The 121,896-nt window shown below is 40.6% G+C and overlaps 2 protein-coding genes across 4 annotated transcripts in view; both read right to left on the minus strand.

Annotated features, from left to right (window-relative positions):
• LOC126187439 (RNA polymerase II-associated protein 1) overlaps nucleotides 1-9,069 on the minus strand; it is a 266,874-nt gene extending 257,805 nt beyond the window's left edge. Inside the window, exon 1 of one of the 2 annotated variants that reach the window (XM_049928519.1) lies at nucleotides 8,678-9,069. In XM_049928519.1, the coding sequence (XP_049784476.1) occupies nucleotides 8,678-8,819 (142 nt within the window). In that variant the 5' untranslated portion in view covers nucleotides 8,820-9,069. The remainder of the gene's footprint in view (nucleotides 1-8,677) is intronic. The other variant, XM_049928518.1, reaches the window with a different exon arrangement.
• Nucleotides 9,070-59,672: 50,603 nt separating this feature from the next.
• LOC126187443 (transcription termination factor, mitochondrial) lies at nucleotides 59,673-120,857 on the minus strand. Of its 2 annotated transcripts, XM_049928523.1 has the most exons (6): nucleotides 120,308-120,446; nucleotides 117,638-117,767; nucleotides 100,754-100,929; nucleotides 100,569-100,665; nucleotides 70,831-70,984; nucleotides 59,673-60,134 (listed from the first exon to the last, which is right to left on the minus strand). In XM_049928523.1, exons 2-6 carry the CDS (start codon nucleotides 117,765-117,767, stop codon nucleotides 59,771-59,773), a joined length of 921 nt encoding a protein of 306 aa, XP_049784480.1. In that variant the 5' UTR covers nucleotides 120,308-120,446; the 3' UTR covers nucleotides 59,673-59,770. The 2 variants fall into 2 exon arrangements, with proteins under 2 accessions (XP_049784480.1, XP_049784479.1); XM_049928522.1 differs by lacking the exon at nucleotides 117,638-117,767 and having other exon boundaries at nucleotides 59,690-60,134; nucleotides 120,308-120,857.
• Between the last annotated feature and the right edge of the window lie 1,039 nt (nucleotides 120,858-121,896).

The raw sequence follows: 121,896 nt of genomic DNA on the forward strand, positions 1-121,896 counted from the left end.
AAAATAAGCTTTTGACCAACATGACACACACACACACACACACACACACACACACACAGAGCACTGTAATTGCAGCTTAGCTTGTAGATCACATGACAGTTTTCACAGGTAGCTCTGCCTTTGATGGGATGGGTGATGTCTGTGACTGGACTGGCGTAGGTGATGATGGGAGGATGTATGGGACAGATCTGGCATCTAGGTCTATTACAGGGATATGAGCCACGAAGCAAGGGGTTGGGGGCATGGGTTGTGTAGGACTGGATGAGGATATTGTGCAGGTTCGACGGACGGTGGAATACCACTATGTGGGAAAGGGGGGGGGGGGGCAAGGGGCATGGAAAGGATAGTGGGCAGGACATTTTTCATTTCAGGGCACAATGAGAGGTAGTTGAAACTCTAGCAGAGAATGTAATTCAACTGCTCCAGTCCTGAGTGGTACTGAGTTACAAAGGGAATGCTCTTCTGTGGCCAGACGGTGGGACCTTGGGAGGTGATGAGTGACGAAAGGTAAGCCATGGGGCACTTGTTTTTATACCAGATTGGAAGGGTAATTACGTTCTGTAAAGGCCACCATGAGACCCTCGGTATATTTTGAGAGGGACTGCTCGTCACTGCAGATGTGACAGGCTGTATGAAGGAAATTCTTGGTATGGAACAGGTGGCAGCTGTTGAAGTGGATGTATTGCTGGTCATTGGTGGGTTTGATATGGGCAGAGGTACTGATGTAGCCACCTCTGAGATACATGTCAACATCCAGGAAGGGTTGGGTTGGGTTGAGTAGGACGAGGTGAAGCAAATGGGGAAGAAGATGTTGAGGTTCAGGAGGCATGTGGATAGGGTGTCCTCACCCTCGATCCAGATCATGAATATGCCATCAATGAATCTGAACCAGGTGAGGGGTTTGGGATTCTGGATGTTTAGGAAGGATTCCTCTAGATCGCCATGAATATGTTGGAATAGGATGGTGGCATGCAGGTACCCATAGCAATATCCTGGATTGTTTGTAAGTAATACCTTCAAAGGTGAAGTAATTGTGGGTGATGATATAGTTGGTCACAGAGACTGGGAAGGAAGTTGTTGATTTGGCATCCACTGGACATTGGGAAAGGTAGACCATGGGCATTAGGGACGTTAGTGTAAAGGGAGGTGGTATCAAAAGTGATGAGCAGGGCACCATGTGATAAAGCAACAGGAACTATGGAGAGTCGGTGCAGGAAATCCTTGGTAACTTTTATATAGGAGGGTAGCTTGCAGGTAATAGGTCGAAGCTGTTGGTCTATGAGAGCTGAGATTCTTTCAGGGAGGTGGGGGGGGGGGGGGGGTACATAAACGGCCACAATGGGGTGTCCTAGGTGGTTTGTTTTACGGACTTAGGAAGCTTGTGGACGGTAGAAGTGTGGGGAGTGGTAGGGGTGAGGAGAGAGATGGACTCTGGGAAGAGGGTCTGGAATGGGCCTAAGGATTTGAGGTGAGACAGGAGATCCTGCTGGATTTCAGGAATGGCGTCACTGTGGCAGGGTTTGTAGGTGTACATATCTGACAGCTGGCGGAATCCTTCTGCCAAGTACTCCTTGCAGTTCAAAACAACAATGGTAAAGCCTTTGTCAGCAGGTAGGATTATAAGGCTGATATCAGTTTTTAGGTGGTTGACTGCAGTGCTTTCTGTGGATGTGACAGTAGTTGGCATGTTGAGTGATATGGAGAATGATGGTAAAGCAAGGTTTGAGGTTAAGAAATTCTAGACAGTTAACAGGGCTAATTTTGTGGCAGTGGGATGGATCGTGGTTGGATGGTAGAGTGAGTCAGGCAGGGTTCAGCATTGATAGGGTTGGTGGAGTAAAAATGTTTCCACTGTAGGGACCGGGAGAAGGAGAGAAGGTCTTTAAGAAGTCATGCATGACTGAATTTGGCAGTGGGGCAAAAGTTGAGGCCGTTGGAAAGGGCTGATATTTCTGCGGGGCTTAGGCTTTCGGAGGAAAGGTTCATGACTGTGTTTCGGGTCTCTTTAGGTTCTAGATTATGTGTGGTGGTAGAAGGGAGTTTTGGAGGGTGCAGTAAATGTAGTAGGTCTGCGAGACAGGGTTTGTCAGCTGTGAGGGGATGTGGGGAAGGTTTGGAGGTTGTTGTAGAGGCAGTGGACAGTGGTACTCCAAGACAGGAGTAGGAAGACAGCAAGGTGGAGAATTTTTGGAGGTGGCATTGTGAATGTTGCTCTAGTTCCTGGAGGGCAAGAATTCAGTGTATGTTGTGGGTTCCAGGAATTTGGGATTGCATAGAAGAATGGAGAGAAGGTATTGCGAGGAGATTTGGGCTTGATTGTCATGGTTTTGCAGGGCATGTTCATGAGGGCTAAGGACTGGCAGAATCTGAACAGGTGAAGGTCATTGTGGAAGGGAGGGTGACAGCCGGAGACAGGTAACTTGGTGGTAAGGCCATTTGGGGGGGATTTCAAGAGCCAAGCAACAATGCAGGAATAGTATGTGGGACTGGGTTTGGGCTAGGGATAAGGAAATTTTTCTGAACTGACGCAGATGGTAGAAGCAAGGATCCGTGGTGGTGGAAAAAAAAACGTGAAAAAACATGTAAATAACCACCTCATCCCTGTATGCTCCATAGCAGCACTTTACTGCCCCCACCCCTACCTTGCTATCCATCCCTCTCCCTCCCACAGCATCCTTCTCCTCCTTCTTACCCCCACCCAGTTGCCTCTCCCATCATGCGCTGCTGCTGGTACTGCTCGTAGTCTGGCTTCAGCTGCCAGAGACTGTGGTCATGTATATGTGAGTTGCGTTTATGTGGGTACGTCTGTTGCCTATTTTTGACAAAGGCCTTGTTGGTCGAAAGCTTATTTTGCGACAGTCTTTTTGTTGTGCCTATCTGTGACTCAGCATCTCCACTATATGGTGAGTAGCAACTATCCTTTTCATAATATTGTTACATTCCATGCTGGATTTCCCATTGTTTGATTGTGCATGATGGCTTTTCTTCCTTCCTAACCTAGTACTGTTTTCCTTTGTTGCTATTTTCTAATGCATTACTATAATCAATGTCCGTCTTCCTGTGTTTGTCTTGTGGACTTACAAAGCACACTGCACTCTCTACTTACGAGCCACTCTGTATCAACTGTCTTGGCCATGAACAACAGGCAGCTAAAAGACCATGCTGATTGTTGGTGCAGCATCTTATGTCCCACATTACTCTTGTCAATATCATTAATCCTATACCTTCAAACTAATCACTCTCCCTGCATCCCTCTACCGTATTTTTGCGTGTTATTTCCAGCACCTACCTGTTCCACACAATATTGTATCTCATCCTACCAACCCCTACCCTCCCTCCAACCCTTCTCTGTTCTATCCCAGTTCGCACCTACTAATTTCACCTAATCCAGGTCACATCTGCCGTACCCCTTCTCCACACTTATCCATCCTCAGACCTGCAACCCACAGTAAAATATCTTTTTTTTTATATTTCTTCTTTATCTCACTGTGACTTCACACCAATTTCAGTTGGTTTTCATCTTCTACTATCTACATACTCCCTCAGATTTCATCTTGTTTCCTCTTATTTCATTCATTTCATAATTTTTGTGATTTTTCCCACGTATATTCTGGTGTATTTTTGCGAATTTTTTGGATGTAATTCTACATTATCTACATATTTTTTTGCATTTTTTCCACCACCACGGATTGGCTCTGAGCACTATGGGACTCAACTGCTGAGGTCATTAGTCCCCTAGAACTTAGAACTAGTTAAACCTAACTAACCTAAGGACATCACAAACATCCATGCCCGAGGCAGGATTCGAACCTGCGACCGTAGCGGTCTTGCGGTTCCAGACTGCAGCGCCTTTAACCGCACGGCCACTTCGGCCGGCACCACCACGGATTCTTGCTCCTTGCATCAATACAAAAAAGTTTTCTTATCCCCATCCAGAACCAAGTCCCATATACTGTTCCTACATTGTTGTTTGGTTCATGAAATCCCCCCCCCCCCTCCCCCAATGGCCTTACCATCAAATTACCTGTCTCCGGCTGTCACCCTCCCTTCCACAATGCCCAGCATCTGTTCAGATCCTGCCCATCCTTATCCCTCACCAATATGCCCTACAAAACCATATCAATCCAGCCCAAACCTCCTTGAAAAACCAGCTCTCCATCCTGTTATGCAATCCCAAATTCTTGAAACCCACAACACATACACATACTGAAACTCTTGTCCTCCAGGAAATAGAGCAACATTCACAATGCCACCTCCAAAAATTCTCCACCCTGCTCACTTCCTACTACCGCCTCGGAGTACCACCGTCCACCGCCTCTATGAAAACCTCCATACCTTTCCCACATCCCCTAACAGCTGACAAACCCTGTCTCACAGACCCACCAAAATTCCCTCCCACCACCACACATAATCCAGAACCTAAACAGACCTGAAACACAGCCGTGAACCTTTCCTCCAAAAACCAAAGTCCCGCAGAAATATCAGGCCTTTCCAAAGACCTCACCTTTTGTCCCACTCCCAAATTCAGTCATGCAGGACTTCTTAAAGACCTTCTCCCGGTCCCTACAGTGGAAACACTTTTACTCCAGCAACCCTATCAATGCTAAACCCTGCCTGACTCACTCTACCATCCAACCGTGATCCATCCCACTGCCCCAAAATTAGCCCTGTTAACTTTCTAGAATTTCTTAACCTCAAACCTTGCCCACTATCATTCTCCGAATTACTCAACATGCAGGCTAATGTTACACCTGCAGAAGGAACCGTAGTCCAACACCTAAAAACTGAACCCAACCTTATAACCCTACCTCCTGACAAAGGCTTCACCTTGTTGTTTTGAACCGCAAGAAGTACTTGGCAGAAGGACTCTGCCAGCTGTCAGATCATACACCTACAAACCCTGCCACAATGACCCCATTTCAGAAATCCAGCAGAATCTCCAGACTCTCCAAAATCCTTAGGCCCATCCCATAACTTCCCCCAGAGTCCACCTCCCTCCTTAACCCTACCACTTCCCGCACTCCTATCTTCTTCATGCTTCCTCAAGTCTATAAACCGAACTACCCACGACACCCCGTTGTGGCCGGATACTGTGCTCCCACAGAGGAGAATCTCTGCTCTCAAAGACCAACAGCTTAAACCTTTTACCCACAACCTACCCTACTATATAAAAGATACCAACCATTTCCTCCACCGACTCATCACAGTTCCTGTTCCTTCACCACACGGTCTTTTGTTGCCACCTCCTTTTACACTAACATCCTAATGCCTATGGCCTTTCTCCTATTGAACACTGCATTCCCCAACGACCAACAGATTCCAAACCAACAACCTTTACGACAAGCAGTTCCTCTCAAAATATACTGAGAGTCTCACTGAGGCCTCTACAGACCATAATTACCCTCCCAACCTTGTATAAAAACAAATGTTCCATGGCTTATCTTTCCAGTCACCCACCATCTCCCAAGGTCCCACTGTCCAGCCACAGAGGAGCATTCCTTTCGTAACTCATTACCACCCAGGTCTGGAGCAGCTGAATTACATTCTCTGCCAGGGTTTCTACTACCTTTCATCATGCCCTGAAATGAGAACCCCCCCCCCCCCCCCCCCCACACACACACACACTGCTATTCTGCCATTTTGCCTCATGGCTCATATCGCTGTAATATGAGCTAGATACAAGACCTGTCCTATACATCCTCCCACCACCGCCTACTCCAGTCTGGTCACAAACATCACCTATCCCATTAAAGGCAGGGCTACCTGTGAAACCAGTCATGCGATCTATGAGATAAGTTGCAATTACGGAGCTGCATTCCATGCAGACATGACAACCAACAAGCTTCCAGAATGAAATTTTCACTCTGCAGTGGAGCATGCGATAAGCCGAGGTACTGTCAGAAATATAATTGTGAGGATGAGTTGTGAGCCGTGCTTGGGTAGCTCAGTTGGTAGAGCACTTGCCTGCAAAAGGCAAATGTCCAAAGTTCGATTCTTGGTCTGGTACACAGTTTTAATCTGCCAGGAGGTTTCAACCAACTAGTTGTCTGTCTGTATGAATGGCCACCAACAAACTTTGGCCAAAAAACGAATGGACCACCCTGTTGCTGAGCCACCCAACACAATGTCCTTCATTTAAATGACTGCTTCACCGCCTGTGCCATGTAGATCCTTCCCACCAACACCAGCTTTTCTGAAGTGCGCAGTTGGGAAATCTCCCTGCAATATATCCTACGTTCCCATAACCCTTCATTAGTCATTGTCCTCACCCATATAGCTCTTTCCCTGTTCCTATTCTAGCACTACACAGCCCTCTATTCCACCAATGCACCCAGTCCTCTTACTTCTCTCCTTTTTCACTACCCCTCCTGCCTCCCCACCCCACCCCCACCCCACCTAACTCACCACCACCATCTAACATCCCCACTGCACCCAGCAGCTCTACCCTCTTTCCACCTCATTCCTGTATGCACTCCAGCAGCACTTTACCTTCCCCCACCCCTGCATGTGAACATCAGTATTTTTTACATCCTCCTTCCAAAGAACCCATATTGTCCAGGCTGTCCTTGATGATAATGCTCCATGTTGTCCTCTCATGTAATGATAGTAGTTGGGAAATTAGACAGTATTGTGAAGGGATTACATTTTTCGTTGGTCCTGGTTGCCCTGCCACTTAGGTTAGACCACAATATTGCATACTTGCAACTGTACTGATGAGTCAAATGGTGCACCATGTATTATGGGAAAAAACAGAGTTTAAATCAATGTCACTGGACACCACTCATATTAAACACATTTTGGATTTGCCCGTATATAGACTGCTCATAGTGTTCTGAGTGAAGTTACATACATGGACTGTTTCAAGTATTGGATAAAAAGAGCATCTGAGTAGTAGAAAGAGTTGCACATTTTACATTATTGAGAAATTAAGGAGAGAGTGTCACGGACATGATGCAGGATTCGAGGTGGGCATCATTAAAACAAAGGTGTTTCTCATTGCAGTGGGATCTTCTCACAAAATTTCAGTCATCAACTTTCTCCCCCAAATATGAAAATATTTTGTTGACAATGACCAATCCCCCAAATATGAAAATATTTTGTTGACAATAACCAACATAGGGAGAAATGATTATCATTATAAAATAGGGGAATTCAGAGTTCGCACGGAAAGTCATATGTGCTCATCTTTTCTAATGCACTTTTTGAGAGTGGAATAATAGAGAATTAAAACTGCAGCACCAGAAAGAACAGAAAATAATGAAACTATCTGTCGTTGTCACTTACTGTACAGAAGGAAGAATACACAATCACATTTTTTAGTAATTTAGGGAGTATAAAGAGTGCAATATGTGTGAAGAGTTTGACAGAGCACTGAAAGACCTGAGTCGAAACAAGGCCCCGGGAGTAGATAACATTCCATTAGAACTACTGACAACACTGGCAACAATTCTCCTTGGAGACTTCTCACTTAAGACACATCCATTGTGCAGCTGTATGCAGGAACAGGACTTATCTGGAAAGATATCTTGGCGATACCTCAATACTCAGAATTGTCATTCTGCTGTCATGTCAAGGGAAGCCACAGCAATGGTTGGCTTAATAATAGACTTCATGAGACAATGAAATTAACATGATTTAAAGAAATGTCACACTAGTTTTCTGGAACAATTTAGAAAAAGGAAAGAAAACTTAAATTACTGCACTCTGTCACTCAATCCAGGGATAGTATCGATAGACAAGACCCATACTGCATGGTATTATCATGTAAAAACTGGACTTTACTGCTTTCTGTTACAGTGTTTGCACATCTTTCCAATTAGATGTTGGTGAGGTATTTGTCACCAGAACATAACCAGTGGTTGACTTGTTTTACTGTGCTTTCTGGACAGTGTGGTTGATATAATATTGATTACAATGAGCTAAATGTATTTATCTTCAGTGGTCTAGTCCTGACACATTATTTAAGGTACAGTAATACAACCATATTGACTAAAAACAGACCTCGACTGAACAGAAATTTTCTCATAAATGGGAAACACAACACAAAAAGCTACAAATACTCTAGCCAACATAACATATTTGTAAAGCATCAAACACAAAGCAATACATAAGGCAAGCTAATCTAAAACTAATTAAAGAAGTATTCAAAAGCAACAGGTATAGAAATTACTTACCATACACATGAATGGTAAAAAATAAAACACTTTACTGACCATACAAAAAAATTTCCTTACTACGGATGTTTGTAAACAAATTGTTCCCCAGCTGCAGAACCAAACTGTCCACAATTCTAATTCTTACGAAAGATTCGGGATAGACTTCCATAACATTGCTTTCGTTGTCTGACATTTAGTCACTTAGCCAATAAGTCACACTTGTATTATACACAAAAAAAAGGGTTCGTAAATTCTGCTTACACAAACTTCTCAAAGGTAAAGGTACGTCGTGTCTCGTACTAAAACTGTGTACTACGATACTACTGTCAATCTGCATAAACCACTCAACATTCTCACAAAACTTTAGTGAATCGTTCTTTCAATTGCTGTAAGTGTGGTTAATTTGATTAACGGTGTTAACAATCTCTGGCGGTAAAAAGCGAATTAATACGAGCTGAATGTCTTACCCAGAAACCAAAATGTGAGTCACACAACTCACACTACTAGTACTTCAGACTTACCCTGACTACCGTCATCGTCAAGCCCTTTCCGCTTGTTAACAAGTTTGGCAGATAAAGAAACATTTTTGCTTCTTAAAAATTCTTCTTCTTGCCGTAATAGGTCAACTTCACTCTCCCCTAACTTTGGACGGGACAACTTCATTTTTTCTCTTTTTTCACGTCATCAACACCGCTTGTTTTGTTTACAAACACTAACGTCAACCTTCACGGGAAAGATACACAAGAATAGAGCAAGGAGTTTACAATTGGTACAGAGCTCAGTGAATTTTATCTACGTAAATGTGCCTTGTTAGCGGTCGATCGACAAGCTAGTGATACTATCTAGAGGGAGCGATTTTTGTGAAAATATTGAAGAGTTAAATATATCAAATTTGTCTCTGTGTCGACACAGCCTAACACAGAAGTCAAGACCACGTCTAACATAGCGGTCGCGCCACTTCGCATCGTTTTTGTTGCCTACCGCGCCAGCAGCGCCCCAAGCGGCCAGTAAGTTAAACTGTGAATTCGGAGCGATCATTAAAAGCGAATAGTAGTTGTTTATTTTGATTTCTACAATGGTTTTTACAAGCGGGAGCGTTTGTAGCGCAATAAATTGCAGCAACAGCAGGAAGAAGACACCACAGCTATCTTTTTTGCGTTTCCTAAGGATCCTGAGAAGTATATGCCATCATGTTACTAAACTGTATCGTCAGGATTCACTTGCAAACTACATGTGTATTAATAATTAATATTTCGTTTTAGGAGAAGAAAATGGCTAATTAATATCAGACGAGAAGCCCTTATGAAAAAAGACCCAGTTTACCTGTATAATAATATTAGGCTTTGTTCGCTACATTTCGAACAAAACCAGATCATGAACGCAGACAATAATAAACTCGTGTGGAATGCAGTACCCACACTGTTTGACATTCCAAATAAGCCACCTCAACTGACGATGAAGAGGAAACTGCTACAAAGATTCGACAATCCATCTAAAGCTGTAAAGTAGTCTTATGACACAGAAGCAGCCAGTTCAACTCTCCATGTATCGGTGCCAGATTCGTGTGAATCGTCTACACAGGCCTGCCCAGACGATGAAGTGGTTAGATTAAGTGCAGTTATTCGTGTCTTACTAAAGCGTAATGTTTGGTATGTATTTCATTAATTTTCCTTGCTTCCTTCATGTGATGACATTATTTTGCTAGCATCTTGTTCACTGACAGATTGTTTGAAAATTATTCAAATGTTTGGTTTTGCTTGAAATGTTACGTAATCAGTTCATTATAATGTTTTCAACATATTTCTCTCACTATTTGGCAGTTGCTTGTCCCACTTAGAATAATATAAGATGGGCGTACTTGTGGCAACAGGCGACAATGACAAACACTGTAGGCCTACAGAACGATAAATGAGCTGTCGAGCGCTTTTGCATGTAGAGGTACATGTCTGTTCTTCTTACGTTTGAATCTGTTTGTTTATATTCTTTTGATATCAACTTGGTAAGCTGCAATTCTATCCAACATCACAAGTGACTCTTCACGAATGTGTTGTAGGTTGCCACTCGATTCATGGCTTTCGTCCATACTTGCGCGTATTATAGAAGCATTTTTAGAAACATGTATGCTTTCTAATACTACACAAATCCTTGGAGGCAAGAAAATAACTCAAATATTTCGTAAATTACGTAGGAAATGAATGTAATACAAACATTATGCTTACGACGCGTCTGATGTTCACCTTACTCGCCACTTGGGGAGCTACTGTCGCTCCATCTGTCAAACAGTAACAGCTTTTGCAGCAATGAGTGCCGCAACTGTTGTGTTAGACTGTATCAAGACACTCTGTCTCTTCTTTGTCATCCATTGCAATAACAGAATGCTAAGTGGCCAACAAGGTACACTTGTGAATATGTTCAGATTTTTTTATTGCCGTTAACTCATACAGCAGAATAGGCTTCTCCAGTAATAGCAAGTTACAGTTCCAATCAAAGCATTATAATTAATATGCATATTACTTGTACAAATCAAGTATCTTATGTGAGCTATAATCTCAAATATTAATACCAGCTTTATCCATATCGCAAACCCTTTTATAATGTTGTTGGAATTGTGTGAACAATATATTTCGTGTGAAACTGCGGCAAAGTGCATTATGTGGAATATAATAGACCTTTCTGGTGCTATTGTACGCTCTGAGTTTTATATATGTAATAAAATGTTCCTTCGTTGTTGTGTTCAATATATTTTACCTGGAAGTGCAAATATAGTTACTGGCACTAAATGTGTTTCACTTAGTATTACTTATTCACCTGTGTCAACTCCAACAGGTTATGGGCCCAGCGTTGCATTTGGAATAAGTATATACATAATATAGTACTAAGTATTGGAAAAGTTCCAAATAGTGCACTTGCGTGGAGTACGAGTTATCATTACAAGAAGAATGCAACTCTTTTGTATTATTCTTCGGTATTATTCTTTTCGTCAAGAAAGATTAAAGTTACTGTTAAAAGGAGCACGGAAAAAACATTTGCAATCTGAAAGACTTATGGGTCGTGAAAAACTATGCAATGTGGAAATTTGCAGTAGAAGAGTATCTACGTTTAGACGAGCTATGGGATGTGGTGGGTGCGACAATTCAATCCACAGATCAGAATTATTCAAGTAAATATAGAAAAGCAAAACCAAAGTTGATATTACTAGTTGACCCAGTGAATTATGTTCACATTGAAAAAGCTGCAACGGTGAAAGTAGTCTGGGACACACTACGAGGTGCGTTTGAGAATGGAGGTCTACCAAGGAAAGTGGAATTATTACGTTAGTTAATTACCACTCAGCTGGACAAATGCAAGAATGTAGACGAATACATCAACAAAATAATAGCCACGTCGAACCGACTGAGAAACATTGGGTTTGAGATCGCTGATGAATGGATAGGGGACACTAGTGTTAGCAGGACTGCCCGAAAGGTGTGCCCCTATGATTATGGGGCTGGAAAGCTCAGATATACCGATCACGGATGACAGTGTTAAAGCGAAAATCCTACAGGATGTAAAGAGTACTTCAAGCTGTCATGTAGTGGAGAAAGAAACTGCATCTGCTCTTTATTCGAAAAAACAAAAAGAAGAAATATGTGAGGTGCAATAGATGTCAGAAGAAAGGGCATGTTGCATCTCAGTGTAGAGAAACAGTAAACCCAAGGTCAGAGATTAAGCTACCATAAGGTACAGCCTATCTCAAAATGGGGTTGCTGAGAGGGCTAATAGGACCATTGTCGAAAAAGCAAGGAGCATGGTAGCTGATGCTGGATTATCAAAACATTTTTGGGCAGAGGCTGTATCAACCGCCGTATATTTGAACAATAGATCAACTACAAAAGCATTAAGGAATGCAACTCCCTAAGCAATATAAGGGTTTTTGGGTGTGATGGAACAGCGCACATTCCAAAACAGTTAAGAGGAAAATGGGACCTGAAAGCTGAAAAGTATATTTTTGTAAGCTATTGTGAGAATTCAAAGGGCTACCGACTAATGGATCCATTGAATAAAAGGATTGTTACAAGAAGAGATGTAGTATTCTTTGAAAATGTAAACTCTCAGAATGAAACTTTTAATGGGTAAATATGCCAGCAGATAAGAAGCCATTACAGGCAAGATGTTTATTCACTTTGAATAGTTCCGAAAATTCATCACCAATATATAAAGCACGACTTGTAATAAAAGGATATTCCCAAAAACAGGGGGTAGAATACAAAGACACTTTTTCACCCGTAGTGAAGTATGTCTCATTGAGACATGTTTTAGGCTTGGCAGCAAAACAAAATTTAACAGTTAATCACATGGATCCAATGGGAAATTGGAGGGGAAGATACATGTCATTCCACCAAGAGAAGCTAAGAAAACCAGATCCGAAAAGGAAAAGATTTGATGTTTGCAAAAATGTATTTATGGACTTAAACAGAATGGATATTGCTGGAATCGGTGTCAACATAAAACTCTAATAAATATGAATATGAAGCAATCTAAAGCAGATCCCAGTATTTACTATAAAAGTGAAAGAGAAAGAATGATAATAATGGCAATATTGGTGGACGACTTCTTTTTCCTGTCTGAAAACGAAAGTCAAATGAGACTTTTTAAGAAACAGCTGCAAACCAAGTTTAAGATGCGTGATTTGGGAGAAGTTAAACGTTATTTAGTTATGCAGATTACTAAGTATGAAGAGAGACACGAATTGTGAATAAATCAATCATCATATACAGCAAAACATCTTAAAAAAATTGGCATGAGTGATTGTAAACCCATAACTACTTCAATGGAAGTAGGAGTGAAGTTAAATATAAATGAGACAGATGTGGAATGTGATATGAATGTTCCATATTTAGAAGCAGTAGGGAGTCTTTTATATTTGTCTCAAATGTCATGACCCGACATTGCTTTTGCCACTAATGCAGTGAGCAGATATTGCAGAGACCCAAAGGAAAAGCAATGGAAAGCTGTGAAAAGGACATTCCGATACCTAAGAGGAACTTCAAACAACGAATTAAGATACTATAGAGAAGGTTATGCAAAACTAGAAGGCTACAGCGATGCAGACTTTGGGAGTGAACTGGGAGATAGGCACTCCACTACTGGCTGCTGCTTTAAATTAATGGGAGGCGTCATTTCAAGGTCCTGTCAAAAGCAAAAAACTGTTTCATTGAGTACTGTAGGGGCCGAGTATATGGCGCCATCTTACACTACACAAGAAGCATTGTGGCTAAGAACATTAATTTGTGAAATGGAACCCACTTTAATAGGGGAACCTATAACGATGTTCTGTGACAATAAAAGAGCCATTAACCTACCTAAAAATGATGTCACTACTGCTAGAATAAAACATATTGATATAAGGCACCACTTTATTCAGGACCACATAGAGCAACAGAACATCGCCGTGGAATACTTGGCCACAGAAGACATGTTGGCTGACCTTCTGACAAAGCCCTTGGACAAAGAGAAGTTTGAAAAGATTGTTGGAGTATTTGGTTTACCTTTGAAGGCAAGACACAAAATATATGTTCAAAGGGGGGGGGGGGGGTGTTGGAATCGTGTGAACAATATATTACATGTGAAACTGCGGCAAAGTATATCATGTGGAATATAATAGACCTCTCTGGTGCTATTGTACACTCTGAGTTTTACGTATGTATTAAAATGTTCCTTGCTTGTTGTTGTTGCATGTACGCATTGGCGTTCTCATGTACACATGTTGACTCATTGCGCAAGCAGTTTGCTATGAATCCCCTGCATTTCATGGAAGCTAGTGTTGCGTTTATTTTGATGAAAATGCAACAGAGAAAGGAAACGTAAATGCGACTGTAGGTAAAGAAGTATAAAGGAACAGAAGTACGAGGGATACGAAGTGATGCTAGAATATTTTGTCCGAAAATTTCAGTAGGAGGTCACAACGAGATTTTAGATTTTTTGTTTGGCAAACTGCTGCGATAAGGCTGGCAATAAAAATTTGTTAGCTAGTAAATACCGACTTATATACTCGTTTGAATTATTTATTCCACGTTTCAAAACAATATATTTCAATCCCATCAAATACATATCTAGTAGTGTGGAATAATTGGAAATTATTATTTTATTCTTCACATCTCTTTTCGCTGTAGGAAATTTCTGAGCTTTTAATTATTAGCTTATTTACTACATATACAGTATTACAATTTGTATCTATTAACATCCATAGGTACTGTTGCATATCCATATTCTATACTGAATCAAAAGAACATGAATAAGTAAATAAAAATGAAAGTGATTATTCCTGAAATGAGAAATGCTTAAGGATGGTTATTAGTCGTTATGTAAGGTTAATCTAATTTTCAATGCATCATTTGTCTTTAATCATGAGATACAATATGTAGATTAACATCCTGAAACTCAAAAAATTTGGAAATTTCATAGATACCAGAATGCACTAGAATGGAAGTTGTGTTTTTCAGTTATGTGTTTTTTGCAACATCATTGTGTTTCATGTCTATTTTTAGTAGTTTGTGGAGGAGCTACATAAACCCATCACTTCTTTTGCTCAGATGTCAGGCTCCTCAGTTGTGCCTTTATGTAGCCACAGCATGAATATACATCCACAGTTTTTATTATACTTTTGATAAATTTTTGGCTTATTCTTCTCAATTTTCCTACTTCGAAACTTATGCTATCTTATTCTTTACAGAAAGACGATGGGAGACGTTTATCTAATAAGTGACACCCAGCGCAACACATCTCGTATTTTTATTTAAAACTCTAAAATAGGCATTCCATACAACTTTTTTGTCGGTAATCATCTATAAACTTAAGCGTGCTTCCTTTGGAGTCACATAAATCGCTTTACAGCATAACGTCAACACTCTACACAAACGCATATGAGCAGTAGCTACCTGTCGTCTGCTAAGAAGTCCAAAATCCCCATCGCAGGCGGGTAGCAAAGCGCTGTACGCACTGCCTCCATTTCTAGGCTATTATCCATTCACAAATGCGCATGCGTAATTGCGCGGTTGGAAATTTATGCGCACGTGCGATGTTGAACACAATAGGTTCGGTTAAGCAGCTACTTTCATGCGCTAAAAAACAGGTTTTAGTGTACATGCGCAGCTTCGACGACGTAGGAATCCGTGTTTGATGTTCGCACTGCTTAGACGTTTCTCGTCCCATTTATGGTTAGATTACTGCGCATATTGGTGGCATGCGCGAATCTGGTAGTTGGGCAGTGTCAGAAAAATTTCCCAGGTAGATTGTGGCTGCTCTCACTGCTTATACATCAGAGGCGGGAAGAGGCGCTGCTTTTAGCTCTGGGCTTGCGCGTCAAGCTGTCTGGCAGCCGCTTAAACGATCCTAATACATTTTAGGTATTAATAACAGCTTCAGCCGTATTCGGTCCTTTATTACGGTATCGCTGCCGGTTTCATGGCTCTAAAAGCCACCTGAAGAGTGTGACTTTTAGCGCCACGAAACCGGTAGTGATACAGTAATAAAGGACCAAATACGGCTGAAGCGGATATTAATACCCAAGATGAATACTCATAGCTGTGGTTGCCCTCCCTCCCCCCCCCCCCCCCAACCAACAAGGTTTGCAGAACATAATAAAGGCATCGTGTGGACACACCTTTCTGACGTCACACAGAACCGCACGATCTGCTATCGACTTTCGTTAGCATTCGATATGAGCCTCTCACAAGATTTCACTGTGATTTCATGTACGCGTACCGGAACACTTCCTTCTTGGAATGATCTATTATAATTATTTGCTATAATATTATCGGTGGTTGATGGCTTCATACAAGAGTGCTCACGTAGGAGTTAGTTATTATCGTCAATAATTTACAAATTAAGAATGAAACACACTTGTGTTATAATTTGCAGTATGCCGTTTCAGTGCCGTAATTTACACAGACACATAACGATTATCATTAAGTGTCACTTAATAATGCGCCAACGATACAAGTCTTCAAGATACAATATTATAAACCAATACCGGAGTTAAACATCACATGGTTAAACGCAGTGTAACGAATAATGTCGTGGTTTCTGGAGTTGAAAGTTGTTGGTTTACATTCCGTTGCATGCAATTTTTTTCATGTTAGCGTCGTTAACATGTTCTGTTACTTTCTTATGAATGTATGTTCTGCAGTATTGGATGTTATTTGCATTTAGTCTGATCTGAGAAGGAAGTATGAAATAAATATTTAGCGCTATCCGAATATGTGGTTAGTCAGGAGCCTAAGAGAACAGCTTAAACTTTTGCGACTGAAACGAGCAAAATAAAATTCATATTCTTTCTTCTCACAAATATTTGGCTCTTTATTTCCGGATATGTGCCGCCTTTCGAGTGTGTGGTTAGGCAGCAATCTAAGAGGACAGTTTATGTTGATGCGAGTGAAACGAGGAGCATTAACATCCATATTCTTTTTTGTCACAAATATTTCGCTGTTTATTTGCGAATGTGTGGCGTTTTCCGAGGGTGTTGTTAGGCAGTAACCTACAAGTACAACTTTAATTCTGCAACTGAAATGAGTAGCAATAAAATTCATATTCTGCCTTTTGCGTAATATTTGGATCTTTATTTCCGAATGTGTAGCTATTTCCGAGTGTGTGGCGACCTGAGACTACAGTTTTAAATGCTGCAACAAAAACGAGCTGCAGTAAAATTTGTATCTTTTCTTCTTTACTTCCTTATATTTATATACCTCTGAATGTGTGGTTAGGCAAGAACCTAAGAGGACAGCTTAAATTGCTGCGAGAAAAAAGAGGATCAATAATATTCACTTCCTTATCAAAAAGTCGATAGCCGATCACGTCACATTTGCGCTCTATTGGATACAGGTCTTTCCTCATAGATTAAGTTGATAAAATCAAGTACTGACAAAAAATATTCAGTGTCATGACAAATTTTTCTCTAATATGCGATGGTAAATGACTTTCCAAAATTTTTAACGCATCTACCTGTGATATTGGGTTCGTCCAGTAGCGTGTCTTGTTCAAGTTTTTTTCAAAGTATCCACGTAGACTACCGTATTTGCCATTGAATGGTGCAGGTAGTGATGGGCTAAACTGCGATTTTCCGATATCAGTGATTTCTGTGAATGCTCCTTTTCAGTATCTGTTATTCTTAACTGTGATTTGTCGCAGTTAAGAGTCGCAGTTAAGGAACATAGGTCGTGTATCCCTCCGCCACTGCTATTTCTGCGATTTCTGCTACTTCTGCGATTTCTGCTACTTCTGCGATTTCTGCTACTTCTGCGATTTCTGTGACTTCTGCTACTTCTGCGATTTCTGCTACTTCTGCGATTTCTGTGATTCCTGCGATTTCTGCGACTTACCACCGTATGAAAAAGTTACATCTGTCAACACAGAAAATTGCATCTCAACAAACCTGTCATTGGCAAGTATGTTTTACGTTTTTTCTTCCGTTGGCTTTAATTTTGTATTAAAGAAACAACTGTGAAAATATTAATAGTGTAATTAATATGTAAGTAGCCGTACAGTACCATAATAGTTCGTATTTAGAAAATGAATTCTAACATATTGTTATGTTCACAGGTACCTGAACTACATTTCAGTCACTCAGTAAAGTGATAACTCAAATTATCATTGTCAACAGATCTGAAGAAATTGCCACTGCGTCTTTAGACCGTTTTCGTCAGACGAGAGGTTAGTTTCTAAGCGTTTCGATGGACTTAATTACTTCAGTGAGATCGTTCTTGCAAATGTGATATTCATTACAGCAAATATTAGCAATCTACTCTGTCAATTATATTGCTAGTAATTAATGACAGCAAAAATTGTTTAATAGTCCTTTTGTTTTTGCAGACACAGTTCTGACTCTGATTACTGGTTGCTGTATGTATCTATCCACATCAAGGCTGTTTTTGAGAGAGACTCGTGAAGATTCAAGACAGCTCTTAGAGGATTTGCAGTTTAAAAGTGAAATAATTGTGAAATAAGTGTGTGAATGATTAAACTGTGTTTTATTGAAGTTGTTGTGCGATTTTAAAGGAATAATAAATGTCAAATACAGTGAGTGAATAATAAAAATCTCATTTTCCACATGTTTAAGCCGTCCTATACCCATAATTTTCCGCCACTTACTTATTGGTAAACACTTGTTGGAGAGAGACATGCCACCCCCCCCCCTTTCTCCACAATCTTGGTGTGACACTGACCTGTAACTTATCCTGAAGTCTACAATACGCATTTTGAGGCTGTTAATATGAAAGTGGGAAGTACAGATCTTCCAGTTAAATCAGGAATAGCTTAAGTGCATTACTTGAAAGTAACACAGGAAAAGCTTACTTATGTAGGTGGTAGTAGTGTCGGCAAAAAGTTCTTGTGTGTGAAGTTGCCATGTAGAACACCAGGTGTAAAACTTTTCTTCCGAGTCTTGAACTGTGTCGGAACAAAAGTGAGGCATTCATGTGACTGTTTTCATTTCTCTACACTTATACAGATGTCTGAGTTCTGCTGTGTTAACATTGCAAAGTCCTGTAGGCATGTGGAGTATTAACCAAAACTGTCATATTGGAAGCAGAATCAAACACATTTGTTACGTTACTTGATATTTTCAGGAGAAAAAGGCAATGTTGCTTCTTATTAATACAATACATTCAGAGTCACAGCAGTATTTGACCAACCATAACTGATGCTGAATGTGCATGTCGTCATATAATATGAAGGGCTTATTTCAATAGCGGTACTAGTCCATTACCTCCACTTTTCTGTCTATAATGCTTCTGAAATTAGTGATCCAAACAAACATAAATAAAGGTTCATCTCTAGCAAGAAGCCATATGCTTGAATATTTCTGGTATCTCAAATGCAGATTTGTCAGCGCTCATTTAACTTTACGACTCTGTATCTCAAAATGAACAAAAATGGACTTGTGCCACTATTAAAATAAGCCCTTCATATGCACACACAGCACATAGATCTCGTGAGGCACAAGGCTCTCATAACGAAGTACGTACGTCGGCCAACAGATGACACTAGGAAAAGTATGTTAACTGCGCTTTTTAGTTGCTACTTGCGACTCTTAGTTGCGATTTGTCACAGAAATCGCAGTTTGACTCGGTAGCGAATAGCGTAGTATGAACTTTGCTCAACAGATGGCAGTGCTAACTGCGCTTTTTAGTTGCTACTTGCGACTCTTAGTTGCGACTTGTCACGGAAATCGCAGTTAGACTCGATACCGTATCGCAGAGATGGACGTAGTACGAACTTTGGCCAACAGATGGCACTGTTAACTGCGCTTTTTAGTTGCTACTTGCGACTCTTAGTTGCGACTTGTCACGGAAATCGCAGTTGGACTCCATAGCGTACCGCAGAGATGGATGTAGTACGAACTTTGGCCAACAGATGCCACTGTTAACCGCGCTTTTTAGTTGCTACTTGCGACTCTTAGTTGCGACTTGTCACTGAAATCGCAGAAAGCAGTGCTAACTTCGACCAATAGATGGCTCACGTCTTTGAATATGAAATACTACTTGCGATTGCTAACTGTGACTGAAATCGCAGTTAGATTCTGTAAAGTTGCTACTGTGATATCTGTGACTTCTCAGTCACTGTGATTTCTAACAGATACGCGATTTCCTGCCCACCACTAGGTGCAGGGTTGAAAACCTCTCGTCTGAGTCTTTCTTGCACTGCCTCAGACCTGTATTTGTCGAGGAAAGCTCGTTCAAATTGGATATAAATGCTGCAACGTTCAACTACTTCGGTTGCCCATAAAAGCACCTCACCTTGGGTATATCGCACGACAAATCTGATTTTCTGCGCTTCCGTCCAGTTGCGTGGAAATACATGACGAAAAGCACTAATAAATATTAGGAGATTCGTTCTTTTACCTTCGGTAGTAAATGTAGGAGGAGGAGGAGATTAGTGTTTAACGTCCCGTCGACAACGAGGTCATTAGAGACGGAGCGCAAGCTCGGGTGAGGAAAGGATGGGCAAGGAAATCGGCCGTCCCCTTTCACAGGAACCATCCCGGCATTTGCCTGAAGCGATTTAGGGAAATCACGGAAAACCTAAATCAGGATGGCCGGAGACGGGATTGAACCGTCGTCCTCCCGAATGCGAGTCCAGTGTGCTAACCACTGCGCTACCTCGCTCGGAAGTAAATGTAGGAAATTGTCGATGTCTCAGCAAACCTTCGTCTGCAAAAATATTTGATAGACTCATGGCATTTTCGATCGCATTTATGTTGTTATTGTAGTAATAATATTCCGGCTGGTAATTGTTCAGGTGTTAAGAGTTGTGAGTATGTTTACATTTTGCAATCTACAACTGTCACTAGTACCTACTGTGGGACTCGTAACAATTTGTGACTAGATACCAACAGGTTGTGGTTGTGGTTTGTTCACTGTAGCCTGCGTATTATTTGCAAAGTAAGCTCTTCTAGAGCTAGGGGTGCACATTCATAGTCTTTATTTCGGTGTGGCGAAATAAAATAAAAAAACATTTGATTTAATTGTGTTTTTTAACTTTAGAATTTTTGAAAGGCTTTTTGACGGATCGTATTGACTGGCTTGAATGCGGACAAATACAGTGCTGCTTGAAATATGCCTGTAATATAATTTACCATTTCGATTAATTACATTTTGAATTCTACGTCATTGTTGATTTAATCAGAGTTCTCACCTTAGACGTAGAATTAGTCCTTCTGCCACAATATTAATTCATCAGTCGCCATCGAAGTTCTTCTCTTTGTTGACCGTGTGTATCTTCCTAAGTCGGCATCGGTTCACTTCACGAAGACGGTGGAAACCAGGGAATACAATGCTACGTTGCTTTAAATAATTTTCGTAACACTTCGATACTTCTCACTATTTTTTATTCACAAGACAATAAGACTTGCTCTGCTCGTCGCACAAACCATAATTACTAACTACATGGCTGCCTTTCCTCACAGTCCAAAAATCACGTCCATCCTCCATGAGGCAACAATTGAAAGGTGTCCCTTAGCTCCTTGGAGTATGAAACAAAAGAGAATCCAGTGTGAACTTTACAAAGATTATAATATACATGCCTCTCAATTTATCTTTGGCGCAGCTTTTAAGATATTGTATGTCTCTGCATAGGAATGTGTCATTACAACTGCCCCCCTACTGTATACTGTCACTAGAAAATTTTATTTGGTTGACAGGATACAGTAGTCGACCTTGCAATTGATAGGTTTGGGGTTCTTTTATTTACAAACTTCATTTCTATTGTCTCATTTTCATGGCACTGTGAATTCTTTGGTATTACTGAGTGTGTGTCAGTTTTTGGTATACTTATGCTAATATTTACAAACCTTAATCCTAATATACAAAGTTTTGGTTAACATTGAGAAAACATCATGTGGTAAAGTTTGTACAATAAAATATACAATGAATACAACGTTATTTACAAATGTTTCCTTCCTCATCAGAGGTGAAAATTAAGTCCTTGTATTGCTTTCTGTATTTATTCTGGGGCGACGAGCTTTGTTCGCTAGCCCGTGTTGAATATGGGCGGGTGATACGCGCGCCTGATTGTTTGGTCGTCCGTTAGCGCGCGACGTTGGTTGAATGCGCGCGCCAGTGCACTGAATATACACCGACGTGAGGGTACCGTCAAGACTTCCGAACCTCAGTATGCGTGTGCTTTTTGTAGTTCCTTCCAGTACTTAGACTGGATACGACGAGGTACATTGGAATATGTGCCCCGAAGAACACACCACACTATGTGCGAGGTGGAGGACGATCCCGTCGATGCCGCTCCAGGTAAGAAGCGTACCATGTCAAACTTGTTTGGCATTGTCCTTTCCTATTGTGACGCCACGGGTCGTTTGACGATACTAGCTTCAATTTTTCGATGTCCCTTGTTTAGGCTCGCTGACACTTGCAACGTAGCACTACTTTGCACAATTTCAATTTCTACACACACCACTTTAACCGCGAGTATTGCGATCGAAACTTTCTTTTCACTACACTTTTTTCTTCGTATTAACCCCTTTTACCTATTGTACCGAGATTCATTCCCCTCAATACTTCTGGTCAATGTACATAAATATTCACAAATTTGTAAGTCACGGGACTTTGCATGAAATACAAAATACATCACATACAATGGAATAACATAAAACACATACAATACATTGGTTACATTAATTACTGGAAAAAACTATCGACGAAAATTGAAAAAAAAATTTTTGACCACTCATAGTGGCTTCTTCGTCTTGGATTTTACTGACACACACACACCTTTTTCCATTAATCAGTTAGAAGGAACAAGTCCTTTGTTTTCTTTCTTGAACTCGATGTGTAAGTTAAGGTTTACCTTCGTTACGTATTCTTCATACGCAACGACATGCATCAGCATGCAGAGAATACACCTGTAGCCGCTCCACTGCACCTTGGGAAGGGAATTTTCTACCTTCTACTTAGGGTAATGGCAACGACTACGTGTATGCTACGGTTTTTACCTATAAAATCTGAAAATGCACGAAATAATCATTTATATGCAGCGTAACCCTAATATGTACAGTGTTTTGTGCTTAAGCACGTTCTGGTGTGCTTGTAAATCGTTACCTCTAATAAAATTTCCTACCTTAACATAGACATATAAACATACAATCTTGAAGTTCAGGGTGTAGCAACTATTAATATGTACAGTGTTTCATAATAGCAGCACGCCCTTGTGTGCGTGTATCATTTTCAATTTAAGTACGCTTATAGGCGTCTTGTGTTATCATGGGAGAAAAAATACAGACATTTTAATGCATCGGTTGTCATGAAAATCTATGTACACGAATAATCAGACTTGCATAGCTTCAGTGCAGCATGAAATTCTGTATGACGTTCTTTTTTTTTTCACAGTTTATTTTATAGACGATTCCTTTGCTTACAGGTCGTCGATCACACTACTTACCTGTTTCTCGTACAGCGGCAATATCATTTTCATTCTTTGTGACTGTAAATCGTGATATGTATGTAAGATATAATTTTAACGTGATTTATCATTTCATGTTTCAAGTGTGTAAAGTAATCCATACCTTCCTTCTGCATACATGAGTGAAGAATCGCTAATGTTGCACTTTGTATCAGGTTTTTCGCATTTTCTCGTAAACTCGTAGAGTCTTACGGTTTTAATTAAGTTGGTTCTTGACGTTAGGTATACCTGTTTATACGAAGTTGTCTTAGAGTTTAATTTTCCTTATACACTTCTACGTTGTTTAAGTTCCGTACATGTACAGAGCTTCTTTCGCCTTTCACACATTCATATATACGTTTCTACACACAAAAAATATCTACCACTTAATCTACACATTGCTGGTGAGGCCCTTTTTCGGTACCTTGCACCATTCCTTCAATATTCCAAAATAGTTCAGGGTGTGCTGAGCATCGTCCCTTCATACTAATAATACTTACAACTAAATATTTCTTCCTACATACATAACTGCCTTACGGTCCATTAATGCGCAATCATTCCATATTTTCCTCCTTTACACTTTAGCCTTCGTACATATAACCTCGTGTATAGCTTATATATTCTACAAAGTTGTTTGCTGAGTGCTTTAGGTGTTTCCTAACGTTAATGTGTTTCAAATCCTAGGTATTTGCTTTGAGAGCGATTCAGTTCATTACTCACGCTGCATAGATCTGTTTATTATTTTCCTATTTTAAAGCTTGTGTCATTCTTTTCCTTAGTCACAAAAATTCACACGTTTACCTTGTTGTTCATTCTAAAAATCGCTAGCTACTGTGTAATGTAAATGTATGCGTTATCTCTTTGCTTTCCTCTTTGCTGCTTTTTCCCAATATGTAATTGTGTGTTGTTCTCGTGTACATAGCCTTTCTTCCGGTTATCTATCTGCATTATTTATTTTTTTTTTTTTTCTATTTTCTTTCTCCTTCCGTACAAGCTAAGATTTTACTCAATATAATATAATATTACAATACCGTCCATGACCAGTATGTCCTTGTATGTTCACTTTTATTACGTAATGCCAGCTTATAATTAAATTTTCTAAGCTACTATTTACAAGACTTGTGTATCCTTTTCTTTCTTGTTTTTGAATGGCTCTCGTCACTGTGTCTCATAGTAAGCGTGGTCTCAAAACTTTTAAACGTTCCGCGCATGCGCGCTTGTGTACCATGACTGGACTGCAGGCGCGGAGAAAACTCTGCATTGTTGGTGAACATTATTCGTGATAGCCGCCATCGTGTAATATGAGTCACGTGTCGTCTGGACTCGACCACGCATGCGCCTTCGCGCTTTGTATACACTCAGCTGATCGGACAGGGAAGGGGGAAGATTTCTCCCCGGCTCGCTGCCTACAGCGCGGCCAATGACCTTGTCTTGCCATGCAGCTATCGCGTGCACATCAGCTGAGCGTTGAATTGCAACTTCGCCGCGTGGCTTGTTGCTCGTCTCAAGCGAACAAACCCTGGCCTTCGCGTTAATTTGTCTTCGTTCCTCTCTCTTAAATAACTGAGTCAGACTACAAAAGTACCGTATGGTTTATTTTATAGTGCTAAGACTCACAGTAACACATGTTTCATTAGGTGTGGTTAACTATGCGTTTTTTAGCTGGCATATGCCCCCAGTTGGTTACTAGTTTCGATGTTTAATTGAAATTTCAGTTATGTTTTCTAGTTTAATGCATGTTTTTCACTAACTGACAGTCCTTTGTTTTCGTGTTCGCAAGTTTCTTAGGTTAATGACAGCAATTTTACTATGTGATCCAAGGTTGTATAATTTCAATTTTGCTAAAATAATATATAACCCTTAATGAAAAAATTCCTTGATATCCTTGCCCGTTCGTGTGTTACCTAACAGATAACATCCGGCGTGAGGTTTGTCTATTATAATGAAAGGGCCATCATACAACAACTGCCACTTAATACTTTGTGACTTGTTACCTACAGCTGTCAAGATTTTACAATTTTCCGTTGGCAACACTGGTACTTTTAATGCTTTCGAAACTTCTTTAAATAAACTGTTAGAAATAATATTCGTAGATGCGCCTGTATCTAAAATTACGTTGGTAATTATAGTTCCTATCTTTGCTGTTATTACAGCCTGCACGAGGTCACTTACCTTGTCCGGTGCTTTCTTCTCTTCTTCACATAGATCATCTTCTACGGTCGCATCCTGATCATATCTTAAAAATAATTGTCTAAGATGTAATGTGTGCTTGTTTGTGCCCCCTGTTGTCAAATCGGTCGGCCGGTGGGGGCTCATTACGACCGATTGTTGTTTACCGGTGGAGACAAAGGCGTTGCTGCAGTACTGTCCGTTACCTCTACAAAGTGTACTGAGTGGTTATTCTGTCGCCAATTAGTTTCCGGACCGCTGCGTGCAACATTTTCTTGCGACCGGCCGTCACTATTCCTCCTTGGTCTGTCATTCCTATTACTGTAACTATTCTAATTTTCATTTGTGTGCCGCCTTTCACCACGCGGGCCTGACCAATCATTCACGTGAGTTCTATCATTTCCATACCGGCGTGGACCGTAATCTGTACGATACCTTCGGTCTTCACGTCTCTGTGGCGCCGAATTCTTCCGATTTCCGTAATTCCAGGTTCCATTACTTGGCCTTGTCGGATACGGATGCCAACTGTGTTGGTTTTGTCCATTGCCATTAAAATGATTCCCGTTACCGTTGTTTTGATTGGTTACGGAGTGTTCATTCCGATTACTTGTGCTCGGCTCTTCTTTGTATATTAGATCAATTGAGTCAAGCACGGAAAGAAAGTATTCAAGGTCGTTCTCCGGTATGGTTACCAATTTTTCGCGTAAGTTCGCGGGTAGTCTGTTTTTCAGAATTTTGAGAACGTCTACGTGCGGTATTGGATTATTCCAATAGCGCGTCTTATTCAAGTACTTTTCGAAATACTTTCTCAACCCGCCGTTTTTTAGGTTGAACGGTTGTGGGTTGAATACCTCACGTCGTAGTCTTTCTTGGACCCCAGCAGACCAATATTTCTCCAAGAAAGCCCGTTCAAATTGTTCGTAGGTGACGCACTGTTCAGCCATGTCTGTGGCCCACAAAAGTGCGTCGCCTTGTGTGAAGCCTACTACATATCTAATCTTCTGTGCCTCAGTCCAGTTTCTTGGTAAGACATTTTTAAATGCTCTTACAAATACGACTGGATGAGTTTTTCTGGATTCTGTGGAGAAAACTGGAAACTGTCTATGTTTCAACAGGCTCTCATCGACTAGAATCGTCGAGATGCAAGGCGTGACGCCTACTGCCTGTTGCAGCACCGCGTTTGGCGAATAGCCATTGTTTGCCTGCGCCGGTGCGTGCACATACGCCGAACTGGGCGCGTGATGTTCTGCGTTATTGACATCGTAATCTGGCACGGGTGAATAAGTGTCAGGCTGCCTGTTGCTTGACGTAGGCAAATCATTTGAAACATTTAGTCTACCCGCAATTTCCTTACGTATTCTGTCCTCGGCTACTTTGATTTCATTACCTAATTTTTCAAAAAGTTTTGTTTCCCGGTCAGTTATTGATTCATTTACATTACCGTTTTCTAAAGTTTCATTTATTTTGATAATGTCCGCCTTGATACGTCGAGTCTCCTGTTTCAGAAAACCGACTTCTTCGTTAACTTTATTAACTTGGTCAGGTATTTCTTCACATGCGGACTGTACTCTTGTTAGATTTAATTGAATCGCCTGTACGTTTTCATGTATTTCTTTTTGTACGGTTTGTGTTTGATTGTGTGTTTCTACTATTTCTGACAGTTCCTGTTCCTGTTTGTTTGTAAGATCTGACAATTTCTTTTCTAAGTCATTTGCTAATACATTGTATACACTATTGACGGTTTTGGTGACTTTGTCTTCGATCTTTTGATCGATTTCATTGGTGAGTTTATTTAAGCGTTGATCGAAATGTCTGTGCATGTTTTCAAATTGCGTGTTTACACTTGAAAACTGCTGTTGGAACCCAATTTCCATGTTTGACAATTTTGTGTTTGTCATGTTGTGGCTGATTTCTAGATTCGACAATTTTGTGTTGGTTGTGTTGTGGCTGACTTCTAGATTCGCCAGTTTTGTGTTCGTTGTGTTGTGACTGATCTTTAAATCAGATAATTGCTCGCTCACGTTTGACATCAGACTATATAATACCTCAAGCGTAACTGACGAAGCTTGTGTGTTTGTATTTATGCCATTATTTGTAGCCATTGTTTCTCTACCACGATCTGATTGAATCGAAACCGGGCTAGGTTCACTGATTTCACGCGAAATATTTTCATCTGATCTGGTAATCGATGCTTCATCGACTGTGCACAAGGTTTCATTTGCAAGTGGTTCATTATTGTTAATCCCTGTGGAGTGCAATTGAATCGTATTTACTTCTACATTATGTTGTGCTGAAAAACTAATTGCGTCATCATTTACGTCACTATTGTCAGAATCGGTGACGTGTCCATGAACATTTGTCAAATTAAAGTTCTCCGATTCCATTGTGGAGATATTATTTTTATCTGCACTTTACTGTTAATCTAAATCTTTAAATTCTCTCGCAGTTGAATTAATAGAAATATCTCGCGATTGTTATTTGTTGCGCGTCGGAAATTTACAAGATGTCGCACTACGTCTTCTAATTCTGCGATTGTTGAACATAAAAAAGTAATTATCAAAGTGTAATTGTGTGTTGCCACAAACACTACCAGGATTTTAATATGGAAAGGAAAAGGTTCTGCTTTAAGTGGAGCTAAGCCAAGGTGCAGCCACTGCATGCGTTTGCGCTTTCCTACCTTAATTCCGGCTGAGCTGCGTCACTCACGATTACGTTAGTTTTGTAAATCCTTGTCCTTGTTCCTTCTGGTTATTGTGCCATCTGTTTATACAGTTAACATTGTTTCACCTTATTCATCATTTTCCATGTGCGTCATGTAACAGAGAAACAGTAATTAGTACAAGTACATTTGTAGCGCAACAATCAAGTACTTACTCTTTGTTCCACCAGCACTGTCCCTGTCAGCGGTCGCCAGTGTGGCGAAATAAATAAAAAAACATTTTGATTTTATTGTGTTTTTTAACTTTAGAATTTTTGAAAGGCTTTTTGACGGATCGTATTGACTGGCTTGAATGCGGACAAATACAGTGCTGCTTGAAATATGCCTGTAATATAATTTACCATTTCGATTAATTACATTTTGAATTCTACGTCATTGTTGATTTAATCAGAGTTCTCACCTTAGACGTAGAATTAGTCCTTCTGCCACAATATTAATTCATCAGTCGCCATCGAAGTTCTTCTCTTTGTTGACCGTGTGTATCTTCCTAAGTCGGCATCGGTTCACTTCACGAAGACGGTGGAAACCAGGGAATACAATGCTACGTTGCTTTAAATAATTTTCGTAACACTTCGATACTTCTCACTATTTTTTATTCACAAGACAATAAGACTTGCTCTGCTCGTCGCACAAACCATAATTACTAACTACATGGCTGCCTTTCCTCACAGTCCAAAAATCACGTCCATCCTCCACGAGGCAACAATTGAAAGGTGTCCCTTAGCTCCTTGGAGTATGAAACAAAAGAGAATCCAATGTGAACTTTACAAAGATTATAATATACATGCCTCTCAATTTATCTTTGGCGCAGCTTTTAAGATATTGTATGTCTCTGCATAGGAATGTGTCATTACAAATACTACTTGCGATTGCTAACTGTGACTGAAATCGCAGTTAGATTCTGTAAAGTTGCTACTGTGATATCTGAGACTTCTCAGTCACTGTGATTTCTAACAGATACGCGATTTCCTGCCCACCACTAGGTGCAGGGTTGAAAACCTCGCGTCTGAGTCTTTCTTGCACTGCCTCAGACCTGTATTTGTCGAGGAAAGCTCGTTCAAATTGGATATAAATGCTGCAACGTTCAACTACTTCGGTTGCCCATAAAAGCACCTCACCTTGGGTATATCGCACGACAAATCTGATTTTCTGCGCTTCCGTCCAGTTGCGTGGAAATACATGACGAAAAGCACTAATAAATATTAGGAGATTCGTTCTTTTACCTTCGGTAGTAAATGTAGGAAATTGTCGATGTCTCAGCAAACCTTCGTCTGCAAAAATATTTGATAGACTCATGGCATTTTCGATCGCATTTATGTTGTTATTGTAGTAATAATATTCCGGCTGGTAATTGTTCAGGTGTTAAGAGTTGTGAGTATGTTTACATTTTGCAATCTACAACTGTCACTAGTACCTACTGTGGGACTCGTAACAATTTGTGACTAGATACCAACAGGTTGTGGTTGTGGTTTGTTCACTGTAGCCTGCGTATTATTTGCAAAGTAAGCTCTTCTAGAGCTAGGGGTGCACATTCATAGTCTTTATTTCGTTTGTTAACGACAATGGTTACCTTTTTTTAGTGTTGAAACCAACGGATTTTGTGTAGGTTCAATGTTTGTGATGGGTCTGTGATTTTCTTTATCTGTTGCTCTACTCGATAATGATGGTCATTAAAAGAATCTACCTTCTGTTTTACCTCCGTAATGTTACTGTTAACTTAAGAAAGTACTTCATCCCTTACTTTTGTTTTCATATCATTCAATTTTTCGTCGATTTCAGTGCGAAAATTTTTGGTTATGTCATCGAATTTCTGTGAGACTGTCTTGCAAATCCTTGAATACTTGTTTTTGTTCTTGCTTCATTGCATTTAGGTCTTGTGTAAGTAACCAACAAGTATTTAAGAAGAAATTAAAAGAATTTCTGAATGACAACTCCTTCTACTCCATACAGGATTTTTTAGACATAAATGTAAAAAAAAATTATTAAAAAAATAAAAATAAAAAACAAAAAATGAAAAAGTTGTTATATTAACTTAAGTATGTTGTTAAATTAACTTAATTATGTCATGTATTGGAAAATTTGACTCGTTCCACATCATTACGAAATATCGTATTCATGATCCATGCAACTAGTATTAATCTAATCTAATCTAACAGTGTTTTGTTGGTGTTTTACCACGTTCATATCTTGTGTCAAATTACTGAAACTGGTGTTTATATTGTGTTTCATATCACCAAATTTCGTATTTATGTTAGATATAACTGCCATAGCAGTGTTTCAATTGTACAGCTGTGGTTGCTGTCAGCTAAACGTCCCAATTGAATGTTTGTGTTGTGACCAAGTGGTGTTTGTAACGCGTTGACAAACTTCATGTTGGGATCGCTCTCCAATGTTTCCTTCATGAGCGGTATGTCGCTCTGGGAGATGTGACATTGTCTCGATATTTGTGAACATTGTGTTGTCAAGGTTGTTCTGCTGTGGAGCCTCGCTATCATTTGTCCCTCCTGCAACACTTATCTCTGATCTACTTAAACTTTCTGCTGTAGGCATGCATGGCGCCTGAACTTCAATTTTTTAGATCACGCAGTTCTAAGTTCTCTTGGCTGACTGCGTTGAAGCTATTGTTATCAACAATGGAGATATATTTTTCTGCCATGTGATATGAATGAGCAAAAAACAGAAAATTCACAAAAATGTTAAAAATTTCATAAACTAATTATTACACCTGTTAAATTTAATTCATGTAACGTCAAAGTCTGTTTTACGTTTATTATGATGTGCAAACTATTGTGTCACAAATCTTATGTTTTACTGTTAATGCGTATCACACTGAAAAATTTCTGTAAAACTGTCAGCCGTGGGAAAATATCTAGTGCTGCGAGGAGTATATACAGTGCTGTCTGTCTTTGCGGTATATGTACGAGTGTCTGATGGTCGATTGCTATACAAATGATGTAAAAGAGGCGATTTTTGTATGGTGCAGGATACGAATTGTATGTTTACTACATTGATACGGTATGTGATGATATATTGCTGGGTTGGAGATCGGTTTCACACTCTAATATTCAATGTCCTGTCCTCAGTGGCAGAGCAGTGTAATTGAGTAAGAGTCTTTCTATACTTGAAGATCTGTAGGCCACTTTGCAAGGTTTAATTGTCAGTGCAATATGGGATCTGTGCAAAATAGTTTTTTGCCCCTGAAAGTCTCGTCTGCAGAAAGAAGAAAAAAAAGGTGAATGGTGCTACCACACGAGTGGCATCAGTAAGTTGGCAGGTAATTCAATAAGAACCAATAATAACGCTCCATTCATTTCGCAAGACATCCTTTTTGTCGGGATCTAGGAGCCTCTACATAGTGGTGAGAATGTTTGCGTTTCGGAGATCTTTGTTGAAAGCAGGACTTAACGATTTCCGGGAAGGGTAACACATGATGGGCGGAGCTCCTACAAAAGCGGCCGTTAACTATATCTGGGACACTATATAATTTCCGAGAGGTCAACTTGGCGACTTGGCTCTTATTTTACATAGCCATATGATATCATTATAACACTGAGAACCTTTTAGACGGTTGACGTTTCACGGCGATGTGTCAGCCACGCATGTATGACTAGATGTGTCTCGCATCTCCTGTTAGGATCGTGATGGAGAGAAAGCAGTCGAATGGATTTCTATACCGCGAGCTGTGATGTCAAGTGTGCACAGGTTTCGCATCAGCAATGGTAAACACATGCGTGTGGCCCAGAGGATGACTTGGCCGTTATTTAGATAAACATGTGACGGCAGTATAACATTTGAAGAACTTTAACTGTAGACATGACTTTCACCAGCTTGCTGTAGGCGGCAGTGGCGTGAGAGTGATGGCTCACACTGGCTTGCATCCGGTGGTGGCTCACAGCGATGTCGACGTATGTGCACCTCTGCAGCCTCTGATATGTTGATGATAGTTCGAAAGCATTTTTACGTGGAATCAGTGTTTGTGCACTACATAACTTCCGGCTGTTTAAGCGTTGTGAGTGTGTTGGCAGCGTTACATAGCATTATTTCAATGATTTACGAGTAGTTTGCAGGTCTGTGTGCTATGCAGTGCATTATTTCGGTAATGTAGGAGTTGTTTGCATGTCTATAGAGCATTTAACATGTGTTATTTCTGTAATTTACGAGTAGTTTGCAGGTCTGTAGGCTGTGTGGTGTGACCCCAAGAGTGTAAGAGCATGTGTTTTGTATCAGTGTAATATATAATCTATGTGAAATTCGTCCCTAAATAAATTTCTCGAAAATAAATAAAGTACACTCCTTCCTATCTCCAGCAGCCCGGCACAGACTGAGTCATTTTCCCGCCATCCGCCCTCCCTCCAGACCACCATCTAGGATTACGTCTTGGGAGGGACGACAGAGCCCTCTTGTGGCAGAACTGTGTACTAGGTCAATTGGCCTCCGGACTTTGTGGTGGACACACTGGATTGAGGTACTGCCTCAAATTGTTTAAATAAAGACTGCCTGCAAAATAAAGACTTACATCCATCCTATCCAGCATAAGCTGAGTCCTTTTCAGGCCATTTTCCCCCACCCCGAACCGCCAGCTTGGATTATGACACAAGAGGGATAACAGCACCCTCTGGTGGCAGTACTGTGCACTAGGTCAGTTGGACTCTGGACCCCTTCATGAACACACTTGATGGTGGTACTGTCTCTAATTTTTTAAACAAAGACTGCATGCAAAATAAAGACTTACGTCCAGCACTGGCTGAGTCCTTTTCCCCTCCAGTTCCTTGGAAGAGGTGACGGTCGGATGACTTAGGTTAGTGGAGGTACCCCAAGTGCTCTTTCTTTCCCACCATTTTCTTAAGTTAGTGGAGGTGGCCGTGTTGCATTGTCCTGATGGAATTTGAACTTCCCGCCATTTTCTGGGAGAGGGGTACGGTCGCAGGTTCGAATCCTGTCTCAGGCATGGATGTGTGTGATGTCATTAGGTTAGGCAGGTTTAAGTAGTTCTCAGTTCTAGGGGACTGATGACCTCAGAAGTTAAGTCCCATAGTACTCAGAGCCATTTGAACCATTTGGGAGAGGGGTGGGGGTTAGGTTAGTTAGGGGTAACCCAATTGGCCCATCTTCCCACTAAAATTCAAACTTCCAGCCAAAAGCCGCCTTCTTGGATAACAGTATTTGCATCATCATCTAACGTCACAAACGCCATCTTGGATGATGTCGTACACTGTTGACAAGTCTACAGGCCGCCATCTTGATACATCTGGCAACAATGGAGAGTGGGGTGGCACAAAGGTTGTCCCACTTTTGGTTGCCTGCATTATACTGACAGCTATTGCAGCACAACACAGCTAGGAGGTGCTGTAAGCAGACCACAGCGCATCTGCAAGCAACAGGACGAACGCCAATTGCAGCCAGAAAAGGTGAGTAAAGCAGATGCAGACACAGTTAATGCTCCACATATGAATCCTAGCAGAATCCACGTTATTAAAAACCGATGTGTTCTATTCTTTTAGGGTTTAGTATAGTGTGAAGGGTCTTCTCTATTGAAAATGATTTTTTCAGTTAATGGAGTAGAGTGGTTGCATGAATATGCAGTTACAATGTCAGTTTGTCAAAAAATGTTCAATTCCGAAAGGAAATTAGTTGAAGGAATTTAGTCCATAACATAAAGATAAACACAAAATAAAACTAAATAATTTAGTATTAATAACTGCCATATTATCACCTCTCGTCTACAGCACAGATGCTGTCCATGCAACGAGATAGCTCTGCCGTGTCCTTCACAGGAAGAGGACTGTTTCGTGTATCAGGCACCTTAAAATCTACACATACATCACACAAAAGAGTGCTATAGGTTGATGCCCTGTGAAGGTGCCTGCAATTCAGTCGCAGGCCATTCTGCCTGCAACAGCTGCTGCACTGTTTGGAAGGCTGCAGTGCTAGCTTGCCTCTGCGAGTGGCACAATACTAGCATATTTTGCCAGTATCGGTCTACTGGACAGCCTTACAGGACAACACCTAGCAGGGCACCAGCCAGTGTGAATTCCAGTCGCATCCTTGACATTTCGACTCGCCAATGAAAGTGCAACCAGTCTACTCAAAACCAGTAGCACCTAGGACATCGCTAGTGCTGCACATTCAGACTTCGCCTAGAGCAGTGTTTCTTGATAGTGATCAACGGCGTACCTCTGCTGGAACCTCAAGAGCTGTAATGGTGTTACTGACAGACCTTCATCACATCAGGACAATCTTTACATTGCCTTTACTCAGTAGTGGTTTTTTGTTATTATCCAGAACCAATCATTATTGTGTACATTCTGTGTCCATGATTACTTTCAACTGTTCTTGGCTACCTGAGCACATTTCTCACCTACAATGGGATACTACACGGCAATGAGAGTAAACTTTTCATACCTCATTTGTCTCCAGATCATTTTTCTTGCCGCCTTGTACTCAACCGGGTACACTTTGGCTCTACATGTGCCCTCTGCTTGGTGTTTTCGTGGTTCTGATCTACTATCAACTGGTGTTTTTGTAGTTTCTGTTGGCTTGTTTCCATTGTCTGCACAGACTTTTCCACATTCACTTTCTGTGGCTCTCTGCCTTCTCCTTACTTGTTTTGCCTCGTTTCTGTCCCATGCTAATGCATCTTCATTCCTTGCGCTGTTACTCTGTTTCTGTCTGCTTCACTTCTTCCTGTCAATGTTGGACGCTCTTCATTTTGTCATTGGTATCACCTGCACACCTGCCATCACTACTTCCATGCTGGAACTATTATTTCTACAGATTTCCCATTACAGAGTCACCATTTGCTTCATTTGATACAGAATATCACTTGCTTGACCCACCATCGTTTGGTGGCAAAGCCCCTACATGCAATAGTTTGCAGTGCAGCTTCCACATAGGTTCCCTCGCTTCCTTCATATTTCGACAACATCTTGGAGTCATGGCCTGCACTGAACCATCTCCTTCACATTACCACTCTTCCTGTTGTTTATCTGCTGACCAACTCCAGCCCCCAGGCTCTTTGCCTCTTGTACATTCACCTGTAGTGCTGCCAACACCTCCTCTGGTGTCTCCTGGTCTGGTGCCTTCTGCTCTGGCGCAGCCTGCTCTGGCTCCATCTGGCAAACTCCGCCCTATCTGGCACCTCTCAGTCCAACTCCTCCCGATTCAGCAATTTCTAGCAAGACACTCCCTGGAACGATGCCTCCTGATCTGGTGCTTCTTGGCCCACAGTCTTTTGCCTCCCACTGCAGCCCTTCCAGCTACAATACCTGCTCTGCTGCACCAACAAGTCTGATGGGGTCTAATCCTGTGTCGCTGGTGCACACTCTGGCATCCCATGCACCTCCTCTGGCTCCAGTATAGCTGGCTCTGGCGGCGCCTGCTCCAGCACTGCTGTCTCCAGTGCAGCAGCTCTGCAGACTGCCCCTCGGCTCACTGTTTGTCGTCAGCCAACAGACCACCAGTTTACACACCATCACCCTACAGGTCTCCGGCCTACATGTATCCAGTTCATGAATCACCAGCCTGTATGCAGAAAGCCTCCTTGCTATAATGTGCCATTGGTCCCTCATTGGTATTTCCTGTGCAATTAACTCCAACCTCATTTGTGCCATCCCATCACATTCTTGGTCTGATGGTGGGATGACTCCACCCTGTGCTGGCCTGATGACCACTCTTTGTTCCTTCCAGGTGCATAGCTCTTTCTTCTGTCATCCTTCCTGCCAGCTGTCAGCATTCTGCCCATGCCCTCAGGGTCCTGTTTCCTTCACCAGATTTCTTCTCTACTGAGTGTGCGTCTCAGATATCTAAGATGTCTAATAGACCGGGATTCCTCTCCAAGAGGCACCTTTGTGGCACATGAAATGCATTAGATTCATGACTATCTTCCTTGCTGCACTGAACCACCTTCAAATTTCCACTCTTCCCAAAGTTTCTCTCCTGGTGGCCTCCAGCCCTAGGCCTCCACCCCCTCCACTTCTCATGCACTTGCCTCCAGTAGTGCCACCTCTGACACTAATCCAGTTTACTTGCTCTAGTGCCAACTGCTCCCATGTCTCCTGCTCCAGCACCTCCTGCTCTGGTGTCTCCTGCTATAGCACCTCTTGCTTTGGCGTCTCCTGCACAAGTGCCTCTTGATCTAGCGTTCCTTGCTCTGGCACCTACTGCTCTGGGTCTGTGCGATCATGCTCCTCCATCCAATCTAGTTTCTTCCAATTCAGAGCCTTGCAATCCAGCGCCTTCTGATCCAGCGTCTACTAAGCTGATACCCTCTGGATCATAGACTCCAACATGACGTTTTTCAGCCTGGCAAATCCTGGTCTGGTACCTCCCACCTCTTGCTGCAATGCCTGTCGCTGCTGCAACACTGGCTCCAGCAGTGTCTACCCCTGCATCACCAGTTTTGGTGCCACTGGCTCCAATGCAGCCAGCCCCTCTGCAGCCAGCAACACTGTAGCCAGCCACGCTGCAGCTGGCCCCTCCGCAACCCACCTGGTTGATGCACCTCTCCATCAGACCCTCTCCAGTACTACTTGTACCCATGGTATCAAACCACTCCGTCACCTTTCCTTTCTGCATCTGATGGTGGTGTCGCTTGTCTCTTTTCCATTTCCACTGACCTGGCCATACCACCTCCTGATGAATCTATGTCATTCCGCCCTCCTTTCCGACTTTCGCCGATACTTTACACCAACCTCCACTTTCTTCTTTATCAGGTCCCTCTATGGTATACAGTTCACTTTCTGATCGACCCTGCCTGGCACCATCCACCCTTGTCACTGCCCCTGGACATCTGTCTTCATGGCTGTCTCATGGGACCCTAAGGACTTCCTTGCACCTCCAGTTTTCCTGTCTTGGAATTTTCACCATAAGATCTGACTACACCCTATCTTGATGCCTTCAGTGGTCTGGTCATCCTGCATATCTCTTGTGTTTCAACTCTTCACCTCTTCTGCCTCTCTCTCTGCCCAGCAGCTGCACTCCACCAGACATGATTGATGCTGTTCATGCGTTCTGCAGGATCCTGTATCCATGACTGACCTTCCTCCTGAGGGTGGCTCAACACCATGGGCTGCGCAGGCCCTGGTGACTTCTCACCTGGTTGTGAGTCTCACATATCTCATGCACAGGGTTTCTTATCCAACAGGCACCTTTGTGACAACACACCTCATTCTGGACCCTGCTCTGCATCTTTCTGCCCTGGCTGCAGGTCCAAGGCATCTCTAATAATGGTCATATCATCCAGTCTCCAGGGTCTTCTCCTATTCATGGAGAACCAGCCTCTTCTCTTTATGGCACCCTTTCCAAGCCTCCATTGTACTTGTTTTCTGATCCTTGATGTTTCACCACAAGCCTGGGCTTGCCTTCTGCAACTTGGTCACCTTCTTCAATGATGACATTGCTGACTGCTGTTTTTTCTCAGTTCCACTTCTCCCTGAAGGCTCCAACAGCTCCTCTTTTGGGACAAGGTGTGCCATATCTTCAGCTGTCATCTCTGCTGCAGATACCGCCTATACAGTAAGATGCCTCCACCGTCATCTCCGTAGGGAAGATGTATGCCATATCATCGGCTGTCATGTGCAGCCACCATCTCCTCCATATGGAAGAGGACTGGGATATCTGCCTGGCACATTATTATCCACACAAATGCCAAGCAACAGAGAGTTACAGGTTGCTGCCCTATCAATATGCCTGCTACTCAATCGCGGCCCATCCCTCTGTGGCAGCTGCTCCAGTATTTGGGGGCACCACTGTGCTGCCACTAGCTCACCTCCATGAGTCACTTGATACGAACATAGTTTCTCAGCATACCTCCACCAGACAGCCTTATAGGATAGTGGCCAACAGCTCGCCAGCCAGTGTGAATTCCAATCTCGCCTATAATGTCACATCTCACTACTGGAACCATAGCAAGTCTATGCATCAGCAGTGGTACCTAAGACTTCGCGAGTGCTGCATATCCAGACTTTGTCTAGAACAGTGTTTCTTGATAGTGACTGACAGTGTACCCAGCCTGAACCTCCAGAACTGCAATCATGTTAGTGACAGACGAGGACGATCATTACGGTGCCTTTACAGGGAACTGCTTTTCTGCTGTTATTCAGAAACAATCAATATTGTGTACGTTCTTTGTCCATAAAAAAATTCTATTGTTCTTGGCTACCTGGGCACATTTCTCTTCTTGTGGGTGCACCCAAAATAGAATACGACAGTAACTTCTTAAAATATACACCACTGGAAAAAAATGCAAGACCCTCAAGGACTGTATTTAGTTACTATATTCCGTGACACAAGGGGATTGTACACTGATGGCAAAAAAATCTCCGTAGCCAGAAGGAGTTATACAACATAAACGAAAGTTGGTAGGCGTGTTTCTACTACTGAAAGATGATGTGTATTTTACGCTACTCACGTAATATCAGCGCTAGTAGCTCCACTATGAGGAAACATATCAGATTTGCTTTAAATACATGCTGTAACGGTCATGAGCGTTATTTACCTTTAAGATTGGATGTGGTGAGTTGATAGTAGCCAAGAATGTCTTTGAGGCCACAAGGAGGCCATTATCAACACCTCATTGAGTTTGAAAGAGTTCACGTAATAGGGCTACAAGAAGCTGGATGTTTCTTCTGCAATATTGCAGAAAGATTTGACAGGAATGTAGCCACTGTACATGATTGCTGGCACCAGTGCTTTGTACTGTATCTGCAACAGCAGTTTGAGCAGCAGTGCCCACCAAAATGACACAACTATCTGTTACGAAGTGGGCATCTAAGATACAAATGCCTGGTAGCGTGCGTTTCACTAACCCCAAACCACTGCCATTTGCAATTTCAGTGGTGTCAAGCAAGAACTCGTTGTAGGGCAGGTTGTAGGTCTCTTGCGTTTTCCGGTTAGAGCTGATTCTGCCTTGGTGCCACTGATGGCCTTGTGATGGTTAGGAGGAGCCCAGTTGAGGACTTGCAACCAACATGTCTGCCTACTAGACACACTGTATCTACACCTAAAAATTATGGTCTGGGGTGCCATTTCGTATGGCAGCAGAAACACTTTCGTGGTTACTCCACGTACCTTGACTGTAAAATTGTACGTCAGTCTGGTGATAGGACCTGTTGTGCTGTCATTCTTCAAAAGCTTTCCAGGTGGTGTTTTACAACCTGTTGTAACCCAACATGCACTACAGAGTGTCAACGTGTTACCTTAGCCTGCTGGATTGCCAGATCTCACTCCAATCAAGCAAATATAGGACGTCATCAGACTATGACTCTAGCATCATCCAGAAACTGCATTATTGTATTGACCGACCAAGTGCAACAGGCATGGAACTCCATCTCACAAACTGACATCTGGCACCTGCACAATACTTTGCATGTTTATTTTTATTTATTTTATTTATTTATTTCATTCATGTTCTGTAGACCCATTAGTGATAAATCGCTTGGGTCATACAATTTAAGCTTTCACGACCGGTATTGTCTTCACTTAAAACTGGCGGTCGAAGTATAAAACTCTCTCCTGACATTTCGTCTCCGACTACGGGAGACATCCTAGGAGGTAAAGTGGCGAACTGCTGAGCTTAGTTTTTTATATAGGTAAGGAATGTGTAAGGACCAGTTTAGATTGTTATTAACAAGTAGACCCAGGAACTTAGTTGACTCCACTCTTGCTAAATTCCCATCATTGTATTTAACATTAATCTCACCTTCGAATGGCTTGTATGGAAGTGAATCAATTGAGTTTTTTCAAAATTTAGTGATAATCCATTAGAAGTAAACCAGTTAAAGGTCTCCTGAAAAATTGCATTTACAGTGATTTCAAGATTAGTATTTGTTGAATTGTATACCTGAATCATTGTGTCATCGGCAAACAAAGTAAATTTTATCTTAGCCCTTGTACACATTGGAAGGTCATTTATGAAAATAAGGAAAAGTAGAGGACCCAGAATAGAGCCCTGTGGGACTTCACAGTTTATTGTGCCCAAGAAGAGGACACTGGTTCCCCATTAGTGTCATTTACCATGACTTTCTGTTTTCGGTCCTTTAAATAGGAGGCAAGCCACAACCCTGCTTCTCCAGTTAACCCATAATATTCTGCCTTTCTCAGAAAAATCTCATGGTTCACGCAATCGAACGCCTTAGAAAGGTCACAAAAAATTCCATGTTTGCATTCTTCATTCTGGCGTTACACCCATTATTAATGTACTAGAATTTCACTTTTGCAATGGTGTATCCCATGCTTATATTAACCTGTTATCCTGCAACATTAATCACTTAAATATATCATTTAGGCAAATGTATTCCCGAAATTTAATTATTCTACCTTTTTTTGGTGTTGTGATTTTTTCCATATGCGTATATGCATACTGTGGGGTTGTAGTGTTACTTTTAGGTTGTAGTGTTTTTCAAGGTTACAGACAATCAGATGGCAATCAGAGCACCTGTCTATGGCCCTCTGTTTTGACTCTGTAGGCGGTAACTGTGCTGAGTGAAGAGATGAGCAGAGTTTGCAATATTTAACCTAGGGTACAAACAACTGACAACAAGAATGAGCAGCTTCAGCCATTTGAATAGGGTGCATTATTGGCCTGTGAGAAGCTGGAAGGACATATAGGTGAATTGCAGAACTTGTTGGGCATAGTGTATTGGTGGTGTGTGGCTGGTTTCTGCAGAACATTCCCACACCTGTAGACCAGGTCCTGGATATCTGCATAATAGAGGTGCATTAGAGATTGATGCATTGTGTGAACAACATAGCCCAACCAACCACCATCCAAAGATGAAATTATGAAATTTGGGTTCATGTTGCAGCTAGTGTATCATCAGGGCCATAGGGAACCACCTGTTTGCACCAGGATTAAGAGTAAGTGTGCCTATGACCAGACTTCCACTGATGCTACCTCAACAAGCATGGCTAATCTGGTGTCGCGAAAGATCTGACTGGAGTGTGGAAAGGCACTTTGTGGTTTTCAGCGATAACAGTAGCCCCTGTCTGTTTGCAAGAGATGGATGTACAGTTTTATGGTGTAGACCTTCTGAGCTGCCTATTCCAGATTGCATTTGGCCATGACACACAGGTCTCTTCACAGACTTCATGGTATGGGGGACATCAGTTACAACTCAGTCACATTGGGTTTGCTACAGGGTAAAGTGATCAGTGCCTGCTACATTGCACAGCTTGTTACCCCTATGTTAGTGCCATCTCTTCAACAGGAAGGTGCCTTGCTTTTTCAGCAGAACAGTACACATCTACTTATAGCTGTTGTGACACAACATGCTCTTCGTGGTGTACAAGTTGGCAGATCATACATAATCTCAACACAGTAATTATCTTCTGACTCATATACCTGGAATAATTAATTTGCGCATTTATTTAACATGATTTCTTATTCTAAAATGGTGGTATCATTTCTGTGCAAACCATATCAGGTTTGTTTCTACGCTACATGGAGTACATAGTCTCCATCTTGACTGATCTGATGGTGCTTCCCAAAATAACACATCTTTTACTATCATCCATTCAGAATTTTCCGACCGTGGTAATGATAGTTCTTTATAGCACTTATATCTATCAATCTATCACTAAAGTAAGGATCCTCTTTCAAGTCTTGTTTTATCCTTAAGGCTAGAGTCCTTACGTCATTGTTCTTGTAGCTTAATCCCAAAAGATTGATGGCAAAAATCACTCCTGGTCCTTCAGTTCATTTAACATTACTCACACCTAATGGTAATCGTGATAATACATTGGGAACTATACTCTGTGATCTTTTTATATAGTTAATTTTTAGTTGATATTCTTACAGAAACACAGCCTAATGCATGAGACTTTGATGAAATAACCTGCTTTCCATAAAAAATGACAATGCTTGATGGTCTGTTAGACAATAATCTGTGATCCCCATATTAGGGTTTGGAATTTTTTAATATTCTACACTATTGATAGCAGTTCTTTCTCTTTTGCTGTATAATTCATTTCATTATTTGTTAAACTTCTGCTAGCAAAGGCTATCATTCTATGTTCCCCTACTTTGGCATTCCATTCCCCTTGGAATAATACCATTGCGATTCCGTACACTGATGCATCTGTGACCCGCTTAAATGGCTCATTCATTACAGGATGACTGAGAACAGGGGTATTTACCAGCACCTGTTTACTATTTGTAAATGCTTCTGTTGCACCCATGGAGGTAAGAATAAGGGGAGATGGCGCTACGTATCCCAGCCGTACTACGTTTTGAAGCCATAGAGGCATGGCTCGTTGCCATGACACTCTGACCAAAACATTGCCAGTGTGCTACAGCGCTGCATGTATTACAGTCGCTAATTGCACCATATACGCATGTAACGTCATCAGATTGGTTGTTTCAAAGTTTTTGTTTAAAATAAAATCTCGTAAAGGCGAAATTTCGCGTTTCTTCTGATTAAAAATAGTTTTTCATGTAATATTACGAATAGCTAGCCTTCAATGTAAACGATACAATTTTGTTAATTCAGTAATAAACGTGTATCACAAACTAAATAATAGAAACTGAAAACTAAGTTAGCTATACCCTCCCTCCAAAGCCCCATAAATACATCTTGTTTGTAATACGTACTGGGACATTTCAGTTACGTTACACTACTGGGAAACATTGTTCATTACCACCAATATTTACTGAAATACGGTACATAGAATGGCAAATCTACACAGTGCCCTGTTTAGGCCTATACTTTACGCCAGTTAATGTAGTGTTAGCTTTTAATTTGGTACATGATGAAGACAAAGTGAGTTACTCAACACTTCGATTATCGACGATACGTACGTATTATACTGAAACGTGAACTTGAAAACTAAGAATTTAATTCTTTGAATTAACATACCTTTTGCAAATGTTTTGGGTGTGTAGGGAAAACTGATGGTACAGCATTTTCTCGGAGCCCTACTGTTGAAAGGGAAGTTCGGTCTATGTCCTCTTCTCGGAAATGCTGAGAACATATAGTGCTCCATTTAGACGCACGCCAATTCTTCCTCCTCACGGCATTCTCCCACAGAGCTTTCCGACTTTCATTTTTAGGAAATCCAAAATCATACAGGAGAAAAACACGCTGTAGTACAAGTACCGATGTAGCACACCTTCATTCACAATGAAGTTGTAAAATCACACTTAACGAGACAACTTACACATGAAATGTTATTCCCTTCGATTTCACATCACAATCAGAACGATTCATACATCCGAACACCACACAATTCACCATAATAGCGCAAAATCCTTCCAAAAGCGAGTGACAAGCCTATGCACACAAGCTTACAGCAGCAATGTTTTGGTCGGATTGAGATAGCTACCCTCGGCTTCACAGCTGTGACGTCACGGCGTCTCCCTCTATTCTTACCTCCATGGTTGCACCCTCACCCCATGACCAAACATACTGTTGCTTTAAAAGATGTAGTAACTGTGGATCATTCAATACTTGTACCTGAACATATTGATGTCTAAATCCCGCTAATCCTAAAAAAGAACGCAACTGTTTTAGATTTTGAGGTTCTGGACTCTCCTGTATAGCTCTTATTCTGTCTGCGTCTTGTTTTATGTCCTTAACCTTAACTAAATATCCCAAAAATTTTAATTCCTCCCTTGAAAACTTTTTTTTTTTTTTTTTTTTTGACAATTTTATCATACTCCCCTTTTCATTGAACCTTTGCAAAGTTTTCAGGAGTAAATGACAATGGTGTTCTCAACTTTTTGATACTAGCAAAATCTACATAAATAATGAATTCTTGTAACGGATCTTTACCTAATGCTTCATTGAGCACTCATATGAAAATTGATGCTGAAATATTTAACCCAAATGGTAATACTTACACTGGATCAAATAACTTTTTTTAGAATCATTGTGTGGCTTGATCTGCCAATAACCACCTGTGACTCCATGGAGGTGAAATATTTGTCCTGTTCGAATTTTTGTTAATAATTCCTCTATGATAATAGACCCATCCCTTTGGGTTTATATATGCTTATTTAATGTAAGAGCATCCAGCACCAAATGAACCCCTCTGGTAGCCTTTTCACTACAAGTATTGGATTATGATATACGTTAAAACTTTATTTGATGATTTTGTTATTTAACATTATGTTGATTTCCTCTTGAACTGCTGCTCTTAAGCTAATAGGTACTGAGTATCGTTAACAAAAGAAGGGATTCGAATCCTTGATCTTAAATTTACACATATAATTTCTTATGATGCCTGGTTTCCCAGAAAATACATTACTATATTTAGTCAGAATTTTATATAACTCTTGCTTTTGCTCTGCAGTTAAATATTGTGATTCATAAGCTTTGTTAAATAAAAGTCTTTCATTAGTTAGTATGTCAATTGCCATTTCAACTTGCACAACTAACTGAGCAGTTGCAGTCAAACATAAGGGTTGGATTTATCTCAGCATCTGACTTAAACGGTATTTCACTACTGCTTCCATTGAAATTACAAAATAAGGTACTGGTACCAAAATTTACAACCAGGCCTACTAACTAGTAACAGGTAAACTTATGTTCACCACTATTAATAAAGTTTGCCAAAACTTATGTTGTCCTATGGTGATAGGTATTCTCGTTTCATGCTTCACATGCATGTGAAGCATGAATATAATAGTTCTTATGTATATAGTAGTTCTTATGAAACTAAAGAAATTTCACTACCAGAATTGACATAAATATCTATGGATCTTCCATAAATTGTCCCAATTACCATGGGTTTTGGTTGAATATCCCTCTTTTCTCTTTCTTCTTCTTTTAATAGCCATTCTCTTGTAAGTATCTTATGGATAAAGGAAACTACATTTTCTATTTATGGGTCTAATAATTGTTCATCACTTTGTGGGTTGTAGCCCTTGTCCCAGGACGTTCTCCATTTTCCAAGACTATTATAGGGTAAAGTGTCGCAATCACTGTATTCTCTGTCCCTCTTTGATTTCCCTGTGTTCTGTTGTCCTCACTACTAGTTACTACTTTAGAGCACAAATACTTATGAAGATCTATTGCTGTTTTGATACAGTTTATTGTGTTGGGAGTAGGAAATGTTTTGCCCATTTGTAGGGGTATTCCCATTTTTGTTTTCTCTTTGCTCTTGGCAAAGATTATTATTTTCTTTCTTAAAGAACTTGTTTGGGAATCATTTATTATCCATGCTATTACTTCACCTGTTATCATCTGGCATATGTTCTACATCTACATCTACATCCATACTCCGCAAGCCACCTGACGGTGTGTGGCGAAGGGTACTTTGAGTACCTCTATTGGTTCTCCCTTCTATTCCAGTCTCGTATTGTTCAGTCTTCTTTATGTGCTGAGCAGGTGCCCAGCAGGACCCAAGGGAGGGCCTTTCCTTTCTACATCTACATCTACATCTACATGACTACTCTGCAATTCACATTTAAGTGTTTGGCAGAGGGTTCATCGAACCACAATCATACTGTCTCTCTACCATTCCACTCCCGAACAGCGCGCGGGAAAAATGAACACCTAAACCTTTCTGTTCGAGCTCTGATTTCTCTTATTTTATTTTGATGATCATTCCTACCTATGTAGGTTGGGCTCAACAAGATATTTTCGCATTCTGAAGAGATAGTTGGTGACTGAAATTTCGTAAATAGATCTCGCCGCGATGAAAAACGTCTTTGCTTTAATGACTTCCATCGCAGCTCGCGTATCATATCTGCCACACTCTCTCCCCTATTACGTGATAATACAAAACGAGCTGCCCTTTTTTGCACCCTTTCGATGTCCTCCGTCAATCCCACCTGGTAAGGATCCCACACCGCGCAGCAATATTCTAACAGAGGACGAACGAGTGTAGTGCAAGCTGTGTCTTTAGTGGACTTGTTGCATCTTCTAAGTGTCCTGCCAATGAAACGTAACCTTTGGCTCACCTTCCCCACAATATTATCTATGTGGTCTTTCCAACTGAAGTTGTTCGTAATTTTAACACCCAGGTACTTAGTCGAATTGACAGCCTTGAGACTTGTACTACTTATCAAGTAATCGAATTCCAATGGATTTCTTTTATAACTCATATGGATCACCTCACACTTTTCGTTATTTAGCGCCAACTGCCACCTGCCACACCATACAGCAATCTTTTCTAAATCGCTTTGCAACTGATACTTGTCTTCGCATGACCTTACTAGACGGTAAATTACAGCATCATCTGCGAACAACCTAAGAGAACTGCTCAGATTGTCACCCGTGTCATTTATATAGATCAGGAGCAGCAGAGGTCCCAGGACGCTTCCCTGGGGAACACCTGATATCACGTCAGTTTTACTCGATGATTTGCCGTCTATTACTACGAACTGCGACCTTCCTGACAGGAAATCACGAATCCAGTTGCACAACTGAGACGATACCCCATTGGCCCGCAGCTTGATTAGAAGTTGCTTGTGAGGAACGGCATCAAAAGCTCTCTGGAAATCCAGAAATACGGAATCAACTTGAGATCCCCCGTCAATAGCGGGCATTACTTCGTGCAAATAAAAAGCTAGCTGCGTTGCACAAGAATGATGTTTTCTGAAACCATGCTGATTATGTATCAATAGACTGTTCCCTTCGAGGTGATTCATAATGTCTGAATACAGTATATGTTCCAAAACCCTACTTGTTCAGTGTATCTAATCCCTCAACAAAAGTTAATAAGTCATTAACTGTTGTCCAGTCTCTGTGCCACACTTCCTTTCATACATAATATGGTAACATTCGTACCAATATTTTGATTAAATGGGACTCCTCTACAGGCTTATCTAAATATTTAGAACGAGTCATATGCCATTTTTTATACTACTTAATGACCCCAAGAGTTATTATAGTATTTCACGTCTAATAACTCTACTGTCACTTTCTCTTGTATGCTAGTAGACCAAGATTTTCTCCTAATTTCTTCTTAAAATCCTTCCAAGATAAAAAAATCCTCAGAATGAGCAGTACCCCATTCTGGTGCATTACCTATCAAATAACTCAAGGCAAAATCTATCTTTGTGCTCTGCTACCAGGTTTTTGGTAAAGATCTAGAAAATACAGTACTCTCAAAAAAATAGGTGGGCTGAACTTGTCCACCAGGTCTGAATTTCAGAAATTGCTTTGATAAATTTGTGGTTATCATGTAATTCTGATTGGTAACAACACACTTTAAATATTGTAAATGAATTTATTAGACATGAAGCAAGAAGAACAAAACATGGCAGCACACAAGTTGGGCACTGAGAGAGACGTAGAACAAAGCAGATCAAAGAGATCAGAGTCATAGATAGGGCACTCTGCACCAGAGATGCCACAGACACCCCCCCCCCCCCCCCCAGCCCCCCAGTAGTGTGGAGCACAGTGGAGGTAAGCTTCATCACTTGAAATCATAGTTGTCATGCCAACGCAGCAGTTGTAGATGGCAGCCGGCACGAGAAGTAGGTGCATCGAAAACTGCGCAGCAAGAGTCCTGTGCCACCAAATGTTGTGTTGGCAGAGAGACGATGGTCAAAGGTAGGTCGGCGCCGTCGGGAGGCGGAGCGGCAGCAATGGAAGACAGATCGGAGGCATCAGAAGGCAGGTCGGAGAGTGACCATGCTGGTTTCGGGTGATTAACAGACACAGTCTGTGGTCATCAATGTAGATGAATTATGAATGTGTTCACACCTCAACATAACACTCGGTGAGGGCCCAAATAAGGTGGTTGCAAGGCCACTTGCACAGAGTCATTGCGCAGCATCACAAATTCACAAGATGCAAGGTCCTTGTGGACGAACACCGGCAGGGCAGAATGAGGGCGAAGCAGGAGGGTGGGGAGGTGTGTGACATACAGACAAACTCGCTCAACCAGAGCCGGAAGGTCCATAGTATCGGCTGATGGTGAGTCCTCCACGAATTCTGTTGGAAGGAGGAGGGACTCACCATACAGAATCTCAGCAAGCAATGCGTTTCAGCAGGACCCAAGGGAGGGCCTTGGGCCATAATCCACTGTGGCACATAAGCGTGGCCGTGAGAGTGCGGCGCCACCATTTGACCAGGCCGTTCGTTTGTGGGTGGTAGGCTGTGGTGTGGAATTTAGCAACACTGCAGAGTTTGCACAGCCCTGCAAAGAGGATGGACTCAAACTGTTGTCCCTGGTCAGTTGTGAGGGAAAGGAACAACCGAATTGTGCGACCCATGCGGATATGAAAGAGTGAGCGATGGTCTCGGCTGTGATGTCGACAAGAGGGAATGCCTTGGCCCAGCGGATTACACAGTCAACGATTGATAAGATGTATCTGTACCCCTCGTAAGAGGGGAGGGGGCAAATAATGTCGATATGGACGTGCCGAAGGCAACCTCTTGGAACGCCAAACTTGCCTGAAGGAGGCTGAGCATGCCTGCCGACCTTGCTACGCTGACAAGGTACACACACGTGCATCCAAGTGCGGCAGTCATACTTCACGCCAGGCCAGACGAAGCACTCAGTAACCAGCCTCGTCATGGCCTGTGTTCCCGGGTGTGCCAAGCTATGCAAAGCAGTAAAGACCCCATGCCGAAGAGCAGTAGGAACCAGGGTGCGGGGAGTGGCTGTAGAGATGTCACAAAGGACTGGGGTCATCGACCCGTGTAGGATACATGACAGATAACGATGACTCATTGTCCAAAATTAATCGCTGTACATCGTCATCTTCAGCCTCAAGTTGGGCGAGCTCTTCCAGGTTCAATGGCGCAGTTAGCACGCATATGCGGCATAGGTAGTCTGCCACAACATTCCCTGTGCCGCGGATATAGGATGGGTCAGAAGAGTCCTGACAGATGTAGGCCATATGACGGAAATGTCTCAGCAGAAGGTCCTTAGCCGGATTATGAACAGCGTCCATGAGAGGCTTGTGATCTGAGTAGATCGTGAAAGGTCACCCCTTGAGGTCACTACGGAAGTGTTTAACCGCCTCGCACACAGTGAGAAGCTCACGATCGAAAGCCGACCACTTACACTAGCTCTTAAGTCATTTTCTTGGTAAAGAAGCGGAGCAGTGGATTGACTCAGCAGTGGGCTGTTGTAAAACAGCGCCCTCAGCTGAGTCACTGGCATCAGTTGTGATCAAAGCATGAGGCTCAGGATCAGGGTGGGCAAGTGTCACGGTTCTGGCGAGGGCAGTTTTAAGGTTACCAAACGCATATAAATTATAGAGTGCGGCAATCAGTCGTCCTTTTTTTAGATTTTATTACGCAAATCCAGATTTCGGCTAGCAGCTGACCATTCTCAACGCACTAGTTTCTATTCTCTGTGCATGTAAGTCCCTGTTGTTCAGGTGTCAGTCACAGTTCTTTGAATACTAGTACTGTGCCAGAGACGCCACAAATTCATACTGATTCCCAGTTGTAACTGCTCTAATACACTAGTCGATAACCCACTGTTATTTACACCTGCCTTCCTATGGATTTCCTGCTTAGTGTTCTCAATAGGCTCCCATCGTATTGTTAACTCTGTTTACTGTTCTTTAGCATCTGTCTTACAAAGAGTATTAGTATTAAGCGATTCTACTTTCTCTTGTACGGTAAAATGTAGAAAATCGTGTAATCATTTCCACTGAATTAGATGGTGTTTCAGGTGTGTTAACTATTTCTTCGCATTGTTCTGAAACAGTTACACGCTCTTTCGCCTCTGAGATTTGTTCTTTAACCTGGTTGAGCTCTCTAATAGCAAACTGATCTACTTTGTTAATTTTACCATCTAATTCCGTGAACTGCTCTATTACTTCCTAGCGACTTAAATTACATTGGCTATTGATCTCATTCAACTACTGAGGCAGCTCAGTCCAAGCATAGTTAATTTAGCATTTATTTCCTGTTTGACGTGTTCTGTTACCTCTAATTTTGGTTCTTCTTTCATATTTTCTACCTTGACAGACAGTTCATTACTTTTATACTCTACTTTGTCAGATAGTTCCTTGATATTAGAATCTACTTTGCCACATAATTCCTTTCTAGTGTCAGACAGTATCTTATTTGTTGAATCTACTTTGTCAATAATTTCTTAAAATTAGAATTCATTTCCTCAGACATTCGTTATAATAAACCTTTAAACTACTCTGGAGCTTCTGTGGCCATTTTTCTAGTAATGACGGGCATATAACGCAAATATCATCTGTCATGTACCCTCCATTATGCTGATAAATGGTTACCGCATAGTTTTCTTGAACGCAATAACACTACAGTACTGTGTTACTACCTAGACAAAAAAAAAGTTTTCAAAGTGGTTTTCCGTATTTTCTAAACAGCCTACCCTTTCCGTTGAACCACAGTCTAACATGTCGAACTTCACTCTTTTGTCGTATAGCCGACGCAAACACATGTATGTGGCAGTAGAAATGGAAATGAGCGTTTGGCGTCATTGGCAGGGAGGCTTTTTCGGAGCAGGTCCGGCTGCCGTGGTGCAGGTCTTATTACATTCAACGCCACCTTGGATGACCTGCGCGCCAACATCCGTTCAAGTTCGTTGTTGATCCTTTTGCTCAGTTTTTTTATTACAGAGGCCAACCAGCTCTCTGACCGAACACGCTGAGCTACCGTGCAGCCACTATCGGGGCGGACGTGTATGTGATGATGTACCATGATGATTTGCACCACCCAGCGCAGCCGATGTCTCGAACATAGCTATGGGTAGACTGCACTGTGTCATTCAGCTGGAGCGAGAACAGAAATGACACAGGGCTTTGCACTGTCAGCTACTAAGTGCGTCCCCACCAATGTCAGGATTCGAAATCTTCGCCGAACCCACCGAAAAATTCTTCTCTTCCAAACTCTCCGAGAAATTAGTCTGTCGTAATTAAAACATTCTATTATTCGCATATCGACATTGTTTGCATGACACATAAATTTAAGTTGCCGGAATACTTGTGCCACAATTGTTTAAGTATGGTTTGTCTTCAGATTTCGTGAATTGTACGAATAGTTCTTTCCGCATTCTTCTGAATGGATCATTAACAATTTTAGACAATATAATTACATCTGTTCACTTATAGTTTCTCCTTTTGTTTAGTCCATGTTGCTTTCAAAAAAAGCTGTTATTTATCATGTTAAATTTCAAGTTTTTGTAAATTTATAGTTTTTATTTTCTTCCTTTTGCTCCAATGCACCACGCCCTGTACGCTGGGAGCCAAATGAAGTGCTTTTCTTGATAGTTTAGGGTTTTATGTAGCCGCTGGCCCGCTCCTTGTAGTTGAAGGTGAGTCAGAAAACTTAATGAGATTTGTTACCCGATGTAATATCTGAACTATTCGCCCTTTCTATTATTATTAAAAAAAAATCTGGTCGCTGTAGTTGATTCTCTTGAAGTAGAGGGCCTGCTAATCAGTGCTCCTGAAATCCCGCGTATAGCTGAGGAAAGGCTTGATGTCTTCACGTTCTGCAGCTTTTATCAGAGCAAAAGAAGATAACTTACATCATGAAAAAGCACGTCCACTACTTTCCTTTTATAAGTATATATTTCCTTCAGTAAGTGTACAGATCATTAGAATGTCTTGTGAATTAGTGTTACTAAGCATATATCACAAATAATTTAATAGTCAGTGACAAAACAAATACTAGAAAGAAATAGAAAAAGGAAATGCAGTCATGTTCCTCTTCAGTCTAGGTTTGTGGAACAACTCCAGTGGAAATCAACTGCGTTGCATCAACTCTTAAGAAAATATCATCAGGGATTGATGGTATTCCTGATTGCATCATAAAACAATGTATTACAAACATTTCACTGCCTCCTGCAGATAAGGTCAATTCATCTTTTGATAGGCACATTCTTGATTGTTTAAAAATTGCTAAAGTGGTCCCAATTCATAAGAAAGGAGGCAAATGAAATAAAGAAAACTATAGGCCAGTTGCCATATGATCAGGCTTTAGTAAAATCATAGAAAAAGTAATGTGTAATAGGCTAATGAAATTTTTAGAGAAACACAAAATTCTCTCTGCTACTCAGCATAGATTTAGGAAAAATAAATTAACAACTATGGCCATCTACACCGAAGCACCAAAGAAAATAGTATAGGCAAGCGTATTCAAATACAGGGATATGTAAACACACAGAATAAGGCACTGCATTCAGCAAAGCCTATATAAGACAAGTGTCTTGCAGTTGTTAAATCGGTTACTGCTGCTACAATGGCAGGTTATCAAGATTTAAGTGAGTCTGAATGCAGTGTTACAGTCGGCGCATGAGCAATGGGACACAGTATTTCCGAGGTAGCAATGAAGTGGGGATTTTCCTGTACGACCATTTCATGAATGTACCGTGAATAACAGGTATCCAATAAAACATCCAATCTCTGACATCACTATGGTTGGGAAAAGATCCTGCAAGAATGGGACCAACAATGACTGAAGAGAATCGCTCTACGTGAGAGAAGTGCAACCCTTCCGCAAATTACTGCAGATTTCAATGCTGGGCCATCAACAAATGTCAGCATGTGGACCATTCAACAAATCATCATCGAAATGGGCTTTCGGAACCGAAGGCCCACTCATGTACCCTTGATGAGTGCACGACACGAAGCCATACACCTTTCCTCAGCCCGTCAACACTGACATTGGACTATTGATGACTGGAAATATGTTGCCTGGTCAGATGAGTCACATTTCATATGAGATAGAGACACTCTCGTGAATCCATGGACCCTGCATGTCAGCAGGTGATTGTTCAAGCTGGTGAAAGCTCTGTAATGGTGTGGGGTATGTGCAGTTGGAGTAATATGGGACCACTGATATGTCTAGATACAACTCTGACATGTGACACATACATAAGCGCCCTGACCGATCACCTGCATCCATTCATGTCCATTGTGCATCCTGACAGACTTGTGCAATTCGAGCAGGACAGTGCGACACCCCAAATGTCCAGAATTGTTACAGAGTGGCTCCAGGAACATTCTTCTGATTTTAAACACTTCTGCTGGCCAAAAAACTCCCCAGACGTGAACATTATTGAGGATATCTGGGATGCCTTGCAAGGCGCTGTTCAGAAGAGATCCCCACCCCTTGTACTCTTACGGATTTATGGACAGCCGTGCAGGGTTCATGACATCAATTTCCTCGAGCACTACTTCAGACATTCGTTGAGTCCATGCCACATCATGTTGCGGCGCTTCTGCATGCTCGCGGGGTCCCTACGCAATATTATGTGGATGTAGCAGTTTCTTTGGCTCTTCAGTGTGTGATTTTATACACAATGCCCTGCAAACAATGGACAAAAAACAAAGTGCCACTGGCTCTTTTTAGACTTAAGTAAAGCCTTTGACATACTGGAGCACAACATACTGTTGGACAAACTCCAAGTATTTTGCACTAGAGGGTTTGCACTAAAATGGTTTATATTGTACTTGACAAACAGGAAACAGAAAATACGTATAAAACTTGAACTAGAAGAAAATCGTAGGATATGTTTCTCAGAAGCAGAAATTAAAAAAAAAAGGAGTCCCTCAGGAATCCTTTCTTGGGCCAGTCCTCTTTCTCTTCTATATAAATGATTTAGACCTTAACATTAGCAGATGACACAAGCATCCCTATTACAGGAAACACCTCAAGCTGGATACAAGCAGCTGTAAATAAAACTACAGCACAACTAAATTGATGGTTTGAAGGGAATAAACTACTGATAAACACAAAAAAAAAACATCCCTACAGTTCTGTTTAAAAGATGATGCATACAACACCAGTGTGACATTAAATTAGAACAAAATTTCATCTTATCTGGAAACAAATTTTTTAGGCATATGGCTTCAGAATAACTTACAATTGCATGTAATTGGAACACTAAATAAAGTATGTTATAATCTATGGTTACTCTCTGTTAAAGCAAGTTTTAGCACTATCCGAATTGCCTACTTTGCTCAATTTCATAGCATTCTGCTGTACAGAATTATATTCTGTAGTAGTACAATATCTAGTTCAATCATTTTCCTAACCCAGAAAAGAACTAAGAGCAATGGAACATGCTTGACAAACGGATTCTTGCAAACCCCTCTTTCAAAAGTTGTCATTCCTCCCACTTTCCTCCATACTAGAAATCTATAAGTATGTTAGAAATAACTTAAAAGACATAAACGGAAATTTTAATATCCATGAGCATGTTACAAGATAAAAGAAAAATTTTAAGTCCTGTCTGTAAGGACATCAATCTACAAACTTCCACAATAATCAGTTGTACACAACTTTACAATAGTCTTCCACATAAGGTAAAAATCATATTATTGTTCATACTCTTTTGTAAAACCTTAAGGGCATTCTTATAAGATCATTGCTTCTATTCAATGAGAGAATTTTTAGAACATTTATAATACAAGAGACTTGGAACAAGACAGTGCAGCTACTGCAAGTAGTCCAAGTTCTTTTGTGGATAAAGCTAACAATTATACATCTACTAAAATAATACTGTATTTTTACTGTGTTATGTTATTGTTTTGTGTTCCTTCTGTGTGCCACAATCTGGAAAGAGTTTTTGGATGAATAAATGAATGAAGAAGAGAAATTTGTTAACATCAAGTATAGATTTAAGTGTTAGGAAGTCGTTTCTGAAAGTATTTGTATGGAGTTTAGCCATGTATGGAAGTGAAACGTTATGATAAATAGTCTAGACAAGAAGAGAATAGAAGCTTTCGAAATGTGGTGCTACAGAAGAATGCTGAAGATAAAATGGGTAGATCATATAACTAACGAGGAGGTATTGAACAGAATTGGGGAGAAGAGAAATTCGTGGCACAACTTGACCAGTAGGAGGGACTGGTTGGTAGAACATATTCTGAGGCATCAAGGGATCACCAATTTAGTATTGGAGGGCAAAGTGGAGGGTAAAAATTGTAGAGGGAGACCAAGAGCTGAATACACTAAACAGATTCAGAAGGATGTAGGTTGCAGTAGGTACTGGGAGATGAAGCAGCTTTCACAGGATAGAGTAGCATGGAGAGCTGCATCAAACCAGTCTCTGGACTGAAGACCACAACAACAACAACAAATGAATGAATAAATAAATTTTTCTGCATTAGAACACAACTTTTCATATGACACATACGCCCCAAGGCTTAACACGACATTCAAGATTACAATATGTTAGATTCGTTACAAAACCATCTTGTCTTTTGTTTTCATTCTTGGGGAGAGTGGTTGCTCCTTGACAGTTTAGCCACCACCAAGCCGCAATGCCAAAACGTAAAAGACGTTGCCCACAGCAGGTGAAGCCATTTACTTATCGTCACACCTTGCTGTTTTCTCGTATTCCACACCTCCTGTTTAATGTCTGCACATACACACACAGTGTATGTTCCATGACTTATTCCAAGTTTAGTATTATTCTGTCATAATCATCTTTCCTTGTACAACACAAGGAGTGTGAAATGTTGGTTGCCTAAACAGACATAACACTTCAAGACCACTTTCTTTCCTTGCTGCAGGGAAATGCCAATTTATTGGTAATTACCATGGTCTTTGTACACTGCGCAGATACACAATATTTTCCCAGCTATAGATAAATACTCCTTTTCTGATTGGGATTTACCCAGATAACAGAGTCCTGCAGAAATGGTAATGCTAATAGTAGCTGAACTTCTGGAGGAAATAGAACATTCTATAAGAGTGTTACACTATGACAGACATGCTATAATTAATGGCAGTGTTTGTGTTTACCCAAGAAAATTATGGATGAATATTTAATGTAATATAGTGTGCTATATTTTGTAATGGGTTTTGTAGTTTTCACTTATTAAGTGATCAACAGAACAGTTTTATTGAGGACTACGCTCAAGTTTAACCATGTTGTACTTGTAAAAGACCAATTTTCCTTGTCCTGATCCCTACACTGGAAACACTTCTTTGCCACCAATCCCTCCAAGCACTGCCAGTCAAACCCCACATTGGATGTTGCCTCTCCCAATTCATACCACACTCCAATGATGACATTCCACCTAATCACACCACGTGCCTTGGTCAGTTTCCAAGGATTCGTTACCTCCAACTTGGCCTCAACATCTTTCCCTAGGTCCTTTAAGAACACAAGCCTCTCAGCAGAAGAGAGGAGGACAGCCATTCTCAATCTCTAAACTCATCATGATTTAACAGTCTAAACAAAAAAAACCAAATCTGTAGCTCAACAATAGGCACCCGCATGGTGCCTGCCTATCCCAACCTTTTTATGGGTCATCTGGAAACCTTCCTTGCTTCCCAAAATCACAAACCCGTTTCTGATGATATCTTCATGATATGCACTCAAGGCCAAGACACACATCCTAATTTCTCCACAACCTTAACACCTCATTTATCTGCTTCACCTGGTCATCCTCAACCAGCATGCTGCCTTCCTGATGGTTGACATCCACCTCTCTCATGACTCCATCCACACCTTTGTCCACAAAGACCACCAACCACCAACAGTACCTGCATTTCAAAAGCCGTCACCCCTTCCACACCAAAAACTTGTTCCTATTCAGCCTGACCACTTGTGGACAGTGTACACACAGTGACAAGAATTCCCTGGACCAGTATGCTGAAAGTCTCACAAGGGCCTTCACATACAGGCAATGTCCTCTAAACTTAGTTCGCAAACAGGTTCCCCATGCAATGTCTTCACACACTCCTAATCCTCCCACCACCCCTGCGCTGGAAGAACTGGGATTTTATTATTTATCATGAGGTCTGGAAATGAGGGCCATCCTACCCATCCTAAAGAGGTGTTCCATTACCCACTCAAGCTACACATCCTGGTCCATTCCTATGCCACTCCAATTCCCAACCTCTTGCCCCAGAGACCTAAGTGTGTGACCAGTCCAGTCCACCTACCCTACATTTCCTACTCCAGTCTTGTAACAGGTGTACCCGCCCATTACAAGTTAACTTGTAGGAAACGAGTTTCTGCATAAAGTCAGATATGGAAACATTCGTAGCAAATATGCATGATTCACAGGTCTTGAGTGTCAGGGACAGGTACAGTAAATCATCTGGATGTGCTAGAACAGAATTTTTATTTTCACACTTGGAATAAACTAACAGAAAAGTGCATTCAAATATTTTAGCTTTAGATGTAAAATGTATACTTTGTGTTGCTAATGGTAATGAAAACACAGTTTTATTTTATTTTAACTGACGATATGTTTTACACATTTTTCCACGCAAAGAGCTGGTTTTTCTTCAGAAGTGGGACAAAAATACTATAATTCATGGCATTCCTTTTTTTACAGGCATACTCTGCATGGCTATATTGGCCACACTTTTTTCTCAGTGGCAGATATTGCTTCCAAATAATGAAAGCTGCCATCTGTCATGATTTTCTTCTGGGTGTCTGTCATCTTATCCCCAATCTGAATAAACTGTTCTCTAAAGCCTATAGACTCGATTCTCCTTCCTGCTGTGTGATTATAAATCTGGTGGACATTCTGCAGATAAAATTTCATTACATATAGAGCAAGCTTTTCTGCCATCTAACAGTTTTTCACAATCCTGAATAATATGAGAGTATTTGATCCAACTGATCAATGCCTGCCATGCCATTGTTGTAGTCTCTATGTTTGGTTTCAAGGCAACTCTGCCATTTTTATCACGAACTTTTTCCGTATTAGAAATGGTGAGGACACCCCATTTGTCCTTCCATTTGCAAACAACGACACTGTCATTTCTTTTGCGCACCATCTGATCATTCTTCACTTTAATAGTAACAATTCTGGGTTCTCCTTTCTGTTGTTATGTAATGTTCCACACACATAAGTTTTGTAAGTCGACAACAGTTTTAAAGGCGAGAATCATAAAAATTGTCCATTTGAAGCATATATCCTTCATTCAAGAAAGCTTCCATTGGGTGTAAAAGAACTTCCGGTGCATGACGCATCTCAGCCTTCTCCTATGACTTGCCACAGTAGATTTTTATATTGAGAACCATACCATTTGATTCACAGATTTCATGAAGTTTTACACCATACTTTCATTTCTTGTTCTTGATATACTGCCTCTGAGAAACAGACAGCCGTGTCACAAAACCATTGATTTGTCAGTGCAGAGACTCCTGTCCAGAACATAATTATTGTTAATAATGCTACTGAAATGGTACAAAACTGGTCTAATTTTGTAGAGCCAGTCACTGGATTGCAATGAGTTGTCTGAGAAATGTAACATCTCAGTAACACCTGAAATCTGTTTCTACTCATGATAGATATCCTGAACATGACACTGTGAAAAGGACTTGTACTATCATTGGAATACAACAAGGTCCCATGTGCAGCAACAGCCCCAGAAATACTTTCATTTCCACAACATCTGTATCTCCCACCTCGAGAGCCTGGTCGGTCTTCTCCTCCCACACTTTTCTCCTTCGTGGCTTGCATATAGGTTAATTTGTTCACATAATGGCATTAGAAACTCTTCAGAAAAAAAGTCAACAAGTGCATTGATGCCAAAATTTTGTAGGTCTAATTTCAGTGCCACATTCTCACTGAACACAAATACTGATGAGTCTTGAGGAATGTCACTCCACTCATCACTGTTATTTGTAGTGCCTGCTGTTGGACCAACCTGCTCATCTTCTTCATTGAATTCACTGTTGTCTGCATCTAAACCCTCACTTGAATGCTCAGGTGAAGATGGTTCATAGAGACTTCCACCATTCAACAAAATGTCAATAAACTCATCCCATCCCAATTCTTTAACAGAAGCTGGCTGTTCAAGTTCTACCTCACTATTTCCTCTTACTACTAGCCATTTTACAAGGAAAATTGAGCACCAATAATGATACATATCATTATCATGTCTGAACAACTACTAACGCAGTTACAACAAAGATGTGAATCATATTATTGAACATGCTTTGAAATATGCAAGATGATTGTTGATGAGTTATCTTGTAGTTGGCATCTGAGCTGAACTTCCTTCTCTGCTCACAAACTGTAAGATAACTTGCAGACTCCATTTTCCTGCCAAGCAACATTTTTTTAAAGTTTTGATGATACAGATGGACTACAGATGAAATAATGAATCAAACTGTATGTACTGCTTCATATGGTTTCTGGGAGCGGTTTACTCATTTATGCTATGGCAGTCAGCCTGTTAAGAATGTTAGACAAATGACAGGAAACCTAAATCTAGACACTTAAGTGATGATATGAGGTTTGCTTCTCCTGAATGGAAGTTTAGTGTGCCACCTTGCTTGTGTGTAGGACTGCCGAACAGTATTAGTCTCCTGAACATAAATCGGTAGAAGTGTGCAAAGTTGGTTCTCATTGTTTGGTCACCAAAATCAGCAATAATATGCAGCACAAAAGATAAAATGCACATTATGCTTCGTAGTCTCTTTTGTGAGAGTGTTCTTGTTTCTGGAATTAGCAATTCTCTTTCACGCCCTCTTGTCTCTATTGGTAACTTTAGTTTTTTCCCACTAGTCTTTTAAATATACTAAGTGTTCCCATGAGCACAGTGCAGCAGCTATGCTAGAGGGTCCGTGGATGTTGTCTGGTATCCATCTACTAAGCAAACACTGATAATTTGTGCTTCTTGGAAAAGAGTGTCACCTTTCATGACAGCAGATCAACACATCACAAGGATCACAGATAAAACCAATGTCTTAACTTCATGTTATGTCATGATTTCTACAACTGTAAGCAAACAATTAAGAAATAGGAATTCTAACTAGTTATTTATATAGAGAGCCATGGCCTTATCAGATCCTGAACTAGCAAACTCCCAATGTTTTAGGTAAAAAAATAAATAAATAAAATAAAATAAAATAAAATACATTTTTCAGGAAAATTTGTACATTTCATTAAAAAAAAATCTCACAACTGATATGCAATATCATTATGCAAATATAAATTATGTCAGCACTTCTGCAACAATTTATTTACAAAACTGTTATATATTCGTTTACTTTTGCAAAGAACAGTAAGAGATGATGGATTGTATCCCAACATTCTTAACTCCTTCAAGCGGATTTTTACAGTCTCAGGACTATGACACAAAACTCGTGGAATCTGACGTATCTGTTCTGCAGAGAATCCTTCCTCATAAAGGAAATCTATCATTCTCTTCAATTTTGAAATATGCGTTCGCTGCAATGCTGGAGCTCTCTTCATTATGTAAGAAGCATGTTCAGGAGTACACTCCAGGCGCTCACTAAGGTAATCAATAACTGTAGAGTGAGGTGCTAGGAGGATGCGATGCTGTACATGACGCCTCAGTGTCCTGTAAGGAGAAGAAAGATTTATCGTTACCATCTCAGCACATAAAAACACATTACTGCTAAAATACTGTGTCATACCATTGCAGTGATCAGTCTCATATTGTGAATCTGTACCCCTGTGACTGTTCATAGTTTTCAGATGGAAATGCCGTGTGGCTAGGGCCTCCCGTCAAGTAGACCGTTCACCTGGTGCAAGTTTTTTGAGTTGATGCCATTTCGGAGAGACTTGTGTGTTGATGGGGATGAAATAATGATGATAAGGACAACACAACACCCAGTCCCTGAGCGGAGAAAATCTCCGACCCAACCGGGAATCGAACCTGGGCCGTTAGGCATGACATTCCGTCGTGCTGACCATTCAGCTACCATGGGTGGACAGTTTTCATATGAATGTTTATAATGACAATAAAATTACAAAATATTAACGTGTTAGTAACAACAACAACAGGTCTATCAAGTCCATATCTCTCAACTTATTACAGAAAACATATATGTTTAACACGCGGTAACAAGTGTCTTGTCTTCCATCCCTGTTTCTCAAACACTTTAGTAGTGGACTGTTTGCAAGATGATCCATTATTACATAAGCTTGTATTTTGTTAACTTAATGACATTACAAAACTTTACCGAATACTTTTTCAAATAGACAAGAACATGGCATCAATATGGCCACAAATAGATGGAGACGAGTTTTACAAAATCACTGTTTGCAGAATCCATGTTGATTCCTATAGACGAGATTTTTGTTCTCCAAAATGGGTATAATTTTCCAAAATAAAAGGTGATCTAAAATGCTCCAAGAAACTGATTTCAGGACATAATATGCATCTTTTAGTGACCCTTGTGCTGGCATAAGCTGCCGCCAGCACACCGGTCAGCAAAGAGGTTGCCAGAAGATCGATAATAGGCGCTGAATCAAGTGCGCCTATCAGGACAGAGCTCAAAGATAGACTCACATGCAACGCGCCACCAATGCCCTCTTAACTGCCAGTATTTAGATCACCACAGCAGACCGGAGGGCCAGTCAGTCAGAGACAGTCACTCAGTAAGTCGCAGTCGGAGTTGCAGTAGCAGTCAGTCAGTCACAGTCTCTAGCTCACAGTCTCTAGCTCACAGTCAGTCAGTACCTAGCGACCAGAGTAGTGTACATAGTGGGACTTGTACTTCACCAGTGGTGAGGCTAACGTGGACTAGTACAGAAGAGTTTGTATCACAACACATGGATTAGATTAAAGATAAGTAGCTTTCTGTCCTGGTAAATGCAGACTGCTGTTAATACATGTGTGCAGTTTGTGTTGTAGAAAGAGAACATCAGCCACCAAACATCATCCTCTCCCTTGCTTTCCATGGTACAAGATACCACAGTGTCAATGATGACACAAAAACCACTTTGAAAACTTAGTTATTGTCCTGTGTTAATTGATTTGCTAATTGTCAATCACAAAGGTATTTTAATCGACCTACAATTGTGCTTTCAAATAGTGATGTTAACATTGGCAGTGTTTGCAGTTCCCTGTGTGTTTTTGATCTTGTAAATTGTGCACAATTTTTTTTAAATTTGTAGTCTAAATTGCTTACTCCTCTGTAATTGCCTGGGTTGGTTTTAACACATTTTTACAGTAATGGGTGGGTTATTCCTGTGGTCCAGCACACTGGAATTTTCTCTATGATCCACATTTTGACTAGATGATGGTGAAGATTTATGAATGCCAGTTTTCCTGCACTTTACACATTTCTGCACAGATTAGGTCTTTGTCATGTGCCTTGTAATTTTTTAATTCTCTAATTGAGCCCTGTCTCATTAATGGTTGAAGAATCTATTAGATCAAGGGGGATTTGTTGGAGTAGGATAAGCAGTCACATTACATACATTAATATTTACTGAAAGGAAAACTACATACTCCATTAAAGCATAGCAACTTTTCACTTGTTTTACTCTTAACATGGTTAAAATGAATGTGCACATATCTACTGGCAACATTTCCAGTGAGTCATTCCAATTTAAAGGTTCATTAAATAATTCTGTGAAGATCTCTGATTTTCTTGCTTACTATATGCTACCTCGCCTGCCTGGTTAGCCATGAGGTCTAACGCATGGCTTTCTGGAGTGGGAAGCAGCGCCTGGTCCCCAGCACGAATCTGCCAGGCGGACTTGGTGTCGAGGTCCGGTGGATGGTTTTTAGGCGGTTTTCCATCTATCTTGGCGAATGTGGGCTGGTTCCCCTTATTCCGCTTCAGCTGCACTATGCCGGTGATTGCTGCGCAAACAAGTTGTCCACATACGCGTACACCACCATTACTCTACCACGCAAACATCAGGGTTACACTTGTCTGGTGTGAGATGTTCCCTGTGGGAGTCCACCGGGGGCCAAACCGCACAATAACCCTGAAAGAGTGGTTCAGTGGGGGGCAGCAGAGGGGTGAAGTGGATTGCAGTAGTCGTCCTGGGGTTGTGGACCACTGTGGCTGCGGTGGGGATGGAGCTTCTCCGTCGTTTCTAGGCCCACAGTTAACAAATAATACAACGTGCTACTTTCCTGATCAATCACCATTAATGCTGAGGGTTCATATTTTTAAGATACCTCTGAAAGTTGGGTCCACCGAGAGCCAAACCGCACAATAACCCTGAAAGATTGGTTCGTTGTGGGGCAGCAGAAGGGTGAAGTGGACTGCGGTAGTCATCATGGGGTTGTGGACAACTACGTCTGCAGCGGGGATGGAGCCTCTCTGTTGTTTCTATGCCCCCGGTTAACGTACAATACAATGTGCTACCTTCCTGATTAAGATAGCTCTGAATGTTTTGTAATGATCTTGCAAATTTATTTTCTTGCACCTCACAGTTGTGTGGGCAGAAGTAGAATACTGTAGTTAAAAAGGTGTGTGTGTGTGTGGGGGGGGGGGGGGGGGGGGGGGGGGGGAGGTGTTACCATTTACGAACTATAGCAATTGTCTAAGTTCTGTGACTAATTTTAGATGGTGGTTTCATATAAACTAAAGTATGCAGTTGGCAATCTTTTCGTTTTCAGTACTTGGTGAATTACTGTAAAAGACATTGGTACAACAAAGCAGAATATGCAAGCTCATTGTATATATTTAACATTACAGTTCTAGATCAACTATAAAAGTATAAGTGTAAGAGATGTCACTAGTAACATTGTTAGTTTCATCTGCAATTATTTTTATGATCAGTGAACCATACTGTGCAAGAAGAAGGGCCACAACCCTTTGCACTTGGGGATATGAAATGCATGTTGTGTGACATCCCTGCCTGCATTTGAGAAACTAATCTGTGGTCTGAAAAGTTTAGAGGCTACTTTGTCGTGCAGTGTTTCAGTATTCTAAATATAAGGAGACAGGAAGTTCAGTTTACATTTGTGCCAATAAACTGCCCCACCATTCTAACTACCTTAAAGTTTCATCCCCTGTTTTATGTTCCATTCTTTTCTTTCTCTTGGTATTTTTTGTAGCCCCTCTCCATCCATTGACATGTCCCCACTTATGCTTTGAAGTATTTCTTCTGAAAAGTGCTTGTCTGTTTGGCTGTTCAATAAAGACTGAGACTATTTTCTAAAAGTATTGTATTGTATGTTAACCGGGGGCCTAGAAACAACAGAGAGGCTCCGTCCCTGCCACAGCCGCAGTTGTCCACAACCCCACGACGACTACCACAGTCCACTTCACCCCTCCACCGCCCCACACCGAACCCAGGGTTATTAAGCGGTTCGGCCCCCGGTGGAACCCCCCCCCCCCCTCCCCCAGGGAACGTCTCACACCAGACGAGTGTAACCCCTATGTTTGCGTGGTAGAGTAATGGTGGTGTACGCGTATATGGAGAACTTGTTTGTGCAGCAATCGCCGACATAGTGTAGCTGAGGCGGAATAAGGGGAACCAGCCCGCATTCGCTGTAGCAGATGGAAAACTGCCTAAAAACCATCCACAGACTGGCCGGCTCACCGGACCTTGACACATGTCCACCAGGCGGATTCGTGCCGGGGACCAGGCGCTCCTTCCCGCCTGGAAAGCCGTGCGTTAGACCGCATGGCCAACTGGGCGGGCTTTTACAAAAGTACTCAATAATATTACCAGTCTGACATCATATGAGGTGTGCAAGAAAAGTAATGAGACTGATTTTTTTATCTACCAAAGTTTTTATTTTTTTCAAATAATGATATTATTCCATTAAAAGTAGTTCCTTTTGGTGGCTATACAACAGCAGACTCATTGTTCCCAGTCTTGGTAGCAGTGCTGAAAGACTTCAGCTGGTAGGGCCTTTAACATGTTCGTCACATTCTTTCAAATGTTCCCCATAGCCCCAAAATGAAGTTCTTTTATGACATTTTACAATTTTGGGAAAAGAAAAAACTACGAAGTCTCCGATCAGGTGAGCATGGGGCTGTGACACAACAGGACTGCCTTTTGAGGTCAAAAATTCCGTGAGGTATGTGGCTATGTGACATGGGGCACTGTCACGATGCAGCATCCACTTCTACGCAATGTCCGGTCTCACTTGAGTTGTCATTTTCTGGAGCCTTTCAAAGACATCTTTGTAAAACGCTTGGTTGACACTTTGTGCTGGAGGAATGGTCTAACAAGAGCACATACATTCGACATTTTTGTCACCTTCTGAAGGCGAAGATTTTCTTGAGCAAGGTTCATCTTCAACATGTTTTACGCCTCCCAAAACTGATCTGTGCCAGCGAAAAACTTGTGCTCTTGGTAAGGAATGTTTCCCATTGGCCTGTTTCAGTGTTTCAAAGGTCACACTCATGGAGTCCCGTTGTTTAACACAAAACATGGTGACATAAAGATGCTCTAAATTATGCTGTGCTGTTCCATTTTCATAACACAACTTCACTGATGAAGTTCTCAAAAATCACATGATGGCTGCATGGAACCGAAACTCTGCTGTGCATCTGGAAGGGATGAACATACCTGTCTGCACAAGCAGAGCAACATAGTATTGCCAGATTGCTTGCATTGTGGTCAGTCTCATTACTTTCTCACACACCTTGTATATCAGATACTTTATGAAGCACTCGCAATTGCTATCAATCAGCAGATCTGCCAACATTGTCTGGAATAATGTTATACCTCAACATACTTCTATAGTTTAAGATTACAGAAACAGAGTCACTTTATGTGATCAAGTTTTGTATTCTACTAAACTGATTTAGAATAATTTCTAAACAAAGAGCACATAGACAATCTTCAATGGCTAATTTCTGTAGTTGCCAATGGCATTGACTCTTAAAAGGTAAGAGGACAGAACTGACCTATGATGAGTGAATGCAGGATTCACCACTATTCCTATCAAGATCACTGCCATACTACAGCTGCAATCATGTAACAATTCTTCAATATTGCATACAGAAGTTACAAAAATTGCTACATAGGTGAGAACCACCCACATCATTTTAAATCAAGAGTCAGCCATGGCTTGTAAAATTGCACTGTGTGTGTGTGTGTGTGTGTGTGTATGTGTACTGAAACTTGGCTTTCCTGTCACTAATCGGTACGTCTGGATTTGCTCAGTCCTTCTTGGAAGTATTTGTTACACTAAGACATTTTCATTCAGCATGTGATGTGACCCTGTTCTCCGGGCACTTCGTGCAGCATATGTTAGTCGGGATGACATTCCTTAGTTTGGTACAATCATGAAGTCAGCACTGTTCTTCCTTCACTATTTGCTCATAGTATAAAGACACTTTACAGGCTCAATGGTTCTTTGCACAAAAAGAGGCAGTCTACTGATCTCTCATCACAAGCATTAAAAATCAATTGGAATCACAGAAGAGAATTATCAATATCTCTTTAGGTAGTGGGGAGTGGGCATGGTAATTATGACGATAAATAATCACTACTCTCCCATCACTTACTATGAATACTTTTATTCTCACGGGGTATACACAATGCGTGAGCATAGATTGCATACTACAGAGAACTGACCAGGCAAAGATACAGTTGTTCAGTTGTTCTTGCTGCGGTAGTGCAGCGATATTATTGGAGGGGGGGGGGGGGGTGTAGAGCCAGTGGTTCTTGTCACCCACATCTATTATGCAATCACATAACTGATGCGTACCACAAATTTGCTAGGGAACAGCATTACAACACCTTGCAGAAAGAGTTTAAAGATTTAGTTCATGAGGAAAGCTCAAACGAAAATTTTCCGTGATTGACAGATGATTTGTATGGGATTAATTGTTTTGTACATCAATAAGCACTTTTGTGCCATATTTATAGGGGTGGAGCACCTGATTGGTGGTAAGAACAGTAAAATTTCTGAAGTTGCACATACTATTGTCACCAGTTGTAACAGTTATTGATGGAACTGAATGAAGAACACTGAGTCGTTATACACTACTGTGAAGTACATTAGCTATGTCAAAGGGGTATACTGGGAATAACCTACTACTGTTGAATTTCTCAAGGAAAAATGGAAAGCAAGCATGAAAATTAGAAGATCCAGAATAGATTGCAGACCTCATATTTTAAATAGAGTTGAGTGCAGGCTGTTCTCAGTAAGACACTGCAAGGTGAGAAGCAACTAATTTACGATTTGGTGGGGAAAATGGATGCATTTAAAAAAATTACATTGTGGGAGAAACAACTTCTGACAAGGAATACCATCCATTTACCTAAACTGACTGGTATTAAAGAAAACTTGAATTCTGAAGAATTCATTGTGTCATTGAAAGACTTACAGGAACAGTTTCCTAAAGATTTTTTGGACATTGCCAGTCTTACATCTGTTTTTGAGCTGCTTTTGGGACCAATTATCATTTCACTTGAAAGTTCCCCTGCGCATGTCCTTAAGGAACTGATCAATCTGCAATGTAGTTCCCATTTAAAAGACAAATTCTTTTATGTTAAAACTGAACAAGAGTTCTACTTGGGTATTCTTGTTTCAGTCAAATTTCAGTAGGCAATTTTCCAACTGTGTGCAGCAAGAAGTAGGATCCTGACTGATAACATAGTTATAGACTGTACTTAAGCTGAAACAATTGACATATACTTAATTGTTAACAGACTCTCTGATCATGATGCACAATTAATGGAAATAAACAATATAGCACCTTACAACACTGAGGCAGGTTCATACAAAGCAGTGAGGCTTAATAAGGGGAACAACACACAGCGTTTCATGAGTAACTTAAAAGAGATGCTGTGGGATGAGGTATATATACAAAGAGACAATAATTTCTAAGTCAGTTTATTCCATGGTGAATTTGTGTCAATATTTGAAAGTAGCTTTCCTAAAAAGCTATCCAGAACCCGATTAAAAAAAGCAAGTAAGCCTGGATAACTAAGGGAATTAAAGTATCATGTAAGAGGGGGAGAGAAATTTATATAAAGGCCAGAATAAGTCAAGAACCGAAATTACTTGCACACTACAAAAAGTGTAATATTTTAATAAAAGCCATTAAAATGTCAAAGAAGTGAACATGTTCCGTCAGAAGTAAATCATGCAGATAATAAGATTAAAACTATAACAGATACTGTCAAATGGGAGACATAATAGCCAGTCAGTGTATAAAATACCCAAACAATAAAGCTAAATGAGTATGTTGTGACTGATCATTCACTAGTTATGAGTACTTTTACTGATCACTTTCTAAATATAGCAGCAAGAATAAGATTAAATGGTGTGAGTCCACAAAATTTTAGGGAACTAGAAGTAGCACAAACACATTTCAGTAAAATTAATAGAATGCTAAAAATGCTAAAAAATAAAAGCTCATTTGGTGTTTGTGGAATTTTAAACAGAATTCTGAAAAATTACTCTTAACTTAATAAGCAATGTCCTCAGTGATACATGTAGTCCACCACTGGCACAGGGAAATTATCCAAATGGATTAAAGTGCATAATTATTAAGTCTCTTTATAAGAATGGTGACAAAAAGACTTAAACAATTATTGTCCAGTTTCCCTGATGCTACCTTTTTCCAAAATATTCGAAAAAGTAATGTACACAAGAGTAGTCTCACATTTCAAAAGGAAAAATTCACTTAGCAAATCACAGTTTGGAGTCCAGAAGAGCTCGAGTAAGAGCGCTACTTATACATTCATCTACCAAATATTACAGGCCTTAAATAACAAAATACTGCCAGTAGGTATGTGTTGTGATCTTTCCAAGGTGTTTGTGCAGATCATGTTCCACTCTTGAAAAAATTTAAGTTGTTATAGAATTGGTGGATTTGCCCATAACTGGTTTAAATCATACTTAACAAACAGAATGCAAAAAGTTATGCTAAATAATTCAAACCATACTGAACAGGAAGAAAATTTTGATGACTGGAGAAATATCACACACAGAACCCCACATGATTCAATTACGACTATATGTGATTGACCTTCCACTTAACACCCAACAAGCAGAATTGATACTTTTTGCACACAATACTAGTATTATACCAAATCCCATAAGAGAGAAAGCAACAGACGAGATTGTTAATGATGGTTTTCAAAGAATTATTAAGTGGCTCTCTGAAGATGGGCTCTCCCTTGAATTTAAGAAGATACACTTTATTCATTTCTGTACAACAAGTAGAATTATACCAACAATCAATGTAGCACATGAATAGGAATCAGTAAACAGGGTGCAATGCTCTATATTACAATTAAGTTCAGTTACTTTTGTTCTTCATGTAATTACTAGTCTTGGAAACAAATGAATCAGCCTCCTGCTAGATTTTGCACATTTCCACTCAATAATGTCTCATGGAATAATTTTCTAGGGTAACTCATCACTAAGAAAGGAAGTACTGACTGCACAAAAGTGAGCAATAAGAATAATAATATATGGTGGTCATCCCCAGTCATCATGTAACCACATCTTCAGTGAGTTAGGCATTTTAGCTGTACCACCACAAGACACGTAGTCACTAATGAAATTTGTCATAAATAATCCATTACAATTCAAGAAGAATAATGATTCCAAACTTATAACACTAGAGCAAAAAATGACCTTTATTAGCCATTATTACAGCGGTCAGTAGTGCAGAAAAAGAGTTCAGTATGCAGCAATAAAATTTTTGATCATTTGCCCAATAGCATAAAATACCTGACAGGTGGCAAAGCAATTAATGTATTCATTAATTTTAACACTAAAATGTATATACATCCTGTAAACTGACCCATTAAACATCATTTCGATAAAAGAATTATTCAAATTATCTGTGGAACGTGTAACTAACTAAGTAAATAACTAACCAACATTGTTTTTACCAGGAAAAGTTATCATGTTTTCATAACGAGGTTGCAAACTTGATATTAACATTTCGATCAATGTACACACCTGAAAGGCTTTCTGTTAATAATAATAATAATTATTATTATTATTAATATTATTATGAAACTAAATAAGTATTGATTATGTAACAGTCTCAGTGAAAAAAAAATCTGCGAAACTGTCTGCATCTGTCTGTGTGCTGACAGTTTGTGCCAGATATAAATTTTATTATGTCTCCAGCTAGCCAAAATTTATTGAATAGTAATGAAAAATTGGTCTGTTTGTGATCTACGTTGTTGAGAAATACGAAATATCAAACCAAGCCCCGTGAAAACTGTTCAATTTTGCACTACCATCTAATGCGACACTTTCACAGTCTTCCCATCTTCCCACTCCAACAGCATGGCATACTGGTGGGGAAAGTGCACAGTCATGTGAGAGAAATCCGCACACGTTCAAAAGCTCCACCCACCCACCCACCCACACACACGCGCGCGCACACACACACACACACACACACACACACACACACACACAGTGTTCTTGGCCGTCCCAGTTTTAAAAGAACAATTTGAAAAAGTTACAAGTTTGTGGTTATTAAGTACTCACATTGCTGACACCTGTCCAAATACAAAAACTGTTTGCAGCTTTTGGAAACAACATTCCCAGGAGCACTACAATCACTAGTAACAAGTTATGGGTGTATTTTATGATACATGACAGCTCTCAGTAGGTTCAGGAGGCATGTTATCATACAAATAAAGTGAAATTTTAAAAATATGCAAACAAAGCTATTGTGACATTACAGTAGGGTGCCAGCCACACATCAAGGCCTGAGAGGTCACCTACTGACTGTAGACTATCAGAAAAGGGTCTGCACCATCTTACAAAAAAATCTTATTCTCAAGAAAACTGAGGGGACTTGTCTCCTAGTGGAAGCTTAGCCATGACTTCCCACAATTTGACTTTTTTTGTTTCCAACTCTCAAAGAGGATGTTAAAGGACAATAATTTTTGCAGATCTCTTAGTGGTGACCATACTGAAGGAGAAGACAATTTTACATGATAAAAAAGTTTTTACAGTCTTGGTCATTATCAGGTAACAAATTACATTAAGCACATTATTAAATATCCTAAATTTTGAATTCTGTTTCTACATTCTAAATTTACTTCACATATCTGCAATATATACAGCTTGTCTGTTGATGTAGAACTCCAGCTCTCCAAAATTGCACTTTCCTAGAGCTTCTCTGCTTCACTCAAGCTTTGCTTTAGCTCAAGAAAACTTTTTGTGATATAAATGAGTTGTCATCAGTAAATATTTTACATTGCTTTTGTCTTCCATCTGACATTTTAATTTTGGCAGTTGTTGAGTGATAGTGCTTTATACATATAACACAGTTTACAATAATAAAGAAGATTGTTGCTATAGCTAATGGCCAGAACCTACAAAAATTAAAAATAGTTACACTTGAAATGTCTGGGGAACACAACGTGCCATCCATGGTTTGATTTTTGGAACTTCTGCTGTTTTTGCTTGGCTCAGTCGATTTTTTATTGCAGTTATACTGTGTCGAAAAATCCATAGATCTTTCAAAATATCTTCAGGCTGGATCTCTGCATCTGTAAGGTAAAGAAGACAATAAAGAGAAACACATTATTTTCCATAAACAATTTCCTGCAGTGATTTCAACAGCTGACAACATAGTATTACTGTGGCCTTGGCAGCTGGAAATAATAATTTAATAAACCAATGGAAAATCCAGGATGGAATTTAACAATATTATGAAAAGGAAAATTGCTATCCACCATATAGTGAAGATGCTGAATCACAGATAGGCACAACAAGAAGACTGTTGCAATATAAGCTTTCGGCCATCAAGGCCTTTGTTGAAAATAGACGACACACACACACACACACACACACACACACACACACACATATATATATATATATATAAACAAAGATGATGTGACTTACCAAATGAAAGTGCTGGCAGGTCGACAGACACACAAACGAACACAAACATACACACAAAATTCAAGCTTTTGCAACAAACTGTTGCCTCATCAGGAAAGAGGGAAGGAGAGGGAAAGACGAAAGGATGTGGGTTTTAAGGGAGAGGGTAAGGAGTCATTCCAGTCCCGGGAGCGGAAAGACTTACCTTAGGGGGAAAAAAGGACGGGTATACACTCGCACACACACACACATATCCATCCACACATATACAGACACAAGCAGACATATTTAAATCAGACAAGCAGACATCTTTAAATATGTCTGCTTGTGTCTGTATATGTGTGGATATATATATATATATATAAAGTGACTTACCAAACGAAAGTGCTGGCACGTCGATAGACACACAGACAAACACACAAAATTCTAGCTTTCGCAACCAACGGTTGCCTCGTCAGGAAAGAGGGAAGGAGAGGGAAAGACGAAAGGATTTGGGTTTTAAGGGAGAGGGTAAGGAGTCATTCCAATCCCGGGAGCGGAAAGACTTACCTTAGGGGGAAAAAAGGACGGGTATACACTTGCACACACACACATATCCATCCACACATATACAGACACAAGCAGACATATACAGAGGCAAAGAAACTCTTTATATATAACTGCAGCCTCTGATAGCTGAAGCCACACTCCGAGCAACAGCAGCAGTTCATGATGGGAGTGGCAACTGGGTGGGGTAAGGAGGAGACTGGGGCAGGGAGGGAGAGGGAGTGAAGGGTAGGGGTGGGGGATGGTGAAGTGCTGCTTGCTGGGGAGTGCATGTCGTGGGCATGAAAACCAACCAACCAGCTGACTGTCCACATGAATGGCCACCGACAAACTGTGGCCAAGAAACAAGTGGACCATCCTGTAACAGAGCACGCTGCGTAACACGACGTCCTTCATTTCAATGACTGCTTCACAGCCTGTACCGTATGGATCCTTCCCACCAACACCAGCTTTTCTGAACTGCGCAGGAGAGAATTCTCTCTGCAATATATCCTATCTTCTCATAACCCTCCTGGCATCAAGCTTCATTAGTCATTTCTCTGAACCATCCAGTCCCTTCCCTGTACCCATTCCAGCACTACACAACCCTAATTCCACTAATGGAGCCAGAGTTTTTACTTCTCTCCTTTCCCGCAATCCTCCCCAGCTCTCCCCCACCACCCTTCTAACCTCCCAACTGTACCTAGCTGCCCTACCATCTCTCCACCTTGTTCTTGTGCACTCCCAAGCAGCGCTTCCCTGCCCCCGCCCCACCCCAACCTCTTCCTTAACCCCACCCAATTGCCACTCTCATCATGCACTGCTGCTGTTGCTCGCCGTGTGGCTTCAGCTGCCAGAGGCTGTAATCACGAGTATGACTTGCATTTGTGTGTGTGTGTGTGTGTGTGTGTGTGTGTGTGTGTGTGTGTGTGTGTGTGTGCGTGTGCGCGCGCGCGTGTTTGTCTGTCTGTTGTCTATCTGTGACTCAGCATCTCTGCTATATGATGAGTAGCAACTTTCCTTTTCATAATATTGTTACAATTTAAGAAAAGGACAGAAAAATTTATATTTAATGCCCTATTGATGATGAGTTTGTTAAAGGCATAACACAAGTTCAAATTGATCAAAGATGGTGAAGGAGATTAGCTGTATATTTTCTAAAGAAATAGCCAAGACAGTCAACGGATGGAATCTAGGAAATAGAATGTGTTATGCACCTTGTGCATAGTGCAGCCCGAGTTTTAAACAGCTCTTACAGGTTACAGTACATTATACATCAATTCAGGGCAGTTCTTGATTCTGACAAAAGTGACAGAGGTATGTCAGTAAATTCCATCAGACAAAACCTGCAGCATCATTGCTATTGTATCTTGAGGTGGGAAGTGAAATCATTTCAAATCCCGAATTGAACAATGTTGATGTTGTTTAGAAAAATAGGAATAAAGTGACTGTGATGAGAGACAGTGAAGCATAGTGAGCAAGTAAAATAGAAATGGAGATTTATGTGGTGAAATACTTTCGCTACAAGCTGATACTGCTGGCAGGCATCAATCACATGACAGAAGAAGTGCACACCAGAACACAGCAGGAGTGGCAGATTTGACAGCTGAACAGCTAGAAACTGAAGAGAGACTGGACAGCTTCTGTAGAAAGCAGTGGCCTGTTTTCTGATATTGCTCAGTACCCTCTACAGGCATGCAGTTCAACATGTCTGATCTGCCACAAACAATGAAAGATAAGTTCAGTTTATTTTGTTTGGTGCTTGCCAGTGTTAAAAAATTGTCAGTAATTCTGCAATGGTAAAGGGTCAATGATGTGGTACACTAAAGTAGCAGTTCAGAACTATGGCATGGTGTATGTACAGAAAGTAATGGTGTTTCAGTTGCAAAGGTTAATCAATGATTTCCAGTTGAGGGACTGAAGTTGGAATAGAGACTCATTAGTGGCTGAAATTATGGGGTACAGTTTTACACTTGACAAAACAATGATCAAATGCTTTTAATTGTTTTAATTTAGCATCCATAAATGAGAGTGAAAGAAATGACAAAAAAAAGAAAAAAAGAAAAAAACTGTGGAAGCTGATGTTAAATTGGCAGTGATCCCTGAAAAGCAAAAACAAAATAGGAAGTGGTACATGAAGAAAATGACCCGGAAAGCATTAAGGAAATGTCTGCAAAACTAATATCACAATGACGCAACAGTATGACAATGTAAGTAATTTGGCTAACAATCTCATCAATGAAACTGATCAATGATCTAGTAACATCAATCAGGAAAGTGACCAACAATCTGATGACATAAATTGTTTGGCTAGTGAATTCTAAAGCTTCAAACCTGAAGTTAGCAAAAAGTATTAAATGAGGCTTCTAATTTAAAGGAAATTTGGGAAAAATGTTTGCAGCTGTTTGGCAATAAAATCGAGGAAACAGTTTCTCAAGTTGATACAAAATGTAAAATGTCCTCAGAAGATGTAAAAAGTGAATTAAAAGAAGGTATTAAATAGGTAGCTCATTAAAGGAAACTGAAGGAAGAGATACACTCCTGGAAATTGAAATAAGAACACCGTGAATTCATTGTCCCAGGAAGGGGAAACTTTATTGACACATTCCTGGGGTCAGATACATCACATGATCACACTGACAGAACCACAGGCACATAGACACAGGCAACAGAGCATGCACAATGTCGGCACTAGTACAGTGTATATCCACCTTTCGCAGCAATGCAGGCTGCTATTCTCCCATGGAGACGATCGTAGAGATGCTGGATGTAGTCCTGTGGAACGGCTTGCCATGCCATTTCCACCTGGCGCCTCAGTTGGACCAGCGTTCGTGCTGGACGTGCAGACCGCGTGAGACGACGCTTCATCCAGTCCCAAACATGCTCAATGGGGGACAGATCCGGAGATCTTGCTGGCCAGGGTAGTAGACTTACACCTTCTAGAGCACGTTGGGTGGCACGGGATACATGCGGACGTGCATTGTCCTGTTGGAACAGCAAGTTCCCTTGCCGGTCTAGGAATGGTAGAACGATGGGTTCGATGACGGTTTGGATGTACCGTGCACTATTCAGTGCCCCCTCGACGATCACCAGTGGTGTACGGCCAGTGTAGGAGATCGCTCCCCACACCATGATGCCGGGTGTTGGCCCTGTGTGCCTCGGTCGTATGCAGTCCTGATTGTGGCGCTCACCTGCACGGCGCCAAACACGCATACGACCATCATTGGCACCAAGGCAGAAGCGACTCTCATCGCTGAAGACGACACGTCTCCATTCGTCCCTCCATTCACGCCTGTCGCGACACCACTGGAGGCGGGCTGCACGATGTTGGGGCGTGAGCGGAAGACGGCCTAACGGTGTGCGGGACCGTAGCCCAGCTTCATGGAGACGGTTGCGAATGGTCCTCGCCGATACCCCAGGAGCAACAGTGTCCCTAATTTGCTGGGAAGTGGCGGTGCGGTCCCCTACGGCACTGCGTAGGATCCTACGGTCTTGGCGTGCATCCGTGCGTCGCTGCGGTCAGGTCCCAGGTCGACGGGCACGTGCACCTTCCGCCGACCACTGGCGACAACATCGATGTACTGTGGAGACCTCACGCCCCACGTGTTGAGCAATTCGGCGGTACGTCCACCCAGCCTCCCGCATGCCCACTATACGCCCTCGCGCAAAGTCCGTCAACTGCACATACGGTTCACGTCCACGCTGTCGCGGCATGCTACCAGTGTTAAAGACTGCGATGGAGCTCCGTATGCCACGGCAAACTGGCTGACACTGACGGCGGCGGTGCACAAATGCTGCGCAGCTAGCGCCATTCGACGGCCAACACCGCGGTTCCTGGTGTGTCCGCTGTGCCGTGCGTGTGATCATTGCTTGTACAGCCCTCTCGCAGTGTCCGGAGCAAGTATGGTGTGTCTGACACACCGGTGTCAATGTGTTCTTTTTTCCATTTCCAGGAGTGTATTAAATGGTGATGTACATGAAGTGGAGCAGAAAGTTACTGCTGTTGAGTTACTATGTAAAAATAAGCATGATATTCTTCATTGTAAAATAACTGCCGAAAGAAACAAATGTGAATATTTTGAAAAAAAAAAAAAAAAAAAAAGGTTGGCTCATGAGGATGTTGTTGAAACTACTGTAGTTGATTTGTCAAGTGAATACTGTACACAGCAGTTTGCATGCACATGATAGAATAGGTACTAACAATGTTGATTGTAAATTTGTAACTGAGACATCTGAAGTGGCTTATATTACTAACAGATTATTTTTGACATTTGGTCACACTGGTAATGTTCATACAAATGAGTTTTTGGAATGATTTTGAAAAACTATTGCCTAGATTATGGACTGACTGACAAAAGGTGGGTTTTATTACTGTATAATTGTTGGGACCAAGAACTTGAAGAATTACTGCCATTGAACAATGTGAAACTTTGGAAAAGTTTAAGAGGGCATTTTTCAATGAATTTACTGGGGTAATGAAAAGCAAATGGAGTTGCAAAACAGTTTCTGCATTGGAGGCCAATTGAATCCTCAGAGGGAAAAATGTAAAGAAATTTGCTTTGAAGTAGGTAACAAATCTGTCTTACTTAACTATTAAATTGAAGCCAGGGCAAATTATAACAGATTTAGACAGGAAATTACCAATGAATTGGAGACAGAAAATTATCGCAGCTTCCAGAGATGATGTGAGACAGTTTATTAATTATTTACACAAAAACTGGTACAGGAAGTGTAATGGGCAAATTGGCATTTTAGTAGGTGCGGAAAACATTAATGGCAACAGGATGAGAGTATATTGAATTAATAACAATGGAAAAATGGGGGGGGGGGGGGTGGCAAGAAGTTAGTGCAATGGAGAGTATATTGAATTAATAACAATGGAAAATTGGGGGGGGGGGGGGGAGGGAATAGCAAGAAGTTAGTGCAATGTTTCACCACCTAGGCAAAATGGCAGAGGTCAATGAGCTATAGCTGTAAATTGGTCTCACCATTATGTGACAATGTGGATCTACATCCTATGCACCATGAGAGGATTAGAGTTGAAAACAGTACAGACTTACAGAATACAGGAAAATAAATACCCTTTGTAGGTTGCTAGTATCTTCAGAATGGGAGGAGAAGTTTGTATCTGCTTTCTGAATGTAGGAACAATGAAGAAATGAAATCTAAAAACAAAGGAGGGAATGATATAGCTAAGGAAAAACATATACATGAAATGGAAAGGTGACATGGGATGGGGCAATTCTAATATGAGAGAATTAAGTATACACCTTAATACACTACCATCAGTAGAAGGGGTCAATGGACAAAGTAATGAGAAAGATAGTATACACACAATGAAACAGAGGAAGAATCTGATCACAGAGGCAGGAAAAGCAGACAAAATGGAGGATTGCAGAACTTAGAGAAAAAGAATTTAGAAGTCGTATTGAAGGAAGTAGAATGCGGGTTATTTATATATAAACAATATGTGAAAGAGGATGAAGGTGCTGAGTGTCAGTTGCTATATGGAGATAGTGAAGACAATGATGTAAAATGAAAAGTGAGGAAGAAGTTCTGGAGCCGGCCGAAGTGGCCGCGCGGTTCTGGCGCTGCAGTCTGGAACCGCGAGACCGCTACGGTCGCAGGTTCGAATCCTGCCTCGGGCATGGATGTGTGTGATGTCCTTAGGTTAGTTAGGTTTAACTAGTTCTAAGTTCTAGGGGACTAATGACCTCAGCAGTTGAGTCCCATAGTGCTCAGAGCCATTTGAACCATTTGAAGAAGTTCTGGAGATTCAGAATGAGAGAGAGAAGTCAGATTTTGTGAATTATTTTGATTTGTCCTTACAGGACATAATGACTAAGTTTCGTACAAAACAGAGTGGAAACAATCCTACAAATATGTGTGTTAAATCCACGGATGGAGAAGAAGTTGATAAGTGGAAAATTCTGTTTGAGTGAAAGGTGAAGATGAAAAGGTAGAACAAACTATTATAAATATTGGGGCTGTTCAACAAGTGTCTGATCTTATTTTTATTAATGAAACTAACAATGGTATCGGAGCATACACATTCTCTGTGTTTACATCTCTGATTTTTTACATGACTGCAGAAACCAGTTGACAAGCAAACACTTGTAAATAGCAGCCGCTGGATTTTGTGTTGTGGACAAAATGACAGAAAAAGTGGAAAGATGTTATTGCATCATATTTTGTTTTAAGCTGAGTGATTCTCAAGTTGAAACAATCCTCAACATTCCACATCTGTTTGGGGATGAAGCAAGGCATGCCACCAGATAAAGGAGTGGTACAACCACTTCAAAGATGGCTGCTCATCAGAGAAGAGTGGAGCACATTCAGACAGGTCCTCAGCATCCACTAATGAGGTTTTTATAGATCACATAAGGACCTTAGTGATGCAGGATAGATGAATCAAGATCAGAGAACTTGCAGATGAGGATAAAATTAGTATTGGATCCATTCATTCCATGTTCATGGGACATTTGGACCTCTGTAGGATCTCATTAAAATCTGTGCCAAAGCTGCTAACAATGGAGCAGAAGCAATTTCATTCAGAAGTTACACAGGACATGCCAGATACTGTGAAAAGTAATCCCAACTTTCTCAATACAGTCATCACTGGTGATGAGTCCTGGAATTATGGGTATGACCCAGAAACAAAGTTCCAGTCACTGCAACGGAAGTATCCCTCATCCCCAAGTCTCAAAAATGCGAGGCAGACCCACAGCAATGTTAAAGTCACGTTGTCCACCTTTTTTGACTGCAATGATGTGGTCCATCAAGAGCATGCTGCAGAATGTACTAATATCAATAAGTACTGCCAAAAGGTTCTGTGTTGCCTTCATGAAGCAGTGAGACAAAAATGGTTGCACTTGTGGGCAGCGGGCACTTTAACACCTTCACATCGATAATGCACCCACTCACTGTTCTCCATTAATTCAGAGTTTTTTGACCAAACACAACTCGGCTGTGATTTGACAGCCTTCCTATCCCACTGAACTAGCACCAAATTATTTCTGGCTTTTCCCTCAACTGCAAAAAACTGTGAAAGGAACCAGACTTCAGAACAGAGGAAGACATTATGCAGAATTCACTACAGCAGCTGCGCACCATACCAAAAGAGGCTTTCCAGATATGCTTCCTGCAGTAGCAGCAGTGTTGGGAGAGGTGTGTGGAAGTTGAAGGGGAATACTTTGAAGGTGATTAGTGTCAAACAACTGTATCTAAATAAAGATTGGTTTTATACATAAATATCAGATACTTTTTGAATAGCCCTTGTGTGTTAGTGCAAAGTGAGGAAACACTGTCCTTACTGAATAATAGCAGTGATCGGAGCGTGGTAACACAAAAATATGTAAATGCTTTCCCCAAAAAAGAAATCTATGGTCATTACGCCTGTATCTGGAGTGCAAATAATAGTCACTCCATGGAAAGTGAAAAAAGTCCATGAATTATGAAGTAATTTTACCAATCAAAATAAATGTCAGTCAGCTGTACCACAATTTTCTGAAAATTCTAAGTTTAACTGTTAACATGCCAGTATGTGTAAATTTCTTTAATAAATATAAAGGGAAATTGGATTTCAACACAATTCTGTAATTTTAGAGATAGATGGAAAGAAAGTGACTATACCAGTTTTGGGTGGAAAGAAACTGACACAGGAGGAAAGGGATGGCATACAAGTAAGATATTGCAGGAAAAAGCAAATATTTGTGGATGCTGAATAAACTAGATGGAAGAAGTACATGCTCCAGGAATAGAACCTGGGGTAAGGGCCTCAGGACACATGCATCCTTTGCAATGTCAGGTGACTGACACTCTCCAGGTGCTCAAGTTATTAGAAATACTACACTTTCTTTTCATGTTGTCAGTCTTCTTCTTCTTCTATCATTCTGAACTGCACCTGTCATCTTTAATATTCTTCACTATTGGGGGATATGTTGATGGGAAATGAGCAACAGAGCTAATTTGTAACCAGATGTGAGAAATTATAGCGAATTTTGTCAAAAGAGTAACGGATATGTTTTGAGAGAAAAGTTATCAGTGCAGAAAAAAATATGCAAAAGGAAACTGGCAATGAAATTTGTAATGGTTTATAGGTAATATGTAGTGGTTCTTGACACCTAAACAAATGAGTAAAGAGTATGCAGAAAACAGAATGTGGTATTTTGAGACACATACTGTGATGTATTAGAGAATATATGTTGAAGAATCTGTTAAAAGAGTAACCAGTGTTGTTGTAAAGCACATAGTGATGCAGGAAGAATGTGACAATGGGAGAATATTACATGGTGATTATAAGATGTTGACTTAAGGAATTCTGGGAGAAAGAAAGATAGATAACAGAAGTTTTTATTTATTGACATGAACTGCATGAGTGAAAATGAAGAAGAGAGAGAACACGGTGAGAAATTTTGTAAATAATGTTTATGTTTTTTATGTATAATATAGTTCTCTCTTAGCTGGAAACTTATAAATGAGAAGATGTTTGAGGGGCAATATTGCTTGTCCACCATGTATGTGAATGTACATAAAGATACTGAAATGAACAGGTAAACTCAGCTTATACTGTTGTGTTTCATTTATGTAAATCTATGATTTTCTGGGCTTTAATTTTTGTGTAAAATTGCATACAAAAGTGTAAAGTGGATTTCAGAAGCTATTTAAGTAATACTAAAAAATGGTTGCACTAGTAACCTAATTTTTGAAGAAGTTATTTGTATTCTCACTTTGAGAGTAATAATTCCAATTTAACATGCCATTTGGGAGCACTAGCAAATTAAATTCTCCATTCATTCAAATCTCTTTAGAGAGAGGGAAAAAGTAGTTGTAATTTGTATATTTCAGAAACTACAACAGAAGTTTTAGAAAAAGAATATACAGTAACTTTTACTTTGCAGGTTACATAGTAATAAACTGTAGACTTAGAAGGTATTGTCTTAGAAAGACAAATATATATGAAAACAAGTGCTTTGATTGTCAATAAAACATGAGATAACATGTCATGGGTGCCATACAAACTAAATATGCCATAAAAATATAATTAAGATAAAAACTGGATACAGTGTAAAAGCCAAGGAATATTTTAGATGCCAAACAGTGAATAATGTGTTTAGGAAAAAAAAAAAAAAAAAAAAAAACGACGCACCCCCGTATGACCACAACTTCTCTATTGTATATAAATAAAGATTAATATGGAACGTGTATACCGATAAATGTATTATATTCTTTCTTATTTAATCTTTCTTCTCACTAATAATAAAGAAAGATTAAATAATATAATAAATATATTTTATACAATTATGTAAATTAATGTAATATGTTATTAATATAAAATTAAGTTTAAAAAATTAAATAAACACCAGCCTGTAAACGTTCAGGTTGATAACCTCAACCCAAAATCAAAAGTAAAGTAGGAACTAATCTAGCCTCAAAAAATTAAAAAGAAAGAAAACTTAATCTAGCAAATGAACAATAAAGCATAATCATTAAAATTAAAACCATAAAGACAAAAAATTAGAATGATGAGAACTTAAATAAACTGAACCTCTAGCAGTAATTATTAAAGAACAAATTCAAAAACTAAGCAAAATCAAACTAAAAGAAAAATAATCAATACCAAAATAATATCTAATTATATTCAAATCTGCATATGAATAAACACAAATTATAAAAACAAAACTCGACAGAAACATTAAAGAATGAACCAACCATCAACAATTATTCAGCAAACAAAGAGGGATCAAAAAAATAATTATAAATAAATACTTTAACATAAAGATAAACCAAAAGAATTAAAAAAATCATTACCATGAGAACGAATTATTGAAACTAAAATAGAAAGACCTAAAGCGCCCTCACAAACAGAAAAAACTAAAAAAATAACAGGAAAGAAATAATCATAATCAAACTCAATAAGAAAAACAATTAATATAAATAAGTCATAAAGTAAACAGTGTTTGGATACCCATTATATCTACATCTATATCTACATCTACATCTATACTCTTTAAACAACTGTGAAGTGCATGGCAGAGGGTTCAAATAATTGTACCAGTTATTAAGTTTCTTCCCAATCCATTCACAGAAGAAAAAGAAGAAGAAGAATCTTGTACTCATGATTCCTACATGAGCGATATGTACAGATTTGTAGTATATTATTAGAGTCATCATTTAAAGATGGTTCTTGAAACTTTGTGAGTAGGCTTTCTCAGGATACTTTACATCTGTCTTCAAGAGTTTGCCAGTTCAGTTTCTTCAGCATCTCTATGACACTCTCCCACAGGTCAGACAAGCCTGTGATCACTAAGGTTGCCCTTCACTGTATACATTCAATATCCCATATCAGTCCTATATGGTACGGACCACACACACTTGAGCAATATCCTAGAAAGGGTCCCACAATAGATCTGTAAGTAATCTTCTTTGTAGACTGATTGCATTTCCCCAGTATTTCTACCACGTGCATTACCCATGACTGGGCATGTGTGATCATTCCATTTCATATTCTTACAGTGTGTTATATCCAGCTATTTGTATTAGTTGGCCTATTCCAGTTGTGACACACTGATATAGTTGTTATAGGATACTATGTTTTTCTGTTTCGTGAAGTGTACAATTTTATATTTTTAAATATTTACAGCAAGTTGACAATTTTTGAACCACTTTGAAATCTTATCAATATCTAACTGAATATTTATGCACCATCTTCCAGACGGGACCTCATTACAGATAACAGTATCATCTGTAAAAAGTCTGAAGTTACTATTAACATTGTCCACAAGGACATTAATATGAACAGCAAGGGTCCCAACACACCTCCCTGGGACACACCTGCAGTCACTTCTACATCTAATGATGACACTCCATCCAAGTTACGATGCTGTGTCCTCCATATCAAAAACTCCTCAACCCAGTCACAAATTTCACTTGATACCCCATACGATTGCACTTTTGACAATATGCATAAATGTGATACTGAGCTTTTCTGAAATCAAGAAATACTGTATCGACCTAACTGCTTTGGTCCAAGGCTTTTAGTAGTATGTCATGTGAGAAAAGTGAATGTTGGGTTTCACATCATTGATGTTTTCAGAATCCATAATATTTGGCATAGAGAAGGTCATTCTGTTTCAGATATATTATTATGTTTGAACTCAGAATATATTCTAACAGTATAGTGTCTAGCATGTTGCATGCTAGTTTTGTGGATCAATTTTACTACTCTTCTTTAGATGAGGGTGACCTGTGCTTCCTTCCAACTACTGGGCAGGGTTTTCTGTTTGAGTGATCTACGTCAGATTATCGTTAGAAGAGGGGCTAGCTCAGCTACAAACTCAATATAGAATCTGATAGGAATTCTGTCGAGTCCTGAAACTTTGCTCAGTTTCAACGATTTCAGCTGTTTCTCAAGACTACTGACACTAACACTTACTTCACACATATTTTCAGTGGGACGAGGATTAAATTGTGCTAATTCTCCTGGGTTTCCTTTTGTAAAGGAACATTTGAAAATTGAGTTAAACATTTCAGCTTTTGCTTTGCCACCCTCAACTTCAGTTCCTGTCTCATTCGCTAGGGACTGGACACTAGCTTTGGTTGCCACTGCCAGCCTTTACATATGACCAGAATTTCTTTGAGTTCTGTGGAAGATCACTTTAAAATATTCTGCTATGGTAGTCATTGAAAGCATCTTGCATTGCTCTCTTGACATACAAATGTGTTTTTGCATTCGGCATCTCTCTATCTATAGCCCTATGCATTGTTTTATACCCATTATGCAGTAATCTCTGTTTCTTTAGAAGTTTCTTTACAGTGACTGTATACCATGGAGGTCCTCCCCAGTATGAACTGTTCTGCTGGTTACATATCTATCCAGTGCATGATAAACTCCTCTTTTAAACTTGAGCCATAGTTCCCTACATGCTCTTGCCCTGTGCTGAAAGTTTTCAAGTTCCTCTTCAAGATATAACACTATTGATCTTCTATCTAGTTTACTGAACATATATATTTTTGCTAGGTTTCATTGTACTTTGTACTTTGGTAATCACTGTTGCCACAACAGTGCCACAGTCACTAATACCAGTTTCAATGTGGACGTCCTAACAGAGGTCAGGTCTGTTTGTTGCCATTAAATCCAATACACGAGGGCTATCCACAAAGTACATTACGTTTTGGAATTAAAAATAAATAAAGTATTGGCAAAATTTTTTATTATATACAGATGAAAGCCACACGTAAATACTATTTTTCTACATAGTTGCCATTTAAATTAAGGCACTTATCGTAGTGATGGACGAGCTTGAAATTCCTTCGCCGTAAAATTCGGCCGCCTGCACCTTCAACCACGTGGTTACCTCTTTTGGGACAGAAAATGTGTGATTTTTGTGGATTTCCTGGAAAGAGGCACTACAATAAACTCTCAAAGGTATTGGAAAACTCTGGACCCATACCAGGTTGGACTAAAAGGGGATATTGAACGTATACAGAGAAGGGTAGCACGTACGGTCACAGGTTTGTTTAATCTGTGAGGGAGTGTCAGAGAAACTGAAGGAACTCAACTGGTATACTTACAAAGATAGACGTAAATTATCTCGTGAAAGTCTGCTGACAAAGTTTCAAGAACCGGATTTAAATGATAACTCTAGGAATATACTACAACCCCCTATGTATTGCTCACATAGGGTTCGTGAGGATACGATTAGAATAATTATACCGTATGCATGGAGGCATCGAAACAGTCATTCGTCCTGCATTCCATACGTGAGTGGAACAGCTAGAAACATTAATAAGAGGTACAATGGGATATACCCTCTGCCATGCACCTCATGGTGGTTTGCAGAGTGTAGATGTAGATGTAGGTAGATGTAGAGAAGGCAAGTCTTCAGACAATGAGATTAGAGAAAGCCCACTTAGTAACTGCGAAATGAAAGTGGATTCTCTAATGATAGTATTGCAAAGTTCTAGTGAAAATGAACAGCCAACTGAGTGAAATTAAGAAATACAGAAAGGATCACGGGGCTGAAATTAACAGTAGCATCCAGTTGCTGCAAAATATATTGAGTAAGGGAGACACTGATGTCATTGGAGATATAATGTAACTCAAGAGAGTGTATTAAGTTCAATGGTAAGGCTAAGAATGAAATTTACAGAATAGATCCCTAGTTAGAAACTGAACACTCTATACTGGAAGAAAGTAAAGTGTGCAGATGTTTGCAGCAGCCAGATAATGTGACTAAATGTAGGTTATATAGTTTCACTGTGTGATGGTTTTCTCCTTCTTGAAGTGATCTTACTCATTACGCAGACACTCTGCCTTCCAATAGACTTCTGTGAAATGGCTACTACTACATAGTGAAAGGTGCTGGTAAGTTCACAAACAGTGTTCATTATCCCAGTTACAAATTGGTTTAACTTCTGCTTGACAATAACTTCATGTAACCAACTAATAACGAGAACAGACCCTCCTTATGGTTCTGAGTCAAATTCTGTTCTATGTTTACACATAGATTTCCTTATCACCGAGTCCCATGATCATGGAACTTTGCCGTGCATGGAGCTCCATGGCACACAGCCCTGCTCTGCAGACTCTGAGCCCATGCCTGCTCCGACATCATGTGCAGCCATCCATCGCCCCCAGTAAATCTCCAACACTAATCACTACACCATTCTGGATAGAACCTAATTTCCTTTTACTTATAACTATTATTACTTAAACCTAGTCTTCTGCAGTTCAACTCTCAGCCTAATCTATATCTGTACAAACACAAACACATACGATCTCCCAATCTCAATTTAGCACTATGGGTGCGTATCACCAATTTGCATTTATCACCATCCGCATCTGCACCCTTACAACCAGCAAAATATGTTTCTTATGACAATGCTGCAAATTTTTGAGTAGGTGTGGCTGATGATTTTCTTTCAGTTAATTATGAGGTGAATATTAATGAAGCCATTACCAACAGAATTTGTAGTGATGCACATGGTGATGTAATTATTAATGATGTAGCTAATTTTTTTGATAACGTAGAAAATGATGATGAGTGAGAAGTCTTTATAGAGACGAAAACAGATGTGACATAGGGAAAAAGAGGGTACGATCAGACATAACTGCATTAACGAAAGCTGTTACAGAACATCAAAGTAGGTAATGCTAGTGATGCTGATGAAAATTCTTGATTTATTTGAAGTTATTATGATACTACAAAATGCTCACGACCTGATGGAAATGGGTGAGATATATATGCACACTTACATTCGCAGAGACTGCAATCAGAAGGGCTGGTATGAATTTTTCTACCTGTGTCAGCAGATATTCTGTGAATTATCCAAATGACAATAAATTCAAGTTTTTCCATTATGTTATTCTACTGTGTAAGAATAGGTCACAGAAGGAGGTTTATAAGAAATTATTTGATTGTGGTTTGAAAATAGAGCCACTGGGAAACCGAAGTTATCTTGCAGCTCACTGATTATAAAAATAATTTTTTATAAATTTCATACGATTTCTTAATGAAAAGGAAAAGACAGTAAAAAAATACACAAGAAGAAAGTAAATCAGATCACATTGCGCCACAATGAGACAAAGTTTTATCTAGAATTAAAGAAAGTCGTATATCTACAGGTTTACGAAAGTGATGCAATTTGCTGAGTTACAATGAAGTGTCTGAGTGTGACCAGAATATGACTGAATTATAATTAACATTGTTTTAGCATCTACACTCCTGGAAATTGAAATAAGAACACCGTGAATTCATTGTCCCAGGAAGGGGAAACTTTACTGACACATTCCTGGGGTCAGATACATCACATGATCACACTGACAGAACCACAGGCACATAGACACAGGCAACAGAGCATGCACAATGTCGGCACTAGTACAGTGTATATCCACCTTTCGCAGCAATGCAGGCTGCTATTCTCCCATGGAGACGATCGTAGAGATGCTGGATGTAGTCCTGTGGAACGGCTTGCCATGCCATTTCCACCTGGAGCCTCAGTTGGACCAGCGTTCGTGCTGGACGTGCAGACCGCGTTAGACGACGCTTCATCCAGTCCCAAACATGCTCAATGGGGGCCAGATCCGTAGATCTTGCTGGCCAGGGTAGTTGACTTACACCTTTTAGAGCACGTTGGGTGGCACGGGATACATGCGGACGTGCATTGTCCTGTTGGTACAGCAAGTTCCCTTGCCGGTCTAGGAATGGTAGAACGATGGGTTCGATGACGGTTTGGATGTACCGTGCACTATTCAGTGTCCCCTCGACGATCACCAGTGGTGTACGGCCAGTGTAGGAGATCGCTCCCCACACCATGATGCCGGGTGTTGGCCCTGTGTGCCTCAGTCGTATGCAGTCCTGATTGTGGCGCTCACCTGCACGGCGCCAAACACGCATACGACCATCATTGGCACCAAGGCAGAAGCGACTCTCATCGCTGAAGACGACACGTCTCCATTCGTCCCTCCATTCACGCCTGTCGCGACACCACTGGAGGCGGGCTGCACGATGTTGGGGCGTGAGCGGAAGACGGCCTAACGGTGTGCGGGACCGTAGCCCAGCTTCATGGAGACGGTTGCGAATAGTCCTCGCCGATACCCCAGGAGCAACAGTGTCCCTAATTTGCTGGGAAGTGGCGGTGCGGTCCCCTACAGCACTGCGTAGGATCCTACGGTCTTGGCGTGCATCCATGCGTCGCTGCGGTCCGGTCCCAGGTCGACGGGCACGTGCACCTTCCGCCGACCACTGGCGACAACATCGATGTACTGTGGGGACCTCACGCCCCACGTGTTGAGCAATTCGGCGGTACGTCCACCCGGCCTCCCGCATGCCCACTATACGCCCTCGCTCAAAGTCCGTCAACTGCACATACGGTTCACGTCCACGCTGTCGCGGCATGCTACCAGTGTTAAAGACTGCGATGGAGCTCCGTATGCCACGGCAAACTGGCTGACACTGACGGCGGCGGTGCACAAATGCTGCGCAGCTAGCGCCATTCGACGGCCAACACCACGGTTCCTGGTGTGTCCGCTGTGCCGTGCGTGTGATCATTGCTTGTACAGCCCTCTCGCAGTGTCCGGAGCAAGTATGGTGGGTCTGACACACCGGTGTCAATGTGTTCTTTTTTCCATTTCCAGGAGTGTATATGTGTTTGCCATATGTCAATATTATGAAAAGGATAGTGCTACTCACCATACAGCAGATATGTTGAGTCACAGATAGACACAACAAAAAGACTGTCAAACAAAGCTTCCAGCCAAAAAGGCCTTCATCAGAACTAGACAACATACACATACACACTCACACAAACACAGCTAACACACAAGACCACAGTCTCTGGCTGCCACAGCCAGATTCTGACAGTCTTCTTGTTATGCCGATTTGCAACTCAACATCTCCAACTACATGGTGAGTAACAATTATCCTTTTCATAATATTGTTAGAATTCCATCCAGGATTTCCCTTTGTTTGTTTGCCAGATGTATTAATTTTATTAAGTGATACTGTTTTCTTGTATCTGTGAATGTCTACTGTAGAAGTGTGTTTGTGTGTGTGTGGGGAGGGGGAGGGGGTTGCAGGGGCGAGGTTAGCAAAAACTGTTTTCTTCTTAATTTTAATGCTGATGATTATTTGTTTATTCTGTAGTTTTGTAAAGGAGGTGTTGATTTGGGATGCGAGACTAAAATGTGTTTCTGTATGATGGATCATGTGAAATGCAATAAGTAGTTACAAATGTTGTCATCAGATATGTGTAGTGAATGCACCCTCTGTAGCTGATGGATGTGACATCAGGAAGCAGGTGCAGGTAGGGGCTCCCATAGCAAGGAACAAGCATTCTATCTTTAATTACCATGAAAGCAACATGTATTGTATATCACAGTAACCTGATTTCAATATATGTGTTCTGTACTAGGCAAACTTTTAGCCAACCTCTCATGACAAATATTCCAATTTTTAAAGATATTATTGTAAATTTTTTAAAGTTACTATTCTTAAAAAAACTGTATTACAACTTCATACTGACGAGTATGCTGCCATTGGTCAACAATCCCTGACATTACTGGGGAGACAGCTGTGCCAAGGACTTCAGTCCCCATTGTGCTACACAGTAATAGTTATGATGTTTCTGGCTATTTCTCACACCAATTAGTCATACTTTTTAGCTCTAATATGTATTAAAACAACTAAAGTAATCAGTCACATTAAAAGAACTATGTACAGCATGGTTAAAAACAGAATGAGACTTCTTAAATTAGTACAACATTCCAGAGACAGCTTTAGTATCAGATTAACATAAATAGCATTTTCACCACAGTAATGCTTCACATCAGATACTACACAAAAAAGAAAATAAAGAAATAAATAAATAAAATCTTTAAATAATATTAACAAAAGATGTTTAATCTGCAAATTCCAAATGCGGTGCAGTCCACAGTTTGTTTCTTCGTTATAGCAACCCATTTAAACCTCCTGTTCAGATGTCTAGACTAAATGGAAGTCCTTGTCCCTGCATAAGATTCTTTTGCTAATTTTGTTAAACTGAGTCTGTATCAGAATTTCCATTACCTTTTTGCACTTTGAAATCCTTTCTCCCTGGAAAGTAGCAAAAATATGCTCAAACTCTACCGACAAAGTCAGCCATTCAGGTGATGGATATGAGACAGGTACTTTAGAAATCACAGTAAGCCAATGCTGATTCATAATTTCTTTTGCAGCAGGCTGACAATGTACTGTTTCACCTCTCAGCAAACTGCTAATGTTCTTGCATCTGAAGCCAAGACAAGGTTCTGTCTGTCACATCTTCAATAAGAAATACTGTACTGTTGAGGATAATGTTTAGAAACAAGTTCTCTTCACTTCTGTTTTTGCAACTGATATTAATTAAAGTATTGCCTATATTGACGAAAGAAAATTTTTGTAATCTGTACTGAATGATTGGTTGGTTGATTTGGGGGAGGGGACCAAACAATGAGGTCATGGGTCCCATCAGATTAGGGAAGGATGGGGAAGGAAGTCGGCCATGCCCTTTCAAAGGAACCATCTTGGTATTTGCCTGAAGTGATTTAGGAAAATCACAGGAAACCTAATTCAGGATGGCTGGATGCGTGTTTGAACCATCATCCTCCAAGATGTGAGTCCAGTCAGCTAACCATTGTACATCTGTACTGAGCTGACATTATTTACATTAACAGCAGTTTCCCCCAAAGCATACAATTATTTGAGAAGACAAAAGTACCCTTTGTCCTGCTATCCAATAAAGGACAAAAAAAGTGAGTGTAGTACAAGAGACTAAGCAATGTGAGTGTATCAAAAGAGATAGCAGTTTTAATTAGAACTGGATCAGATCAGTTTAAAACCTTCAATGAGGTATCTGTTCTTACATTTGATAAAATTAGTGCTACTGCAAGTTTGAAGCATGGAAAGGTTTTGATCACACAGTTCTTTATTAAGCATTATGCATTTCATAACTTCATCATCAGATGGAAGGTGTTGGATAGTGTGTATAAAGGAATTAACATTAACAAATATATACATACCAACATAAGTACGCATATTAGTGATCCATATACAGAATTTTCAATTAATATCATACTTACCACAAAGACAACATGTTAAGTTCCAGACAGGCACATGAAAGCTAATATGTAAGCCTCTTTTAGTTGCGCCCATCTGCAACTTAATGTGCCAATTTCATGGTAGGTAGCAATCTATCTTTTCCTTACACTGATAATATTCCAACCCGAAGTTTCCAATGTTTGATTATTATAATTCTTACATTTAAATCAAACTTTAGAAAAAGGCTTGCAAAATTGAGCACATAGGTTGAATATAATACAGATATCTCATATAGTCACCTCTGACAATGCCATTGCCTGTTCAAAGAGAATCAATGCTAAACTGGCTGAGGCAATTATGCTATCTAAACAGTAAATGAAGGCCAGTGAACATAAAAATTAAATCTACAGTAACTAAGTAATAAACAAGATCAATCCAAGTAACACAAATATGGCTTTGGTCATAAACATTTGAATAATAATGGAAATAAGACCCTCGTGACTCAACACACAACAAGACAAAAGAATCATACAGAAGGTGCAACATAAGCGAAACACAGAACAAATACTGTGACCGGTACAAACTAAAAGAACATAGTGAGAGTTAGTCAGTGCTACTCTGCGTGTATATGCGTGTGAGTCGCAGGTAAATGGCACGGTGGAAACCCTGCCGTGTACACGCTTCCATCAGGCAGCCTCTAGAGGCTGGCCCATGCTGATACAGTTGGCAGCTGATTGATGTACACATGTGTGGTGACACAACATTCGGCACATTCACACTCGAAGCATTAGCAGTACGATACAGCACATAACTCGTGTGAAGAGGGGCCCCCAGGCGATGGAGGAGATGCCTAACAAGAGGCACATCCATCAGTGGGTGCCAATGGCAGGGGCAGGGTGATGTGCCATGCTTTGCCTGGCGACAGCTCTGGGTACAAGGGTGCCATCAGCATCTGTACTGTTGAGTGGTACTTAAGATAGGTAAAATCAATGTGAAGTGAAGTAGAAATTAGAAAATAAATGAAAAACTTAGTTTAGTTTAGAAGAATTACACACTGGGAAACAGCAGACAAAGCAGCAGTGGCAAAGGCCGGCACTTGCAAGTCAGCATAGCATGTTCAGGAGAAGCTGTCGATTCAGCCGTCAGGGCAACGCCCGACCGGCTCACGTCAAGAAGATTCTTCGAGAAGCTTTTCAACGTGACAGAAGAGGCCATCGCCCTCCCCACATAAGCGAAAGCTGTCAATTCATCCGTAAGGGCATCGCCTGACCGGCTCATGTGTTTCTCAATTGTCACATGTGATCAAAGGCCCTCGCCTACATTCCAAGAGCCAATGACCGACGTTAAGAAGATTCTTCGAGAAGCTTTTCAATGTGACAGAAGAGGCAATGACCGTGAAGTCGTTCACCTCCAGTGAACTGAAGTGAATAAATACACGAGACGCAGTGGGCCCGAGAAGAAGAGTAGCAGTGGTTTTCAGTCAGTTTCGGTGCTGAAGACCGTCATGCAAGAAGAGACTACATCATGCACAGACGCACCAAGTCCGCCGCTGTAATGGAATAGCAAGCAGCAGCCTTGGCGCCAGAAGACAGAAGTTAAAAGGTATTTGAAGTATGATTTTTACGTACCCGGGTGACTCGTGAGGACGGGAAGGAGACGGCCTCACATCAGTAGTCACCTGTGAGCTGGGATGAAGATCTGACAGCCAAAGACTGGCAAGCGGGAGTCCGTTGTGCGAGTCCGGGACACTGGCCTTCCCCCGCTGTGCTGCTCCGCTAGCCGATGCACAACACATGCGGTCGCTTAGAGAAGAGAAACACTGGGACGCCACATCCAAGGTATCACCGTCCGATGCACAACTTCGCTCTCAATAATTAAACGGGCCACAGCACGATGCGCGTCTCCAGTCAACTGGGCGAGACGGCGACACAAGATACACACCGCCAGGCATAATCAAGACGCCGCCGCTGCCGCAGCAGAAGGCTTCACAAATGACACAGCTGCCGCTCTCCGAGCCAGAACATCGAGTAAGGAAACAGTTATACAAAACTTTCAATAAAAGTTATCTCATGTAAAAATGCTGTTTCATTCTACCTCATACCCGAGCCAAGGAAGAATCCACCCTGCCCACATGTTGTTAAGAGAGAAAAATTAATTTATTTAGTATTTTCACCCTGACGTAATGCTTTAGAATGCTCATCCTGACAATGGACTAGCATCAAAAGAGAAAACCCAGTTACATTTAGTGACAGAAGTGTTACAGTACATTATCATCAGCAAGCAGATTCCACTGCAGAGGAGGAGAGGGTTGAGGTGATGATGGTGAGGTAGCTGATGGAGTCAGCCCGACTGGAACAGCAGGCTACGGTGACAGACCCGAGGCCAGGCACAAACTGGCGGCCAGTGCTGGGAAGCTTAAACCATAGGGTGCTGCAATGCCAATGAGACAGTGGTGCCTCCACAGCCGGCAATGATGGGCTCAAGGCGGAAGGCAGTGGCCAGTTGTAGCAACAGTGGCTGGACACACAAGCCAGTAGCCTCAAGTGGCGAGCAGGGGCACACCTGATCAAAGTGGTGCACCACCAGCCCACTGGCCATACAGACAACAATAAGAAGCTGTCCACAGCAGTGGACAACAGTGGTTAGTATCCACTTGTGCTGATGATCAAACCCCCACCCCGACACCGGCGATTCCGGTGCAAGGCAGACAGATAAACCCAACCACGGCAGGCGCGGCACAGGGCCACAGAAGGTGGAAGAGCATGTGTGGCTGCTGGCCGTGAAGCAACTGAGCCGGGCTGTGCTCCCCCATAGGCATAGAGAGATAGGTGCTCAGAAAATGGAGGAGAGCATCATACAGCGAAAAATCCACAACAAATTTTTAATTTGGGACTTGAATGTAAATGCTAGTCATTCCACCTCACCATCTGACTGAGGGTGGAATGGCGGAGCCATAACATAATGAATGCCACGAGAGGAACAAAAAAACTGACAGGTGTGAGAAACGAACTGGGGCCCAATATCAGAAACTAAGGGACAAGGCAACTCCTCAATAGAAAAAAAACCTCAAAAGCGTATGAATTGTGACCTCAGCTGACACTGACACACACTGGAGAATGATCATCCACAACCAACAGCCAATAGGAATTCAAGAATGGACCTGCAAAGCATACATGAATGCATTCCACAGCTGGCATGGTGCGGGCCAGGGGACAAAGACGCCCTCGGAGCTGCCTGATGTCGGGCACATTGCTCACAAACCGTGACAAAACAGACAATTTTGCCACTGACCCTTGGCCAAAAAAACTGTATCCTAGCTAACAATTTAGTGTGGGAAATTACCCAATGCTCCTGGTGGAGAAGGTGTAGAGCCTCGCACTGTACTATGGCAGGAATGACTACTCTGGGAGTGAGATCTTCCATAGAAAACAGCAAAACACCATCAAAGACAGGCAGTCAATACTGTACAGAAAAATAGTTGGGGAGGGTGTCCAAAGCCTGACTCAGTGTTTATCTCACCAGCTCTTTTGAACAAACCAAACCACCTCACAGAGATCTGGGTCTATGGCTACAGCAGCTGCTATGCGTGAGCTCATAATTGGGAAACCCATGTTTGCAGCCACTGTGCCAATATGAAGGTGTGAAAGCAAAGCATTTCTTCATGATCAAAACCAGGATCAGGACCCACAGGAAGATGGGGCAAGGTGCCCGCATTGGCATGTTTAGACAAACATTGTAGTGAGACAAGAAGAGCACCCAGCATTGTAGGCAGTGTGCTGCCTTCTTAGGCAAGGAACTATTAGGGTTAAACAAGGAAACCCAGGATTTATGGTCAGTAATAAATTGAAACTTGGAGCCACACAAAAAAGAAATTTCTGCAGAGCATAGACAATGGCAAGAGCCTCTTATTCCACCTGAGGGTAACACTGCTGGACCGGAGTGAGAGATTTAGAGGTAAAAGCAACAGGCTGTTCACAATCATCGATATATCGGTGCATTAGGACCACACCGAGGCCATACTGTAAAGTGTCAGTTGATAAAACTATGTGCTGGTCCAGAGAGAATGTAACTAAACAAAGGGCCAAGAATAGTTTGGATTTCAAAATATGAAAAGCAATTCGGGCTCTAGTAAAAAGGTACATTCTTGCGTAAAAAGGCATGCAACAGGAGGGCCAATATGACCGCTCCTGGCAGGGATTTATGGTAGTAGGCTACCTTCCCTAGGAAGGCCTGAAGCTCCTTCATAGACAAGGGATGAGGCACAGATGTAACAGCAGAGATGTGGTCTGGCAGAGGGTGAACCCCATCCCGCAAGACCTCGAGCCCCAAATAAACAATAAAACATTGGGAAAAAAACTGAGATTTCACAAGGCTCCACCGTAGACCTGGGGACTGTAGAGCAGAAAAAAGTGCACAAATTTTTCAAGTGATCGGCCGTGGAGGAGCCTGCGACAACAATATTACTCAGATAACTAATGCAACCCGTGACTGGTATAGTCAATTGCTCAAAAAATCATTGGAAAATAGCAGGGGCACCAGCCACACCAAAAGGAAGGCGTAAATATTGATAGAGACCAAAAGGAGTATTCAAAACTAGAACTTACTAAGACTCTTTGTCCACAGGAATCTGCAGATACACTTCAGACAAATCAAGTTTAGAAAAGTACTGGCCACCCAATATTTTCACCAACAGTTCCTCCTCATGTGGGAGAGGATACGTATCCATGATCGACTGCACATTGATGGTTTTACTGAAGTTGCCACTGAGACACAGTTTCCCCGACAGCTTCTGAACTGCAACCAGCAGAGGCAACCACTCACTAGCCACAACAGGTTGCACCAACCCTAAAGAGTGAAGTCTGTTCAATTCTGCTTTCACATGATCTTTCAGGGTGACAGGAAGAGGATATACACAGCAAAAATGAGGCTGTGCTGTAGATTTAAAAGAAATATGAGCAGAAAAATTTGCAGGACACCCCATACCTTCCAAAAACAACTCTAAAAACTCCTCACACAGTGTTTACAACTGAGAGTACAGTACCTGATCAGACAAAACATGCACTGCATCGGGTGACAGAAAATCCAAATGCCTGAAATGCATCCATAGCAAACAAGTTCTCAACACCGGCATCAGCAGCCACCAAAAGTGTAAAGGAACAAACCACTGACTTGTAAGACGCAGATGCTATAAATTGACTCAACAGTGGACTGTCCTGTCTCTTACGACTGACCAGCTTCCATGTGACCAGTGTCAACGGCAGCGAGCCTGAACTCTTATAGGTTTGAGAATTCAATAATGTCACTGCAGCATCTATGTCAACCCATAGCCAAGCTTGGAGTCATACAGTTTACATCCATGTCCATATCCTGAGCAACCTTCAGGGAACAACACATGGAGGCCATGTGACCCTTCTTCTGGCAAGCATTACAAGTAGCCCATTGCTTACAGCATCCCAAACGTTCATGCTCGACAATACAGGAAAGAAACAGAGAATGCTGCCCTGGTGCTGTGGTGGTCACAGCTGCTTGGACTGGCCTTGGTCAACTCAGCTCTGGGCCGTCATGTTTACAGATGCCACCGCTGCTTCCTCGTGCAAGCTATCAGTTGTTCTAGTGGACACATTTTGTGACACTACTGCCACATCATCCCACACTTCAATTTCATCATGCACTGCCCGAGAAACTTCAAATGATTGTACTATTTGCAAAACTTCTGTTAAGGGGGTGTTTTGCCTTCTGGTGCACTTCCTTGTCTGGAACTAAACAGATAATTGTGTCGCACATCCTACAGTCTGTGTAAGAGTCATTACAGTCATCAGTAATGAACTGACACCTACGGCTAAGGCCATGAAGTTTGGCTGCCCAGCCTCGTATGACCGTTTTGATTTCTTGCAGCATTGGTAGAATTCAATTCGTGCTGCTATGACATGCATTCATTTGTGATAGTAGTTGAGCAATAAACTGCATATGTGATCAAAAGTAAGAGCTGCCCATTCTTGTAAACAGGCAAACTCATGCAGTAATTGATACACTTTAGGTGGAACCCACGAGAGGAATAAGGCTTTCCACAAATTTGAATCTGTCACACCGAAAACCAAAAAATGTCGTCCGAGTTCTTTTTCATAAGCTTAACTATTGTCAGCTGAATCATCATAAGGAGGAAAAGTTGGTGTATAGACTGGTGCAATGGTGCCCTATCTGTTAATTGAAGCAGACAAAGTGGTCACTGCCGAAATAAGCTGTTTACTCAGGGACTGTAGCATGACATCAATAATGACTACACCTGATGGAACTGCTCTTAAAGACTGCATACATAGAAACCATTCCAAACTCATGTAATAACAAGTAGTACACAAAACCAATCCAAGTAACACAAATATGGCTTTATTTATTGTTTTGAAAGAATGAGTTTACAACCATCACAAGCTAAAATGTTACATGGGTATGACCAAACATAATCATATTACAATAGTCAACCGTATAATAAATGACATACAACAGAACCATTTAGGTGCCTAGATAAGTGGCAACAACTTGAAATAAAATAGCAGCTAGTATTACAATTAAAAGGATTTTATTTTTTTTAACTAAAACGCCTAATGGTATAATATCGGGCCATATAACAGTAAAGCTTGAAGTAGATGTGCAAGGGCAACAAACATCCATGCGTAAAATGGCTAAGGATGTAGAATTAGGACTACGCTTTTTAATAATAAAAAAATAATTTTAAATTCTTTGGCATTTTTTAAAATTTTTAGATAGCTTAATCACAACAGTCAGTTCGGCACCAGTTCTCTACGAACAGACAATGGCATTGTCAAATATGCCTATTTAAGATTATATCTGTATTACATTCAGCTTATGTGTTGACTTTCTTGAGCCTTTTACTGAAGTTTGATTTAAATGTAAGTATGATAATAACTGAACTTTGGAAACTTCAGGTTGGGATATCAATAACATAAGGAAAAGGTACATTGCTATATGATAGTAATTGAAAATTCTGTATATGGATCATTAATATGCATACTTATATTAGTATTTTGTTACCTTTGTACTTTATCTCACATATTCTATCTCAAGATGAAATTTTGAAGTGCACAACACTTAACACATAATTGTGAGATCAAGAAACTAAAACCAAACTCCATCTGAACAGGCCTTGAAAGGCCCAATGGTATTGATTGACCACTGTGTCTACCTCAGCTGACAGGCTTCAGTGGACGCAGATATGAAGGGGCATGTGGTCAGCACACCACTCTCCTGGCTGTTGTCAGTTTTTGTGACCAGAGGCATTACTTCTCAATTAAGGAGCTCCCCAATTGGTCTCACAAGGGCTGAGTACACCCCACTTGCCAACACCACTTGGCTGACCTGGACAGCCCTAAATTTGAAGCCTGACAGCATTTAGCTTCGATGACCTGACAGCAAAGGGTGTTACCATTGCTGCAAGCCCATTGGCTGTGAGATCAAGACCTTTCCATATTTCAGAGTTGTGTCAAATCGGAATGGTCACCTGCCTCTACCATGGGTGTAATTCTCAACCAAATAATAAAGTTAATGCTGATAATATCGTAATTACATTTTCTGACATGATACTTCCTGTGACAATGGGCCTTAGCATATTTGGGCAGGGAGGCAGCTAGTATATGACGTCAACATCACAATGACCAGTGAGATGTTAAGAACAATAACAAAATAATGAGAGGTAGCGGGATGTATCACAGCTTTTGTTTGTGATATGAGAGCAAGAAATTTGAAAGCTTAGAAGCAGTTTCAGCTATCCACAAATAAAATTTATTTCTTAAACCTACATATTGTGACAGGATAGTACAGGTACTATGTAATGTACATGTTGTTGAATTCTTTCACAATATTTTTAATAAACCATTTACTAGATTTTGCAAAGAAGTCAATACAATCTATGATGGATCAACATAATGCTGATCTTTCAGTTGCATTTCATATTTCAGAGAGATTGCTGAATATTACTGGAAGTTTACACCAAAGTATTAGAACAGTAGCACAGTTACTCTTATGTCACATTGAGCAAGCTGTGAGATATGTGCTGAAGAGAACAAAATTATTTTTACTGAACTATTACACAACGTGTGTTCAACATAAATTATCCCAAAAATAAGATGACTCCCTGAGAAATGCATACGATCTCAATTTAAAAGCTGGGAGAATATTTTAAGAAGATTTTTGGAAGTTTGTTTGGCTACAATTATAGCAAGAAGAGCAGCTCTTCTAGCATTTTAGGAAGGTAATTTGACGTATGATTGGAATGTTGCATATATGCCGTTTGCATTTGTGGATTTTCTTAAAAATGAGAAATGCTCAAAACTGCAATTGCAGTAAAAAAAATTTAGGCAATGAGAAGTGGTAATTGCTATATACGATAAGCAGTAATTGCTATATTTAATGAATATAAAGCTTAACAGCATTTTTTCACACAGATTTCATATCCATGTGGAGCTCTGTTCCTGTGATGGCCTACACGTAAAGGCAAATTTTAAGAACATACTTATGGATTCTCAATAACATTCAATCATTAACATGTGCAAAAATGACATATTTAATGTTCAAGAATCACACATACATAATGACAAACAGAGATAGATTTAACTCAGGAAAGTTTTCATTAATGCCATTTAACAAAAGGAAGAAATTAGTTTATCATCTCTCTCTGACACTGATACAATCTCTTGCAGTTTTCTGAGTGTCATCTCCAAAATTGTGTCCTTTCTGTGAAAGGACAGCATTCAGGTTCTGTGTCTTTTTTGGAGACAGACCTAGAACCTCACTTTTTCTAATCCCACATGCAGTCCTCTAGAAGGAAATTCTTTGAGCATATCTTTGCGTCAGGAACATTTATTTTGACCATTCATCTGCAGCAAGATACCCACTTGTGCAAACTAATACAATTTTTGTAAGACGATGGTAGATAACATTTCAAGATTAATAGGCAGTGTTGTTGCAATGAGCAACAGCACCATAATGCCTGCTCCTATTTATTCCATCATCCATTCAGTACTGAGTAGAAAGCTAGTAATTGTGACACAGATCACAGCACTTCCCATACATAAAATCAACATTTTTTTGATAGTTCCATTAAAAAGTCACAGATTATTTTCTATTCCATCCTTGTCCAGATCACTCAAAATTTTGTACACATTTCTTTTCTTCCAGGTGTAAATATTTCTGTAATTTATTTGACAAGTCCTATACTACTAATCTTAAATGGTAAAACAATAAATTAATATGTACACAAATAAATTACTTCTCCAGACATTATGTTGAAAGATAAAATTTATTAACCCTTTTGAAGGTTTAATGAAATAAAAAGAACCATTCTTTTCCACGTAAAAAAGATACTTTTCACAATGTATTTTTACTTTCTATTTTTATGAATCCCGTGATCTTCAGTGAAAAATGACTCTCATTTCTTATGAAAGCATTATTTACAATGTTTATTGGTACTCTAAGCCAACAACACACAAAATGAGATGAGAGTAGTTTATTTTCCCCAAAAAGTTCAGCGTAAACAAAGGGAAATCCAGTATGGAATAATGACAATATTACAAAAAGAATATATTGCTGCTCAACATATAGGGGTGATCTTGAGTCACAGATAGGCACCAAGGAAGAAGAAGAAGACAGTCAAACAAGTAACCCTTTGGCCAAAAAGGCCTTTATTGGAATTAGACAACACACACACACACACACACACACACACACGCACACACACACACACACACACACACACAAACCCCTACAAAGACAACTCACACACACACATGACCAGAGTCTGGCCTCGACAACCAGAGACTGTGTGTGTGTGTGTGTGTGTGTTGTCTAATTCCAATGAAGGCCTTGTGTGTGTGTGTGTGTGTGTGTGTGTGTGTGTGTGTGTGTTGTCTAATTCCAATGAAGGCCTTGTGTGTGTGTGTGTGTGTGTGTGTGTGTGTGTGTGTGTGTGGGTGGGTTTCTTTTTAAATTCTGATGAAGGCCTTTCTGGTTGAAAGCTTACTTGTTTGACAGCCATTATTATTATTATTGTGCCTATCTGCAACTCAACATCGTCACATGGTGAATAGCAATCTATCTTTTTCACAATATTGACAGCATAAAAATAGATTAGACAGATTACTTTTTCAGAGCTTACCAAGCATGAGGTCCATTACAGTCTGAAGTTTGACAAATGGCATGGACAGTAAAACATCATGTTTCACTAAGGCCTCACTAATAACAGATGGTGGGCACTGAAAAACAAAACACATACAGGGAATGAATGGTTACGAAAGAAAAAACAGGAATTCAATTCGACTCAAATTATTATATAAAATTTACCTGCAGTTTATCACTCAGATATTTGATGCGGCTTCCTTCAGATAAATGCAAGTCATCCTTCTGAGCATATTCTTTTATTATTCTCAGCTTGTGGAAAGGTATTTTCAAGAGTGGCACAACTTTATTTATGTCTTCATGATATCTCTTCACAATTTGTATGCTGTACTTTAGTTTTCCTGTAGAGAGATTGAAAATCCAGAGGGTTGATTCACAACACAAAATGATTGCAGGAAGGGGGTAGATTAGTCTCCACATCAGTTATTGGAAACATATAAAGTAACAGGATGTTTAATGTAAATGAATGAAGAACAGATGTGGGTTATTGTTCTCAAATATTTTTCTGTTCAACCTTATTTAGCAGTAAATTGTTGCAAAAATCCAGTAGAAATAGAAAAATTACTAGGCAAAACACAATGTGACATTCATAAAAAAAAAACAAAAATTGCATTTTAGCTGGAATCCAGAGAAATAAAAGTGGCAGTGGTGATGCTGGTGGCAGGGGTTTGTGTTTGGCATGTGTGGGGAGGGCGGCTAGAAAGAGAGAAATAGAAATAAAGGAAAATTAAATGGCATGTAAAAAAAGTAAAATAAAATAAAATGAGATGCTACACTTAATAAAAATTTCTACAGGAAAGATAAAAAGACAATGAAGTAAAGTAACATCAATAAACATGAAAGAGAGATATCTTACATCAGAAAACCAAGGAAATCATAATGAGACAATGAATATTTCTCTAGTCCCCAATTAGCATTCAATAACTAAGCTTCTGAGACTTTCTCTCTCTCTTGACTTAAATAGAAACTGTTTTCAGATGACTGTGCCTCTATAACATGTGAATTTTAATTTACTAAAAATGATCAGCATATAAGGAAAATGACAGTCATGACATATTGTTAGGATATATCCAAGCATTCACCTTAAAGGCTTTGAAAAAAATCATGGAAAATCAATTACAATTATTTAACAAGGCAGTGATCCACAGTCCTCTCTACAAGAACATATTTCTTGAATTCCATTAATTTTAGAATGTTGTAATAACAATCTTAGTTTTAGGCAACTTAGGATCTTCTGCAGCAGGGCATAGTTTCCCCAACAGAAATGCATTCAACATAGTTTTGGAATTAAGTGATTTGTAGCTGAGTAACTTCATTATTTATTAAAGCATGATGCAAGTATAAGTTTCAGAATAATGGACAGTTTTCTGAATGATACACAAGTTTGCTCCTACTTGGTCAGTTCCATGGCTTGTGCTGTCACCTCATTAGTCTCAAAGTCTCTACCTAACCTGAATGTTGAACTGCTAATACCTGAGCATGATCCTCATACCTCATTTCTTCCTTACTACAACATGATGTCCACAAAGCATCAATAGAGAGCGAAAACAATACTTCCTTAGGCCCTACATCAGATGTTCCAGGTTTCTGCAGAAAAACAGAATATCCTATTTCAACGCTATGACAAGAAATGGTGACAGTTCTGCTGTATCACTAGGAAAATGTAGTAGGAGTGGATATTGATAAGCTGAGCAGGAACTGGTTTCTGCTGTATTTCATTTCTGCCTTATTCACATATTAAGTTGTTATGCAACACAACAATATGAAGAAATCAGTAAATTAGGCACTACCAGCCAAAACTGAAATTACATGTGTTTCATATAATCAAGCGTCATAAACAAAGCAGATGCTTCCTGAACAAAACTGGCATTATTGGCTTAGACACGCCAGTACTGATAAAAATTACGCACTAATTAATAAACTGACTGCTATGCAGCCTCCTGGCAATGCCTCATGCAGGACTCATTCTACCCAGTGGCAGCCAGGAGCTCTCACAAGAACCGTAGACTTCACCAAGGTATGTCAGCTTGCACACCTCCATGTAACTGATAGCCATGCCATAGGTGCAACCACATCAGAGAAGTACCTATGGAGAGGCTAGACTAACCTGTGGTTCCCAAAGAGAGGCAGTGGTGTTTATAGTAGTAGCAGGGGCACGATTCTGGATAACTGACTGATCTAGTCTTAGAATACTAACCACTTAGCCTTGCTATGTTGGTGCTGTAAATTACTGAAAGTAAGGAAATCTACAATCATTAAATTCTCTAGCTCTGTTCTATGGCATCCTCTTGGTAAAATGTTCTGTAGATAAAATAGTCCCCTCATTCAGATCTCCAAGTGGAGACCTCTCAGGAGGATGTTGTCATCAGCAGAAATCACACTTGCACACTACAGTTTGGAGTATGGAAAGTTAGACCACATCACTGAGTAGGTAGGTTAGAGAATTTAAAAATGCAGTTGCTGTGCAGGAAGAATAGGATTTGGATCAGGTGAAGACAGAGTTATACATACAAAACCAAATAGGGGTACTGCAGAAATGGGGCTAATAATTAATAATAAAATAAACATACAAGTAAACTACCAAAAAAGGCACAGAGAATGTGTAATTGTAACTCAGACAGACATAAAGCAAACACCCACAACAATAGCACAAGTTTATATGAAAGTTACCTTAGCAGATGATGAAGAGATTAAAGGGATGTACAATGAGATAAAAGAAATTAATCATATAGTTAAGAGAGATGAAAATTTAATTGTGATGGGGGACTGGAATTTTATAGAAGAAAAGGATAGAAAGGAAAAATAGGAGAATACGGTCTGAGGGAGAGGAATGAAATGGGAATCCACCTGGCAGAATTTTGCACGGACCACAATCTAAGCATTGCTAACCTTGGTTTAAGAATCACAAAAGAGGAGGACAATTTAAGTATTGCCAACACTGGTTTAAGAATCATGAAAGATGGTGTATACATGGCACAGGCCTGGAGACGCCAAAAGTTTTCAAATACATTCCATACTGGTAGGACAAAGATTTTGAAAGTAAATCTTAAACTGTAAAATATGTCTAGGGGCAGATGTGAACTCTTACCATAACATATTGATTGTGAATTGTAGATTAAAACTGAAGAAATTGCAGAAATGTAGGAAATTAAGGAGACTGAGCCTGGATACACTGAAAGAACCATAAAATTAGGCAAAAATTACATGAAAGAGAGGAAAGATATGCCATAGAAGATGGAAGAATAGCTTTGAGAGAAGAAATAGTGAAGGCAGTAGAGGATCATACAGGCAAAAAGACAAGATCAGCTAGAAATCCTTGGATAACAAATGACATGTTATATACAACTGGTGAAAGGAGAAAACATAAAACTGCACATTGGAATACTGGCACCTTAAAAATGACAGGAAGTGCCAAATGACAAAGCAAGAATGGATGCATGTGAAATAAAAGGGAGTACAGGCATGACTATGGGAAAATTAAAGAGACTTTGTAAAAAAGAAAAACAACTGTTTGAAAATTAAAAGCTCAGATGACAAGCTTGTACAAGGCAAATAACGGAAGACTGAAAGGATGAAGGAGTATATAGAAGGACTATACAAGGGAAATTAACTTGAAGGTGGTATTATAGAAAGGGAAGAGGGTGAAGATGAAGATGAAGATGAGATGGCAGAGATGATAGTCTGGGAAGAATCTGGCCAAGCACTGAAAGTCAAACAATGCCCATAAAGCCAACGACTATCTCTCAGAATTACTGAGCCCCCTGGAGCTGTTACTGAACTATTCCATCTGGTATGAAAGATATATGAGACAGTGAAATACCTTCAGACTTCAAGAAGAATGTAATAATTCCTATTCCAAGGAAGAAAGGTGCTGTCAGATGTGAGTATTACCATAACCACAAGTTTAATAACTCATGGTTCCATAATACTGACATAAATTATTTATATATATAAGGTACAAGATCAGTTCAGGTTTCATAGAAATGCAGGAATACACAAGAGAATAATGACTCAGTGAGTTATCTTAGAAGATAAACTAAGAAATGGCAAACCTATATTTACTGCTTTAATAAATTTAGAGAGCACTTTTGACAATGCTGACCTGAATACTCTCTGAAATTCTGAAAGTAGCAGGGATAAAACACAGACAGCAAAACGTTACCTATACTTGTACAGAATCAATGAACAACAAAATAACTGTTAATGGCAGAAGTACAGATGATATATAATTTAGACTGTGTGACGAAGCAAGCTGGGATATTTTTACTTCCCCTCTTGTTTTGCCATCTGCCTCCTTAAAATTCATTTTTTCACTTTTAACTAATTAGCATGAACATATGTGTGTATAATCTGCATTTTCATAAAAGAGAAAAGTTGGCCCTCAGTTTTAAAGAACATAAAACCAGATCTAATTTTGTGCTTAGTTTTATGTATGTAATTGATTTTCTAATTTATTTCAACTATTTTCCTAGTTAATACTATTGTTATAGGGTGAAATCAGTAAATACTTCATAACTTAAATTCTATTGTTGACGTATAAACAAATATAAATCTGTACTAATTATAAACATTTGGAGGAACAACTAATAGTATTCTTAAAGGATCTATTTGGCTCTATTCAAAAACTTGTTAGCAAAGCCAGCCCTTCATTAATTCCAAAATAATTCACAGTTCTGTCAAAAGTATTGTTTGCATAACTATATATGTTAATTTCATGATTTAAACAAATAATTCGGCTTAACCCTTGTAGTAAAAGAAACTGTTAAAAAGAACCAATTTTTTATGTATTCAGTTAATTTAATGAGTTAAGTTTTATTGTAATTTCTGTAAATTTAACTTCAAACAATGTGTAGTTTTAGTACCTATTATTGTGAGGATATATAAGGGCTCAATTTTTGGTCCCGAGACAGTCAGTCCACGGCCAAGTTTCAGGCGAGAAACCCGTGTTGGTTAGAACAACAAGGCTTCAACTTAACTGTAAAATAAGTGTTACACAATTATGCCGTGTGTTAAAACAATGACAGTGTCTACTCCACACATACCTTTCTTTTCTTCAAGAACTGTGAACTTTGTGGTTAGGTTTTTACTGCTCATAGATGTACAATAGTAAACTACTGTAGCAGTATGTGGAGGTTTGCCTGCAAACTATTAATGAGGCTTATGGGAAGTTTAAATAATAGTGCACTGGCCATATATAACTGTGTATTATTGGGGGGGGGGGGGCGTTGTGAACAATGAAAGTAAACTACTGTGAAACACAACTGTGCAGCTGTCAGCTACATTATTTAAAGTAGTGTTGTACCTCCACACCCCATTTTTCAATCAGTACCACAACACAGTACGTCAACACCGAGGACAACAAATGGAGAAATAAAAAAGGCAAACCATCACAACTGGAATACCACGAAAAGTTTTCTAGGTAAAAAGAAATCATTTATGTGGAGTGAAGCCTTTTACAGAAATGAAACGTGAGCAATACACAGTTTAAATAAGAAAAGAATAGAAGATTTTGATATATGGTGCTACTGAAGAATGTTGAAGTTTAGATGGGTACATCAAATAACTAACGAAAAGGTATGTCAAATAAAGGAAAGGTAACAACTCACTTATAGATGACTCATGTGTGGCACGTATAAACACACAACAGAAAACTATTCATACTTGCTTTCTCTTGTAGAAACACACATAGTCATGCACACAACCACACAGACACCAGAACACACACACAGACTCATGGCCACAGTAAGACGTATTATCAACTGTTGATAGCAGTTGCCTGGGCAGATGGAGGTGGGGACGGCATAGGGAAGGACACATGAGATGATGAGGTTGTAGTTGATTAACTATGTTTTCAGTCACTCCTTTTATCTACCAACCATCCAACCATGGATCCTTGCTCATTCTACCTCCACCAAAATATTCTTGTTTGCCCCAGCAAAATTCCAATCACACATCCTTTTTCTGAAATCTTGTCTGGCATATGGTATCCCACCTAATGGGCCTAGAATTAAAACTGGCATCTCAGGCTGTTGCATATTCTACTCCAAGAGCCTTGACCATTTCCAGTTTCATCAGTCCCTCACCCTACCCACTCCGGTCCTTCAGAATCATACAATCCAAGGTCAAACCATACTTCATAGACTTTGCTCCTTTTGCAAAACACATTTAGTTTGTGACTACAACTTTCTGAACACTATTGTTGAGCTACTCCTGTCTTATGCCCACACTGAATTGTCTATAGCCAAGAAAAAGCTTACCGCACTTATCTAACCCCCCCCCCCCCCCCCCCACACACACACCCACCCACCACCCTCACCCCACAGCCAACCCTTCGTAGCTCCTCAACCATGCCTTATTGACATATTTTGGCTTCCACATTCCCAAAAACTTGCTCCACACTCCATGAAACACACTGCTCCTGAACATCCATCCCATAACACTGTTGTCAACCTTCTTGCCAAAACTCTGACCCCTGAAAAGGATTCAGTACTTTATGAATGCCTCACCTTTAGCCCTAAACCTAAGTTCATCCATGCCAGACTTGTAAAGGACCTTCTTCTCTCTATTCATTCTCTATAGCAAATACATTTCTTCATTGCACACCTTACTGATAACAGTCACCAAAACCCAACACTGGACCTTGTTTAAAACAGTTCCTACCTCCCTCCAACTGTGATCCACCTTCCCTTCCACATAGTTGTCGCCTGGTAATCTTTCAGACATTCCTCACTTCCAACCTGGCCTCACCTTCCTTTCCTAAATCCCTCCCAGTGAGTCCAACATCACTCCTATGGAACTCACTGCTATCCACAACCTGAAAATCAATCCAGGTCTTATCATCCTTCCCTTAGACAAAGGCTTCACCACAGTGATCATAACTCATAGTGATTATGAGGCTGAGGGTCTCCTTCAACTTTCTGAAATACAAACCATACAACCATGACACCATTTCAGAAGACCAACATGACCTCCAGAGCTCCTCCAAGACCTTAGGTCCATCCCAAACTTGACACCTGAATCCATCTCCCTCCTCATACCATCACCCCCATGCACTCCTAACTTCTGCCTACTCCCCAAACTCTACAAACCCAACAGTTACTACTAGATTCCTTCTTGGTCACTGTGGATGTGATGTTCCCAAAGAAGACTACCTTTCGAAATATCCTCCTGACATCACTCCAACAACTCTTTCCAAACCCTTCTAGCCAACCACATCATGACCCACTATTACTTCACTTTCAAAAACCAAATCTATAAACAAACCTTTGGCAGAGTCATGGATAGTTGCATAGTCCCATCCTATGCCAACTTATTTATGGATGACCTGATGAAAACAAACAAAACTCCTTGTCTGGTTTAGAATCACTGATGACATATCTGTGATCTGGACTCATGGCAAGGACAACCTTTGCTCCTTCCTCCATAACATGAACACCTATTCCCACATTCACTTCACCTGGTCCTTCTCAACTGAACTAGTCACCTTCCTAGATGTCAATGTCTATCTCTCAGATGACTCCATAAATAAGTCTTTTCATATCAGGCATACCAGTAATCAACAGTACCACCACTCTGACAGCTTTAATCCATTCCATATCAAAAAGTCTCTTCCATATAGCCCACCACTGATGGACACCACATCTGCAGTGGAAAGCAGGAGTTGTCGAAATGTTCCAATAACCTTACCAGAGCCTTTACTGACACACAGTTTCCCATCCAGCTCACACATAAACAGATTTATTGTGCCATCTACTCCTCTGACACCAGTAAATCTGTTAACCTGGCTCCACACACCACTCCTGTGATCCCTCAGTATCACCTCGTACTTGAAAAGCTCAACCACAACCTTCACCATGGGTTCAACTCTTTGTGCACTGAAATTAGGGGTACCCCACTCAAAATCTTACCCACATCACCCAAAGTTGTATTCCACTGTCTACCCACCAACGGAATATCCTTGTTCATCCCTATTCCAATCTTCCACCCAACAGATCAATCCCTTGTGGTCGACCCTGGTGAGAGATATGACCCGAATACCCATCCACCACCTCCTAGTGCAGTCCAGTTACAGGCATTTCCTGCCTGAAAATGCAGGACCACATGTGAAAGCAGCAATGTTATATATCAGCTATGCTGCAATTACTGTGCAGCATTCTGCTGTCTACTAACATTATTTTCCACTGCAAAAGGATGGCAAACTGCAAACTTGACCACCCAGTTGCCAAACACGTTGCACACCACAACACAAATGAGTGCAATGGCTGATTTACTATGCGGGTCATTTGGATACTCTCTTCCAGTAATAAGTTTCTGTGAACTATGCAGGTGCAAATTGTCTCTCCAGCATAGCTTGCACTCTCACAATTCTCCTGGCCTAAACCTCTGTTAATTTTTTCTTCTGTCCACAATAATGCTTCCCCACGCAGATCATGTACTGATTTCACCTACCACCCTTCCTACCCCTCCAAGCAAGCATATATTTTCTCCCCCCCCCCCCCCCCTTTTCCACCCTTCTACTTTTATCACTTACCTCCCTGCCTCCCTCCTCATCTCCACCTTCCTCTCCTTTCCTCCCTCTTCCTAAATCTTATATGCTCTAGTCTCTGAACTCCTTGCGCAACCAATGTCATTGTGTCACCTAAGAGAAGACCTGTCTCACACTATCCCACTACACCCTGCTCACTTCATTCATTCTTGCCTAGCCCCTCCCCACCTCCATCTGTCCATGTAAATGCAGTCTATAACCAACAATCAGTCTTGTTGTGGCCGCAGGCATGTGAGTTTTGGAGTCCGTGTAGTTGTGTGTGTGAATGTGTGTGTTTCTACTAGAGAAAGAGCAAGAGCTCAAAAGCTATTACAAACAGGCCCTGTTGTGTATTTCTATAGGCCACACATCAGTCAGCTACAGGTGAGTGGGTGCCTTTCCTTTATTTTACATGTTGTTCCATCCAGGAATTTCCATTGTGGTTACATAATGAACAAGAAGGTATCAAATTTGAGAAAAACGAAATTTGTGGCACAATTTGACTATGTGATAGGACACATCACAAGGCAGCAAAGAATCATCAGTTTCCTAATGGGAAAAAGAAGTGTGCACCTGTGTGGAGGCTGGGTAGGGGGGAGTGGTGCATTGTAAAGGGAGATCATGGCTTGAATACAGTAAGTAGATTCAAACAGCTGTAGGTTGCAGCAATTAGTCAAAGATGAAGATGTTCGCACAGGATGGACAAGCAGTCTTCGGAGTGAAGATCACAAGAATTAAAATCTTTGGATAGCATGTTTGCAAAACAGTCACAATGTTGTATACAATCTGGATGTCATGTGGCTTGTAGGTGAAAACATGGATTGGTGACATACACTCCTGGAAATTGAAATAAGAACACCGTGAATTCATTGTCCCAGGAAGGGGAAACTTTATTGACACATTCCTGGGGTCAGATACATCACATGATCACACTGACAGAACCACAGGCACATAGACACAGGCAACAGAGCATGCACAATGTTGGCACTAGTACAGTGTATATCCACCTTTCGCAGCAATGCAGGCTGCTATTCTCCCATGGAGACGATTGTAGAGATGCTGGATGTAGTCCTGTGGAACGGCTTGCCATGCCATTTCCACCTGGCGCCTCAGTTGGACCAGTGTTCGTGCTGGACGTGCAGACCGCGTGAGACGACGCTTCATCCAGTCCCAAACATGCTCAATGGGGGACAGATCCGGAGATCTTGCTGGCCAGGGTAGTTGACTCACACCTTCTAGAGCACGTTGGGTGGCACGGGATACATGCGGACATGCATTGTCCTGTTGGAACAGCAAGTTCCCTTGCCAGTCTAGGAATGGTAGAACGATGGGTTCGATGACGGTTTGGATGTACCGTGCACTATTCAGTGTCCCCTCGACGATCACCAGTGGTGTACGGCCAGTGTAGGAGATCGCTCCCCACACCATGATGCCGGGTGTTGGCCCTGTGTCGTATGCAGTCCTGATTGTGGCGCTCACCTGCACGGCGCCAAACACGCATACGACCATCATTGGCACCAAGGCAGAAGCGACTCTCATCGCTGAAGACGACACGTCTCCATTCGTCCCTCCATTCACGCCTGTCGCGACACCACTGGAGGCGGGCTGCACGATGTTGGGGCGTGAGCGGAACAGTGTCCCTAATTTGCTGGGAAGTGGCGGTGCGGTCCCCTACGGCACTGTGTAGGATCCTACGGTCTTGGCGTGCATCCGTGCGTCGCTGCGGTCCGGTCCCAGGTCGACGGGCACATGCACCTTCCGCCGACCACTGGCGACAACATCGATGTACTGTGGAGACCTCACGCCCCACGTGTTGAGCAATTCGGCAGTACGTCCACCCGGCCTCCCGCATGCCCACTATACGCCCTCGCTCAAAGTCCGTCAACTGCACATACGGTTCACGTCCACGCTGTCGCGGCATGCTACCAGTGTTAAAGACTGCGATGGAGCTCCGTATGCCACGGCAAACTGGCTGACACTGACGGCGGCGGTGCACAAATGCTGCGCAGCTAGCGCCATTCGACAGCCAACACCGCGGTTCCTGGTGTGTCCGCTGTGCCGTGCGTGTGATCATTGCTTGTACAGCCCTCTTGCAGTGTCCGGAGCAAGTATGGTGGGTCTGACACACCGGTGTCAATGTGTTCTTTTTTCCATTTCCAGGAGTGTATTATCAGCTGACCCGAGGTTACAGCAGTGGTTTCTGAGTTCTACTTGTTACATATTTCTTACTCTCCTGCACATTAATTTGTATATCTTGACTGAATTAATACAAGTACACAAGAATTCAGATACAACACCTTATTTAAGATTTTTAATTTTGCAAAATTTAATTTGAACCATGTTACTGTTTCCAGTAATTCAAAATAAAGTTTCCTCTATATGCACCACAATATTGACTGCTAATTTATGTTTTGTTATGGAAAGTGAGATCTGTGTTATGTGACATAAATGGTTTTAATATGGACGAATCCCACACTACAAGTATCTCACGAAACTATAATGCCCATAAACAACTGATTTTCCTGATGGAGAATTACAGACCACGTTGGAATAATCATATTTTTATTTCGATAAACAGTGACAACAATGTACTGGTATTAAGTGATGATAAGAGGTCTAATGGTTTCAGTGCAGATGTTAATCAATCTAGAGTCACTGTGGAACAGCTTGATGTCAGCGACATTCGTCTGAAAGATGTGTTTACAGGTAATGGAAAAAATACATATGATTCCTTGTATCCTACAGATTTTCAATGTTATCCTTTTACTATAACTGAAAGCAACAGATATTCTGTACTGTTTTTAGGTAGCAACTATGTAATTTAAAGTGTGTACATAAATTGCTGTAAATATACAAATCTTGAAGAAATTCATAGATTTTTCGACATTATTATATATACGGAACTGTAGATTTATCCAACAATACACAATTATTGGCGCACAAATTTTCTGTTCAAACATAACTTTTTTTCTGACAATTACCAGTAGACATCACTTTCAGTTAGTCCTATGTATTATACATTTTGCAGATGATAATTCGTCTAACAGAAATGATAAACTCATAAGTTCTGGAAATAACAAATATATCCTGAATAAAATTTAGTGCAGAATACAGGGAGTACCAGGAAGAATGGTCAATATTCAAGGATATGACAGCAATGATCATTCAAAGCAAAAAAGTCTAGTAAACATGGACTCTAAAATGCACACGTTATGAGCTATGAGCACTTCTTTATCTTTGATACTGTAAAACTAATCTCTTCTACTGCAAGCTCTTTGCTTTCCATATTTTGGGAGGGAACCTACACAAAAAAAGTCCAGTAAACATGGGCTTTAAAGCGCATACCTTAAGAGTTATGACCACTTGTTCACCTTCACTACTGTAAGCAGATCTCTTGTACTGAACAAGGGCTCACAGCTCTTAAAGTACGGATTTTTTGAGTCCATGTTTACTCAAAACATTTTTCTTGTTTCGGTCCTTAACCCTCCGCAATTCAATATGGAAAGCAAAGAGCTATAGCAGTAGAGGAGACTTGTTTCAAAGTATTGGAGACAAAGAAGTGCTCAAAGTTCTTAAGGCATGATTTTAAAGCCCATGTTAACTAGATTTCTTTGCTCTGAATGATCATTCCTATCATATCCCTGAATACTGACCACTCCTGTTGAGACACCCATTATACAACAGGTATGTGATGAAACTGTTCATGTAGATTACACAATGAAACTTTTGATATAGATAAAATCCTGGCAACAGAAGACAAGTTTCATTTTTACATTCGTACATTCCAAGCAGAAGCCACAAATACAGTATTAAGATTTTCAAATCACTCAATGTTGTTGGATATACTTTATGCATGGTGACTTATCCATGCAGCACCTGGCAGAGAGAGTAATTCTGGAGCTTATGAACAATTAATTTAAAGAAGGTCAAACAGTTGTTAGATGTAGGATATAGCTATTGCTCATCAGTAACCCCCCTCGCTGAAATAGCTCCTTGAAGAGATGACAAATTGGTAGCGGACGTTGAAAAATAACAGAAAGGCATCTTCAACCAATTAAAAAAAAAAACACCTGATCGGTAAATGTAGCAATATTTTGTAGGAAACTAACCATTCATGGATAAAATTGGGATGGTGGTAACTGAATGGTGGTACTTACAAAGAGATCAGTGAATGAGGGAAGTGGGGTATCAGCTGTGTAATAGTGGAATTGTGACACAGCACTGAGATATGATTTTCACACTATTTTATTAGTAAGGATATATACATAACATGTGTAAGTGTTATGAGTGAACAGAACATACTAACTCCCACCATCTGAGAGGGCAGCAATTCTCTTTCAGGGAGTCAGAGAAGCTACACTGCTACAGAGGTCTCCCCTCCCCCCAACAGTGCAGAGGAAAAAGGCTGCAACAGGGCATCATCTGTCTGAAGTGATGTAGGCAGCTTTATGATGGTGGGTGTGAGGGAAGACTTGTCACAGTCAGCAAGGTGCACCAGGAGGGGGGACAGGGGGACGGGGGTTGGGGCGGCAGGGTGCAGGCCAAAGTGCGATATTGGTTATGCAACTAATGGGTTGCCACTGCCAGTGTAAGCGGATAAGGAAGTAGTCTCGGTGGCAGCATTTGAAGAGGGAGGCATGTTGGCAGCATTGCCCTGCAATGCTGCATCCACAGGAGGCATTGTGGAGCTGGCGGCGTTGTAAGCCATGGGTGGTGATGGTGAGTGTACCGTCTGATGAAAAATGGGAGGTGAGTCCTGCCATGCTAACTTCTGGTGGGGCAGGAGTGGTGTGCAAAAAACTGTGTGCGACAGTGTTTGCACAAGACCACCTATCCATGTAGGCAGTGGTAATCATGAGGCTGGTATTGTGTAACGTGATGTGATATGCCGTCAGGCAGAAAATTGTGCAGATTCATAGACAATTGGAAATTGACTAACAGATGGATAGGAGGCAGTGGGGTGGGGAGTGTCTGTTGTGACAGGTCCACTTAAGTCCATGCCGATTTAAGCTGGTTCACCGACACTATTGTTTGCTTTACAGCAATTATGATATCAAAAGTTTTTGTATCATGTTTCAACAATCGGTATGGTCCTGCAAAATGTTGGATTTCACTGCATCTATATGCAACATCACATGAGAACACTTGGCCAGGTATTTATGAATAAAAATTCGTAGTGGCATGTGATGGGAGGGGATGGCACATGGATGTTTTGTATATGTGTCCACACAAGTGCCACTGCATGTGGTAAGTCCTGCTCTATGGGGACCATTTCATGTGCTATGAATTCAGTGGATACACTGAGAGGCTCACCATATAGTACTTCAGTGAGTGATGTGTCAAGGTCATCTTTATGTGTCATGTGAGTGCCCAACAGAATCCATGGAAAGGCCTCCATCCATGATTCTGAGTGGCACATGAGAGTAGCTTTCATTGCCCAATGCCATTGTTCCATGAGGCCACTGGATTGCAGGTGGTAGACAGTTGTGTGAAACCAGGGCCATCCATATACGTGGCATAAGTCACTGAACAGTTAGGATTCAAACTGCTGACTCTGGTTTGAGGTTAAGGAGGCCAGGCAGCCAAATCTGGCACTCCAACTGTTGATGAAAGTTTTTGCCACTGTCTCTGCTGATATGTCAAAAATGGGCATGGCCTCCACCCATTGTGTCACACGATCTATCACTAACAGAATGCAATGGTACCCACACAATTTGGGGAGTGACTGTACAATGACAACGTGGATGCGCTGGAACTGCCCCTTTGGAATCAGGAATTTACCAAAGGGGTGCTGTGTGTGGTGGCTGGTTTTTGCCTGCTGGAATGGAATGCAAATCCTGGTCCACATGGCACAATCCTTTTTAATGTTTGGCCAGACAAACCATTAACTGATGAGGCAGACAGTAGGGTGCACACACGGATGTGGAAGGTTATGGAGGTCAAAAATTGTCATGCAATATGTCCATTCAAAATATCACATCAGACTTGGTTGGTCACACTGGGTAGCATGTGTTGCTGCAATTGGAGTCTGGTGTCTGGTTTGTTAAACAAGCTGTGGAGATCAGCATCTGTGTTTTTGGATCTTTGATTCTATCAAAGTCCATTTGGGCATAGGTAGCTGCGATACGAGAAAGGTAGTCTGCCACAATATTACTGGCACCTTTAACGTACGGCACGTCGGTAGTGAACTGTGCTAAGACATCTCTCCTGGATGCAGAATCCACTGACGGGTTGAGGAATGTGTCTGCCAATGGGCAATGGTCTGCATATATGGGAAGGGGTCTCCCATCAATATCATATTCAAAATGATGAACTGCTTCATGTACGGCTAGTAGTTCACGTTCAAATATGGACAATTTTTTTCTGAGTGTCGGTAAGTTTGTGGGAGAAAAACCTGAGCAGCTGAGTGATTTCATCAATCTCTTGCTGTAAAGCAGCCCCAATCATGTGACCTCTAGCATCAGACGTGATAATAAGATATTCGTTGGGAGATGGGTGGGTGAGGGCCATGGCATGTAAGAGGTGTTCTTTTATTTTGTCGAAGACTGCCTTCATTTGCGGTGTCCAATCAAGGCATTGTTTACCAGATGTATTTCTGCTGTGGAATGCTTGGGTGAGTGGTAGCAAAGTCTCAGTGGTGACTCCCAAAAACCTAGGCAGCTCTTGTTAGTTGTTAGGAGGTGGGAGGAGGCATATTTGGTTAATTTTCTAAGGAGCAGAATGCACCCCAGATGCATGAATGTGGTGTCCAACAAAGGTCACACAGGACTGCCAAAGTTGGCACTTGTCATCATTTATCAGAGCCCCTTGAGAGGCCAGCTTATCGAGGGTGATACACTTAAAGTTGACATGGTCTTGCTCATTTTGTGGAAAAATTATGTCATCTTGACAGGTATAACAAAAAGGCAAATTGAACAGTACACTACCAATAAATCTTTGCCACGTCTGTGCCATATTTTTTAGTCCATATGGCCTGCACAGGAACTCAGAGATTATCACTGTTTTTAGTATGCCTTCATCTGCCATCAGAATTTGCAAGAAGGCTGTTTTACAATCAATGATGCTGAAAATTTTTGCCCCAGAAAAGACATGGGAAAAATCATGCAATTTCAGAACGGAGTAGCTGTCAATGTTTGTATAGGCGTTGACGTAGTGGTAGCTGCCACATAGGTGCCAAGTATCATTCTTTTACGAACTAGCTTAATTGGGGAAGCCCAAGTACTGTCTGATGGGACTACTATGGCAGCTTGCAAAAGTTTGTACGCTGCAGCATTAGGCACCTTAAGTTTGTGGGGAGCTAGATGGCAGGGGTGGCAACAGACAGTGTGCCGGTATGGTTGTAATGGGGTGGACAGTAGCGTCCTGTACGGAGCATACTGCATGGGAGTCTAATGGGGAAGCGTGGAGTGCGTCCAGGAATCAGGAGATGACATAATTCACCATTGTTGTTAATGTCACATGACACTCCTTAGGAGTGCACTTCAGTGGGAGTTGTGATGCTTTATCAACCTAAGAAGTGTCCATAGCAGCAGCACAAGTTGCTAATAAGGCCCGCACTTGCTCTGAGGAGGTTAAGAAGAGTGGCAAACTTCTCGTAGAACTCGAGTGGCTGTTTGAAGAATGGCCGCATGTGTGAGTGAAGTTCCAGAGCTGATGCTGTAGATATGACTTTCCCAATGTCAGATGTCTGAGATGGCAGACAATACACGTGAGTGTGTGCATGAGGTTCTGGCACTATAAAGAAGGAAGGCATGGTCCATATATTTTCCAGTGGCACTGTCTATATCTCATGGAAATCATGCAGACATGCAGTCATTTGCAGTGTGGCTGACGCAGGAGTGACATCAATGAAACTGGAAGGCAGTGGTATCTGACTTTGCCAAGGCAAGGTCGAGAAAAATGCGTCCTCGGAGTCCATGGTTGGTTTTGGTGCTGGGTGTGGGCGATGCAAATCCAAAGCACAGTGCTGGACCAGAAGCAAGTCAGTTGTGATGCCTGGTGTGGGATATGACTGATGTCATAGTTCATTTCAAAGAATTCATGTTTAGTCACAACAGTTGGCACAGGATTTGGAAAATCAGAATGAACAGGTACTGAAAGGTGATGCACTTTTTGATACTGCCGTCTTTTGGCAGGTGGATGACAAAACGAAACGATGGAGTGGTATGGCATGGACCAGTGTTGTTCAACCGTAATGGCACTGCGGAAGTTTCCATATGGTTCAGGTCGTTTCTATGAGTGTCATAATATTCATGCACAACGTTTTGTCCCATGTGAAAGTCAAAGGCTCTAAGATCAATGTTTGTTGCAGAGGTAATCAGCTATTGTTTACTGTGATTCTCTGGTGCACTTTTGTCTGAAATACCAGGAATAGATTGACTTGGTGTCAAATCTGGAATTTTTATTATGAAGTCATTCAGTAAATTTCAACACTTGTCACGGCACGGTTTACTCCTCAGTATTGGTGGCAACGCGAGGTAGGTTTGAAGATGTGGCGAACAATGAAGGCATTGTTGCTATGTTACCTGGGACTGTAGTGTCATCCAAGCCTTGGCAGATATTTAACGATTTTGCGCACAGACTGTTTGTGGAATTCACAAGCACTTCTTGAGAGATGATGCTGACATTGCTGAAGAAACAGAGGGGTTGCACCATCTGTAACAGCAGCATTCTCAGTAGCGTAACTGGCATGGAAAACTTTCGAATTAACAGCAAAATCACAGCATGATGTGGAAATTGTGGGTCACCACTGTGGGAAGTGGGGTATGGGCACTGTGATGGTAGAATAGTGACACAGCATTGAGATATGACTTCCACACTATTTATTAGTAAGCACATACACATAACACATGCAAGCATTACAAGTGTACAGAGAGACTAAATCCCACTGCCTCGTAGGGCAGCGATCTTCATTTATTGAGTCAGAGATATTACACTGCAGCGTGCAAATGCAAATTTATATTGCACTATACTACGTAAGCTGGCCAACTAAAACATGAAAATAAAAAATTGTGGATAAAGCTTATGAGATATGTTTTCTTTTCTGAACACATACTGTATATTTTTCAAAGAAAATATTAGACATCAGAATTCTTTTGAGTGGCTCATTAAATTATGTACATAGTGGCTAAAGTCCTGACTCTCAGGAAGTAAAGTATAGTAAACATACTTTGAGTATGACAAATATTGCTAAATACACAATAAAGGAGGTCGAGAAAAATGCAAATGTAAATCCACTGGCATTTTCAGATCTTTTGCCAACGCATGTGTTATGCGGTCCTACATTCAGAAGTAGTAAATGATATCCTTAGAACATCTAAATGTCCTGCATAACAATGTACAACTCTCCATGATAGTGGAACACAGTTTAAAGTTTCTATGATTTGGTATTGTATGTCAAGAAGATAGTCTGAGGTTCAAAATTATGTTGGACAAGTGAGCCTAAAATATCTAAAAGGTTACTTTTTAAGTAATTACAATTGAAAAAATAAATATATTAACACAAAGAATAAACATGTGAATAACTGAGTGTGTGCCAAAAACCACATGTTGTCACCTTCAAGCATAATTACAATATTCTTAATAACAAATACTGGCATTCACCACACCTCAAACAGCCATCACTACACAGGCTGTGGTTGTGTAGTTTGTAAACTAATCTATTCATGGCATTCAACATCTTGGTTATCAGTACCCTTGGTGAAGATGAATGTAAGCATTTTGTGAACTGAGCAAATAAGCCTTTCTTAATCAATAAGGTTACTGTGGCTGTAAACCATTGAAATATATTGGTAATTTTACGCACAGTGTTATAACATCAATTTCTGAGAAGATGTGGTGAGCCTTTTGTATGCATGACTTGCAGGGACAACAAATCCTCAGACTCTACTATTGGCAACACTGACCAACTAAGACAGCCTGAGGTTCAAAATTAAGTTGGACAAGTAAGCCTAAAATATCTAAAAGGTTATTTCTTAAGTAATTACAATTGCAAAAATAAATATATTAACACAAAGAATAAACATGTGAATGACTGTGTGTATGCCACAAACCACATGTTGTCACCTTCATGCATAATTACAATATTCTTCATAGCAAATATTAATGTACTTTGAGAAATTACGATTAGCTGTATAAAAGCTCAAAATCTTTCTCATACACAAGTGACTGGTTGACCGATAATATAAACAACAGGAAGGAGCCAATCACTGAATCATTGAAGTCTGCTCCATGACAACATAGGGAGGATTTGTCACAAAATTTTAAACCCAAGCTTCTCTCATCCTAGCACCACTTAAAAGATGGCATATTTGAAGTCAAACTAACACTCTCTCATCAACATACAGACATCATTAAGTTAAAATATGGTGCACTGTTTTGGGACATTAGATGCATTTAATTCTGCAGCAGGAAGGCACGGGTTGTAGGAAAATGCTGTATACAAAGGCATGCCGAGATGAAATCATGTCATCTGCATGACTAGATGGAAGTGTACTACAATTGGGTGATTAAAGTTTATCTTCCTTCATTTCCTGACTCTCTCTCTCTCTCTCTCTCTCTCTCTCTTACATATGACTTTCCTACTCACCAGTGACACAAACGACCACATGGTGAGATCACGTGATATCAATGATTTCTTGCTTGTCCACAAGATCATTATAACAGATTCCAAAGAGTCTCAGAATTCAAAAGAAAGCACTGTTCCATCCTGCTTCTGTACAGTCAGTAGCAACGCTACGTAAACATGTAACGAGTGCAGCTAACAGTGATTTAAGATTTGAAAGACCAATGTGTTAGAAATGCAGTATCGAAAAAGTGCACTGAACTGCAATTCAATGTTAGTTAAGCACTTACGCATTGTAAACAATGCTATTAACTCAAAATTGTTCCAGAGCGAAATTTTTATTGTACAGTTGAGTTTATACAATAATCAGGTGCTCTGAAGTGTTCAAACTTTGATAATAAGAAAAGAAACAAGCAGATTGAATCCGTGTTTAGGATCACGTGGCAAACAATGCTAATTATTTGATAAGAGCGTAGGTTCAAATCCAGACCTCACGTACATTTTCAAACAGTCACGAACTTTGAAAGAAACAGATATTGAACTAAGAAGTATGCCATCTTTCTGTACCGTACATTCATGTTTGATTACTACACAAGGTAGAAGAAAATGAGGAAAAAATTACATAACTTACCTTCCTCAAATGTCAATAGCCAAGGATTGTTTTGCAAAACAGATTTCTGTAATCCTTGCGCCTGCGCTTTTTCTGCATTATTCTGTATTGTTGCAGGGCTCAGTTTATGTAAATATGGATGGGATTCGTAAATCTTTTCTGCCTCATCCGTGGATATTTCAAATATGTCTTTCAGTTTATTAACACAGAAGATTTTGCGTGATTCGTAATTCTTATCGACAACAGAAATGTAATCACTGTTAAATTCCTCATCTGTATCAACATTAAAACTAACATGACATCTTATGTTTCCGGCTGATCTTGTCACACAGCCCTTCTTGGAAACGAAAGACCCTAAAAGCCTTTCACTATGAAGACACTGAAAGTCAGCTGTTCTGCTAAGACGTAATAATCTAAAGAAGGTATTGCATATCATAGTTTTTCTTGCAAAAATACAGAATCATCGGGCATACTAACACTAACGGGTGACTACACAATTATATACAAAACAGATATTAACTGAAAACAATAACAAATCAGAGATGTGTTTCGTGTCCCTTGGACCATAGAGTTTAGACGTCTTCCTTGTACATCGATAAAATATCGATTGATCGTTGATGTTTGGTCTCACGGCGTTGTCAATACAAAATTGATATTCACAAAGCCTTCAACTCCATGTATTAGTGTCACAAATGCAAATCCTTATGTCACTTCCCATGTTTTGCTGCTGGAAACAGATAATGTAAAACAATAAAATCAAAGTGGGGAACCATTAAGTTCGGTGTATCCTATGGCTCGCCACTTGGACTACTTTATCACTTTATTCATTATTAGATCTGCGTAGTTTGTCAGTCATGACTGGACGGACTGTGTCAAAATTACATAGAAACAAATATGTTCTTACAGTTTTTCACATAACATAGGAAGAAAATTGTTCACAGCAATAATATATATATAGCAAAATTATTTTGTCTAATAACTTTGGTCACTGTTAAAGAATTCTGTGACAAAATATAAAGGATACTGTTTCAAATCCTGTGCAGTTTTTCTTTCGAATGGTCTTGGTGGCAGACATTGCAATTCTCGAGACAACGTGTTAGTTATTTTTAGAGCAACCATTATAAAATTATCTTGTTCCGAGACATAGACTAGAAATATATCTGGAGTGAACATTGCTTTCTGCCACTACACGCGCACCAATTTATCGGCCGACCGACGGACCGTCCAGTTTCGTGGCAGCCTACATACATCCCGACCGACTGCACTCAGCGACTACAGAGCCGCCCTATTGTTGTGATTTGTTTACTGTAAGTTATTTGAGTCCATGTTTTACCTGTTTCCCTTTGGTTTTACACAGAAACAAAAACTAGGATGTGCCTTGGCTGTTTTAGTGGTAAAAAGTCAAAAGGAGCCATGAGAAACGTGTGGGCAAAGTAGTTGCTAATGACAAAAAGAAATTCACACATGCTCCGTTTCGAAAACAAGTGGGAGCTGATGACATCCGTAATTATCTAAAAATGGGTGAAATATGCATTTCGAAGGTGCTGAACTTCATCAACCCATTCTTAACATAAATGGATTTAGTCATAAAAGAGGCTGTATGCAGTGAG

This window comes from Schistocerca cancellata, chromosome 5, assembly GCF_023864275.1.
Source record: "Schistocerca cancellata isolate TAMUIC-IGC-003103 chromosome 5, iqSchCanc2.1, whole genome shotgun sequence".
Lineage (NCBI taxonomy): Eukaryota > Metazoa > Arthropoda > Insecta > Orthoptera > Acrididae > Schistocerca > Schistocerca cancellata.

What these genes read in the sequence shown, in the direction of transcription:
- LOC126187443 (XM_049928522.1), bottom strand. Translation starts at nt 120,722, where the DNA reads ATGATATGCAATACCTTCTTTAGATTATTACGTCTTAGCAGAACAGCT. An exon ending in ATCTGAGTGATAAACTGCAG is followed by an intron (nt 100,666 to 100,753) that starts GTAAATTTTATA and finishes TTTGTTTTTCAG; the next exon opens with TGCCCACCATCTGTTATTAG. An exon ending in GTTCCCCAGACATTTCAAGT is followed by an intron (nt 60,135 to 70,830) that starts GTAACTATTTTT and finishes TTCTCCTTACAG; the next exon opens with GACACTGAGGCGTCATGTAC.